Genomic DNA, 144,179 nt, shown 5'->3' on the forward strand with positions numbered 1-144,179 from the left:
ATCTCCACAAATATGGATGCTCTAATTAAGTACTCTTTGTCACACTTCAATGTTGTAACAACTCCCCATAAAGTCCCTTTTTACATGTGGATATGCTCTTTGGTGACAACTTAGAACCTTGGCCCCAAACCTCACCACATGCCAGTGTTTCTCTTCATCGTCTTGTCCTATTACCCATTCTATCCTTGTTGTACTAGTGTCCACTGTCACAATCACCGGTCCTCCACACTCATAGTTGACCTTCCTCAAAGTTGGCAAAGATAACAACAATTGCCTCAACTTTCTCATAGCTTTTAGATGTACATCATTCTATCGAAACCTTTGGTTTTTCCTTAGCAATTGATAAAGACGATCTATGACAAGTACATAATGTGGAATCCATATGAGATAGAAGACACATACGCTAAAAATCTTCTCACCTCCATGATATTTACGCATAATTATTTCATCCTCTGTATTGCATCCACTTTAGTTTGGACAAGGTCAGCGGCCATGAGGACTACAAAGATGTCGCACTGTCAATATTTCTTCAACCCCAAACACTGACTTTTTCCAGACAATGTAAGGTTCACTTCTTCTAGCCTTATTAAAATTTTGTCACAATTATTGATGTGGTGTACCACATATTTGCAGCACCCCCTTGAATCTAGAGCCTTGCCTTTTTTGGCTATGTCGCATCCTTTGATTGGCACATCGTTAAGAAAGGGCATTGTAATTTGTAAGTCACGAAGGGCTTTGTTCATACCATTCATCACGTGTGCAACCGAGTTGGTTTCTCCCTGTGGTGGTAAGGTGCTCATCCTTACCAAACCCAAGGGTGTTCTCATGGTAGTCAAGTCCCTGCTTTCCGTTGTCAGTTGAAACTGATCATACCCTGAGTACAAATCCCCCATAGATTATATTGCCTTACCTACAAATGTCTCTGAAAACTCATCTACAATTGGCTCTGTATCCATATTTTTGATTGTGACTTTGTTGACAGATTGCATGTCTTGAATGAAGCGTAGAGCTCCATTTGTCTTTGGTATTGTGAACCGTCTGCTTGAGTAGGGAGCACACGAAGGCTTCAAAATTCCCATCTTTATCTTTTCATTGAGTAAGTCTATGAGCTTTGACAAGAGTGCTTTTGGCACTGGAATTGGTCGTAGATTCCAAGGCACATGAGGTACAACAAATATTACCATTGGTTCGACTATAGAAGAATCCACACACCTTATCTCATGTAGTTCAAATGGAAAAGCTTTCCCATGCTTGGTGAGCATCTGCTCAAAGCATTTCCTTCAACATGTGTCAAGGAGTCATTGCTTCCAAATTTTAGCATCTTCAATGAATCTTGCTTAAAGTTATGCCCGATTCTTTTTGGATCTCAAAGACTAGGTTGCAAAGAAGCCTATGTTGGGTTACAGGCCAATGGTCCGTGGTTGGTTATGGTCAGGTGCCCGCCCTTTTGTATTCTTTTGTTCATAAAGTCAATAAGGAGAAGAGAGTTAAATACTCTCTAATGCTCCACCACATCTTGTATCTGCCTCATCCCCTTCCCCTTCTCTCCATCCCTCTAGTGCACTCCATATCCTCCATATCCATTTCCCACAAGTGGTATCAGAGCACACAGCACCTGAACCCGAGCCCCAGCTACCCCGCACGTGCAACAACCCCGAGAAAAAGGGATTGGTGAGCATGGTAACTGTGCATGGAATCGACAACAGAGTCGGGCAGCAAAAGATAAAATTAGGAGAGCTCAGCTCATGAGCAAAGCGAGGAAACACACAGTCGAAGGCATCTTTGAACATCGGGACAAGCAAGGGAAGCCGAAGCAAGGCATTGAGGGCAACCGCAGACATCAGAGCAACCGACAGAAGCTAAATCGGGCCAACAAAAAACGAGAGCAGAGGAAGAGTGAACGCGCGCCCGCGCGCGCACACACCCTCCATAGCCTGGAATTGAGCAATTCGGGCGGCAGCAGCTGCTGAATCAATCTCGTGCCCAACACGGCCCCCTTGGGCAGCGCTGGGAGCAAGTCGAGATGCTTGTAAGCATCAACCAAAAGTGCTTTTGAAAGCCCTTTGAGCCATGGCTGGCTGGAGTTCGTGAGCAGGTGAAAACGAGCCTCTTCGGGGGGGGGGAACCTTGCAGGAAGTCGAGCAAATAGAGCCGATAGTGCCCACACACACCCACACTCTGCAATTTTGACAGAGCTCGGACTTGCAGCAGTTTCAACAGAGGCCGAAAAAGATCATTTAAAAAAAAATTAACACTCAATTTGAGTGTGTGTGCAGGGGATTGCTCCCAGGAGACCATCCTAGCCCTCGACAAACCTCGCGATTGAGAGATAGAGAGAAAGAATAACAATGGGTAAGAGAGAGAGCAAGCGAGTGAGAGACAAAGAGAGCGAGTTGGTTTTTGGCGACACTCTTTACGGCCTTGAGATCGACAACTCGTTGCTCTGCATCGGACATTGGCGACTTGTCGCACCGCACTGGCACTGACATCGGCGAGAGCGGATCGACTAGCTCTCCGCTGGTCCTTGACATTGCAACGGTTTTGACACCAATTAGGCAATTTCTCGTTTTTTCGGCTTTCCTTGATGGTACGACACCTAAGTTTGGCTACCATCCTTGCAATTCGGCACCAATACCTCTTTTTACAGGCGGATTTCGACATCCGACCCAACGCCGGTTTTTGTGCTTGCGACGTGCACGGTGAGGTACCTCTACCATAGAGGAGTGACACCCGACACCGGCATCAAGTGCACCAGTCACAATCTATGATACATTTTTTGCTTTGACCACTCTCTTGGCGGCTATTCGACTAGTGCATTTTCGTCCGACGATGAAATCGACACATATCGACACCGACACACAGGTTACAGGGGGTTTTGAGTCCGTTTATACACAGTTTACAGGTTTAAGATACACACACATGTACAACGTTTTCATGCAATTTTGACAGTCATTTTGACAGCAATTTGTCTGCGGACAGATGCGCTGACAGATGTATGTTTGCTTTAGCACACCAGTGTGCTATTGAGATCTTTTAAGAGCAGATATTCCCGTAGAGATCACGTTTACTGCATGCAGTAATTCTTGGCGCATGTTTGAGCGCAGTCATTCATGTACATTGAGTTGTGGACACTACCTATTGTACTATGTGTGGAGCCATTTTTTTTTGGCTATTTTAACAGTTTTTTCGGCCGTTTCTGAGCTTCGAACCAGAAGAGCGCTTTCGGAGACTGTGGCTAGTCGTTTTGTGTCTACTTTAGCCTTTGGAGGGTTGATAGCGTGAGGTTTTTTTTGAGCTGGGGTACTCTTAAATGTTGAGATACCTTCAATGATACAGGTAGCTGGAGTTCCCTTCTTACGGTAACCTTGCCATAGGATATGTATCTGAATGGTTTCTTGTGCTTTTGACGTCGAGTTGGCGATCATACAATAGTGTGTTTTGAGGAGCTTATGTTCAACGGTTGTTTTGAGCAGTTTATGCGCTTACTTTTGGTCTGTCGGGTTTGAGAGCTAGCTCCCCGTACAGAGGAGACTCTACCAGATTTTTCCCGCGAGTCCATTTTATGCGTTCTTGGTACTTCTAGCTGTTCTTACATAGTGATTTTATTACTTTTGGTTGAGTTTTCACTCCTATTCTAGGGAAAATTGTGCCGAAGTTATTCTAGGTGGCTGTCATTTAAACGGTGGGAACGACTGCCAGACAGGGATGCCTAGGCTGGTAATCACCTGAATCAATTACTGGAGTAACTGACATAGGAAACAGTCAGCCAGAGAGCCAATAGAGAGCTATAAATAGAGCTCATTACTTAATTTGCAAGGATCGAAGATCGAACCCCTAATTCCTCGGAGCTGTACATGCCTTGTAATTCTCATTAAGCTAAAGGCTTACTTGTCTCATTGAATACACCTATATACAATTTTCTGATCTGAATAATACAACTCCAGTTCCAATTCTCAATTTCAGTGTCAATCTCTTTTCAGTTCCAGTCTTTCTTTCAATTACTGTCTAGTGTAATCTGAAGTCTTATGTCTGATTTGCACTAAGACTAACTACCAAGGTGGAATAACTGTCTAAAAGTGTCCAGATCATTCCAAATGCCGCCACAAAAAATTCTATGTCTAGAGCAATGGCAAAGCCAATAGAGTTGATAAGCTCCTGCAATCAATGTGAGAGTAAAACACTTCTAGTACAAGCATGTACCAATGTATACATAGGTTTCTATAAGCTTAAAAAATGGACATTTTTGGAGTTTTCAAATCCCACATTACTGCAAGTTTGCAATTGAATGTTCTGTTTTGGATGTATCTTTGCTATACAAAAAAAAGTAACAAGAGCATGCCTTTTTGAATGTCTTGAGAAATTTCCAATCCACATAATCCTACTTATGGATCAAGAGCCACAATTATTTTGTTTTGCATCAAAATATCTTCTACCCCATCTTCATGTGTCATTTAGAAGAAAAAGCAAACTTTCAACAATGGCATTAAAATGATGGCATTTCAAAGTCAATAAGATCTTCAATAGTATGCATTTAATGCTCTCCCTTTGAGAAACTCCATGAGCCATTCATTGTCACCACATACTGGACTTCAAAGTTAACCTTAAAAGCAGTGCCTCCTATGTGTGTTCAATGCAAATCCCATTGGTATTCTAAGCGTTTGAGCGAGGGTGCAATTGTGGCAATTACATTTGATCATTGTTGGGCAAAAAATGGGCGTAGGTTGAGAGAGTCTCTCACATGTTTCCTTGTACATAGTAGTTTAGCTAGTAGGATCCAATTATTGACGCATTTGCCTGTGAGTGGGAGGTTGTGGGGGTTAAAGGCAAAGTGCCTTTACTCGATGCCGGACGTCCAGTGCCTGACCTTCCACCTACCATAGCCCCTTATTAGTTCTACATATATACTAATAAGGAGCTCCTCACTTTGAGGGTTGTTCCACCCAAACACGGTGCATACTCTCCTTCTTCCATCTCTCGCATCACACCACACACACACACACACACACACATGTGCATCCACGCACACATACTTTTTCAATTTTTGCTTACATGGTGGAAGTAAAGAGCTCATATCTAATTTCTATTCTAGAGTCTTAGAATGATGAAACAACTACCCAAGCATGGAAATGCAATTAAGCTACCAAGACTTAACTAGAACACACTAGCAATGAGCAGGCCTGGTGATTTTATCACTTGTTCAACCTAACATAGGCTGCAAAATTTAATCGTACCTACCTTTTGAGTCGTGAGGAGCACACTCACAATGACACCAATCTTAGTCAATCTACATGCAGCCGCATTGGCTCTAGTGATAGGCGAGCCTGCATGTAAATCCCATAGACAACTCTGTATGGTCTGCATAGCTCCACAATGCATCATGCTAGTGTCAGTCATAGTACAATTGGCAATCCCTGCTGAAAATGTCCCACTACAACTACTAGGTTGGGCCTTGACACTAGTAGGTCGTACATGAGACACTCGAATGTTGATGAACTCTACACAAATCTAGCTATACTAGCCTCCCTAGGGCTATCTATATGCATTGCATCATCGTGACTACTCATCATGTAAGGATGTGTCATAGCCAATATTGGGATGTCTACATCCCTCTCATACATAGGAGGAACTATGCGTCCTAGCATCAACTCATCAACCTCTAACGTGAGCATATCAAATAACTCCATATTCGACATCTTTGTTTGGGTCTCTAGGCAGACCCGCTCTACCTCTGTCTGCACAAACTCTGACAACACATGTATCTCACTAGAGCATCGTCGCTTTATCTCTACAGAGTCTGTTGGCATGTCCTACAGAGCTACATGCTCCGTCTCATGAGTTTGGTGGAGCTCACTTATGAAGGAGACACATCTTGTCTCTTGCTCAATGCAGGCTAGCAGCAAAACCAAGACTATGTTGTCTCGTACCTTAGATAATACATAGGATATACCAAGCCACTCTGGGCTCTCCTGTCAATCACTACTGATCTGCAATGCATCTAGAAAGATTGCTCTCTCAACAGTATCTGACATCCACAATCTTCTAACTATGTCACTGAGATCAAACTCTATCTTAGCTGAGGAACATAGCGCACATGTCGTAGTATATATGATGCACCGCTGTTGGGCAATGACAAGCAAACATCTCATGAACCTGCAATGTCAAAATCCGAACCATTGACTTTACACAACCAAAGCTCCTACTAGAAAAAAAGCTAAGTCACTCACAATGTAATGTGACGTGGAAAATTGCATCCTCATCTGGCAACTAACGGGGAGAAGTGCCACTTCTTGAAGACATGTAAGCAGTAGGAACGCTAAAGGTGAATGCAAAATCACTGTCACTGGCATATGAAGCTACCGCTCTAGCATGTGTCAGAACCTCATCTACACCATGCATACATCTCCGATGCTGCCTCTACATCTGAAACAGCGGTGCCTAATGTACTTTGTCATTGATCATTGTCAAAGCGGTGGCTGAAGTAGAAAAAATGGTCGCTGAAATTGTTGAGGAGACTACATCAAAGCCGAGACGCTTCGAATGCATGCTAGATGAGATTCGATGTCGCTCTCTCTTGTCTATCTCCTGTTGTGTCAAGGTTGAGATGTTGGGAGAAAACTGCCACATCAAAACCGCTTTGAATGGGCGTGGGAGGGGAGCCAATGGTGAGGCTACATTGTAGGAGAGCCAAAAGTGCTCTCTCTCGCTTTCACTATGTTGCAGCCGAGAAAATCTGGTTGATGCCATCTCTCTCCATCGGACTAAAGTGAGCCAATATTGTAGCCGGCGATGGTTGAAGCCAAGAAGATAATCAAAAACCAAAGAGCCGATAGTCGATACCGTAGAGATAGTGCTTGTCGAAGTCAATCGAGCTGAGAGTTGATCCTCTCTCTCTCTCTCTCTCTCTCTCTCTCTCTCTCTCTCTCTCTCTCTCTCTCTCTCTCTCTCTCTCTCTCTCTATCACAAGACGGGGGATATTTCCAGGCGAGCAATTTTGGTGAGCGCTTTTTAGGAATCAGGTGAGCAGATTCCTAAAAAGATTCTCTCTTCCTTCTTGTCGACTCTTTCGTCTTTTTCATATCTATCTCTCTCTCTCTCTCTCTCTCTCTCTCTCACACACACACACACACACACACACACACACACATAGAAAGAGAGAGAGGTATTAGGGAGGTTGAGACATAGAGAGAGAGAGAGAGAGAGAGAGAGAGGTATTAGGGAGGTTGAGACATAGTCAAAGATATGGAAGCTAAACAAATTGTTTCAAAAACAATAGAGACAAGGGTACTTAAAACAAGAACACCCATTAATAATAAAAAGTTACATTTTATTGCACTTGCATTACATAGGCAAGAAGCGTTCATCTTCTGGAAGGCCCGGTTTTAGGAGTAGATGTGCTGCCTTCGAGTGGCAAATGAAGATTCACCATGTTCCCTAGCTGCCGCGTCATTTCCTCCCCATCCTCCTCTGTGATGAGCCCAATCTTCTTCCAGCAAGAGAAAGAAAATTGTTCCTTCTCGTTTAAGCTGAGTAAGCTCCGCATATTGAGTTCCTTGCAGCATTGATAGAGGGGATACAAAATATATTCAGGTTAAAAAAATACAAAATATATATATTTTTTTAAATATTTGTTTGTGACTGTGTGATCATTATATTTAATTATTTTAAATTTTTCTCAATGTTTATGTGTAAGGGAGATGTGTGAGTAATCAGGTGTGCTAAGGATAGGGGGGCAAGAAGTTGTAAGTCGAAGTCGAAGGGTTGGAGAGTCAGGTAACGGGGACGTTTAGGCGATAGTACACCCCGCCCCCCTCCCACGCCATTCGGGCGGTGAGAAAAGGGCGGGGGGGGGGGGGGGTGCACGTTACCGATAACGGGGGCGGAAGCGGGGTAAGGGGGGTCGGGGCGGGGCGGGGCGGGGTGGGGTTTGCGTGCATGGCCTACTTGGGGCGGAGGCGAGGGCAGGGGCGCTATCTAGGGGGCGGCAGGGGTGCAGGCGGGGCAGGGGGCGGAGGCGGGCGGGCCGGCGCATTGGCCATGGGCGTAAGGGGCACATTCGCAAGGGGGGGCAGAGGCAGGGGAGGGCAGGGCGTTGGCCATGGGCGCTTGGGATGGCCAGCGCGTTGGCCATGGGTCGTGGACGCGCATGGCCACGTAGGCTGCCATGTGTCCACATGGACTTGCCACGTGTATCGTCGTTAGTCGACGATACACGTGGCGGACCACGTGTACCTTCGTTAGCCAACAATACATGTGGTAGGCCATGTGGCCACGCGCACTGCCATGCAGGCAGCACGTAGGCCACCTAGCCTGCCACGTGTACTGTCGGTGGTCACCAGTACACGTGGCACGCCACGTGGAGCCTTATTAGGTGCCATGTGGCGTGCCACGTGTACTATCGCCCAACGGTAGTGGCAGGCCACGTGTACGGTCGGCCACCGAAGGTACACGTGGCAAGTCCACGTGGACACGTGGCGGCCTGCGTGGCCACGTGGACTGCAACGTGTGTGTTTCCACATACACACCACACGTTGCAAAAAAGCGTGTGTGTGTGTGACACACACACAAACGCACACACATGCGCCTACGCAAACGCGTGTGTGTGTACACACACACACACGATGTGTGCTAGCGTGTGTGTGTACACCACACACACGCGCCTGCGTGCAGCATGTGTGTGGACACACACACAAACACCAACGCATGCGTGTGTGTGCATGCCCATGGATATGCACACACACACACGCGTGCACGCACACACACACACATGCACATGCCAACACACACACACACACACACACACACACACACACCTTCACCCTCCTCTCTCACACACACACAAAGTCAAAATAATTAAATTAAAAAATTAAAATTAATAAATAAAAATGAAAGCTTTATAAAGAGCATTGACTTCCTCTTTTCACTTTCCTCATCTCTATTTTCTTCTATCGCACAGATCTCTCTCTCTCTCTCTCTCTCAAGTTTTCTTTTGCTCACTTATCTTTCTCAAACTCTTACCTACAATTTCTCATAAATCTAACCTATATCTATCTTCTTTAATTCTTTAGCGCAAGCATGAGAACAAGAAATCAATCCAAAAGTATTGGTGCCGTGGATGAGGTTGATGTTACTACGTCGCAAGAAGTACCTCCGTGATGCACACAGGATACCGAACAATCTCAAGCCTTGAGTTCTTTAGATCGCATTGTGTCCATCATAACAACTGGAGTGGATAGAATAACACAATCAAGCGCCGACCCAGTCATCGTGTGGAAACAGGTACCGCAATTGAAGATGTAAGGGATGAAGCGTTTGGAAATGTGGTCGACAAGCACATTTCATTACGCTGGGTGGATTCTCATAGAGCACCATACGATGGCAAACTTCCACGCTTGCCTCTATGTCTACTTCTTTCAAACCCCACCATCCGCACGCATGATGACCATGTGGCCGATTTGTAAACCTCCATTGCAAACAAAAGCTACCAATCAACCACGGCAAGATTTATTGTTAGTGAACGGATTCCTGGGGAGGATCACAAAAAATTTTCTCATCGTGGTCACGCTTCAAGGGATCTTGCAATGTCATATGATTTGGATGAGGAGCTTCGTCAAATCCTCGAGCTTAGTCACATGGTCGAGAGGTACTTTGTGGTTTGGAATGGTAATCACCGATTGGAGGCATGGATGCGGTGGATGAACGAGAATGACATCCCAATTGAGAAGGCACCAAAGGTGGAGTGCGTTCTAGTTGATTTTCAGCCCCATGAGACAGCGGAGTTTCTATTGGTTTTGGGAATGATCAATAGATAAGCCCAACTTTTTTTGTGTGAATGTAAATGCATCTTATTTTTTGACTATGTAAATTACAATCGAGTGTCAAAAAGGGCCACGAGGGTTTCAGTGCCTCACACAACTGCTCATGATATTTTCATGATGAGAAAGCTAGGGTTGATGGACCCTACTTCACTTTCGCAAAAATTCTCCGAAAGAGCATGTTTGGCAGCAGAAAGGGCTTTGAATTTTAGAGGTCCAAACAAGTCAAAGTGGCTAAAATTGCCAATGGCTGTCCTTGTGCAACTAATTTGGAAGGTATGCTTTAAACCAATGCTAAATGAGAATATGTTTTGATTGCGAAATCTTATTATGTGTATTTTGATTGAGTCCTTGGCAAATGATAGGAAGAGTTCGATCATATGTTTGGTAGTAAAATGGAAGGGCTGCCATCAAAAGAAGTTTTGACTCCAAGTTGGCACCTGACGCATACGAGGAAAGCATCAATCTAGCGCTATCTCAAACAGAGCATTATTTTACGTGCAAAGGGCTTGAGATAGCCACCATTGCAAATCCGGAGAATGGCAACGATTTTTTCCATAAATGTATATCATTTACAGGTTGGGACGAGAAGACCATGAAAATGACACCCTCGAGAGTGGCAGAAGGTTGCACGTGCACGCATTAGCCCGAAAGAGTAAGTAAATGTCATTTAAATCATTCGATATATTTCTCTTTTTATTATGTAGCAATGAAAAATAAGTCTTGCTTTTCCTTTGCTAGGAAGTGCCGCTTGCTTGATTTGCTCCAAGGCGGTGATGCATCCTTGAAGGAGAATGTCATAGGTTTGACAGAGAAGGCCTGGATCTAGTGGCTTCGATATCATGTGTATTGGTGGCAATTGGAAAGGTTAGATTTAGTGATTATGTGCACCAGCTAGCAATTTGTTGATAATCTAACTTGTGACTTATCATTTGCTGCAGGAGAGTGCTTGAGATGGCCGAGAAAATGGAGGCCGAGAATCATGATGTTGCTATCCAACACGAGAAGGCTGAAGGTAGGCATGGTTGCACACTTGCCCACATATTACTGACATATAGATGCAAACACTTTGAGAAGGCCTTCAGGAAGTGGAGTGCTCGAATCAAGTCCACACAGGATCCCGAAGAGAAACCCACTTTGCTTGCACGGCACGACGCTTGTTGTACAGGTTTGACATCTTTAATTGACAAATTAAGAATGTAGTAGGACACACTAATCTTGTTCTTGGTGGCTCAAAACATTGTGGTCTGTCTTGTAGATGGTGGAGAGATGCTCTTGTGTTTCCCATTCCCGAGCACCCCAGTGATGCATGGTGCATGTCGGAGAGAGAGGAGACGGGCTTATATCTTGATGATTGGATAGACGACTTGCGGCCAAAGGGAGCGTGGCTCAAGTGTCCTTGGTGGCTGGACTACCCAGACAAGGAGTACCCACCCGAAGAGGAAGAGCTATACATAGGTATCATTCTATATAGTTTTTACCTTTTCCATGCATCAATACAACATGGGCTCAATAATTGTTCTTTTTTAATGAATAGTGGAGCATACTACGTCACGGAAGAAAGCGGTTGTGATAAAGGATGCTCTATCTCCAAACACATCAAAGAAACCGGACAAGAAGAAACAGGCCTCAAAGAAAGACTCGCAAGCACAACCGGCTGACAAGCAACATGGGAAGAGAAAGAAGATGGCTGTAGTTTCCAGTGATAGTGAGAGCAAGCATGTGGTTGCGGAGTATTCTATAGAAGTCAGCGATAGTTCTCATAGCCTTGGTGCTATGAGCCACAGTGTACCGACACTATCCTTCACTCCAAGACCAGTGGAGGGCATCCAGGAGTCCCTTCCATGTTCACCATCACATGGTAGGGCTGTAGAGGACCTATCAGACATTGCCAAAGTTGTGGGAGATGACCATCAAGGTACGTGAAAATGGTTAATGTTGTGTTCTTCTCTTTAGCATTGCTTGAAAGATATATTTGATCTTATGTTGCTACATACAGATATGCATGTAGAGCCTCGCCACCTTGCAGTGCATGCTGTGCCAAGGAGTTGGCAAAAGCTATTCCAGATGTGTTGTACAATGACAGGTAAGCCACGCTAATTTACAATCATAGTTATGTGCACAATTTTAGTGCTTACAAAGATTGCATGCAGTTCTATGCAATCACTACGTAGATTCTTGGGCTCTCTATCAGGAACAGGACAGATGAACCCCAGCTTGAGACTGGGTGGCGTACGTTTGGTGTACATGGCCTTTCCCTTACACACTAGGCCACATGCAGCTAGCACGGGTGGGGTTCCTTTATAGAACCAATGGGATAGTGAGCTTGTGGATGCTGCATTCCTTTTGGCAACCGAGTTTCTTTTGGTTGATGGCATGGTTGTGGCGACATGTCGTGTAGAACATCTGTCCATTGTCACTTCAAAGGCAGAGGGAACTGGTTTCCAGTTGTTGAGGATATTGTACATACGGCTACCGGAGTCTAGTTGTACGACTGTTCATGACTATTTAGAGGGGGTATGTTTTTTTTCTTGTTTTGATAATGAATAGTAACTTCGATGTTTGCATTTCAAAATAATAATATTTTACTTCCATTCGTAGGTTGGTACTTTGTTGCTGGTCATTTTTCACCCCCTAGAACCGATGGGTGTCGGCTTCCGAGGTATGATCGAGCGGGTGGAGAGATTGCAGCAAATGTACGTGGCTTCTCTGCAGATGACGACATGTTGTGGGAGAATCTACCAGGTTCAGATTCCACAGAGTGGACGCTTGATTGTATGGGCCGGCCTTATCGTAGAGGTGTTGAGAGGAGTCCAGCGTCTGCCAGGTGGTAGAAACTTTTTGGAAGTTTTTCTGATTGTTCCTATAATATTATAGGTATAATAAATCTAAAGATTACTTTTTTTTTTTGTAGATGACTTCTAGGTACCTTCACAGACATGGGAGATGCTCTGTTTGATTGTTTTGCAGGAGTGGGGACATTGGCAGCACAATGTTTACTACTACGTAGGCATTGCATCAGTTGTGAGAAGGTTTGGGCAGTTTTCAGTGCTTGTCTGGAGCCGGCTCAACGCCTACCTTTCGATTTAGGCTCGACATTGATGTTTCATAGGAGTGTCAGAGCTCAAGTAGCTGAGCAACCGAAGTAGGTGTCAGAGCAACTTCATCCGCTCGAGCCACCTTTCCCGACACCACTCAGCAGTCAGGGCGGGGCAGTAGCAGCATCGTATCCCACTTTCACGGCCCCAGTTTTGGCATGGCGTGCACCTGGACCGTCTCTCAGTGCATTCATTGCCTCCACATCTGAGACCCCGCCCGGAGTTGATCCATTGTCTCTTTCACTACCTACAACCCCCCCCCCCCCCACATATAGTTTGTACCCTCTGCCATTTGGAGGAGTTCCCCCACCATTTGGTGCACTACCCCCATTGGCACGACCTTTGTTTCCTCCCAGAGCATATGGCCCCCCACCGCCCTTCTTTCATCCACGTCACCCATGATGTATCCCCCCCCATATGTAATGGAACACATAGATTTGGGGTTTGCTATATGAAATAGACCATAACTGTGTGTAAGGAACTTCGGTTTCTCTTATTAATAGTGTATTGAAAGAATCCATGTTGTTTTTTGTTTGAATGTAAGTTGGTCGTGAAACGACAATCAAATTTTAGTTGAAAAGAGAGAGAGAGAGAGAGAGAGAGAGAGAGAGAGAGAGAGAGAGAGATGGGTAGATTGTCCCTTTTTTGGGAAATCCGTTCGCCCAATTCTTAAAAAGCGCTCGCCAGAAATTGCTCGCCCAAAAATTGCACCCTCACAAGACCTCCGTGGGGAGGAATTTGGCAAGTAGAAGGACTCACTCACAAACATTTAAATCGTAAACTCTCTCTCTCTCTCTCTCTCTCTCTCTCTCTCTCTCTCTCTCTCTCTCTCTCAAGACCACTGTGGGGAGAAATTGGCAAGTAGAAGGACTCACTCACAAACATTTAAATCATAAACTCCCTCTCTGTCTCTCTCTCACACACACAAGACCGCCGTGGGGAGAAATTTGGCAAGTAGAAGGACTCACTCACAAACATTTAAATCGTAAACTCTCTCTCTCTCTCTCTCTCTCTCTCTCTCTCTCTCTCTCCTCGCCAAATCACTGATGCGAGTGCCGCGGCGATCGGAGGATGTTAGGCCAATCTCAGTCTCTCAGTCTCTTTCTCTCTCTAACCAAAAAAGGAACGAGAATGTGTGGAGTGTGTGTGTGTGTGTTTGTGTTTTACACACAGATCCTCTCCCTTCTTGCTTGTCAGCCAAGATTGTGTGTGTGTATAAGCACACCCTTACACACACCCAAACTTCTCTGCATGTATATATCTCCTTGAGGATGCCAAATCTTCTCGATCTCCATTGTGTGTGTGTGTGTGTGTGTGTGTGTAATTGGGCATCCGAGTTTTGCTAGTTTGCTTAGATGTTTGCAAAAATATGGTTGCTTCTTTTTCGTCTCTTCAAGCACCTGAGAACCATGTTTGTGAAGGCTGTATTTTGGGTAAGATGCAACATTCAAAGTTTTCAGAGGATGGTTTAGAAAGGGTTATATGCAAATTGCAACTTGTGCATAGTGATGTTTGTGAACCCATGCAAACTCTGTCCCTGGGCAATTACCTTTACTTTGTGATTTTCATGGATGATTACTCTAGACATGCATGGGTGTATTCGCTTAAAGCTAAGTCCAAAGTGTTTATGTGCTTCAAGCAATTTTGGGCTATGGCTAAAAATGTCTCTAATGTACTATGGGCACCCTCCATATAGATCGAGGGGGAGAGTATATGTTGTCTCATGAGTTTAATGCATTTTTGGCTAATTGTGAGATAAAACGCAAATGTATAATACACCTCAACAAAATGGTATTGCTAAAAGAAAAAACAGGTTGCTTACGAAAATGGCACAATTTATAGTCAAGAATCAAGCTTTGCTACATTCTTTTTGGATTGAATCCATCCTGTGTGCTACTTATGTACTTAACATGTGTCCTACAAAAGCTTTGCAACCTATGGCTCCTTATGAGGCATGGCATGATAGGAAGCCATCTATTGATCACATGCGTGTTTTTTATTGTTTAGCTTATGCTTTGGTGCCACAAACGTAGCACAAAAAAATGTATGATAAGGCTATTAAATGAATTTTTGTTGATTATAGTACTGAAAGAAAAGGTTACAGGTTGTACCATCTGCAAACAGAACATATCTTAGTTTCAGAAGATGTTGTGTTTGTGGAAGATTCTGTTCAGCCCTTGTTGTCATGTACTAGAGACAATAATGTAAGCTCACATAACACTTATGATAGTTTGTTACCTCTTTTCAGTGGTGGAAACTTGAATTTAAAATTCCAATGAGGCAAATGTACAGCCTATAGGGTTTCAAAAAATGCTATGGATCAACCGATTACTGATGCAGATATACATGGTGTACTTGATGTGGAAAGGGTTGAGAATGAGCAGGCTAGAGGTATGCCAAAATGGCTAGTACATACTTTGCGTGACAATTAATTGGATGCACTTTTGTCTATTCGTACTCGTTCAGGTTCTTGTCATGCATCTTATCCATCAGATTATTATGATTTCGTTGTTTCTAGCTTATGTGATGTAGATGAACCTCTATCTTTCAATGAAGCACAAAATTCAAAAAATTGGATGGCTGCCATGCAATCAAAATATGATGAAATTACAAAAAATGACACATGGACTTTGTGTGATTTGCCTCCTAACAAAAAGGCCATTAATACGAAGCGGTTTTACAAGTTGAAGCATAAGCTGGATGGTGAGATTGATCGCTATAAGGATCTACTTGTTGCAAAAGGGTATACACAATAGAAAGGCATAGATTATGAAGAGACTTTTGTTCCCACTCATTGTAAGACTACTGTGCATTTTTCTATGTGCATTGGCAGCTCATTTTGGATGGGATGTACATCAATAAGATATTGTTACCGCTTTCTTGAATGGTGATATATTTGAGGAAGTTTATGTAACAATGGTGCAATCCAAAGTGTGTCGACCATAGAAGATGGCACGGATAGGTATAGACAGGTTGGCAGGTGCATGGCAAAGTGCTGGAGCAGGTGCTAGAATGATGAGCAAGCAGGTAGCGGCGGATGTGTATGTCTAATGCGGGTTTTTCTACCATAGGGGCTCCAGAAGGAGCCTGATGGGGTGGCAGGTGAAGGAGGATCACAAGACTATTTTTGGGCTTAGAATCAACATTAGGAGAAATATGAACCTTGCATGGGCCTTGTAAGGAATCCTAATTTTTAGGGATTAAGGCTAATGTTGTGTGGGGTTTAGGGGGCAAGGGCATTGAAGAAGGTAGTTTTGAGTAGGCTTTTCTAGCCTTTTTTTTAGACAAATGTAGGATGTGGACCTAAAGGGTTACTTTCTCTCTCTAGTTTTTTTTTTAAGTGAAGGAAGCATAGGGGTGTGTCCACATCAGCAAAAACGTGGGTCACAAAGAGACAAAATTTGACTTTTTTTAAAAAAAATCATTTTTACTTGTTTCTAACTTAAAACTCCCTCCCAACATATATACATATCCAAAAATCATTTTTTGACCCATTTTTTAACCCACAAGCTTAGAAAGTCCATTTTTTCAAAACTCTTTTCCCCAAAAAAGTAATAAATATTTGTTCTCTCCTCCTCCTCTCTCCTCCCTCCTCCCTCCTCCCTCTCCTCTCCCTCCCTGCCCCTAACTTCCTCCTCCTCCCCAATCTCTCCCTCCCCCCCCTCCCTCCTTCTCTCCTCCCATCTTCCTCAACCTCTCTACCCTTCCCCCTCTATCTTTTCATCATTTGCTTCCTCACGCAACAGCTTCCATGGTGCTCATGGACATCACAAATGGTTAGCTTCCACCACCACGTACTCCACACACCAAAAGCATACATATTCGCTTACCCACGGCATTTGCACCGAAGACCACTAGTGAAGGTGATCAAAAGTCATCACAGGAACGTCACACCGCTTGTGAGACCGATGTTGACATTTGGGTGGATGGCCATTTGTACCCTTACGATCCTATAAGCCGCTTCCATCCACCATTTAATAGTCTTTCCACATTTCTTCAATTTCTTGGGAGGGGAGAAGCAGGTTTGTTAAGCTATTGCAAGCGGTTGTGTATGGGTGCACATGTGGATGCACGAATGTCAAGCTCTTCACCTCAAGACGACGGCATTATAAGAGAGTGTTGCCTCTTCGGAGAGGGTAGTTAAAACTCTTGAACAACAAATGCAAGAAAAGGAGTCCCACATCCAGAAGTACCAACACCATCACATACTTGAAAGAAACACCCCTTGGTGCAAGGGAACGCAAACGCACGTATTCATCCATTGAAACTCTTACACATTCGGGAGGAGCACGCAAATGACGAGTTACAGCCACAAGGTGATTTGATCTTTACTTGCATGATGCATTCTTACTTCACACTATTTTCTAACATTTATGTTTATTTGTTTCTAGAAACTTCATCCAGGAGGCATGTGGTGGAATAAGCCAAGATGATCGAGTCAACCTTCTCACTAGTTGTCTCAATACCCAGGACGTGATTTCTATCTTACAATCACCTGGAGGTAAGCACAGTAAGGATGCAGTCACCAAGGACCTTATGCGTAAATTAAGAAATGTGGTTAGTGATGATGACGTTCAACAAGCTTGTGATGAGGCTGGAATCAGCACCAAAGCCTATCAGGCTATTTTCCAACTCCTAAAGGATGCCCTCAAAGAACATTGCATTGTGGAAAACCTATTTCCCGTTCCTCACAAGGTCAAGCTCGCAAAGAAGGCCACAAACGAAGATGTGTTCTCCCGCATTGGGACATACCTACACATTGAGGACACAATGCCAACTTCCCTTTATGCTTCGTGCGCAACAAAGACAAGGGAAAAAGGTAAGAAACAATCCATAAGACCTTCGGAGAAGGGCTTTCCTTACACAATGTGGAACAATATTTTCGTGGATCTTAGAAGGTTTCAAGAAGCCATGCTTAGATTTTACGAGTTACCTGAAGAAGGTGACACACTTTACTTTTTTCTTTGGTATTATTCTTATTATAACTCTGAAGTTTAAGGTCTTAGCACTATTTATTTTGTAGTGCTTGGCACAAAAGTCGCTTTTGTGTTGAAACTCGATGAGTGTCAAATAGTGAAAGGCCGAAGGTTAGAGAGGCTAAGTGTCACTCTAATGAACGAGGCCCTTCTGCATACCAAGCGAAGGGATTCAATCGAGCCATCTCCCACCCCATCTTTTAGCGTGCAATCAGAGAAAGACATTTGGTGATTGGGTGCTATTGAGGTGCCCAAAGAGACCAATGGAGTACTTTCATGGATTTTTGAGAGAACTCCATGGATCAGAGAAGTAATACACTCCCAAATTGCAGGTCAGAAGTTGGAGATTGAGGGTTTTGGTAGTTATGATGTGGAGTGGCACTTAGGTGGGGATTTGAAGACCATAAAGTGTTTGCTTGGCTGCAAACAAGGGGCTTCTTCTCTCATGCCTTGTCCATTTTGCACTCGAGGGTACAAACCTAATGGAAACGAATCACATAAGAGCACTGCAAAGGCCGGTTCCATGCTTCCATGGCAAGGGCATGGAGAACAAGGGTTAGATTGTTGTGATGTCGAAGATGAAGGTAGAGAATGGGAAGCGTCTATTCTGAGATGTCCCATGCTCAATGCCCCAGACCGTGATCAAAAGGACCACGCTTGGAATCCAATCTTTCGATTTCCTCTATCGAATGTACATTTTTGTACATTACACGCATTCATGAGCATTTTTGATAGGCTATTGAAGCTCCACATTGACTATGCTTTCACAATGAAACCGTTGGAAAAGTCCCAGGAAGCGATCGAAAGAGTGGAGGTACTCTTGAATTCCATTGGCTGTCACGGTGGAAATGTGTCTATCGTTGCTGCAAAAAACACAAGGGAGGCCCATGAAATTGCTCAACAAGTGTCAATGAGTGGAGAAAAAGCTAGACACTTTTTGAAGAAAGTTTCCCAAGGAAATCCAAGTCGATATGATGCTCAAAACAGCTCCAACCAGCAGGCAGGTAACCTTTGGGAGCTTTGGAAGGAGTTATGCAAAGCTACTACCGACAATGATTCAAATGGCGATCTTGCAAACAAGCACAAGCAAGTTTGGGCACATTTTGATAAAATGGTCAAGCTTATGGGCCTTAACAACACAACAGAAGAACAACGCCAATCATTTCAAGAAGCCTTGGTGGATTTTACCAAGGTCTTCACCCTTTCTTGGGGTGAAAATAACATCACACATTACATGGTAAGTCATTTTACATGGTGTATTCATTATAAGGGATTGTTTTTATTTAATAATGTGGATCGTTTACTCATGTGAACAGCATATCTTGTTTGCGCATGGTGCATTTTTTATGCACAAGTATGGATCGCTTGAAATTTTTAGCACTCAAGGCATGGAGAAGTGCCATTATCGAGCAAGGGGAGTGTACTTCAAAAATACTCGACATGGTGGTGGAATGGTGCAATCCAATTATTTGGAGGAGATGTTCAATTGGTTTTTTCGCACAACATTTGCTCGTAAGCTCACAAGGGAGCGTGCGCGACAATCCAAGATTGCTATTGAAGTGCGGAAATGGAGTCGTCAAGAGTATAGCAACAAGTGGCAAATGTCGCAAGGTCCCACCAAGCACTGTGCTGCATGGCGGCGATGCAGAGTGCGACAAGGATCAAAGTGGATACTGCGCGAGTCACTAAACGTGAACACAAGGTCCAACTCTTAGCGACATGCTTATTTAAAAAATAATACTTTTTAAAAAATAATTAGTGTGAACAGGACCCTTTTTAAATGGGCCCTTATAAATATTGCATGCTCTCATAAACCACTCATTTCTTAAGAACAGGTGAGCTCTTACCAACGAAATGGCGCGCACCAAACAAACCGCGAAAGAGCATCCACCTGCCAACAAAAACACCCTCCAAGGATGTGAGAAGCTGTCATGGCTTAAAGGCACAAGAAAACGGCCACGAACGCCTGGCCGTTCCAGGAACTCATCTGATAGTGGGCATGGTGGTAGGGCACGAGAGTCATCGAGGACTGTTGAATCTCCACCTCCTCAAGATATAACACCTAGAAGGAGAATGAAGCAACGTGCCCAACGCTGGAGAGAAGAAGAGGGCCAGCAAACAACAGAGTCCGATAGGGAGCAGCCGTCGCGCCACCAATCACAAGCAGGACCATCCAAGACTCGGGTGGTCCATACAGACACTGAATCAGAGAGTGAGCCACCATGGCTGCGAGAAAAAATACCGCGCACACATCGGGTGGCCGTTGGGGGGAAGACATTGCCTGGAGGCCAGGGAGCTCTCCCCACACGACAAGATTGGCAGCCAAGGGAAGAGGAAGAATCAGAAGAGGCCGCAGAACCAGCCCCTAAGCATGTAAACAGGCGCAAGTCTAAGTTTTTCAAGAAGCCTAAACGCCGCCCGCCAACAAATGTGCAAGTGCCCGCCTATCCAAAACTGATGGATGGGCCATTTGCGCGCCCTTGTGGCCAGGATTTTTTTTTGCCCCTTGTAGGCTTATCTACCCCCTAGGATACCTACAAAGCACAAATTTAATAAAACCTATTGGTTTTGCATCATTATTTTACATGGATCCTTGTGGACACCCTTTTTTTGCCATTTCAAGCTTTGAATTCCCTATAGGATATAAAAATAAATAACAGATTGTGAAACCAAGTGTCTATGCAATAGTAATTTGGATTTTTCAAATGTCCAATGTAATTGGACTTTTTGGTGCAGGGGTGTACTAGGTATAGCTGCAGCAGGTGATAGTGTGCTGGAAACTTCATCTCATAATTGATTTCACCTTTTCTAGTGTCCTTGAGTGTGAACATATGCTGGAATTGCCATAAAAAGGGTGCATCTAAATGAGTGATGCAAAACCAATCCGTTGCAATCAATTTGTGCTTTGTAGGTATCCTAGGGGGTAGATTAGCCTAATAGGGGCAAAAAAAAGCCTGGCCACAAGGGCGCGCAAATGGACCATCCAAAACTAATGGATGGGCCATTTGCGCGCCCTTGTGGCCAGGCTTTTTATTTGCCCTTATAGGCTTATCTACCCCCAAGGGTACTTAAAAAGCACAAATTTACTGAAATTGACTGCAATTACATACAGAACTTGAAATTACAAAGTCACCAATCAAAAAAAAATTCATATCACCAATTGAAACAATTTTGAAGATTGACAAATCACATTCAAAAGAATTTGCAATATAGAGATACAATTTCAAATATTTTTTATTCCTTCCAAAACGGTGATTTTACATCATGTATCTGAGGAGCTCATAAATTTTTTAACCATTTCTCAGCGTCTATTTTGCGCGTAAGGCAACTCCCCAGTCAAGAGGGACTGCGCTATGGCCTTTGGGTCAGTTGAGCCAATGGAAGCATGTATCCCTATCTGGGCAAGCACTTTACCACGAAAGCCAGTGCCAAACGCTGTGCATACAAGGGATCTACGCACTAGGAACACTTGATGCGCAGTTTGAGCAATGGTGCTCAAACACAAAAACTTGCTCAAAGCTTTTAACGACCAAGTCATATAATGGGCTTGGGGAGTAAATTCATTACGGATAATGGCCACATCGCCAGGGGGGAGTTGTCCTAGGTAATGCTCAAGGGAAGCTTGAGGTCCAAAGTTCGTCCGCTTGCCACCCGTCCTTGCAGCAAAATCATCAACCTCCACAACATCCTGTCATAAACCGATGAAGGTTGAGAAAAAATACAATGAAGGATAAAATAGTAACATGAAAATTAGGATACAGTTTACCTCCTGCTCCTTGTCGTCCTCCTCCCTGTTGCCCTTTGCATCCAAGTCAATGCTCCCATGCACCATAGATACGAGCTTTGGATCATCAGATGGGAGGTTGCATAATGGCATAGGCATCCTAGCAGCCTCAACCTTGGCTTGCGTGGCTTGGAAATCTTCATCGGCCACGTGCAACTGCTCTGCTGCCAGGACCTCCGCACATACAACTGCAATAGTGTCAGCAACAGAGTCCCCATCTGGCAAGAGCTTCCTTTCTAGGGCATCTGGTGTATTGTCTAAGGGACATTTGCTGTTGTTGCATAGAACGCTCAAGCATTCATCCATGCGCAGGCCAAATGCTTTCTCCAAATCATGCAGGAACACAGACTCCTCCCCATCCACTAACACTGAGGAGAAGCGGCTTATTTCTACCTCTGGGATAGCCACATCCGTCAGTGGTAGTGGCACTGGAGTGTTACTAGGGCCAGCCGCAACTATGGATTTCTCAACCACTTCCTCAAGACCCCTAGGGTACTCGAGCCAGTCTGCTTTTCCTTCCGCTACAGGGTTCATGGGTATAACCTGCTGCTCCTTGGTGTCCTTGATAAAGGACCCAACTTGAAGGTGTGGTAAGTGGAGCTCCTCCAGATCAGGTTCCTCGCTCACCAAGAAGATAAATGTTGCAAGCCGAGAAAGGTACTCCACCCCCAACTTGCGCTTCTTGAGCGCTGACACCCCAGGGGCTTGCTCGTCCAAGTAATGGCCTGCATCGGTTGTAATTTCTTGGAATCGTTGCAACCGCTTGGAGAATGGGCGATCACCTTTGTGTATATAGCACAAAAGATCGCAAGGCACCCAGATCCCTGCATGTGGGGAGATAGATACAAAATATTTTATGATGTGCTCCTCCATGAACGCAAAAATCTCCTCAAATGCATCCATGTGAAGGGCAACTGTGGCGTCAAGGTCAGGGAGACGAGTAAAAAAGGTGTGGAGGTCCAACTTCCCTTTGTATTTGGTGTCCTCGAGGAAGAGGATGAAGCGTGACAAAGGGGTGGATGTGGGTGCAGATGCAGAGGCTGTGGCAGCATCCATGTCTAGCCTGGGGTGTAGATAGAGAGCGGAGGAGCTCAAGAGTTGTAAAAGTGAAAATAGTGAATGAGTTAGGTGGCCCCCCTTTTATAATGGACCCTTTTTTTAAGACATTAAAAAAAAGGCACTTTCACCAAAAAATGATTTCTCATCCCAATGCAAAAAATTATATTCAAAGGCATGATTTGCCGAAGTAAATCATGTTGATTACAGCGGGGATCAATATGAAAATTGCAGGAGTTACAAAGTTATAAGATCGATAGCATAGTTCCATCTATCCCCCAGTCCTCCTCGACCTTCAATTTGTCTTCCATTCTCTTCCCAATCTGCGGACATTCATTACAATAAGCATCCAATGATCGACAAACCATGATGTATTGAAAATGTGGTGGAAGGATTCTCACCTTGTGACCTTGTAAACGAAATTGTGCTTGTTGAAGGGCCTTAAAACCCATAATAACCAAATGTTCTTGAACATTACTGAGAGTCCAATGCTTGTTCACTTCGACTGCCTCCAAAGCATCGTTGGGCATCTTCACTGCAATGTCAAAGCTTGCAATAGCGCCCTCTACACTCTGTAAGGGAGTCCACACTCCAAGCTTGCACATCCAACGATCATAGTGAAATCGTATGTACAAGGAGGTGCGGGATTTCAAATAGCGCATTCCAATACCTGAAGCTCCAACCTTACAACGGTACCGGTCCCCGTTGTGCATACCCTCCACAAAACCCCAGTCCTCTTCTAAAAGCCTTCCTAATTCCTCGTAATGCGCATCTTTACATACAAGTATTGTGGTAGTCTCCACAAATCCAAACTCTTTAAAAATGTGCACAAAACAATGAATAGGCAAACACCAACTCAAGCCCACAGACCTAGAAGCTTTAGAGTATTTCAAAGAGTTTTGGACATCCATTATCATCTTTTGCTTGAAAGATGCTACCGACCACAAATCTGGGACCGGCCACTCCATACTTAATAAGGAAGTTACTTTGATGGGTTCAAGCGTTCCAAACGCTTGTGTAGAAGTAGGGATAATATAGGAGTGAGAATAGAAGAAAATCCTTCTTTGAACCAGTTTGGTTGGGCAAAGATGTGGGAACATTATTGCTCCAATATCCGCATGTATAACATTGAATGTGCCGGAGAGACTATGTAGTGGTTGCTCCTCCACCAACGTGGATGGAAATATGACTATAAATGCATGACAAATGTTAAGTATGAATCCATAATAACATTACACTGTGATTTCACACCTAGCTTTGTATTCTCAAAACATGTACTTACAATGTGTTGGAAATCGAGATGGTTGTTGCAAGTGCATGGTTGACATTGAGAAAACATGTTGCACAATGGCTACGGTCCCCCTTGTCTTTGCGGTTCTTGAAGCCAAGGAGCTTTCCTTTCCAATGAAGATCCAAGTTTGCACGATTCCGCACACGATGAGGGCCAATAGCAGATGGTTGCATGTATACCCAAGCACCTTTGGTGAACTCTTGTGGCACCCACTCATCATCTACACCTCTAGTGTTGTGGCATGCAACTGCTGTGACCTCATCCTTTGGCCGCCTTTGCGAAGTAGAGTTGGCCATGGTTGAGCAAAGAAAACTAGGAGGAGAAGAAGGACCTTGCTTGTTGCTACAATGTAGGTGGGATAAAGTGATATGAGAAGGTGGTTAACCCTTGTGGCAATGGGAGGAGAAGGTGGATAACCCTTGCTTGGTGTGGCAATGGAAGGTGGTAGGGGAGGAGAGAGGAGCTTCCTTGCTGTAGCAATGGAGATGGTGTAGAGAGAGAGAGAGAGAGTGTTGGAGTAGAGGATGAGTGTGATGGTTGCAACCAAGGAGGGGTTGGAAAAGGGGTTCTAGAGAGAGAAAATCACTTTTTGCCTAATAACTACTTTTGGGGGAGCTCTGGATAGCAAAAAAAGATTTTTCAAAATTTTTTAAAAAAATTTGAATTTTAGGGTTTTTGGATGCACGTTTTGACTTTTTGAGATCAAAAAATGCTTTTTTGACCATAAAATAGTTTTAGGGGGGTTTTCAAAAGATGAAATTTGAGTTTTGAAAATTTTGAAAATTTTCAAATTTTTGGGATTTTTTCAGAACCGGATCAAAAAGGAGGGAAGTTGGAGGTTCCATATGCCCCCCCCCCCCCCCCCCCCCCCCCCCCCCCCGCCCTCCCCCCAACCCCACCTTCTCACTAGGTAAGAGCCCATTTAAGAAGTGTAAGACTACTTTGTCCCCCTACATTTTTGAGGGCATAGAGTGTGTCCACCACCCTCTTCTCATTGGCTGGCCTCTAATTAACCTTAATCCCAAAGGGCCCCTAGAGGGTTCATATTTTTCCTAATGAAGAGCTGGAAGTGTTGAACAGGCTAGTCTAAACGGCTCATCAAACGGAGCCACAGTATGCAAGATATAGTACTTTGAAGCTAATGGTGTTTGCATATTCAAGACGGACAGGGCAGCTAATGCCAAATGATCAAAACTAGTTTGAAGTGAGAGATGTGTAGAGCTCATCATATGGAGCCTGTTGGTCTTTTCAGATCGACAATCGGAGTCTCAAAGCCAAGTTACGAGTGTTTAAAGTTTCATTGGGGGCTAGTTCTGTGCCAGATTGGTTGATTTGGTCGGTGTGCACGTGTGCAAGAGGATGGTACTTTCGTGAGAGAGAGAGACCTAATGCGCACACCTCCTACCCCAGCCCTGCTGCGCAAACCTCCTACCTAGTACCTTGCGTGAACTCCTTCTCCAGCTTACTCCCATGAATCATCTCGGCTTGCTCTTGTCCTGTGCATAGCAATTACTAGCAGCATCGGCATAGCTCAGTGACAGTCTTGCGAGCTGATTTCAACTCAGCCTAGCTCTATATGCATATGTGCCTTTGCGCAAGTCTTTGGGTTCCTTTTCAGTAAAGGTTATCAAGGTAGTGTTCGATTGTAGATGTCTACCTTTGTGGGTGATGTATAAAGTTATGGGGTTTTTGTACACACTTTAAAGTAGACAAAACAAAGCAGAGCTCTTTGTAGTGTACATTCCGATAGATTTTCTTCTTTAGCCGTGGTTTTTTTGTTGCATGTCAAAGTTACTGTGTGTGTTCAAGCATCGAAAAGCTATGGATAATTCTTTGGAGACTGCCTTTGAAATTAAAACTTGTTTGTACGAAGACTTCCCAAGGGCCTGAAAAGTTTGGAATGGTCAGTCACCTGCTCTCGAGGTGTGGATTCATGTGTAGGACCTTATCATACACCGAGCAAACTTTGCCGAGCGAATGGCAAAACAGAGAGAGAGAGAGAGAGAGAGAGAGAGAGAGAGAGAGAGAGAGAGAGAGAGAGAGAGAGAGAGAGAGTTATGTGCGGGATAGTCTCTTGAACTACCTCATGTTTCTGGTAAAGTAAAAAACTAGTAGATGTAGCTCACTCGGCAGTTCTTAAAATGCAAATTACAAGTCTAGATATGAATATTTAATAAGGGAAAAGGGTGTTCACAAAAAAACGACCAACATTTATTGACCCAAAAGAAACTCATGAAGAAGAGAGCCATAGACCTATTTTTATTATTGTTACTACCCCAATTAATGGCATTACACATAACAAGCTGGCTGATTTTGTAGCATCAAATATGTGATGAGAGTAGAAGCTCTATTTAATGAACAAATCCTAGCAAGAAAATAACATGTTTTGGTGTTCTATCTAGTGAGACAACATTTTGGTAGATTTATAAATGAGAATTGATGTAATGTGAAATGGCATTTCGACACCTTGCTTTTGGGGAAATATCCAGCGGTGGGCACAAAATAGGAGGGCTTGTGGAGGGAACTGTATGATTTTTGCAACAATAGCAACATTTATGCTTGTAATATTGATGAAATGATTGTTGGACGTCCTGGACCTGTCCCCAAGATGTGGGTTGTGGACGAAGGAATTTGTCTTTTGCCATGGGAGGTTGAGATGCTGTAAAGAAATGGATGTTGCAACACCTACAGGTAGCACTCTACAAGGCAAAGTGAAAAACAACCTAGTTCTTTTTGTGCTGAATTTAGAGATGGAAAACAAGTGAGATAGATAACAAAGCTATCCCACTGTGTAACGTCCCTCTACTCCATATCCACATCGCAACTTGGAAAGGAAACTACCATTTGCAGCAATAAGCTCATAAATAGAAAATTCCTTCCAAGACTTGTAATTTGCAAGAGATATAGATCGCAGTTTCTTTTAATAAACAAAGCCTAGAAATTGATAGCAAAGGACATTTTTTTTTGGCAAACTTGTTTCAAAAACTGTCATATAACGAGTAAGTGTCAATGAGCCACATGCATGCTTGAGTTTACTTTACCTATGTCATACCCCTATTCTAGTCTCTGATAGCTACCAAAATGGAGTTTTTTTTTGGCAAGCTTGTTTCAAAAACTCGCATATAATGAGTAAGTGTCCATGAGCCATGTGTCTGCTTGACTTTACCTACCCCATACCCCTATTCCAGTCTCTGAGATAGCTCTACCAAAATGGATTTCCTATTGCATGGGTCATCAACTCATGCTCATAGATAGTTAGTATGGTGCAAATGACTTACATGCCTTTGAAAGACAACTCTTGATTGCAAAAGAAATGGGAGCCAAATGTATGTCTTGTTGATGATGCAACATCCAAGATGAACACTATATCTACTAAATTTTCAAAATATGCACTTGTTCATCGTTTTTGGTTTTGTAAGTATACCTTATTCACCATTTGTGTTGTATGAAACAAGATGGTGTTCAATATTTCATTCATTTGTACTTATGAAATGTTCAACAAAGTTTGGTAAAAAAATATGGTGAGAAAGGTCCAACGTTGAAAAGTGAGAGCTCTAATGTTTAAACACCTTGGTGTAATCATGAATACACATGTTGCAAGTAGAGCTTTAGAGGCTATTATATTAAATAACATAAAATATAGCATTATAGATTTTTTGAGGGATTTTACAAATTAAGATGTAGAATATTTTTGCACGTATTGATTGAGAGAACTTTCTTATGTTATGGTGACTACGTGAAATAAATATCTTTGAGCTTGCAAAAATGTGGTTGCTTCCCCATGTTAGTCAAGGCACAAATGGTGCCCTGGAAATACATATGGGACCATAAAATTTATTGGTTGTTGCATTAGCTAATGACCTCTTGTTTACCTTACATTTGGTATGTAGATGAAGCAAAGGCCTGCTTTGTAGAAATAAATCCATACAAAGATTAATTGAACATTCAATTGAGAGCTTAGACTATTCTTGAGTGTGATGTGGGATTTTTTCTCAAGGTTTCAAGTGCTATGGAAAAGGTCACAAGTCAATCTTCTCATGCTCAAGTGCATTACCTTGTTTACAATGCATATTCAGATTAGGAATGTTGCAATTGCATGTGGATAATGAAGGATAGCATGTATAAGCACTAAGTCAAGGTTAATATGCTAGGAAGATTTTTATGTTAAATACAATTATAGACAAGTGCCTCAACTTGTATCATGATGGACATGATAAGTTTATTGCTTCTAATATTAACTCACCCATAATGGTCCATGTGTGGATAAGATAGATGCATCTCAACTTGGTGGCAAAGGAAAAACTGTGAAGAAGCTAAATGTGACCAAGTGCTATGCACATGCTCTTGACATGCTACACAATTTTGGGTTTACAATCACCTTTTGATGTCTTGTTGCAAAGATTATTGCTTCAATTGCAAGAGGTGCAAGCAACGGGATTCGATGGAGTGTTGCATCCCATCAAAGACTTTCAACCTATACATGATAGCTTTGGTAATTTTATACATCGAAAGATGCCATTCATTGAATTCCATGTGAGAAATAGGACTCTAACAGCAATAACTCGTCACACATTTATGCCATTTCCATGACCGTAGACCAGGAAGAAGCAGTCAATGCAATCTTTATTGGACTCCCATGGTTTGAAAGAAGGGGACATTGATTGTTAATGGTTGTAATGCCTCATTTCAAAGAAATTTTCTTGTTTTCATAGGTGCTCTTTTTTCGATTGGAATCTATTATTACCTAATTGCCAACTGCTTAAATGGATTTTGCATGTTTTTATGAGTGGGCCTTACAATGAGTAGCTCATTGTAATTGATCCACATGGCTTCTCTGTGTATGAGTTGTAAAGTATAGATGAGGAAAAGAAGGTAGTGTGTAGAAAGACTCTATGTGAAATGTGAAGAGTGTAAAGGTGGAAAATTGTGTGTTTATGCACGCATGCATGCATGCAAAATATAAAGTATATAAAGGTGAAAAAATAGACTTAGTCTGTGTTAAGGGTAAACTAGGCACCCTCAACAATAACTACCCTAACTTCTTTGCACAATAAAGACAGATTTTTCCTCCATTACGAAAAATGCACTTCCTATTAATTTTTTGATTCAGAATCACACACATAACAAACATTTTGAACATCAAGGAATTAGAAACTACAAATACCAATTCATTAACAACATTTTCTTTGAGAAAAAGCTCGCGTGTAGAGGAAACAATTATTAGAGCGCAAAATATGCAATACTATGCAAGAACTAACTACCATTCATCATCCCAAGAAGTTCTCCTCATAACACACCAAAATTACTTCTTCACACTTGATAAGAGATCTTTCCATATCATATTTTTCAAAGTTTAAATTATATCCAAAACGTACTAATAAAACCTTCGGTTTTACATTGACCAAGCCAAAGGATAATCTTTTCAAATAATCTTCTAGAGATGCCATTATACTCCCTTGATAGCATTCAAAGGCCTTCATCCTCCACCAACATTGGAAACTTTTCCTCATTTTTGAACTCAGTGTCTAGCAAAGTAGGTTGAACCTCAACAACAAGTTCATCCTGGATAGTCCTCTCAGTTTGTAAGCCCTTTTTTTCAATCATCTTGATTTGAAGAGCTCATTGTTAAAAGCTAAATAGAGTACAAAGTGAAGTTCTTGGAACTCAATTCAAGATTCATAAACTATTCCACATCAAACTACCAAACACTACCCATATTCCTCAGACAAGTCTCCTCTTGTGCATCTCCTTGCAATATCAAGCGAAATACAAGTGTACCTCTCTATAACAACATGCCAATATTCAGACATCATCATGTACAAACACATCCGCCAATAATCAACAATCACATTAAATCTTCTTGAGAGAAAAGTCAACTTCAAGAATAACTTCCTCTCAACCAATTTTGAACACCAAATTTTTTTATTTTTGACTTTTCCTAAAATCTAATTGTTGACTTTTCCTCCAAATCAAGAAATTTGCATAACTCTGTAAATTTACACAATCACCTCTATTAAAACCTCCCCTATAGAAAAAGTTCCTCTAGTAATTATTCAAATAACAAATGAACTCCTCTATATTGAAACCACACCGTTTTGATTATTCAACTCCATACAACTTCTTTTTGAGACAGAACTTTTTCCTCCCATCAGACTCTATAAATTGAGCAACAAAAACATTACAATTGTATCTCATCCATCTGACGTAAAAGGAGCTTCACCATCCTCTTTTCTTATCGATTGCAAAATTTGGTTCAACAAACAATACAAAACATAGCTCATGGATTCATTAAACTCATCTCAAACAAACCAGACTTTACTTTAAAGTGACATAGAAACAGCTCATTGTGAAAAAACATCTTTGCAACAAGAAAAAAGTACTTTGCAACATTTATAACCTCTTTAAATATTGATTAGATGCTTCAAAATCTACTATAGACTCATCAAGCCTTCTTCTCGACTTCTTGAAAATAGGAGAAAGTCCCCATCTGATTCTCTTTTGTAATAATCTCTTGATCTTTATTCTGCAAAATTTAATTATGAAATTGAAAAGCTTGAGTTAAAACCAACATTATCTCATCTTTCATTTTGAGAAATTCTCCAATTTTGCAAATTTGATAGCATTCTTGAAATCCAAAACTTCCTCCACACATCCTTTAAAATTCAAAATTGAACAATTTATGAGAACAAACGTAAAATAAGATCATCTAATTACTGTTGATTCAATCTTCAACTGAAGATCATACACTTTCATTCCTACAAGGATTTGTATCTTCCAAACTTTTGCCAATTGTTTCCTCAATGGTCATAACTACTTCTTGTTGAATATTGTCCATGTTTGTGAAGAACAATTACATGATTAGCTTCTGCCTTGAAGGTATTTGTTTCATGTAAATCACCATGCACATCATCCATATCATCAAGATGAAGTAACGATTTGATTAGTCTTGAAAATATGCTTCACATGCTCATTAACTTCATTGGAAACATAATCAACTCTATGGAATACAATGTATTTTAAGCCATTTTAAGCCTTCTTTGTCATTCATTTTCTCATTTTTCTAATTTTCTTCAGCTTGAGATTATCTAGACTTGTCTACTATCCCGAACTCATCAAATTTTCCTTGCTTTTTGGGTTTTCTTGATTTTACATATTTTCTTCAACTTTTTGCTAAATTTTGTATCCCATAAAAGTCTTGATGTTGGGGATTAAGGGCATTCAATGATGGCCTTTTGGCTCTCCTCCAAGAGAAGATTTCAATCATTCATGCAAAAGTCAAATGGTCAAATGTATGTTTTAACTCCCTTCTTTGTTAAAGACTTCTTTTAATAAGCCAATAAGATTTCTCTCCCTTTTAGGGTGCTCCTAGTGTGTGTACAAGGATTTAAGCTCACCTTCCATATTCCCAAGGTTACACCAATTGAGCTTGGGAAGCTTGTATTTGACGAAACATCGATAAAGTAAGCGTCGTCATGTTGCTCTCAAGCTATCTCAACCTACCCACATTATCCAAAGTAGTGGCCACTTCATACATGTACATTCCACTGGCTTTTTTGTTGTTCACTCATGTACTAGTCGTGCTTGGTATGCATTTGTGTAGTGTGAGTAGGCTAGACTTAAAACATTATAATCTAAAGTATTAAACAATACTTCAATTAATTCTTTCTAAGTGGACATATAGTGACATTGGGATTGAAATTTAACACGAGCAATGAGGAACATATTCAAGAGAGAGCATTAAGTTGAACCTCTTGGTTTGACCAAATGTATTCATACTTGATTACAGCTTGAGAAGCTACGAGCAAAAGAAAAGAAAAAGTTGAAACTTTTGACTATCAAAAATATTAAAAATGTGTCGTGCATGAACTACTTCAATGCATTAGGATCCATTATCCAAAGGCTTTTTGGATAATGGACCTGGAATTTTCAAGCTACATTCTCTACTCGGTTAACCTAGGATTTTTCTAATGCTGAAAGAGGAGAGCTCTTTGTGGACATATCTCCCCCTTATTCACATGCCAATGTCTAGGCCGTTCGTGGTGATTTCTGAACCTTTTGCCTTGTGCACTTCATCACAAGTTAACGAAAATAGCACCCCCAGTGATGCAACACGTCCACCATAAATATCGGGACGTGGTTCCGTATGACTTGCTCTAGTTAGTCTATTTTTACAAGCAATCTAGCATCATCACAAGAACATATTCAAGATTACACCACCTCATGTAGAGCACTAAATCGGAGTGAAACAAATATTGACAACAAAGCTTGGAGCGTCAAATCAGATACACATTTAGGCTTGTTCCCTTAGACTATGTGGTTGACTATGGGGCAGGGCATCGCTTCCATTTCTACTAGATTTCAAGAAGACATCAATGTCTAAGGATGTTGAGCATTGGGTGCTGTCCGAGGATGTACTGCATCGGTTGCTGAAGAGCATCGTCAATGTCCGCCTCTTACTATTTCTTTCCACCCACATGGCAAAGTTCGAGAACAGCATGCCCTTTTTACACGGGCTCAAAAAGAAACCTCCGCATCAACACTCCCTTTCTCTTGAAAGGCAGTGCTAACAAAGAAGATTAAACAATCATAAATGATACACCATGTATTCTGAAACAATAGCAAGTATTGATTTCTTGAACTCTACTAGGACACCATATCACAGCCCAAAAAAGCAGGCGTGTAAGCTTGAGCTCTTTGAAACAATGTAGAGCTCCAATCTCATTCAGACTCTGGTCATAACCTCTTTTTTCTTAGGGACACTACACACTCTTTACAACAAGACCTCTCTGTAACATATTTACAAAAGTATTACACTTTAGATTCTTTTTGTCTCTGCAATCGCCGTCAAAACACCGTAGGCCTCCGCGATGGCTGATAATTTTGATGGCAAGTGAGCAAAAGCACACATTGATCGAGTTCAGACTGCAGCTCCCAACAACTCTTCCATTTCATCAATTTCCTCCTCCTGAACTGGTTCTTTGGCAGTTTCTTGTGCCCCATCTTTGCTTATGAAAGCCAAAGCCTCTTCTTCACTAACATCACTGTAGAACACCAGCACCAACGAGTTTAACCACACACACGCACGCACACACTCTCCTAAAGCATGTAGAGTTTATGCCCCATGGTACATAGTACATGCACTCGTAGACAAACTGTTTTTCAACTACTTGCTTCTAAGATCCGAGTCTCCCAACGTACTAGTGACTAGTGTGGAATCAGAAGTTAATATTCCTCACTCTCATTGAAAAGTTAAAACCCGACTGGCTGGGTGAAGAGGAACACTTTTCCTAAAGTTTCTCCTTCTTTTGAGGGATTCCAATCAATTTTGATTGGTTAGAATCCCAAAATGCAAGCTCATACTCGCGAAATTGTTTGTATTTGTAGCTTTACTAGAATGTAGGAGCTTGTTTGCTAAATTGTACTAAAACCCTTCGGATCCCCCTGAGCAATATATAATGGTTTCATTTTAAATTCACTAATATTTTTCATACCATTCAGCACTCAGCGCTGAGGTAACAGTGTGTCCATAGCATCAATGCATCCTTGGAATGAGATCATGTATCACTAGCATCATGGCATGTTTTTAAACCGAATCATGAATGCATTCATAAATACATTGACATAAGAACTGTGTCTGCTCATATTTGGAGTGCCAAACCAGCCAAAGGCTCAGCTCTAAGGTTCAGAACTATAGGCTGAAAGTCCAAGTTTGATCCACTCTGCTGTGCAATGCCTTTACATAAAGGTTGGATTTGGCACATCATCAAGAGATGGTTACCAATGGCATACCTGTCTGGAGCCTCCTCTTTGCTGATTAAGGTCAATCGCTGATCTCGAACCAGATCCCAGAAGTCATCCAATCGCTTTCCGCGACATTTATTTGCAAGGTCACGAAGAAAATCGTTAAACTCCATAGGCTCCTGATTTTGTGAGCATGACAATGACCAGTCAGCACAACTCCACTCACAAATAGCAAAAATAAAACCAAATATCTTCTAATACACTAACCTCCTGTTCGACGCATCCTTTTCTCATAGCAGATAGACAAGCCATGGACTTCTCATAAGTGTTTCCTTTATATGCAGAGTCAAGAAAGTTGACTATGAGCTTTTTCATTTGCCGAATGGCTTTCGTCACCCACTCATCGCTGTCTCCGCGTGCTAGCATAGCTTGAAAATCCTGAACGGGCTGTATGCTTCCGACCTCAGATACCTTTCAAGCTGTCAAGCTGTCAAAAGATATTTGACTAACATCAGTCATCCCTGAATCTTCTTCGCCTCTTGCATCCTCCTCCACCTTCTCCTTCTCTCTCCAGAATTGACCAGACCTCTTACCCTTCTGCCAATGACAACAAGGTGAAAAGTCACAATGGCCTACATAAGAAAATGAGACCTTAATTAACAAAGAACTAGGAAAACGGCGGACCACATACACAAAAAATAATGCTTAGTTAATTCCAACAAGCATAAGAAATGTTAGAGAATTCAACATGGCCTGCCCAAAAATAAAAAATAGTATTGTTGTGAATGTGTGTGTGTGTGTGTGTGTGTGTGTGTGTGTGTGTGTGTGTGTGTGTGTGTGTGAGAGAGAGAGAGAGAGAGAGGGTCAACAAGAGGAGGGGTGTTATGTCCGACTTAGAGGAGAGGGTATCAGAGTCGGCTAGATTGTAGGAAGGACCATGTGCATACCTATGGGTTGGCCTAGATGGGATAACCGTAATTTTGTGTAATTTTCAATCGCTAATCGCTGAAATTACTGATTTTTCTTCTCATGAGCATGTGTGCAGGTCAAAATTGATGCTCTTTTTGCTGATTTTTGTCAAAAATCAGGGATTTGACATGTGCGACTGCTGATTTTTTACTGATTTTAAACAAAACTCAGAATTTTTTAGTTATTTTCGCTGATTTTCGACAAAAACTAGAGTATTAAAATGTTATTTGCTGAATTTTCAGAAAAATTCTGAGAAATTAGCTTGTACACAATTTGTGTGCTTCTTGCAGAGGTGAAGGGTGCAACAAATCTGCTAGAGAGAGAGAGAGAGAGAGAGAGAGAGAGAGAGAGAGAGAAGGGCCTCTCTGTGTTAGAGGGAGTACCTGTAAGGTGCAGCGGAATGAATATAGTATTTTCTCAAGATTAGTGATCTTTATTGCTCAAGGTTGCTCAAGGTTCCTTTTAGTTCTTAGGGAAAGAGAGAGCTTTCCGTCTTATGGAGAGTGCTATGATCACGAACAAAGTGAGTGGATATTGTGCGAGCAAGTGAATGAGACTGAGAGAAGGACAGAGAAGAGATACGACACCCGAGAGGTTGTAAAACCCTCCTCCAAAGGCCCCACTCTCATCGGCGAGAGTGGTCTACTTTGATTGCACAAAGGTGTACAATGCGAATGCAACGGACTGATGCAATGGGACTATGCCGATGACGACAACAGTGATGACGACGACGACTTGGTGGCTGAAATATGAGGTCTTCTAACTGCTGTTTTTCGTGGACTGTTTCGGGGCTGAAATGGACTGTCTTACTGCTGTCTTAAGGGCTGAAAATGAGGGCTTTGCCGGGGTTCCTGCTGAAGGTGAAAACGCTGATGTTACGCACCTGTCAGGCTGCGTTTTTATGGCTTTAAGCACCTACTGAAAACGCTGCAAAATGCTGATAATGTGAAATAGTTGGCTGGCGTTTTTGGCTGAAAACGATGAGGGAAAAACACTATGGCCAGCTGATGTTTGCAATCCCAAAACGCTGGCTTGAGGGGCTGCCTGAAGGGGGAACGAGCGCCAGAACAAGGAGGTTGTGGGCGATGGCTTTCTGTAGGGGAAAACGCCAAGGGAATGGAGACGGCGATTGTCACGTGACACATCCCAACCCTATGTGTCCGTGGACAAGCTACACTACAGCAAGGTTCAGTCAGTTTAGATTAGCAGTGATCTGGCACTTTTGTGAGTCTATTCGTAGACCGTGCATGCCCAGTCACTTAGCATACATGCATATCCTCCGGTTGCACACATCATGATCATCGGAATTCCCATCAGAATTCATTAGCATTAGTTAGGGGAATTTTCCAGTGCATTTAGCCTATTTTCCTATTTATTGGTTATTTTCACTTATTATTTTTTGTGACTTCCCAACAAAAGTAGGTAGGGCAATTTTGCTAAGTTAATATATAAGCAAACCAAAGTTCACACTTTCTCGCAGAAGAGGCAGCAGGAGCACCTTGCTCAACAGGCAACTTCTCAGCAAGACCAACCCCCGCGACTACTCAGGCGTTTTCTCCACAGAAGACCTAGCGTTTTTGCATCAGATCGTCGCCGGAAAGACCAACACATGCCTGGCGTTTTTGGAGATGCAAGATCAGCTAGCGTTTTTTGTCAACCTCAGTCTCTAGCGTTTTGGATTTTCAGCAATAGAAAACTTGCGGATTCAGCCCACGATAAGTAGCAGATTCAGCCCCGTAAAGATCATCAGGTTTTCAACAATTAGCAAATTAGCAGATTCCCCCCAAGTTGGTTGCAGATGCTCCCCCATTCTCAGCCATCAAAACGCAGCCAAAACAGTCATTTTCAGCCACCAAGAAGACCATGAAAATGAGCAGATAAAAGATCCCAGATTTCAGCCATCAAGTCGTCGTCGTCATCACCGTCGTTGTCATCGGCATAGTCCCATTGCATCAGTCCATTGCATTCGCATTGTACACCTTTGCGCAATCAAAGTAGACCACTCTCGTCGGCGAGAGTGGGGCCTTCGGAGGATGGTTTTACAACCTCTCGGGTGTCGTATCTCTTCTCTGTCCTTCTCTCAGTCTCATTCACTTGCACGCACAATATCCACTCACTTTGTTCGTGATCATAGCATTCTCCATAAGACGCAAAGCTCTCTCTTTCCCTAAGAACTAAAAGGAACCTTGAGCAATAAGGATCACTAATCTTGAGAAAATACAACATTCATTCCGCTGCACCTAACATTGGTATCAGAGCTTTGGAAGTGTTCTGTATTACTCAGGGGAAGAACCACAAGAACCAGAAGATTTATTTTTCTTGTTGCGATCGCACGAACCCAAGTTTACTTGGGCGTGGCGATTCCTAATCGTGTTTTGTTGAAGAGTGACAGGAATCCCAAGAAAGAAGGGCTTGTCCAGCCTCCCCTTGTGTCTCTTTTCACTCATTGAGAGCGGACCGTGCACTTAGCGGCCGGCCAATCGACGTGAGGTGGGAAAAAGCAACCTTGGTGTGAGCGCAAGGCCGCCAAGGGGTGCGCCCGCAGAAAAGGGTAGAACTCGGGTGAAGAGAAGATCCTTCTCCAACACGAGTTGCAAGCGAAAGAAAACCTCAAGAACCCAAGATTCTCACGAGTCAAGGACCTCAAGAACCTCAGGACCCCAAGTTCCTCGTGAACTTCAGAACCCAAGACCCGCAAGAACCCCAAGTTCCTCGTGAACTTAAGAACCCAAGACCCTCAAGAACCTCAAGAACCCAGGATTCTCACGAATCAAGGACCTCAAGAACCTCAAGACCCTCAAGAACCCAAGTTCCTCGTGAACTTAAGAACCAAAGACCACAAGAACCCACAACTTCAGAATGATCATCACTCGAAGCGGAATGGATACTTTGCTTGGAGGTGATGAGCATGAGAGAGGCTAAGAAGAATTTTCCCCACCATGAGGTTTTTGCGACCCTTCCCCATCTACGACAAAGATTGCACTAACTCCTATGGAGGAGTTGGACCAAGAAAGAGAAGCAGAAAGAAAAGCCTACAAAGAAGACATGGCAGCCATCAAGCATAAGTACCAAGAAAGAATGGCAGCCATAGCGTGAGAGAGCAAAGCAAGACAAGCAGAATTTGATCGCCAGAACAAAGCCCTCAAAGAAAAGAGCGACCACCACAACAAAGAGTTTTGGCGACTCTATTCTCAAGTTCAAGAACAGATGCAAGAGATTTGGGGAAAGGAGACTCTCTCAGTCTCTTCTTCTCCAAAGCATGACACACAGGATTTGCATGATTGTGTGAAGCATGATGATGATTTGATTGACAATGACTTGCATGATGTTTTGATTGACAATGATAAGCACAATGATTTGATTGACAAAGATAAGCATGATGATTTGAATGATATTGCTAAGCATAATGATTTGGATGACAATGACAAGCATGATGATTTGCATGATCAAGATGTGATTTCTCACAAGCATGATGAGTTGCACGAAGATGATGTGATTGTTCACAAGGATGATGTGTTAGTGGATGCTTTTTCTATCGAAGCTAACCTCGTTGTAGATTCGATCAATCACCAAGAATCGATCTTGGCTTTCGAGTCAAGGTCCACAGATCCCCCACAAGAAGATTCGATAGATCCTGAAGAAGCGATCTTGGCTCTCAAGCCTTGGTCCAAAGAACCCTCACAGGAAGTATTGTGTGTTCGCATGATTGATAAGCACGCATTGTTTAAGTGTTTCATTCGTGAAGGTTTCCTGTATTTTAGTCAGCATCGTTATGTGATCCCTTTTCCTAGGCATGACATATTGTATGTTGAGCACGTTTCTCTCATGGATGAGCACGAATGTATGCGGATTGTTCATGAAAAGCTGAAAAGTTTGTATGTAAGGAAGTTGCATTGCATGTCTCTTCCTTGGCATGACACAGTTTCAGAAAGATCACATGATAGTATGAGCACCAAGCATGGGCAATTCCATTGTGATTTGCCACAGTTGATTGATTTTGATCAAACAAAAAAGATTCGATCGCATTGTTTGCATGTGTTTGATGAACGGGTTCTCACTCCGTCTCTATGTTCATCTACATTGCATACACAGTCTTTAGAGAAGACACGATTTTTTTCCTTCACTTTACATGGAATGGGTATGGTCATGGTTTTGTGTTGGAGATGGTTTCAGGAATTTTCAGCCATGGAGATTCTCGAAGACGAAAGAAGCACGACTCTAGACGAAGTTGAAGCAAGAAAGGAGATTCAGAAGACTTTGTGTCGCTTTCGGCGCGGCCCAAAGAAGCAAGAGTTGCAGACCTTTATGAAGTTCAAGTACCACACGCCCACACATCGGAGTGGGCCGGCGAAGAGTCCCTTCCAGCCGGATGCTGTTGGCGATCTCCCTCGACGCCATACAGTTCGGTACCAGTACCTCACTTTGAAAAGGAGGGCATGTCACGTGACACATCCCAACCCTATGTGTCCGTGGACAAGCTACACTACAGCAGGGTTCAGTCAGTTTAGATTAGCAGTGATCTGACACTTTTGTGAGTCTATTCGTAGACCGTGCATGCCCAGTCACTTAGCATAGATGCATATCCTCTTGTTGCACACATCATGATCATCGGAATCTCCATCAGAATTCATTAGCATCAGTTAGGGGAATTTTCCAGCGCATTTAGCCTATTTTCCTATTTATTGGTTATTTTCACTTATTATTTTTAAGTGACTTCCCAACAAAAGTAGGTAGGGCAATTTTGCTAAGTTAATATATATAAGCAAACCAAAGTTCACACTTTCTGGCAGAAGAGGCAACAAGAGCACCTTGCTCAACAGGCAACTTCTCAGCAAGACCAACCCCCGCAACTACTCTGGCGTTTTCTCCACAGAAGACCTAGCGTTTTTGCATTAGATTGTCGCCGGAAAGACCAACACATACTTGGCGTTTTTCACATGCCCAGGTTTTTGGAGATGCAAGATCGGCTAGCGTTTTTGGTCAACCTCAGTCTCTAGCGTTTTGGATTTTCAGCAATAGAAAACTTGCGGATTCAGCCCACGATAAGTAGCAGATTCAGCCCACAAGAAGTAGCAGATTCAGCCCCGTAAAGATCATCGGGTTTTCAACAGTTAGCAAAGTAGCAGATTCCCCCCAAGTTGGTTGCAGATGCTCCCCCATTCTCAGCCATCAAAATGCAGCCAAAACAGTCATTTTCAGCCACCAAGAACATGAAAATCAACAGATAAAAGATCCCAGATTTCAGCCATCAAGTCGTCGTCGTCTCGGCATAGTCCCATTGCATTCGCATTGTACACCTTTGTGCAATCAAAGTAGACCACTCTGGCCGACGAGAGTGGGGCCTTCGGAGGAGGGTTTTACAACCTCTCGGGTGTCGTATCTCTTCTCTGTCCTTCTCTCAGTCTCATTCGCTTGCACGCACAATATCCACTCACTTTGTTCGTGATCATAGCACTCTCCATAAGACGGAAAGCTCTCTCTTTCCCTAAGAACTAAAAGGAACCTTGAGCAATAAGGATCACTAATCTTGAGAAAATACAACATTCATTCCGCTGCACCTAACACCGATGGTCTAATGCTGAGGGGGGGGGTAATGCTGAGAAGTTGCCTGTTGAGCGGGAAGCTCCTGCTGCCTCTTCTCCCAGAAAGTGATAACTTGGGTTTTCTTATATATTAACTTAGCAAAATTGCCCTACCTACTTTTGTTGGAAAGTCACTTAAAAATAATAAGTGAAAATAACTAAAAATAGAAAAATAGGCTAAAATGCACTGGAAAATTCCCCTGATTGAATCTGATGGATCCTGAAGGGAATACTGATGATCATGCTGTGTGCAACCGGAGGATATGCATCTATGCTAAGTGACTGGGCATGCACGGTCTACGAATAGACTCACAAAAGTGCCAGATCACTGCTAATCTAGACTTGACTGAACTGACTGAACCCTGTTGTGGTGTAGCTTGTCCACGGACACATAGGGTTGGGATGTGTCACGTGACATCCCCTCCTTTTCAAAGTGAGATACTGGTACCGAACTGTTTGGCGTCGAGGGAGATAGCCAACAGCATCCGGATTCCTGGAAGGGACTCTTCGCCGGCCCACTTTGATGTGTGGGTCGTGCGGTATTTGAACTTCATAGAGGTCTGCAATGCTTGCTTCTTTGGGCCGCGCTAAAAGCGACACAAAGTCTTCTGTGGCTCCTTGGATGCTTCAACTTTGTCTAGAGTCATGATTCCTTTGTCTTCAAGAATCTCCATAGCTGAAAATTCCTGAAACCATCTCCAACACAAAACCATGAACATACCCATTCCATGTAAAGTGAAGGAAAAAAATATTGTCTTTGCTAAAGACTGTGTATGCAATGTAGATGAACAAATAGACGGAGTGACAACCCGTTCATCAACCACATGCAAACAATGAGATCGAATCTTTTCTGTTTGATCAAAATCAATCAACTGTGGCAAATCATAATGGAAATGCCCATGCTTGGTGACCATACTATCATGTGCTCTTTCGGAAACTGTGTCATGCCAAGGAAGAGACATGGATTATGACTTCCTTACATACAAACTTTTCAACTTTTCATGAAACATCCGCATAGTGCTCATCCATGAGAGAAACGTGCTCAATATACAATATGTCATGCCTAGCAAAAGGGATCTTATAACGACGCTGACTAAAATACAGGAAATGATCACGAATGAAACACTTGAACAATGCGTGCGTATCAATCATGCAAATACATAATACTTCATGTGAGGGTTCTTTGGACCAAGGCTCGTCTAATGCTGAGGGGGGGTACTGCTGAGAAGTTGCCTGTTGAGCGGGAAGCTCTTGCTGCCTCTTCTGCCAGAAAGTGCTAACTTGGGTTTGCTTATATATTAACTTTGCAAAATTGCCCTACCTACTTTTGTTGGAAAGTCACTTAAAAATAATAAGTGAAAATAACCAAAAATAGGAAAATAGGCTAAATGCACTGGAAAATTCCCCTAACTGAATCTGATGGATCCTGAAGGGAATACTGATGATCATGCTGTGTGCAATCGGAGGATATGCATCTATGCTAAGTGACTGGGTATGCACGGTCTACGAATAGACTCACAAAAGTGCCAGATCACTGCTAATCTAGACTTGACTAAACTCTGTTGTGGTGTAGCTTGTCCACAGACACATAGGGTTGGGATGTGTCATGTGATAGTACCTGTAGAGTCCAGCGTGGACTGCATGTTGTGAGTCCGGAGAGGGAGCGTAGCAGCCTAGAGTCTAACGTGGCTTGTCTACTTAAAGTTTTTATTTCGCTCCCCTTTGCTCAGAAGTTGTGCGCAATAATTTTCTCTCTAGATGCTGCCTGCGACACTCTCTCTCTCTACGCGTCGATAAATACCGAAAGGGGCACCAACCTTTGGGGCCAACAGGCTCCACTAGGTAAGCGCCTTACTACGCAAATAGAGAGGAACCGTCCGAATTCTTAGTTCAATTAGGTGAGCTAACTTTAGCGTCAAATTCAAGAAGAATTTCGCAAAAATCGATCCTTTGAAAGTCTATGCTAAGTTACAGAGTCTGTCAATGAAAACTCTGTCCGTTGACAAGTATACCACGGCTTTCAAGGAAACACTCACCTTTTGTAAGGTGGCTTCTACACATGCCGTGCATATGTATTTGTTGGGTTTGCATGAAGATTACTATTGGGCCTTGATTAAGGATAAAGCCCTGATTGATGTCGAGGATATTGTGGCAAAGGCCAAAACGTTCCATTTGATAAATGGAGCGAATTATGAGAAGAAAAGAAGTTTTGATCACCAATCTACCGAGGGCACTTCGAGGAAGCGGCCCCAATTCTAGCAAAGGGCCAAATTGTTGTTGAGACCTTCTCTCGACACTGCCTCTCGTGGTGCTCAACATAAGAAGAAAGCCAAGAATGCTATCATTGTTGATGCAATGAAAAAGGGAGCTTGCTTTGGTTGTGGCCAAACGGGCCACCAAATTAAAGACTACCCCAAGAAGAAGACAAAAAAATGGCAAGGATGCCCTTCGGTTCAAATTCACGAGATCTCACGTAACTCTGGTTTTATTCAAGTTGAAACCCATCACACTTAGCGCATAGTTCATGCGTTAATTTTACATTTAGCACCAAAGTGTTTGATACGCACGATCTTCTCCGTTTTCCCGAAAAGATCAATGGTCACGACTAGACTGTATGTAACAGACTTGGACACCCCAAGTCGAGATTCTACCGCGACACTACAAGAATATACTTCAAAATAGTTCACAGTTACAATTGATTCGACACTGGCCTGGCGGAGTTCCGTGCCTAGAGATATTGGCCCCAAAGACTGGCGCCCCTTTCGGTATTTCTTTTTGTATTAATCTGCAACTCAAAGTATAAGCGAGTGGGAGGCTCTCACTCTCAGACTCTACGTCCAAATGCTCTAAGAAGTGGGAGGCCTGCCAACTTATTTAAAGGTTTATAAGGGATGCCAAAAGCAAAGCCCCAAAAGCTGAAAATCAAAAGCCTGGCCAAATAAAGCAAAAGCTCTCCGTCTCTCACAAGCTCTCTCTCCTTCTTTTAATAGATAAAGCAAAGCTTTTAGCACTCTCTCTCTCTCTCTCTCTCTCTCTCTCTCTCTCTCTCTCTCTCTCTCTCTCTCTCTCTCTCTCTCTCTCTCTCTCTCTCTCTCTCTCTCTCTCTCTCTCTCTCTCTCTCTCTCTCTCTCTCTCTCTCTCTCTCTCTCTCGTAGAAAAGCAGACCATGCAAACTGCCCAAAAGCAATGCCGTGAATCACGAACGTCGGTACAGCCTGCCACGTGTCAACATTTCCGCATTTCGCGCCGGATTCTACGGGTCTGTCCGTACGGCAGTGCCACGTCAGCAATTTCAGCAAGCCAGCTGGGAGTCCTTGGAAGAGGGTGTGTGTGTACTGGACAGCCACGTCACTGAGTTGTGACATACCTCCCTCTTGAAAGCATTGTAATCGCCCTCGATTACACCTGCAAAACACACAGAAGCCATAAATTGTCTTAGCAGACACTGATTGTTAGTACCGACGTACTAGGAACACACATCTAGTACATGTACCAATCAACAGTCACATCACACGACATCACAGGACATCACATGACAAATCACATTCAACATTCATTCGGATCTCAAACCATGATTTATCGGCAATGCAATTAGCAATCGCATCTAGATCCATTCAAGACCTCATAGATGCCCGATTGACTAATCCCTATTGCAACCATGTCTATCGAGATCATTCAAACCAAAATGCTGGAGTCATTTCGTCTGTCAATTCCTGCACTTAAACAAGTCAAGAACAAATCAGTTTCATATTTTCCGGAATTCCATTTCATAAAGTCATACAGCAGAATATTGTCAGCTCTCAGTATCCCTGAAGCTCAAAGAGACATCAGCGACTCTAGTATTCAAAAATCGAGGCATCTGTTGACAAAGGAGCGGAGTAACTCCCCTCTTGTGCAAACCCACTGCACCAAATATCCAGCCAAGCTGAATGCGAGGTTCCATTTGGAGTAGACTATGTTAAACCAAAAGCTTCAAGGTAAAGTTTCACAATCTGAGGAGTATCTGCTAGGTCCTCCTCCTCCATCCACTTCGCATCCAATGCAGGGTAGTTCTTGAATTTAACCAAGAACCGCCTTCTCACTTTACCCTTATTCTTTCTGTCCTTATGTGCCAATATCTATTCAGGAACAAGGATCTCCTCGTTTTCTTCCACTTTGGGTTGCTCATCTACTCCCCATCTTCAGGCACATCACCTTAAAAAGATGTGTCGGGCAATTTCAATCGGAAGGAGACATCATTGATCTTTTCGGAGATCTGGAAAGGTCCGTAGTATCTCATACTAAGCTTTGGAAAAAGCCTCTCCTTTCCCTTTTTCTTTCTAAGGCGTGGCTTCTCAAAACGTAAGAGCACCCCATCATTCTCCTTCAATTTCAAAACGCGACAATGGCAATTGCTTCCCTTTTTTGTCTTTCCTGAGATTTTTGCAAAGCCTCGTGGACCTTGGCAAAAGCCGTGTCCAAGTCGTGCGTGTACTAATCGGCTTCAAAAATCTTTTCTTTCGTGCTTAGGAAGGGTGGAACCTTCGCAGCACCTTCAATAATCTCAAATGGCGCCTTCCCCGTCGAAGAGTGTATCGTGTTGTAGGCAAATTCCACCAAAGGTAAGTACTTTTTCCATTGAGTCTTTTGATTCGAGATGTAACACTTCAATAAATCTAAAAACACTGAATTAGCAATCTCAGATTGCCCGTCAGTCTGCGGGTGAAAAGATGACGAGAACTGCAACCGCGTGCCAATCATAGTTACAAGGAACGGGAACGGGGGGGGGGGGGGGGGGGGGGGGGCGAAACGGGAACGGGGCCGGAACGGTCCACCTAAAGTAAGGCTTGAATTACCTCCATTCAGCTCAGTCCCAGATAAACTCCTAAACAACCCCAAATCTGCCCCCTAACCTGCCCTCAAACCGCACCAAATATGTTTTCCGAACAGCTCCAAGTATGCCCACTTTTTCCCCCCCAAATGCCTAATTTTGCCCGTTCCGTCCCACGTTTCGCCGTTCCGCCACATGTTCCGCCTCGTTCCCTCCATTCCGGAACACCATTCCGGTTACACCCTGCTCCGGAACGGTGTTCCGTTCCCATCTCCGTTTCGGGAACGGGACTCGTCCGGAATGCCGTTTCGGAACGTTTGGGCCGTGTTCCCCCGTTCCCTATCACACTGGTGCCAATGTCCTCTCAAACTGCCTTCCAAAACAAACTCGTGAATCTGAGGTCCCTATCGGAGACAATCGTCTCAGGCCTGCCATATAATCTGAAGATCTGGGCCACAAACAGTCTCGCTAAATGATCCAGCTTGACTGTTTTCTTCACTGGAATGAAACGAGTCTGCTTGCTAAAGCTGTCAATAAGAGTCCAGATGCCATCGTGACCACTCTGTGGTCTCGGAGATCAAAAATGAAATCCATTGCAATACTTTCCCAGGGGCGGGTAGGTATGGGCAAAGGCTATAACAATCCCGGTGGGTATGGGCAAAGGCTATAACAATCCCTGTGCTTTATGCCTGTCAAACTTGACCTTCTGGCATACCAAGCAACTGCGCACAAACTCGTCCACATTCTTTTTGAGTCTCGACCAAAAGAAGTCTCTCTACCCCATTCAAGGTGGTAGCAATGCCGCTGTGACCCGTAAAACGTGGACAGTGGCATTCGGTCACAACCTTTTCGCTTAACGGTGTTAGCGTGCAAACGACAAGGAAAACAAGCGCCTCTATAGCTCTGCACGAGTCACACCGTTGGAAAGAAACCCTGTATGACGGTAGAAAACACCAAAGTCGAACACCTGTGAAGATGGGCGAGAAACAGCTCTAACTCAAACCATGACTAAAATTTTAGAAAACCGAGACCATGAAGACGAAGCTTGTGTCGTGAGAATCTCCGTAGAGCATCCATATGCTTGATTCTGATACCGACGAGAAAGTTACAAGCTTTTGAAGATGGAAGGTCTCTCAAAAGCTCCAAAAAACAAGTCTTTGTAAGCAAAAAAGGATGTGCAGAAAAATACAGCTACTAAAGGGGGATTTTTTTGGTTCTTATCCCAAGGGATTTTCTCTCCCTTCTTAGCCGACTTCATTTCCCTCTTTAGGCACCTTTCTATTGGTCCATTTTGAGCCTTTTTTGGGTAAAAAATGGGCTATCGGCCACTTTTTGACCAAGGCAAGTGGGGGGGGGGGGGGGGGGGGACACTGTCCAGGGACCAAAAAATGGGCCAGGCGCCTGTCCAGGCAATGGGAACACAGATTGAGCGTCCCCTCCTCTCCCCAAAGCCCACGAGCCCTCTCAAGCAAGGCCAAGAAGCTCCATTAACTCCTTTGATACACCATTAGGGGTACACACTCCCCCCCTTATACCCTCCAATTTTCACATGCTCCCCCCCATGTGGGGTTATTCCATTGCCACATGGCATGCTCTCCCCAACTTCCCCATGTCCAAACCTGAAATTTTTGTTTTGCCCCCAAACTGAGCCATTTTCTCGCAGGCGTAGCGGGTGACCCCGACCACCAAATATAGTGCGGTAAAGCACGGCTTGGAACTTATTACCCCGGCTAACTCCAGAAATTTCTAAGCATGCCATTACTAAAAAAAACCATCAAGTCGGCCCACTTGCCGTCTTCTCACGTGCATCCGCCGCCACTTTTTAAGTGAAAAACTATCCACTTCGAATGCATGTAACTCATGATGTCGAAGTCCGATTTGCAAGCTATCAAGCATGGCTAGGAATGCTCATTAAAAACTATTTTTTGCAAGCTCGACCAACCCAAAACTCAACCAACAGCTTGACCAAAACCAAGCCTTTGTACAGGGTTTTTACACGGACACTTTCAAAACTGGAAGCACTATGTACATATATATACATGAGGGTGGTCAGCAAGTTTTTTTGGCATCATTTATGGCTTTTGTACTCATCCAAAAAATGCCTGACATAACTTGTCAACCCCCCTTAGCCTGCTTGATCATTCATGACAAGCAGAGGTCCCCAGGGTGAACAATTGATGCAGCTCATCCCCAGAAACCTCATCCACCTTATGTGGCGCATTCACACTCTTTGTTTCCATTGATAGCATCTCATCTGTCGCAATAGTCATCAGTCGTGCTAAATACTTCTTAAGTCTATAACCATTAACACGGTAGCTATGTAGTGTACCATCTAAATCAGCCAACTGATATGTCCCATTATCAAACTTGTTTACAACAATAAAAGGACCCTCCCACTTGATCTGAAACTTCTTTTGGAAAGTGTGGTCCAATTTACTATTGTATCGCAAAACAAGATCTCTTTTCTCAATTTCCTTATCTTTCATGCATTGATTAGCTCTTTTCTGGGCCTTTTTACATATTTCTTGATAGTAATCCAAGGCCAGAAGCCTGTCTAGCTGCAGACATTGTAAATCCAATAACCTTTGTTGCCAAGCATCTTGTTGCTCTTCATCTTGCAATGACAAAAACTTGAGTGCAGGGATTTGCACTTCAATAGGCATCAAGGCTTCTTTGCCATAAACCAAGTGATATGGTGAGAATCCCGTGCTAGTTTTTATTGCCGTTCTATATGCCCATAACGCACAAGGCAACTCTGAGTCCCAAGTTTTGGCATGTGTTAAAGTCATTTTTGTCAGAATCTTCACCAATTCTCCATTAAACCTCTCATTAAGTCCATTGCACTGCGGATAATAAGGGGTGCTGTATTTATGCTCTATGCCAAGCTTTTTGCATAAGAAATCGAACATTTCACCTCTAAACCCTGGCCCTCTGTCAGAGGGTAACTCCAATGGCACCCCGAACTTGCAGCATATGTGCTCGTACACGAATTTTCCCATCTCCTTGCTGGTAATTTATTTGACAGCCTTGGCCTCTGCCCAACGTGATAAATAATCCACCGCTGTTAAAATATACACATTCCTCTTACTTGTAGTGGATAATGGCCCAATAGCATCGAGGCCCCATTTTTCAAACACCTCATTAGCCAGGATTGTCTTCCGCAGCTCGGATTTAAGAACCCTTTTTCCCGTCTTTTGACAAGCCAAGCAAGATTTACACCAGTGATTGACATCCCGTTGAATACTAGGCCAAACATAGCCTTCTTGCAAGATCTTGTGAAGCATAATCTTCATAGCAAAATGACCTCCGCAAGACCCTTCATGGTTTTCTTCTAAAATTTTGTAAATCTCCTCCTTCCAAGGCACATGACGCAACACCAGATCACTTCCTTTCATGTAAAGCATATCACCAATCATTTTGTACTTCCTTGCTCTTCTCATAAAAGCATACTTTTTAGATGAAGGAAAATCTTCAGGCAAGAGACCGGTCAATAAGAAATCTACCTCTTTTGACAACACCTCTCTTCCATGATACGAAGGGGCATCCGCTGTTAACACAAACACACAAGTAATCATTGCTTGCACGGCCTCATGTGCTTCTTCATTTTGAGTCCTTTCAACATGCTGCAAGCTCCATGCCTCAAACTTTTTGAGTAGCGATTTCACTTTGAAGCATAGATTCTTTAGTCTAGGATTCTTATTCTTCCATATTCCAAACACCTGCTTTACCACTAACAACGCATCACCTTTGATTTGCAAACGTTTGATTCCCAATTGTAGACAAATGTGTAACCCGCCTTCAAGAGCCATATACTCCGCTTCATTATTACTCTTTGCATTGAGTTTTAACCCTTGCTTCCTCACAAGATTTCCCTGCGCATCATAAATCACAAATAACAACGCCACCAGAAGCAGAATCATGACTTCTTCGATAAGAGCCATCAAAATGTAGCAGTGAAGCATTTGATATAGCAAGAGTTTCTACTTTTTTCCTTTGGACCACCTCCTCTTTAACCAAAACAGGAGTCTCTTTATAAGTGAGTAAGTCTGCCAAAGTAGCCCGAGTACTCTCTTCCACTAGAAAAGTGAATTGGAACTCTTGCAGCTCAATAATCCATTTCATCACTGCCTTTGATATATTTGAGTTATTGAACAATTGAGAAAGCAATGAAAAACTGGTGAGAAAGGTGAACGGTTTCTGCAACAAATAATGTCTAAACCATCTACACGCATAGACCTTGCTAATCATCACCAATTCAACCTCTAAGTACTCTCTTTCATGAGGAGTTTTCACCCTGCTAGCGTAATAAACAGGCTTCATATACTGAGACTCTATCCCTCTTTGCAACAACATAGCCCCAATAGCATCTTCTCCAACTGACGGGTTAACTTAAAACTCCTCCTCCCAATCAGGGGTCTGCATAACAGGTAAGGTGCTCAACACTTCTTTAACTTTGTCAAAAACATCCTCACAGTCACATGTCCACTCCAAAGGATCATTTTTTACCACTTGCTACAAAGGATACAACAGCTGTGATGCCAAAGGTATGAAACGAGACAGATATTTGACCTTCTGAATGAAAGTAGCCAATTGTCTTGTATCCTTTGGGAATGACAGCAATAGCAAAGCTTCTACTTTCCCTGGATCTGCTTCAATTTCATTTTCAGAGATCATATGCCCAAGAATCTTCACCCTTGGCTGTGCCAAATGACATTTTTTAGGGTTTAATTGACCCCCGCATTCATCATACCTTGCAAAAGTCATCTCAAGCTTTTGAACATGCTCCTTGCGTGAGCTGTACACACAAAAATCATCTATGAACCCTTTGACAAACTTCCCAAGGAATGGGGTAAGAACCCAATCTACCTTTCTCTCAAAAACCCCAGGCCTATTTGTCAACCCAAAGGGAAGGCAAAGAAAGTAAAAACAACCCCATGGAGTGATAAAAGTAGTCTTCTTCTGATCTTCAGGACCAAGGATAAGCTCCATCACAGACGCTATATCTTTTAAAACTAGCCACTGTATCCAAGAGTTGATCAATGAAAGGCAACGGGTAAGGATCCTTTTTGGTCACTGCATTTAACAGCTTATAATCAACACAAACTCTCCAACGCCCATCCTTCTTGGGAGTGACCACTACAGGGCTGACCCACTCAACATTATCTACTGGAACAATAAACCCTGCATTCAAAAGCTTATCCACTTCATAGCAGCTAAGGTACGGGACGGTACGTTTTATACGGGGCGTTTAATACGCGTACTAGACGTATTTTTCAAGGATCAAAATAAAATACGTCGGTTTTTTTCAAATATATAATTTTTACGAGTATTATATTATATGGGTCCACACAAAGGTATATAATTTATTGAAGTCCAATGTTGCACATAATTAAATGGAAAATTGACATGTATAGACCCTAAACACATTGCTCAGTCAATGAGAATTTCAATTCTTTACAGTGTACACAAATGCCCACGTTTTTTACCAAAGCAACGTACTGAATGTTTTAAAACGTCCCGTTCTGTACTCTATTTTAAAAACGTGTTTTTTAGCTGCTATGATCCACTTCTTCTTTTAAAGCATTCATTTGCTCCTTACCCATTCTTCTTAGTTTCTGTCTCACTGGCTTTGCTCCTATCAACTCAATCTTCACTGGGTCCCCAACAAAACCCCTTATTTCTTGATATGATGTAATGAAAAGATTCAAAAACTTGTCCAACATCTTCACGTATTCTGCCCTTTCTTTTTGTGACAAATCTGTACTTAGCATATTTTGAACAAGTCCTTTCTTCACTGATAGCTCCTGCTTGGGCTGCATTAACTCTTCAAATTGCTCCAATCAACTTGACACATTTATATCCTCTGAAATCTGCAGCACTTCACCGTCTTCTTTCTCCTCTTCATTTAGTAACAAAAAGGACACTTCACCCTCGTCACTGGAACTTGAAGTAGCACTACTATCTGAATCCTCTGAACTTCCCTCACTAGTGATTTCAAATTCATCATCTTCAGACACCTCTTCTAATGCCAAAGGCTGTTTGGTAATCATATCAAACATCCTCTTCTATCCCTTTTTGCTATACACAGCGATTGTGCCCTTGCCCCAATCTTGTACAGCACCAACAGCTCTTAACCAAAGTCGTCCCAATATGAGAGGAAAAGCTCCTAAACCTGCCGGCATAACGTGAAAGTTCACCATAACTTTCACATTAAAAACATCAATCTCCAAACCTTTGACTAGTCCCAAACACTTAACTTTGGCATGATTTGCTAGTCGAATCCTGAACCCAGAGCTTCCAGACATGATCAAGCCAAGTCTCTCGACACATGACTGTGTGATCACAACTTGCGCACCTCCATCAATGTAGGCCTCTCCCATGCACACACCTTTGTGCCAAGCGGTCACCACAGGACAGATGTCGGGTAACTCCTCCAGAGACAACACTCTGATATGACCACGCTTCGGCTCTTTTTCAATAGGATTCACTAACAACTTCCGCTGCCTCTTAAATTTGGGTACCATGTTCATCAACTGTCCAAAAGTACAATTTACTTTCCTCCCAATCAGATCCTCCTTGAGACTATAAGCTGTCTGACCTTCTCCCAATGGAAAATCTGCTACTTCAAACTTCCTACGAGGTCTCCTTTTCTTCTTGGTCTTTGCATCTTCACCCTCTTTCTCCTTCCCTTTCTTCTTGCTAGGGCCAGCACCATTTGGTGCCCTTTTCCGCTTCCCCAATGGCATCATATCTGCCTCTTTATTCTCAACTTGCACAATACCCACGTGACCACCTGATGTTGAAGCTTGATTCTCTTGTTCAGCACCACGATCCTCTCGTATATCCAAGGCATAATCATTAGACCTGTCACAAACCTGCTGGGGAAGTGGGTACATATCACCTCCCATCCTCTTTGGCTTTGTACAATGAGTGTTGATATGTCCCAATTCACCACAATTATAACAAGTAGGGATAAACCTTCTTGCTGGCTGAGGAGCACCTTGTCCACAACCCGCATTGGCATTAGGTTGAGCTTCATATGGCTGGGCCACCCCTCTACCACCGCCACGACCACGACCACCACCAAGGACATTGAGTCGTAACTCCTGCATCATGGTCATCATGTCCTGCATATTACGCTGCAATTGCTTAGTGTCTACAGCCCTTCGCATAGGTTGAACTCAAGCCTCCACCTGGATCTCCTCATTTTGGCCACCATTAACCTATCCATGGACCACTCTCCCATACTCGTTAAGTCTTTGAGCTTTCCATTCTTTCCCCCTGGCAATTACAACTGCTTCTTCAAAAGTGGTAGGCCGCTTCAACTCAACTTTAAACTTCAAACTCTCCTTCAAGGTTGCCACAAAACGGTCCTTTTTTAACATGGTGGGAGGGGTTTCATTTCCCAATGCTCAAGCCCATTTATCCCAAAGGCGGGTAAAATGCATGACAAAATCATCCACACTCTGATTAGCCCTCTGAGTGTAGCCCAAAATCTCATGCCAAACTTCATCAGGTGCTTCGACATTCCTGTATTGTGCCAAAAATGCCAGCTTCACATGATTATAGTCCAACACAATCCCTGGCGTTTGTGCATATGCCGCCTCTCCATAATTTTGTAGCCAAGCTTTTGCTTCATCCTGTAAATTGTATTGCAGCAGCCGTAACAGTATAGCCGGATCCTGTATGCCTCGAAGCAAGCAAGTAACTTGAAATTTCTCAATAAAAGAGTGCGCATTTTCACTAGGCAATCCATGAAACTTAGGAAACTCGTCTGCCATGTTTGATTGCCACACAAACACTTACATGTGACGTCGAAACTGTAAGGGATGTCGATGGATCGCTCCAGTACCTAATCCACCTCACACTGGGTAACCCGGCCCCCAGTGCTCGGCTTCACAAAACCTCACGACCCTCACAAAGGCTGCAATCCAAATTAAACGACCGCTTCACTTACTATCCACAATAAGCACATACATAGGCGGTTGTCCATTAGGACCCACATCCCCTTTATATTCTCTGCCTGCATAATAGACAACTTTTGCGAAAATTGGAGCACATGAGGATTTCTCCTCAGTGGGGGCACCAAAACGATGTTAGCGTGCAAACGACAAGGAAAACAAGCGCCTCTATAGCTCTGCACGAGTCACACCGTTGGAAAGAAACCCTGTATGACGGTAGAAAACACCAAAGTCGAACACCTGTGAAGATGGGCGAGAAAAAGCTCTAACTCAAACCATGACTAAAATTTTAGAAAACCGAGACCATGAAGACGAAGCTTGTGTCGTGAGAATCTCCGTAGAGCATCCATATAATTGATTCTGATAACCGACGAGAAAGTTACAAGCTTTTGAAGATGGAAGGTCTCTCAAAAGCTCCAAACAACAAGTCTCTGTAAGCAAAAAAGGATGTGCAGAAAAATACAGCTACTAAAGGGGGATTTTTTTGGTTCTTATCCCAAGGGATTTTCTCTCCCTTCTTAGCCGACTTTATTTCCCTCTTTGGCACCTTTTTATTGGTCCATTTTGAGCCTTTTTTGGGTAAAAAATGGACTGTCGGCCACTTTTTGACCAAGGCAAGTGGGGGGGGGGGGGGGGGGGGGGGGGGGGGGGGGGGGGACAGTGTCCGGGGACCAAAAAATGGGCCAGGCGCCTGTCTAGGCAGTGGGAACACAGATTGGGCATCCCCTCCTCTCCCCAAAGCCCACGAGCCCTCTCAAGCAAGGCCAAGAAGCTCCATTAACTCCTTTGATACACCATTAGGGGTACCCACTCCCCCCCTTATACCCTCCAATTTTCACATGCTCCTCCCCATGTGGGGTTATTCCATTGCCACATGGCATGCTCTCCCCAACTTTCCCATGTCCAAACCTGAAATTTTTGTTTTGTCCCCAAACTGAGCCATTTTCTCGCAGGCGTAGCGGGTGACCCCGACCACCAAATATAGTGCGGTAAAGCACGGCTTGGAACTTATTACCCCGGCTAACTCCAAAAATTTCTAAGCATGCCATTACTAAAAAAAACCATCAAGTCGACCCACTTGCCGTCTTCCCACGTGCATCCGCCGCCACTTTTAAGTGAAAAACTATCCACTTCGAATGCATGTAACTCATGATGTCGAAGTCCGATTTGCAAGCTATCAAGCACGGCTAGGAATGCTCATTAAAAACTATTTTTTGAAAGCTCGACCGACCCAAAACTCAACCAACAGCTTGACCAAAACCAAGCCTTTGTACAGGGTTTTTTACACGGACACTTTCAAAGCTGGAAGCACTATGTACATATATATACATGAGGGTGGTCAGCAAGTTTTTTTGGCATCATTTATGGCTTTTGTACTCATCCAAAAAATGCCTGACAACGGCTGTGTAACGCACAACATGGGTTTCCTCATCAAGTAGCCATCCCGAATGGAATATCCCGCTATTGTCTCCCCATCTAGTATCCATGTGAAAATGTCTGCAAAATCTGTATATGTGGCAAACTAATCGACCATATCCTCGAAGCTCCTATGATGTATCACGGGAATAGCCAAAACCAACGGCTTCTGAGACAAAGCATCTGCCACCGAATTCTTCTATCCCTGCACATGGACAATCTGAAAGTGAAACTGTGACAAGATGTTCACCCACCGCATCTGCTTTTCCGATAGCTGCTTCTGTGACAAGAAGAAGCGTAAACTCTGATGGTCTGTGAAGACAGTAAAATCCGCTCCAAGAAGGTAATGCCGCCATTGAGTAAGAGCATGGATAACAGCCAAAAGCTCTCTCTCATAAATCTGTGTTGTCAATTCAGGCCTTGAGAACAATCGGCTCTCGTAGGCAATGACATGGCCTTCTTGCATTAAGACCGCACCCAGACTACGACCACAAGCATCACAATATACTTCAAATGACCAGAACTGGTCCTGTAGTCAATTTCTCTTTCAATGTCTGAAAGGCAGTCACCTCTGTGGGTCCCCACGAGAAAGGGACTCCTTTCTGTGTCAAGATATGCAAAGGGAAAGCAACCTCTGCAAACTTCCTAATGAACCGCCTGTAGTACGAACACAAGCCCAAGAAGCTTCGAACTTCATGGACATTCTTCAAATCAGGCCAATCATGGATAGTCTCTACCTTGGCAGGGTCCATTTGCACTCCTGCTGCCGAGACAATGTGTCCCAAAAAGTGTATCTCTGGTAAGAAAAAATCACTTTTCTTCGCATTAATCACCGACTTGTGATCTCGTAATGCCTGAAAGACCTGAAGCAAATGTTCTCTATGCTCTGCCTCATCCATGGAGAAAACTATGATGTCGTCAAAGAAAGTGCCAACAAATAGTCTATACTCTCAAAAAACCCTGTCCATCATCCGTTTAAATGTCGCAGGAGCATTGGTTAAGCCAAAGGGCATCACCAAAAACTCAAATAATCCAAAAGTCGTTACCAAAAAGCTGTCTTGTAGACGTCTCCCGGCGCGATTCGGATCTGACGATATCCACTTTTCAAGTCGATCTGCTAAAGCACGAGGATCCCTGAAGTCGGTCAAGTATATCATCGATTCTAGGAATCGGAAATCTATTCTTGATGGTGATTTTGTTGAGAGCCCTATAATCTATGCACATTCTCCAAAATTCGTCTTTCTTCAAAACCAACAATACTGGAGAGCAGTACGGTGAAGTACGAGGCTGGACAAGACCCTTTTCTGAGAGGTCTTTCACTTGGTTCATAATTTCTTCATTCTGGGCTCGATTCACACAGTAAGGTGGCCGGTTTGGTGGTCTGCTTCCAGGTATCAGATCAATGGTATAATCTTCAGGGCAAGCGGGTGGTAACTCACCTGGCAGGCCCTCTGAGAAGCAATCGGCATGAGCATGGAGAAAATCTTAGCGTTCTTTATCAAGTTCAGACATATTTGTCCTATCCTCATCATTCAACCCTTTCAAAAAGATTGAGTAAAGAAACACACTGGATTTCATTAACTTTGAAATGGCCGAAGCCAATACAATAGGAACAGACTCGCCCTTGTTTTACATCGAGTACAATGGTTCTGCCCTTCTCTGTGGTCAAAGTCACTTTCCACGCTCGATAGTCGACCACGGTATTGTTCTTGTGGTACCAGGGAATTTCCAAGAGGACATCACAACCTTCCAAAGGCATTATGTAGAAGTCCTCATGCCCTAAATACCCCTGACAATGCAACCGAAGTTTGCCAATGACAGGTATAATGGCTACGTCCGTGCCGGGTGCCGCTAGAACTGCCTTTGCTAGTGGTCCCATCCGATCGGGTGTGATCTCGAGCTGCGCCGCCAATTCCGATGAAATGAAGTTGGCCTTGGCTCCTCCATCAAAGAAGATCAAGGCTTCTTGGTCTTTCACTTTGCCCCTAGCTCGTCAAAGTTATGTACTCTCGTCCATCGTGCTGGGGTCAATACCCACGCAATCTGGAACAAGTCTTGTTTTCATCTTGCTTTTTTCGTCCACGTTCCTTAGCTGCTCTCGAACTCTCAGGCCTTTCATCGTCCTTGTCGTTCTGTTCTTTCGGTGCCTTTTTAGGGCACTTTGCAGAGATATGTAAGAGGCAGCCCTCCGAATCGTGGAGTGCTCTAAGTAACGCCCTCGAGAGAAAGCTATGTTAAACTGTTGTATAAAGGGCAAAGCCTTCGAAGCACCTCTATAACCAGAAAATGTGTCAAATTTTATTGAATGTCCACCTTCCTTAAACTCTTGGACTTTCTTGCTTTTATCTTCCCGAAAGTCATACTGCTTGCCTTTATAAAAATTCTTCTTCTTTGTGTAAAAGCTACTGTCATCAAAGTCCGAACTATCTGAAGACGAGTCCTCGGTAGAACTGTCAACCACGGGGCGAGATTTAGGCTTCTTTGCCTTTTTCTTGCCCTTTCCGAAGCTTTGCTTTTTGCTTCGCTTTTTGCCTTTCTCGTGTTCTTCGCTCGTGTTAGAGGAGCTAGAAGAACTCTCAGAAGAGAAGAAGAAGAAGAAGAACTGGGTACTCCTTCAAATCGAAACACGCTACTTCTGCTTTCTTGCCAATTCCAATGTAGACTAACGACCCAAATAACCCGGGAAGTCAGCGCCTTTCTTCTGCTTTTTGTCGTGCTTTTTAGCTTTGTTCTGCGCGTCAAAAAGCTGAGCAATTCGTGCATCAACCATTATTTCTGCAGAGGCCTGATGCCGGTATGCATCATCTCTGTACACACTTCCTGGACAGCCGTCTCTGCCCAACCCCCTGAGCCATGCCCACAGACATGTGATTTTTTCACCGCTAAGATGGTGAAGAAGGCCATTGATAGGATTAGGACTGGGAGCATATCATCAGGATGGCTTAGTGGCTGAGCATTTTATACATGCTAGGGATCTGCTCGTAGAGCTTCTAGCAGTGATGCTCAACCATGCCATGTATGAGGGCCTGCCTGATACTTGGAGTTTATCTACTACTGTACCTATCTTCAAGTCAAGAGACCCTATGGAGCTTGGGAATTATCGCACTAAAATGATTGGACACACATTGGCACGGTTGTACACATCCATTCTTGAGCAGTAGCAGCTGAGTAGATGGGCATAGGGGGAGTGTATACACGCAGCTGGATAGGCAGGGTTCATGAGAGGTTTTTCTACTCTTGACCACATTCTGACACTCAGAGCCATTATTTAGAAGAGCAAATCACATGGGAGATGGATCTATTGTAACTTTGTGGACTTCTGCAAAGCATTTGACACGGCGCCCAGAGCTAGATTGATGCAAAGACTACAGGAGATTGGAGTACCCACAGAGCTGATTTGGGGGATCATGGCATTATACAGGTCAGTAGTGGGGCATATACGCACTCCAGAGGGGCTATCTACATTAGTTCACTCCACTATCAGGGTGAAACAGGGCTGCCCGCTCTCTCCTACTCTATTTGGTATGTATGTGGATGAGGTTTTTGACTATATTGAGGAGAGATGTTGATAAGAGGTGCAAAGCTGGCAGGGACATGGATTCCACTATTGTTACATGTTGATAATATTGTGTTGATCTCCGACTCTTCGGAGGGGATGCAGCATCACTTGGATGCTTTGCATAGGTTTACCCACGACAGTGGTTTGTCTGACAACCTTGGTAAAACCAAGGTTATGGTGTTTAACACCACCCCATAGTGGATTAGGAGATCAGCACCCACATTCACATACGGCCATGAGACAGTGGAGTATACAGATGATTACACCTACATTGGGGTGGTCTTTAGTGGACCAGCATTTTCATTGAGGATAGCAGCAGAGACTAGACTGACTAGAGCCTATGCAGCATTGGGTGGATTGGAGAGGATGTGTTCACAGATTCACTTTCAGGAGCCTCGGATGAAGCTCTGTCTTTTTGACACTATGGTGGCTTCTGCATTGCCCTATGGAGTTCAAATATGGGGGCCTTCATTGGACCATCATGGGAAGTCGATCGCACTGATGGATGGGGAGACTTGGAGAAGCCTCTGGTCTCTATGATCTCGCGGCTTATTAGAGCCAAGGCTTCAATACCACATGACATTATTCAAGCACAGCTAGTTGCCCCCCCACTAGTGGTTGAGGTGCTCACCAAATCAATCTACTTTATACACCGACCTCTCGACAATTAGCTATGTAGAGAGATACATCATGTTGGTATGGGGAGATGACGTCATGGTTTCGGGTACATGGGTTTGGCATGGACACATTGCCCCCTTCTAGTACTCATTGGATGCACCCTCTCTAACTCTTACACAATCCGAGATCACCAGGCTCATCTGCCAGGACCTATCTCAGCTAGATACCAGGACTTGGATACAGGCGGCACAGGAGGTAGGCACGAAGATGGCTTTCTCTAGAGGGAATCTTCTCCAGCTTATTGAGGATGGTTTTGTGACGAGGCCCAGATATATGGACACCCACATATGTCATGGGATTCGATGTGTTGTTGGCCAGATACGCACATCTTCACACCAACTTCGGGTCAAGACTGGTACACACAACAAAGTACCAGCAAAGGCCAAGACATGTCCCCTATGTCACATGGAGCCTGAGACAGAGTTGCACTACACATGCCGCTACCCAGTTTACTATGAGATACGAGGCCGCTTTCATTGCGTGTTCAGAGAGAGCTTTGGACCACTCTCTAGAGTCATGGGTATGAGGACCACAGATGTCTGGGACTGTTTTTGCTCGAGCTACACAGACACAAAGAGAGCATGATGAGAGAGAGGCTAGCCAGTCTTAAAGACGGATCACAGACTTCTTAAGAGCAGACACTGGGCAGCCAAAGGAGCAGAGCTCACATTCTCCTCAAACCAGAGGCACGTTGAGCGATCGAGCGATCCAACCAGGGAGATCCAAACACCCACGAGTGCGAAGGACTACAAAGCATTGACGGAGGGTGCATCAGAGGATTCGGATCACTTTGGCCCGACATGCGCGACGCCCGATCAGACTACTACCATGGAGGAGATTGATGAGATCTGCCAACGATCGATCATGGATCTCCTATGATTAGCTCTATTGAGGATAGTACACCCTGCTCATCTTGTACCAACCTTTGCATCAGCCTTTGTATGGGCTCTCACATTGTGTTGTATTAGCCCTCATTCACTACTTTCACCTCCCTACTCATATCCTACACAGTTCCAGCTAGCTGCTTAGTTCACGTTTAGCAGTTTAGGATTCTACAGTACCCCTTTTTTCAGTACCTTTTTTATTTTGGTACTCAAACATTGTATCAGATTCACCGCGTTGTAACTTTTTGGTCTTATAGGTCATTTTGGCCTGCTCCGAGCTCACCAGTACTTGCAAGGGATTAGCAATTAGCTAATCCAGTACCTGCACAAGAAGCTCTTGCCTCAGCATACGCGCATGAACCCACACAACTGTACAAATAGATGGAAAGCCCTTGGGCTAGGCATTACGATTCTATATTCAAATGGGCAGAGAGGTGCGCGAGAGTGGAATCATCACGCTACATAACAAGGAGAAGGCAAGCTTTCCATTAAAGTTGTGATCACATGCACCCACTACTCACACACACTTGTGTTCACTTATGAAGTCAAATCAGCCTCCTCTCTCAATTTGGGCGCCCTCTCTTCATGCAAACTTGAAAAATCACCTAGAGCTGCATGTGTACACTTTGTTTCGTTTCCTAGTACCCACCGACTTATAAAGCGTAGCGAGGGGCCCAAATGACTTTGAATTGAGCCTAGACACCCTTTTACTGCTCGGATTTCAGTGCCAATTGGCCCGACCATTCCGTGGCGACCTGCCCTTCCCGACTGTGGGTGAAACTCTTGGTCGTCGACCATTTCACATTGGCCACACAATGTCCGGCCATTTGTGACTTTGAAAAGAGGGTCCCAAAAATTAAACAAAAATCAAGGGAAAGAAACCAACAACTACGGTTAGTGGAGGGTCCCAAAAATTAAACAAAAATCAAGGGAAAGAAACCAACAACTAAGGTTAGTGGTTGTGCCACAAGACAGGCACTCAAAAAAGAACAGACTGAACAGACTTTTAGCACTTCAAATAACAACTGAACGGAAAGAGATAGACGCCACGAGGAGTGACGAAGGTCCACCCCAGAGAGCATTGGTCCAAACCTTGGCGCCCCTTTCGGTATTTCTTTATATTCCTTGAACTCAGTACAATGCCAATACTCCACCCTCTGCACCTTCATACTGAAGCATGCTAGAGAATGAGCCCTTGGTTCGTATTTGAAGGCCCTTGGCCATAAAAACCGGTTACATAAAAATCTTTCAAACTCAAAAGCAACTGGCCCAAAAGCAAGTGCTCAAAAAGTTGCCAGCGCAAAAGCAAGAATCCGTACAGCTCTGCCACATCAACAGCTAGCGTTTTACGCTGGAAATCTGTACAATCTGCCACGTTAGCAGCCAAAGTAAATTCCAAAAATCCGTACAATCTGTCACGTCAGCGAGCCAGCACAAAATGCAGAATTCTGAACAGGATGCCACGTGATCAGCTTCTACGTTTTTTTGTTGGACGCTTTACTTTAGGCCCCATCGGACGGGAACCTTAAGTTGGTTGAATCTTCTTCTACTGCTTCTATTGCTTCTCCTAGGGTTTAGCCCCATTGGCCAGGATCTACAAGTCGGCTCTGTTCTTCAATGGCTTGACACATCAGCAATTTGTGACATACCCCCTTCTTGAAAGAAAGTAATCATCTGCGATTACAGCATACTTGCAAAACAACTCGAGTTAGCTCAAAAATTTATGAGGGTCATTCCGAGGGACAATCTGAGGGAACGACTAGTTTTCTCATTCCAAATCGGAGCTCTTGATTTCCTGGGTTGTTGGCTTCCCAGAAGAATCTCATCCAATAAGGAGTCTCATTCCAAATCGGAACTCTTGATATCCTGGGTCGTTGACTTCCCAGAAGTATCTCATTCAAAAAGGAATATTCAGTGGTTGGCATATCACAATGCAACACAAATGCTCACATATGCATGTTACAAGACACAGAAACATAAAGCCGCCAATGAAGTTATGAACACTCCTCCCGTATAACCTAACAAGGTCCGGGCCAGGAGATATTCAACGACTCCCTCATCACTCCTCCCGCATAACCTAAAAAGGTCCAAGCCAAGATATATAGAGGCCTTTTACAACCAAACGCCCCCCAGACCGCGGCCTGCAACGTTTGGAGGTGCTGAGAGTAACCACTGCTCAGACTTCTTAATACTCCTACCGCATAACCATCCAGGTCAGGGCTGGGAGTAACAACAATATTTTTTTCAAGCATTCAATACTTTCCCCGCAAATAACCACAAGGGTCCGGACCATGAGTATGTGCAAGCATTCTCAAACACCATTTCTCACTACGCCACCCGAAAGTAAATCACCAAGCATTAAAACCGGTATTCAAACTAGAGTCAAACAGTTCAAATCGGCACCAAGACACGTTCAAAACGGATACCATCCATTTCAAACAAATTCCAAACAGGATCACCAAACAAGTTCTCAAACAAAATTCAAACTTAAAAAGCAATCTCGACATCCGCCGAGCTCGAAAAGTCGACTGACTTTCCATCCTGAAACCTGCACCAAAAATTAGGGTTAGATTCCTTCCATAAGGTCGTAGCCAACCACAGCATGGTCCATCAGCTCTTAGATAGACAGTGTTCCTTTGGCAACGATGGTAGTCCCAAGACATAGCAATCACACTGGACCTCCAAGGTTATCAACAAGAGACTCCTGCTTAGAGACATCTAAAGACTGCAAGTTGTAATCTGCTAGGGTTTCCGTAGCAAGCATTTCAGGATACCCCACTCTGCCAGAAGTTGCAATCCGAAGGAAGATGTTTGAAAGCATGTAGCTTCGGGCAAAAATTTATATACCTAGATGAATCCAGGATAAGCCCAGATTTGCCCTTAGGAAAGTGCAAGGTATAGACCCATGGTAGTCACCCACAAGACAATATAACCATCAGCTCCATCATGCATAATATTGACTAAATACCACGACATCCCCACTAACATCGTCAGTGCCCAATAGTGGGTGTAGAACTAGGTACTAACATATGCTCCCAAACACAACACACACCACATGCACACACACATGAGCATACATCAACACAAAGTTCAACGTACTGAGTTTCTGTCATGACTCCGAAGATCAAGGGCAGACTCAGCCATAATGAAGCCTAGCACTAAAAGAAACGTTAAATCGAAAAAATTAGCACAAAAATGAGGTAGTTGATAGGGCATACGCACCACAAAAGATAGAAAGAATTAGCACAATATCAACTGGTCGTAACTCGGACGAAAACTTCACAATGTGAAGTCTGCATGTCCGCTATACGACTAAAAAATATACCTAGATGAATCCAGGATAAGCCCAGATTCGCCCTTAGGAAAGTGCAAGGTATAGACCCATGGTAGTCACCCACAAGACAATATAACCATCAGCTCCATCATGCATAATATTGACTAAATACCACGACATCCCCACTAACATCGTCAGTGCCCAATAGTGGGTGTAGAACTAGGTACTTGAAAGCTTGCCATGTCCTTGGAGTGTACGGCTTGATAGCTATAAACATCTACCACTGTATGGCATTGCCTCTAAGAAAAACAGCGGCTTGAAAAAAAATCCTAGATCCTTCTCTTGCGAGTGATCTTTATGGCTTATACCCGAAAGACATGAGCGATAAAGACGAGAGCGCGCCCAATGCGCGATGAAGGGTGGGAGTGGCTAATAAGTCTGGGGTCGCGACACGAAGATTCTTCAAATTCAATTCCAATAGACTTTGGAAGAGCCAGTTTGCTTTGTTTGCTCTTTGATGGGACGAGTATGCTTTCAGGAAAGCACACGCCTGAAGCTCTGATACCATTGTCACGACTCACAAGACAGGCACCACGTGCCTACAGAAAAGAATAGACTTTTAGCACTTCAAATAACAACTAAACGGAAAGAGATAGACAACACGGGGAGTGCCGAAGTTCCACCCCAGAGAGCATTGGCCCCAAACCTTGGCGCCCCTTTCGGTATGTCCTTATATTACTTGAACTCGGTACAATGCCAATACTCCACCCTCTGCATAAAGCATGCCAGAGAATGAGCCCTTGGCTCATATTTAAAGGCCCTTGGCCATAAAAAGCAGTTACATGAAAATCTTTCAAACTCAAAAGCAACTGGCCCAAAAGCAAATGCTCAAAAAGCTGCTAGCGCAAAAGCAGAAATCTGTACAGCTCTGCCACGTCAGCAGCCAGTGTAAAACGCGGAAATCCATACAATCTGCCACGTCGGCACCAGCGTAAAATCCAGAAATCCATACAACATCAGCAAGCCAACGCAGAATGCGGAATTCCGTACAGGAAGCCACGTAATCAGCTTCTACGTTTTTTTGTTTGACACTTTACTTTAAGTCCCATCGGACGGGAACCTTAAGTTGGTTGGATCTTCTTATGCTGCTTCTGTTGCTTCTCTTAGGGTTTAGGCCCCTCGCACGGGATCTACAAGTTGGCTCCGTTCTTCAGTGGCTTGACACGTCAGCAATTTGTGACAAGTTGCCACAGCCTCGTGACATTATGTTCTGCTGTCATGAGTTTTTTGGAGCGAGGGATTGCGCATATGTACATACCCATGCATGGTGCATCGAATAAAGGATTGCCCATTTTCCATAGCCAGGTGGTTACGTGGGGCCCACATGTGTACAGCTAGGACAACATGTACATAGTGCATCGATTTTCACTATTATCAGTACCATTGTGTTTTTTCTATTAATAATGAGGATTTGGTAGCGCGTAAAACTTCTCGAGGAAGCTATCCACGGGCCGACGACATGAGGTAAGCAGGTGCGTCAGATGGCATCTAGTGGCGTCAGGAGGTCGAATGGGGTCAATACTTGCACGCGGAGAAGTACGGGCACAACGTGGATGTTTTCTTGTGATAATTATGCAGAAAGGTCATCATGAGGGCCATCTTTTGGGTCCACTTCACGTGGTGGCGGGATGCATTATTGAAAAAAGTTGAGTGCCAGGTGTGCAGATGGATGCAGCAGGGTGACAACTATATACTGCGAGGTCAGTTTTTGGCATGTTCGGGGTCCGTTTGAGGTCAACTAAAAGGCCAAGGGTGCCCAACTAAAAAAGCTAAGTGTGGGAACTGAAAAAATAGAGAGAAGACCAGAAAATGGAGAGAAGAGGAGGAGCAGCCGCAACTGTGTTTTTGCTCATTTTGGAGCCTGTTTTGGCCGTAAACTGCTCATCCGAGGTCGGATTTGAGCACTTTGACATTGTAGACTGGGGTTTTGGGCCGTTCCGGACGCGATGGCGCTGTCCATTTTGCCAAATTCCTCACTGTTTTTCTGTTGTTTTGGTTGTGTAAGTTTCTCCTATGAGCGAATCTTCTGCTCCAGTTTGTGATTGTATCTGGTATATTTTACCCATATTGTGTGAGCTATTTGCCCCATTGGTGTTGGCCCAAGCTCAATTGTGTCTTAACATCAGAAATTCTCCTCTTTTGAGCTGAGTTTTTTGGGTGTGTGTGTGCGTGTGTCTCTCTGTGTGGAGTGGGTAAGTGGATAGTCTCTCTCCTCTCGCTCCATCGGTGTGTTCCCTGTCTCGGCCAGGTGGGTTGTGTAAGCCGAGTGGTGCCCCATAGTGTGTGTGTGTATCATCCCAAGAGTGTGTGTCGGGTCATTATAGAGGCGTTGTGTGGTTTCATCCCACTCACACCGCTTAGAGGAGAAGCGATCTAGTCTATGACACCGTCAATATGGGCGTCCAGTGTCCCGGTGGACGTAGTGTGAACAGGCCAGTGTAGCCGGTCACTTCTATAAAAGGAGGCCAAGACCTCATTTGTAACTATCGACCTCCAGTGGCAGAGTGCCAATGGTCAGCTTGTGAGGCTAGGAGTCCACGAGGTCACCTCGAGGAGGTGAGGCCGGGTGGTACGTGACGCTCAGTCCTACAGGTGCACGCCTACGTTCTCGGACACTGGCCCAAGCACGGGGGAGCTACCAGATGGTGGCTATGGTCGGGCAGTTCATCCGACGCATGTCCATAGGCAGTCCGTGTAGCCAGGAGATCCTCTCCGCATGTTCGTTGAGGGGGGCGGGGGGGGGGGGGGGGGGGGGGGGGGGTTGTTCAAGAAATGAGTGCAAAAGCAAAGACAATTGTCTTGGTTTTTTCAATCTCAAGATTTAGCATTAACAAACAAGATTATTTGAAGCTGTCCACCTGCAACCATCATTGCCTTATCCCCAATGCTAAAAAAACCAACCAAACACTAAGGCCTTTGCCACTGGCAGGCCAAAAAAGGAAGAAATAAATTTTCCCGTCATTAACTTTCTATGTGGCAGTAACTGACAAGCTTTGTCCAACAGTCCACAATTGTTCCCAAGAGTTCCATGCTTTACTAAGGCGTTATGTAGAGCAAAAAGAGCTATGACACCTTTATATTGGAAAAGAATGTTGCTCAGGTATAACAACATACACACCTCTTCGTTGACTTTCAGTGTAAACTGGTTATTGAACCTTTTGATAACAGATTCAATCTCAGAAACTAGCTCCTGGTCAGGCTCAACCACAGGCTGGAGTGCATCATCAAGAGAAGGTACTTCTGCATTAGGGTCCATATGCTTTTGGTGTAAAAATTGGTACCATCTCTGAACAGGCAGTCGAAAACTAAGCTTAGAGAGCAAAGTTTCAACCAAGCAACAATCCCTATAACTCATATATAGACAAGTTAAAGGCTACACACTCAAAACCTGCAAGACTGGATTTAAAGTTCTTTCGGGTAAAAGCAACTCCTCTTGTTTCTGTGGAGCAAGATCAAACAGCTTGACAAGTCTGTCTGCTGCTTCTTATTGCGAAGCTGAAGGTTGCATATTTGAAGGCAAATTGTCGAACGACATGAATGGGAACTCCCGAGCATCTTCCATGAATGGGAGAACGTTGAAATAAAAGCAATCTGTCTGTAACCAGTAAATTCAACAACCAAACGTAGAGAAACCTGAAAGCCTCTTCCAAAAATTTACTTACAAAATTTTCCTCGGTTGATGTATGTGGAGTTAAAACACCTATGACAACACCTGCTTGACCCTGCCTCCATACGCACCTTGCAATGGCCACTTTATTCAACTCTTTCATGGCCCTTGCCAATGCAGACATGGCTACAATCGACTTCATGTTTCCTGGCTCTGGAACAAAAATATTGCTTTCCTTCATGTAATAATGCCTGAAATGCATCAAGATGGTAATGCAAGAAGAGACTAACAGCAATCTTCCGTAACTTAGGTGAAAAAGAGCCAGGTTTCCACATGTTCCACGTCAAACAATAAAGTATGAGATGAATGGATGGGGAAAATACCCTGTGCAGGAAAACATTTTCTTCTGGAAATGTTATAAAAAATCAAGCTGGCCTAGATATATGGTAGACATTGATAATTGTCAATTGAGCATCAAGAGTTGTAATCTTGGTGTTTGGCACGTTGCCATGTGACATGCATAAATATTAGAGCATAGCTTGTAAGAAGTTGAAGGTCTCCATGGATATGTAATCTTACTAATAATTCCATTATGCACAAACTAAGAATCGATATCTGTTACAAAATAGCTAAATAGTTACTAACATTCAGTTGGCTAGTGTCACGTGCACATCTAACCCTATGTGCATGTGGACAAGGTGTAACTCCTACTGCTAGGGTTTAAGTCAGCCTAGAAAGTGTTCCGGTACCCTTGTGAGCCTGTATGCAAGACGTGCATGTCCAGGCACTTAAGAGTAGTTGCATACCCTTTGATTGCACAAGCCATTAGTACCCTAGCATAAGCATTTAGCAGCCAAGCATAAGCATTCACTACATATGAACCACCTTTTACCGCGCATGAACCACCTCTTATAATGCACTTAAATAATAAGTGGCTTGGGCATCTAAAAAGAAATCGTGAGCTGATTTAAGAGGCTGCTCGACCTAGTATAACATGTCTATATATGCAATTCTTGGGGCGCTAGAGGATAGCAAAGAAGGCAGAAAAGGGACCAGTACCCGCAACACAAAGTAGCACTTCCAACGTTTTCCCATCAGCCCCTTGGCGTTTTCAGCTACCAGCCCCAGCGTTTCCACCATCAGCAGCCCAGCGTTTGTCATCAGCATTCAGTGTTTCCAGAGCATCAGTAACAGCGATTTCAGCATCCTTGATTAGCTACATAGTACATCGATGCAAGCTCTGGTGTAGTATAAGTCACAGGTTCTTCCATTGGTGGTGGATGTGAATTATACCAATCTCCTTCTGCCATTACTGTAGCTGGACTAGGCTCAGCATAGGGTGTAACAAGCACTAGTGCTTGTTCATCTATGACTCCCTTTGAATGCATGTACTTTACAGGCACTTCATTATGTCCAGGATATGGAGGTTAGTGACCCAACACATGTTGAGGTCTTTCCATACCCATAAGTGGTCTTTGAGTTGGGTCCATATTATGTTGATATCTGTACATGGGTTGTCCTTGTGGCCTCATAGGCACGTATTGAACATTCACATTTGTTAGTGGGTCGCTGCGACGGACATCTGCAGCATAGCTTTTTGGTACTAACATAATGTCAATAGTCAAGGAAGTGACTCGGATGGGGCACGGAGACTCTTTGAGATCGTCAATCTCAAGAAGTGAACCTTAACAAACTAACACAACAACTCTACAAGCAAACCAACACTCAATGATCACGGAAATCTACCTACAACAACTCTACAATCAAACCAACACTCAATGATCACGGAAATCTACCTATGTCCTTTCTCACAGCTCTAGGTCATCACGCCATTTCGGCACTCGAACGGACTCGAAATGCAACAAAACTTTAGGAGGAAGTCTAAGATACCTAGGGGCACTATCCTACCATTCCGCCCATAGCCTCATCAGCTTTTCCAGATCTCAGTCAGTACCATAGCGTTTCCATATTTCAGCCCTTTAGGCTTTAGTGTCACAAAGTGATGATGTGGCATGTCCGGCCAAACAAACCCCGATGAAACTGACAAATTTAACTGTCATAAGTTGTTCCAACTTATGGGGTCTTGTCCACGATGGGGCTCAAGGGACACAAGAACATTAAAATAAAGCAATCGCATGGACCTACTGACGTGGCAGCGCTGTACGGACAGCTCTGCGATTTGCGCTGGCTGTTGCCGTGGAATCTGTACGGATTTCCGCGATTTGAGCCTGCAGCTTTTGGCGCTAGAAAATTGAGACCAGATACTTTTGAACTTGAAGCTTTTCATGTAACTGCTTTTGGATGGCCAAGAGCCTTTATAAGGATTGCTAGGGCCCAGATTCGCTTGGGAGCATTGATCAGAGAGAGGACCCACGGACATTGTACTTTGCCAAGAATTAGTATAAAAAGAAATATCGAAAGGGGCGCCAGACTTTGGGGCCAATATCTCTAGGCACGGAACTACGTCGGGCCGTGTCACCTCTCTCAGTTGTGATTAAGTTTATTAAGTGGTTTTCAGTTCCTCCCGCGTGTGTCCTATCAAATTCTTGACTTGGGGGGTCCAAGTCTGTTACAGTGGTATCAAAGCTCAATCGATTTTCCTGCTACGGAGAATGAATTCCGCAAGGAGCAAACTAATACACCTGACAACTTAGGTTCGGGTGAAAATACGGAAGACTCGAATGGACGATGACCACCTTCTATCGACTCGAAAGGGGAGTACGGACCACCTCCGCCCACGAGGTATGAACGAATGGAGATGTAGCGTCAACAGCAGGTTGATGCTTGTGCTCGACAAATGCTCCAATATTCAAAAGATCCTTGGTATGCAAAATTTTGACCAAGCACCTGATCGACGAAATGCATTCTCGATGGCGTACAGGCCATCAATTCACCTCTAAAGCCATCTTTGAAGAAAACACCTATAACGCGGGTGTATTCAGAGGATGAATTTGACGAAGCAATAGAAAGGCGCGTCAGCCGACTCTGGAAGACCAAGAAGCAGCCAAGGAGATAGAGTCGAGCAAAAGACTATCTTGGCTACTTGGGTCGGAAGTGTACTTTTGCAAATGCACGATAGACAAAGAAGCGTGTACGCTTGGAGGGTGTTTCCAATTCATTCTCATCCTCTTCTAATAGTTCCAACAAGCTCCTCTGACTCCAGTGACGAGGACTAAAAGAGCAAGAAACGAAGAAAGACTCGAAGACAGCAAGAACAAGAAGAAGGCTAAGAAGAGCAGATCCCACCAAAGATCTCGCAAATAATCAAACAATTGGAGGACTCATCCTCTTCTGAGAGTTCAAACTCCGAGGAGCAGACATTTGTTCCAAGAGGAAGAATTTCTATCGAGCCAACTAATATGACTTTCTCAAGGATAAGGGCAAGAAGACCAAAGATTTCAAGGATACCCATAAGGCCCTCGCTTTCATCCACAATTCGACATAGCTTACTCTGGTGGACGCTATTCATAGCACTCCAAGGTCAAGAGGGAAAAATCTTATTTGAAGGGAAACACACAAATATGGTGGTCCACCCTACTGTTGCGAAAGAAATCACAAACGCAGTGGCGAACGTGAAGTGTTCGCCGCTTATAATCATCGGATGACCAAGGAAGATACTTTAGACATTTACAACAGAGATTTTGGGATACTTTTCTACACTCCTTTCTTTCACGATCAAGCGATTTTGTTGTGGTCTACCTAAAGAGAGATGGGATTATTGTTTATTACAAAAGTCCAAGTCCATACAACAATTGATGGGACATGCTAAGCAAGGGTTTGCAATGCATGCAGGTACTCTTACGTATCCCACTGATCAACTCTTGACAACAAGGACCGGACAAAAATCGAACAATGGTAACAGAAGAAGAGCAAAACTTCAGAAAAAGCAAGACTCACGCCCTCGGTTGACAGTGGAAGAGCGAGTTGAGTATCTCAAAGAGGGAATGTTTCGGATGTAGAGAACACGGGCATGTGTCGGGACGATGTTAACACAAGGCACCCAGAGGTAAATTGGCTTTATCTGACAGGAAAATAATTCTAAATGAATTATTGAATTTATAAGTGAGAAGGGTTTTCTCGCTTGGAACACCAAGAAAAATAATTCTAAATGAATTATTGGACTTATAAGGTTTTATTGAGTTTTTGGGCAGATTCAGACTATTTTAAAATACGCCGGCCGCCCACTTAATAAGTGGGCAGCCATCTAATAAATAAGGCAACAGATCAGCCAACGTTCTCTCTCTCTTTTTCATGCAAAACAACGCGGAAGAAAAAAAAAAAAAGGTCGCGATCTCTACGCGAGCAGCCTGCTCAGCTATTCGTGCTCGTGGCCAGGAGCTATAAAAGCATCACATGCCCTAACTCAGAGGAAGAGATCAATAAGGAGGAGATGCTGCTGCAAATTTCAGCCGCGAAGAAGACGTTTTCCGGTGATGCCCATGGCTGCCCCAAGTGTACCCGATGTCGCCAGGACCTAGTGCACGAGTTCCCTCGCGAAGAAGTGCCTACGGAGCGTGTTTCCATCGCGACAAGCTGCTGTTTTTCTCTGTTTTCAGCCCATAAACGTCGTAGACGGGGCTGATTTACGAGAAGGAACCCGAGAACACACCTCTTTTGTGTGTAGGATTGGAAGAGAGGATTTTCTATGTAGAGATCTCTTCCGGGGAATTGCTTTTCGAGACCGAGTTGCGTTTCGAGCGTCGAGACTTTGAAGGTAACGATTTTCATGTTATGATCTCTAAGTATTTGTTTGCAGGTGTACTTCCTCTTAGTGAGGGAGTAGGAGCAGAGGAAGGCATGAGCCTCTGCAGGAAAAAAGCGCTCTGAGGAACTAGAGATCTCATTGGGAGTAGTACCTCCTGTTAGTTCAAGCAATTTTGAATGACTCCTATTCTAGTGTCATTGATAGAACTCAGTATGAGGTATTTTGCCGTCCGTTCCAGTCTTTGTTGACTAGATCGGTCAGTCAGTTGCTTGATGCCAATACTGAGAGCCAATCCTTGGACGAGATTATTGAAAGTGTGAAGCTCCGGATAAGTAAGGCTCAAGAATCTACTCATGGCGGGCTAATAAGAATCATTAGGATGTTACTATCAAGGAAGGGGATTGGGTATATCTTAGGATCATGAAACACCGTCTTAAGTAAGTAGAAAAGAAGTGTCCAAAGTTGTCTTTTCGAATGTATGGTCCATTTTTAGTCATTAAAAAAATAAATGATGTGTCTATTAAATTTCGGTTACCTAACTCATGGTCAATGCGCAACATTTTCCATGTTTCCTAGTTAAAGAGATCCCCTGAAGGACAATTCTGAAGAGGACGAACCCGAGATCATAGACAAAGCCGAAGTCATGGAGTCGGAGCAGATTTTGATGCATCGTTTTTGCCATAGCTCAAATAAACAAGCACGGCAGTACTTTTGAAGTTTAAGGATCGAGGAACCCACGAGGCAGTGTGGGTGTTGCTAAATTGGCTTTATCTGACAGAAAAATAATTCTAAATGAATTATTGGATTTATAAGTGAGAGGGTTTTCTCGCTTGAAACACAAAGGAAAAATAATTCTAATTGAATTATTGGAATTTTAAGTGAGAGGGTTTTTCTCACTAGAGGCATCCGAGTACAGAGTATTTCTAGTGCGTCATTCAAAGTAATGGCGAAAGCACTGTGAACGGGAATATCTGTAAGGCCACCAGGAACAGGTACTTCTGATGCGTCACATCGGATAGGTAACAAGGAGCATCGGAAAGAAGTATCCGACCATCCGGGAACGGACATCTCTAATACGTCATAGGATGGGTGACAGAGCATCGCGAAGGAGATTGTACCGTAAGTTTGGTTGGAAAAGACTAGGTGATGGGTATTCCTGATGCATCACAAGGTGGGTGACGGGTGTATCCGAAAGGGAATATCCATAGTCAGGAGGAAATTCCGAACTGTGTAAGAATTGTGCACAAGGTAAAGCAAGCACTTGAATGAAGATTGGTTCAGAGGAAACTTTGAGGAAAAACGGAGAAAGCGGGTTGCTTTTTGAGAAAGCAGATGCTTTTCCGCGAGGAAGTCTATGTCTCCATTGCAATTGTGCATGTGATTGCATCTAGGGACGCCTGGGAAGTGCTGTGAAAGCATTGTTCTTAACTTATAGGTTTTATTGAGTTTTTGGGTAGATTCAGACTATTTTTAAAATACGTCGGCCGCCCACCCAATAAGAAGGCAGCCATCTGATAAATAAGGCAACAGATCAACCAACATTCTCTCTCTCTCTCTCTCTCTCTCTCTCTCTCTCTCTCTCTCTCTCTAGCAGAACAGCGCCAAAAAAAAAAACGGCCGCGATCTCTACGCTGGCAGCCAGTGCTCTTCTATCTTTGCCGTGGCCAGGGAGCTATAAAAGCATCACACCCTTTCCCAAAAAAAAAGACCAGTTTTTGCAAGGAGAAGATGCTGCTGCAGATTTCAGCCGCAAAGAAGACATTTCCGATGATGCCCATGGCTGCCCCATGTGTACCAGATGTCGCGAAGACCCAGTGCACGAGTTCCCTCGCGAAGAAGTGCCTACGGAGCATGTCTCCATCGCGACAAGCTGCTGTTTTTCTCTGTTTGCAGCCCATAAACGCCGTAGACGGGGCTGATTTACGAGAAGGAACCTGAGAACACACCTCTTTTGCGTGTAGGATTGGAAGAGAGGATTTTCTTTGTAGAGATCTCTTCCAAGGAATTGCTTTTCGAGAACCGAGTTGCGTTTCAAGCGTTGAGACTTCAAAGGTAACGATTTTCATGTTATGATCTCTAAGTATTTGTTTGCAGGTGTACTTCCTCTTAGTGAGGGAGTAGGAGCTGAGGAAGCCATGAGCCTCTGCAGGAGCAAAGCACTCTGAGGAACTAGAGCCAGATCGGCCCAAGGGTTTCGTACCCGAGTTGGGAAGTAGATCCACGGATCCGAGAGAGGAACACTCTCGAGATGTGAACCGAAGTTGAGATTCCCAAGGAAAGGACTTCACGTCCAAGGAACCAGAGTTTTTCTGCAGGAAGAGGACTCTGGGAGAAGAGTTGGAAAAAGGTTGCAGGGATGCCATGCCCCGAGTCTGGAAGGTGAGATCCAAAGGCGAGAACCTTGGTTCTCGAAGATTTGGAATAACGAACGGAAGTTCCTTGGAATAGGGTTTTGCCCTAGGAATAGGAAGCCGAGGCTTCCAAGAATCATCAAGTCTTATTCTAGAACAAACATGGTAATACGTTTGGTTCAAGTGCTTGTATAGACTTCTCCTCAGTAATAAAGATACTATTACGGGGGGAAACCAGCCCATCTTCTAGTCCCAGTACTGTGTCGATCTTCTCACTCTCTAACTCTCTCTCTCTATCTATTTCTCTCTAAATCCTCTGGCTTCAGTATTAAGTGATAAATTCTATTTATCCGAGTATATTCTATATTGCTATGCGCTTCCGTTTGTGACAGTGGGTCGACAAAGATTTCTTCACAGATTACCTTGAGTTGTTGGCAGACTACAAGGAAGCCATGCAACTCGGTACTATACTACTAGTATCTCACCTTGAAAGGGGGGGGATGTAACACGCACATCTAACCCTATGCGCATGTGGACAAGCTATAACTCCTACTTCTAGGGTTTAGGTCAACCTAGGAAGTATTCTAGCACCCTTGTGAGCCTGTACGCAGGACGTGCATGTCCAGGCACTTAATGTAGTTGCATACCCTCTGATTGCACGAGCCATTAGTACCCTAAAATAAGCATTTAGCAACCAAGCATAAGCATTCACCCCATACGAACCACCTTTTACCGCGCGTGAACCACCTCTTATGATGCACTTAATAATAAGTGACTTGGCCATTTTAGAAGAAATCGTGGGCTGATTTAAGAGGCTGCTCGACCCAGCATTACATGTCTATATATGCAATCCTTTGGGCGCTAGAGAAAAGCAAAAGAAGACAGAAAAGGGTCCAGTACCCGCAACACAAAGTAGCACTTCCAGCGTTTTCCCATCAGCCCAGTGTTTTGTCAGCAGCAAATCAGCCCATCGCCATCAGCATTTCAGTGTTTCCAGAGCATCAGTGACAGCAATTTCAGCATTCAGCCCATAGCCTCATCAACGTTCTCAGATCTCAGCCAGTACCATAAAGTTTCCATATTTCAGCCCTTTGGCCTCGAAGTACCCAGCAAATACCCCAAGCATCATAAAGCATCTCAGCATCTTGAACCACTATACCAGATTTGTGCAATCTAAAGCAAATACCTTTCTAGCAATAGAGAGGGGGGCCCTTGGAGGGGGGTTTGGGACCCCATTTGGTGTCGCTCTTCTCTCTCTCTCTCTCTCTCTCTCTCTCTCTCTCTCTCTCTCAGTTTTCATTCTATATGTTTTGGTCTTTGCACAACTCTCATGAAGTAAAGGGGGGCTCTCTCTCCCCTTCAGTAAAAGGAACCTTGAGTATGCATTGAGCACTCATCCTGAGCAGTCACCATCATTCACCTCCGCTGCACATTACAGCTAGACTTGCCAGTTGCCGAATGGCTTTGGCATGAACACAAGACATTGTATCGGGGTCCAGATTGCAAAGGATTGGCATATCATACTTGAGAGCTCCAACATGGAGGGGCTATTGCGACGTATGTAAAGAAGACACCTCAAGTCGCAATGTACTTTCAAGCTGATAAGAGTGGTTTCAATCAAGGCCCCACTTTGGTGGTCTCTCAAGGTGGTTTCAGTTTGCATGAATTACCCCCTTATCCCCCCCCCCCCCCCCCCCCCCCCCCCCCCCCCCCTTTTTCCCTTTTTTGAGTACCAGATCAATTGTGGCTCCATATTTTAAAGGCACCACACAGCTTTGTCTGGCTGCAGCCCCGAGCATCGAGGGCTGTCAACCAAAACTCTCTGATTCCTGGACTCTCCTCTGGGACGACCACCATCCACAGCGGATTATACTCCTTTAGCTCAGCCCGCACAGAGGGACAGCAATTTGCAGCCAGTTGGTTCACAATGCAAATCTCCAACTAGCTTAGGGGGTGGCTGCCTGATAATGTCTCAGCACCACCACCTTTGGGACTAACCGGTTCCCACAAGCACAATAGGTGTGGCTCCAGATTCTATGCATCATGCTTCCTCTACTGGACATGATGGAGCAACACTTTCCTTCACAATTTTCTGAGCAGGCTTGCACTCAAGTGGATAAAAGGTGGCAGCTGATCAGCTGCTTTACTAGCAAGCTCGGTCCTTTGTACCTTTGACTGGCTGCCACCTGTTTGGCCCCACCCCCCAAAACACAAAACAAAAAAAAACGGAACCCAAGCACACATTCTATGATGTAGCCTTCTTAAGGTTTATTATTTTTCAGAGCCCATGTGTTCTGAGCTCTACAACAGCAATGTTTGCAGCTCTTTTGGATGTGTATTAGCCAATAGAAGATCTTTATTTTGGAAAAAAACCAACTCTCTCAATGAGAAATTAGCAGAGCAAAACTATGTCAAATGATCACCTTAATGTGCTCCAATTTAGAATACTCAACAATTACCTTGAAATGTTTGTGGCATCTGTAAAACCTATGAGCTTGATCCCCTTTTCTGTTTTCAGCTTGAGAGCGTCCTCTACCTCGTTAGATATTGGAACAAGTTGCAGCCCATAACGATAGGCCTTTGTACGTTGATCAGGTGGAACAACCTTATCTGGGACCTCCGTGCTCTTGTACTCTATGTCCATCTTCACTTCATTTGATACACGAGGAGCACCTCGTGGTGCCTTGTCTGAGTATTTCTTTAAGGTCGGCAGTCGTTCTTCTGCAACTTTCTTGTAGACCCAAACCTGACTTGACACATAATCAGTGATATTGCACCATGCATCTGATTCTACACTTTACTGCAAGACAACCCCTCCTGTCTCCCCCCATCAACCCCAAAAGAAATGAAAGAGAACAGCAAAAAATGAGTAAAGAGAACCAAAATCTCTCTCATGCACACAGAGACCAAAATGGAAGCCATATGGCTCTTGGCTCGTGCATATGTGAGCACATTTGCAAAACAGGAAGGAGTGAGTTATGCTTTCTTCATGTGTAACAGCAGTTATGTGCGTCTCTACTATATCGTCGAGTGTAGTACCTCCATCCACCCATGAGGCCTTAAGTGCTGTGATATCAAATACGTGCGTGCTTGCGTGTGTGTGTGTGTGTGTGTGTGTGTGTGTGTGTGTGTGTGTGTGTGTGTGTGTGTGTGTGTGCGCGCGCGTGTGCGCGCGCGCGCGAATGCTGTCCAAAGCGCTTTGGGGGCCTTAATATCTTGGCGTTGAGTAGACATGCTCTTGTTCGCAAAGCATCGCTTTTGCCCACACTTGTCGAGCAGACAGCCATGGACAGTGATGGTTGCTTCCTTATGTGAGCATGTGGTTACCTCCTCATTTGGACACTGGCATTTATCTTTTTGGGAGTTTGTGTTTGGGAAATTGGATTCCTAGTAGCCCTTTCATCTCTGCTTGAGGAAAAAGGTCACCGTACATTTGTCATGGGCTGGTCACACAGCGCCGGAAGGTAATTCTTTGAGGATGGAGAGTATTTACTGGAGCAGGGCATTCCTGGTAAATTTGGTGGATAGTTTCCCACGACAGGCTTGCTTTCTTTCGCGTCATGGGCCGTGTACAATTACTGATGTCGTGGATTCAAAAGGGAATGTGCTTTGTTTTTATGAGATGCACGCAATTTTGGCTTAGGCATGCATTATCGACCTCTCTGGAGACAGTTGCACCTCGTGTTGGCTGACTCTCTCCCCATTCCACCTCTAGCTGATGGATGCCGTCTCATGGATTGGCGACTGCAGCATTTAAAATTCACTATTATTTTTGCTCGCCAGGTTTACAATATTTTGTTGCCTGATCCCTAGCTTGCAGACCACTGCTATGCCCTATGGTCATTGCAACGTTCCACTAGGTGGTGGCAAAAAGCCCTTACTGCCATTTGGAAGAGCCACTTGCTTGGCGTTGCTTGATGGGTGTGCTTGCACACGTCGCATCAGCTCCTTGCATTGTGTTCATTGCTCCACTTCTGAAGAATCTATTAAACACTTGCTTTGGGATTGTCGCAATACTAGAGCCTTTATTGCTCAGGTTTCTATATTCATCCATCTCCGTTTTCCTTCAGCAGCGTTTCAGGAAAAATTCTGGCTTTTTGGATTTATGTCACCGGCAGTAAAGCCTTTTGCTGCTTTCTTCACATGGGTCAGATATTGGACCTACTGGAGTATTTGGTACCAACGCAATACCCGCATGTTTGACCGCATTGATATGGACCCTTTCCCCTACTTCAAGATGCCGCTTCGGCAATCTTGCGCTTACATGTCGGGGCTTGATTGCCCCAAGTAAAGAAGTAGGACTGTCCACAAAAAAAAGCTGGACTTGAGGATGCTTTACGAATCGTTTCAAAAGAGCTTCATTCTCTACACGTGCTTTAGACTTGTAAGGCCCATGCTTGGTCCTCAAGACCACTGCATCAACCTTCATGCTGTGCGCAGATAATTGCTTAGCAAGCTTATCTACCTGCTCGTCTTTAGTTTCATCCTCTGCTGAGTCCTTTACAAAAGACTCCCCATCTGTGACAAGAAAAATATGCTTGTTTCCTTTCTTTCCAGGTCCAGCTTTCTTTATCACCATATCCATGCCTACAACAATGGCATCTAGATCTGGCATTATTGTTAAAGATGAAAAAACAATTTAGAAAACATATAAATAGCTTTCCGCTTTTAACTTTATAATCTCCAGGTTCAGAACCCTTGGCTAAATCTTCCAAGATCTTTAAGATATCATCATCCACCACCTGTATGTGCCTCAACACCGACACGTGTTCATAACCTCCAAGCTCCTCATGAAGCTCATTCGCAGGCTCTGCAAACACAAAAGTCATGTCACACGCGCGTGGCGCGTGCATGCACGCGAAAAAGCAAAATCAAGTACAGAGGTAGCCGTCCATACCGCTTACACCAAAAATCACCAGCCCAACTTCATCAAATTTATTGAAGATTAGCTGTTCATTCAACATAGAAGACACACCTTTAGAAATTAGATCAGCATTACAATTTAAACACCAATGTGTAATTATGACACATCTTTACATGAATATGTGGAGGAGACCAGTGTGTATGCCCCCACGCACACATGTTGTGCGTGCACACATTCTATGATTCCAAAATGTAAAAACACCCAAATCTCACAATGTGATTGGCAAGGAAATGAGAGGGAGGTGGAATCCTAAAAGGGATTGGGAAACAGGTTAAGTGTGGAAGAATGTTAAAGTGTTGATGTCTAACAAACTTATGTTATCACAGCATGTAAAGCCACTGTTGTAAGAATCCGAAAAAGCCGAGATGGCGCGACAAGAGTCGCAAAATGGGGTGGATGGGTGTTGCTAATATGCCTGTGCCGATACGGCCTATTAATTAAGGATATGAAGGAAGATCTAATGATAATGCAATATCGACAGTAATTCATTATGGGCCATAAGGTTTTATATAAAACAAGAAGGCAACACATTGAGCAACTTCACATTGAGGTTAGTAGTCATTTCGCACAGTTATTCAAACAAGGTGAAGGTTCATATTGGCATTCTAAAAGAACAAAATGAAAGGAAAGTCAAGTCAAGTCATCTAAGGCTGTGAATGAAAAGATCCATCAATTGACAAACTAATTTAAAAAATTCAACTATTCACATGAAAACGTAGGCCCAATTAGTAATGGAGATAATAAAACTTCAAACGTCCACCCAACTCCGTTCTCCTCTAAGGCTTCTTTTACAAAGCCAAAAAAGAATTTATAATTGGCAATTGAAAGGTAGAGTTGTCAAGGCTTAAATTTCATTGGGGTCAACCCCAATGCCTTTAGCAGACACCACATGACCAAGTAGAGTAATTGTCAAGCCTTGGATTTCGCCAGGGACAACTTATTTGAAGAAGTGTCATATTGCTGAGAGTCAAGTTTGCTTGGTCATGTGGTGTCTGCTAGGGGCATTGAGGAAGCCCATGGACTACAACCTACACAAACCATCATTAACTTTTCCAAATGAAGTGCATGCAAGAGTCAGGAACGGAAGTGTCTTTAGAATCATTTGAGGAGTAGAGGGCTTTCACTCCCAAGAGACTCGAAGACACATCTCATCAGTATTTGCCACATATGAACTAAGAAAGGAGCTCCATTCCTGCTTACCTTTCTTTGAACCAACGTTGATGCCGCTCTTGCAACGTGCTTGAGGAAAGGGTGCATTGATGGGCTCACATCAAGCAGAATGACTGCAGTTTCCTGAACAAATATAGGTGCATTGTATTAATCACTCCTCCCTATGTATGATATTAGCTGGTCTCGTGCCCCTCTCTCTCTCTCTCTCTCTCTCTCAAGCAACCACACACACACACACACACACACACGTACCCTGTTTCGAGCCATGATCGTCTGCTACGTTAGTTTGCGCCGTGAGCTCTTTCTATTTTGAATATCGGACACTATTTTTAATTTTTGGAAAAATTACCAAAATACCTCTCAAATTTCAAAAATTCCCAAAATACGCTTGTATCTATTTTGGTTGGATTGTTAAAGATTTTCTCATTTTTATCCTTTTCTATTATTGAGATCCATTTTTGAGTTACAAATTACCTTGCAAAAAAAAGATAATTATGTCTAAAAAGGTAATTCCTAGCTGGTTGCTACGAGTTCTCTACGTTGTTCCCAGCACGTGGTGCATCAATTAGGTGGCCGTGGTGATGCCTACGCCGGGCTCTTGCCCGATGGTACGCGGCCCCTCCCGACCATGTAACATGGCTAATATTTGGAAGGGATAAGCACCTCCCTTGTGGGCCCTCTGGTATGTCCAAAAAAAAAAAGGTAATTATGTCTAAAAATAATGAAGCAATTCATCTCCAAAGTCTACATAAGCAACTCAAATTCTAGTTTTAGCATCTTGTATTGATAGACAATCAATCTTCTTATGAAAAGCTACAAAAAAATTATCTTTGGAGAAATTTAATCTCACAACCAAGGGTATTTTGGGAATTTTGGAAAATTTGAAGGGCATTTTAGGTTTATGACAAAAATTGGAGGTATTTCAGGAATTTTTGAAATTCAAGGGGTATTTTGGGAATTTTCACAAAGTAGAGGATTATTCTGGTAATTTTTCCTTAATTTTTTGAAACATAGCTTTTTGTGAGGTGCTTGGTTGTGCAAGGCCTTACCTTTTTCTCCAAAATTGGTATAAAACGTGCGCTTATTTCATTGGATGGGCACTAATTTTGCAAGGGAGGTAATCTCTTTTTCATGATCAATTCACACCACAATTTTAAAGGGAATCCATGGTTGAAAATCGGTGTCACATGTTGGCGAAAATCACAACCGTTGATCTTGAATGTGAACTTGATGTAACCTCGGAAGAACTCGTTGTGAACTCCGCAAGCTATGTGCACTACATTATAGTGGCATGAATAGGACATAAACTTGTTGTAAACTCGGCGTGAATTAGGATCGCCTCATACCAAACTCCACAATATAATGCTACAATTTTCCTCGCATAACAAAATGTGTACATAAGTGTGGGGGGTAAGACATTCGCGATCATGATGGAGACGTAATGTGGTCAAACCCCACCTAACCCATATATTTTTTCCCAAATGGGTTGAACGGTCTACGATCAACAACGATCTGGGACCATGGTGTTGGGGTGGTAAAGCCCAATGTGTCGCGCCTAAGTGTTGAGCGGATGGACACTAACCCGGAACTAACAATGACCCTTCATTTTACATAAACAATAAGGACTCATAACCCTAAACACTATTGTGTTTGGAGTCCACAACCTAGATCTCATCTTCTTCTCTCTTCTCCATTGTTGCACACACATACACACACACGCTCTTGCTCGCGCACTTCACTGGTGTCACAGCTTGAGGATTGGAGAGCACCATTGGAGCTTGGCAAGGAAGCAAGCAAGGAAACAGAAAACACAGCAAAAACTTCAACACGTTTTTGCAGGTCTATTTTTGTCTATCAAAAGGTGTCCGTTCATGCCGATACTCACAATTTCAAACCGATTTTTTGTGCTCTTCAACTTTGCAGAAGAAAGTTTTCTTGAAACCCTCATCAATTTTGAGTTACGCTGCTCAAACTCCTTGCAAGTCCGGTAGGATCGGCTACAGATTTTGCATATCAGATTTCTCTTGGTTAGAATCAGCATTTCACGTTGATTCTTAAGATTCTTGATCATTTTCGCGTCATCTACAACTTTGAAGGAAAATTTTTGCAAATTTTGCACAGTTTGGGAGTTATCTACTTCAGGTAGCAGGGTGGTCTACTTTTGTGGGTTCTTCTGCATATAGGTTTTTATGATTGTAGACTCTTTCTACAATCTTTGTCATATATGCCATATTGGATGTAAGATCTTGAGGGTTTGTGAAATTAGACAAACCACCACAGCGGTTACAGATAAGGGTTTCTATGGTGATGTAAGATCTTATGCAATTTATGTATTGATGGAAATATGCAAAGCCTATTGTTGAGGGTCGTGGTAAGGTTTTATTGAGTTGGGCGATTCTCAAATGTGGAGATTCTTTTGGTGATACAGGTTTTGGAGCGTGCCCCCAACATCCCCAGAGTTTCGGCGTCGACATAGGATGCATGTTGATGCGGTTAGTGTAATATTGATGTGCATCTGTTGACCCGCCATTGTTGGCATTGTTGTCATCTTTATGCATATGTGCTTGACAGTGTTTAGTTGGTCAGAGATACTCTTCTAGAGTTGGAGACAAGACACTAACGTTTTTTGAGATTCTATCTTGCCAGCTTAGCCACTTTGATCAGCGTTTCAGTCATTGTACACATTTGTTTTCCGGTTCAAAAGTCAGTTTTGCAAGGGAGACTCTACCAAAAAAATTTGGTTTTCTATCATCTTGTTTCATTTAGCAGATCTATCACTTTTGTTCCTTGTTAAGTGATGGCTTTATTATCGGAGAACTCTTTGTTCAACATTGAGAAGTTAGATGGCACTAACTTCCCATTTTGGAACGAACAAATTTACAATATTTTAATACAGAAAAAGCACATCCGATCGATAAAGATGAAGGGGATAAAGCATGATGATATGAATGATTACGATTGGCAAGAGTTGGATGAGCTTTCTAGGTCCACCATCATGCTGACTTTGTCAAAGAATGTGTACTTCAATGTAAACATGGAAAATACTAGCTATGAGTGGTCTCTGAGTTGTGGAAAAAGTTATGTGACCTGTATGAGAAGCAAAGTGCAACGTCACATATTCATTGGCTGAAAAAGTTGGTTGATTTGAAGATGGATGAGGGCACACCCATGTGCAACCATCTCAATGATTTCACCACAATTTTCAATCAGCTTTTTGTGCAAGGAGTCAATTTTGACGATTCCATCAAAGTAGTGTTTTTGTTAGTTACATTGCCAAAAATCACATAGCCATAAGAAGCTTAGCATCTTTTGATGGTTTAACATGTGCTAATGTTGAGGGCAGTTTGCTTACTGAAGAGATTAGCAAGAAGAATATTGATGCTTCCCCTGGTAGTAGCAATGCTCTCGTTCTTCGTGGTCGATCGCTGGAAAAGGGCAAGCAGAATCAGAGAGGAAAATCTCGTAGCAAATCACGTGGCGGAAAAGAAATTGAGCACTATGATTGTCACAAAAAGGGCCAAATGAAGAAAGACTGTCGAAAGTGGAAATAGGAGAAAGGTAAAGAAGGCAAGACTAAAGAAAGCAATGTGAAGATTGAAGAGATTAACATTGTACTTGTTGAAGTTTTTGATGGAGATATTTATCTCACATCCGCCATGGATTCAACGTTTTTTGTTGCCACTGATGACTATGCTTTATAGGATTGGGTTTTTAACTCAGGTGCATCTTTTCATATGACTCGTCACAGGGAGTGGTTCGGTAATATGATGCAGCCCGTAAAGGTGGTGTTGGTATTGGCAATGATTTTAATTGCGACGTAGTTGGTGTCGATAATGTGCAACTGAAATTTCAAACTGGTTCTTCATTCGTGCTCAAGAATGTGAGACGTGTACCAAAGCTTACCAAAATCTTGATTAGTATAGGACAATTGGCTGATGCACGATATTATTGCACATTGGATAATAGTTCGTGAAAGATCACCAAAGGTTCTTTAGTGGTAGCACGCGGTTCAAAGTCTAGAACTTTGTATATGCTACATGTATCCAATGTTAAAAACCAGGTAATTTGTGTAACCGAGCACCCAACTGTTTCTTTGTGGCATCGCCAGTTAGGACATATGTCTCAAAAGGGAATGAAAATCTTGTCACATTTTGGTTATGTTCTTGGCTTCAATTTTTTAGACATTTTATTTCGTGAGCATGAGAGGATGAACCATACCATACAAGAGAAGTTATGTCGCATGTTGTCTAATGTAGAGTTGCCTAATGGATTTTTGATAGAAGCATTATCAACAGTTGTCCATCTTATTAATAGATCTCTCAACAAGGCTTAAAATGAGAAGGTACATGAAGAGCTTTGGTCTGGAAAACCGCCTTCTTATAAGCATCTTACAGTCTTTGGCTATGAAGCATATTGCCATGTTTCAAAGGAGTTCAAAAGCAAGTAGCTCTTAAGTCAAAGAAATGCATATTTCTTGGCTATGGCAATCCTGGCAAGATGGGATTTTGATTATGGGATCCTGAAGCTAAAAAGATTGTTCGCAACAATGACATATACTTCATTGAAGAGAAGATGCATAAGAAGCATGTGCATACAGTGGGCATTAGAAGAGTTATCTTCCAAGAAGATGGAGTAGTTCACAATAGGGTTAAAGTGTCTCATGTTAGACAACAAGGCCGTAATCCTCCTGTAGGACAAGTTGTTGATGAGGGACAACAGGCTAGAAGGTCTACGAGAGGTTCAAAGTTTTATTGTCGAATTAATGAGGTAACCAAGATTAATGCCAGGTCCTTATGATGCACAATAAGTTGTTGCGGCAAAATGCTTGGAGATAATATTTAGTAGGGGGTTCGCAAAGGTTCTAAGCAATATTAATGCCAAGTCTTTATGATGCACAATAAATTGTTGCAGCAAAATGCTTGGAGATAATATTTAGTAGGGGGTTCACAACGGTTCTAAGCAATGTTCCAAAAAATTGTGTAAATATAGCTAACAATATAGCTTCACTTGCAAACTTTCCATTTAAGGATTGGGTTAAAAGGATGTTTCTATGTTTCAAATAAATATTTTTTCCGAATACTGCTTCTAAGATCTGGTATTCAAACGAAACGAACCAAATAATCTCAGCTAGATTAGCTTGCCTTAAAGAAAAACCATAAAATTGTAATCTAAGAGATTCATAACACAATCACATAATTAGAAACTTAAAGACAGAGAAAAAGAGAGACGACACAGTATTGAGGGCTAGAATGGCTAGCCCGACCATAGGAATTTTTATATTAGAGATGCTTACGATGAACCTAAATACAATTGTGATACATCAATTTGCCCATAAAGTGTCCTTTTCATCGTGCAAACATAACGGTCTTCTCTAATCAGAAACATAGATTCATAATGTCCTCTCTTTGAAGAAGCTTCATTTTCTTCCTTCTCGATGTCTTTTCTTATAGAGTTCCATGCATGGTTCATGCATGGAACATAACCTCTCCATCGTCTTCTCTAAGACCGGTGAGCAAAGATGCTATTGTAATAACTAGTAGGCATTATTAAAATATGAAAGTGATACCATAGATGTATAGAGCTCAAAAAGAGCCACAACAAAGCATAGTAGCTATGGAAATCTTTGTGGGGGAGGGGAGGGAGAGAGAGAGAGAGAGAGAGAGAGAGAGAGGAGTGAGCCTTTTGAGAGGGAGAAGACTTGCTCTACAAGTTGCAATTACAGTAATTCACGTTTCTCACCTGCTTTTGCTCCTCTATTCTAATAGTAAGTTGTAGATCTTGTCGTTTTTGGTCCTGATAGAGAGTTTTTTAGAGATCGACTCTCTATCGTGAGATATTTTGAAAATGCTATCATTAGGTTTCCTTTTGATAGTTCGGCCACTTTTGGACCTTTCCTTTAGTTCTTTCCCCATTAATTTCCTTTCATGGAGTATCCATCACTCCTCCTCAAGAGGTGTGTATGCATGGATAATTTTGGGTCCTCAATATATGTTCAAGCTAGCCCAATTACCCCTTCAGCTAGCATTCTCACACACTTTTGGAGGTTCAAGGCCCGTTTTGAATTCATTTTGGTCGTGTAAAAGCATACTTTATTTCATAGGAAATTCCATTGGCACTTCTAAAGGTTGTGTCATCCTTTGGCACCCTAAGGTTATGAAATGCACCTTATACTAATTTCATTGGTTGCTTTACCCTTTTGGCACCCTTAGGTCCTGAGACACAACCATCTTTGTAATTTTGTTCCTTCGACTCTTTTCATTTTCTCTCTTTAGAATGGCCAATTCTCAAAGAGACAAAATGATTTAAGTAAACCAAAATTAAATTTGATGACATTACCCCGCCCTTGAAATCTTAGTCATCCTCAACTATGCACATATACAAAAGAAAGAAAAGTCCATTGGCATTTAACTTAGCGCATTGACACCATTCCGCAATAGATAACTAGTCTACTCGATGCTTGGAAGGCAATAGATAACCAGTCTACACAATAGATAACGAGTCTACTCGATGCTTGGAAGGCAAAGCTATCGCGTAAGCATGTTTAATTATTGTAGTTAGCACACCATTCTACAAGTAGATAGCAAGTCTACTTAGTACTTGGGAGACATAGCTACCCCAAGTGTGTGTCCTTTTGTATGCATATACTTTGAAACATTTAAAACATAAATGAAGAGCTTTTGAAAAAACAAGGCAAACAAGAGAAAACCTGATTACTTTCCAAGCAGTTCATTATAAGCATTAACTAAGTACATATAATCATTCTACTCACTCCGTGTAAAAGAAATTAATTTCTTTGCCAATTCCAAGTGTATAAACCTTAAGTATAAACTACACACCTTTGGGACAATGGAAAAAAAAGTAAAAGTCGACCAACATTAACTGAATGTGCAAAGATGAAGGCACAAACTTAGTTGTCAGATAAAACTTGTTAAGAATGTATTTACACAAAAGGAGAGGCAATTGAATGCAAATATAGAGGCAATTGGAAGTGGAAATATGAAGGAATTGAATGATTACAATAAGCTCTCCTTCTCATGATCATAATCAGCATAATTGTCAAAGAGCTTATTTGTTTCTACAACTCAGTGACATGCACATCAACAATGTTAATCTGCACATCTTGCAACATGTCTTTTATGCTCTATGTGCAATGGAGAACACAACTCCACAAAGTATCAATGTCATTTGTAGTGCCATGAAGTTTCCACCAAATCTGCAATAGTACATCTTCTAGCCATTGCAATGTAGCATCAATCATTCTCCTATTGACTCTCATCGTTTCTAGTTCCCCCATCTGTATACAAGTCTTTGTTGTTTCCATCTTGCATGTCTACATGAATTAATGGAATATACAATGTAACAAATATAGAAAAATATGAGAACATATCAATTATTGAAGAAAGGACATAGAGAAAGCCAATTGTAGTGAACATGCCTAACATGCAATGATGTCAGCTTTAATTCTATTAAGCAATGATATGTAATTACTTCCAATGACTCTATCAAGATTGTTGTCACTATTGGATATTGTCACTATCTTCTTCTCAATCGTGTTGTCCCCTACTTTCTGCAGTTCATTCAAAGCAATATTAACATCAATACTTACGACAATAAAGTAAATGTGGAAAATATTTTTTTTACCTTTCATTATTTTGCACATGTTCATGAATCAATCAAGATGGGGATGACTAGCACCCTAGAGCACAAAAACTTTGAGTATATCATTATAAGTGGTTGTGCTTGGAAATGCAATGCATTTTTAGAGCATCAATATTTTTTTGTTCCATCCCAAGTCCTTGGTATGGCGTGATTCAAGAAAACCAAGGACAATACCATCGGTATTAATCATGTGGTGCAGGGTTCCAAGAAATCCATGCCCAATAGGGTGATGCAAGCTATATTTCCAATACATAAGTGCTCTCTCAAATACATTTTATGTGTCAAGCATACTATGTTCTTTAGGACAGCTACACATGCAACGTATAAAGCTCAATTGCTTTATTGATGTCATCAAGAGATATATTATAACCAACGTTTTAAAATGTCTTTGTCAATGTCTTTCGAGCATTCCTAAATCATTCCCTAGTATGTATGCATATTTCTCTGCTTTAGTGCCTTGCAAAGAATAGTAGCGCCTACAGGAAATTCTCTATCCCATCCCAGGTACGACTTATCTTTTTGTTAATTGATATGGTAGATGTTGACGTGATTCTCATAACCATTTGGAAGTGCAAGTGGGACACTCTTCCTCCATGCTCAATGAAACACATTTCGACAATAGTCTCTTTCTCCTCAAAGTCTTTCAGAACGAGGAGGAAGCCAACGTCTACATCCACACCATCAATGGAGATGGTAATACTTAACTAGAATAGCCTCTTGAGACAACTATTTTCAGCCTGCAAAATCTCCTCCTCACTCTTCCTAGGCCTACCCCTATGGCTCTAGGGACTGGATGCATCATCTCACCGTCGATAGAACGTGCAGCTTTCTTCATCCTGTCATGGCCCTACGGTTTTACACCGTCATGTATAGAGGACACTTGAACGACCTCGAACTATGTTAAATTTTAGATAATATTCACATATAACTTCTTCAACTAGACTCTCAAATATGCACCACAATTTCAAATAGTCAAAGGAAATCTACTTTGCCAAATAAGTTAAAACTACCTAAAAATGACTTGAAACGCATAACTTCACAACTATAGGAGCTATAGCTACAAGTTACTACTACGTGATACGATTTTTTTTTAAAAAAAATCTCTTGTAAAGTTTTCAATAAAACGCAAACTCGTGAGGGATCCACTCTTTGTAGAAAAGCACATGCCACTTGCGAGAGGAGAGCCTTAGAAAACCCCTTATTTACAAATAGTCCAAGGTAATTCTTCTTGCGCTTATAAGATCTTTAGTGAAATAAATTAGTATACCTCTTTCTTATGTATCAAGTTTTGTATGGTTTTTTGGAAACACACTATGGCCAAATTTGTTGTGTAGTAGAACTCTCTTTTGTTTTTTAAAGCATTAGTATGTGTCAATATAACCTCATGGGATTCCCCTTATTCCTAAGCCTCAAATAAGTGTAACACCAAAAGAGAGAACAAAAATGAAGTACACATTAAGTAATGCTTGATGGCAATATGTGAGTATAGACAAACTTGATGCAATTTATATGAAAAGGGTTTAGGTTTTGTAATATCCAAAACTGACTTTCAAGCCATATCAGATCAAAATTACAAACGTTGTGCTAGCAATAGCCTTTGATGTATTTATCAAACTCTCTATCTATATATGCCAATGTTGATGTATGCTATTGAGAGACTTGACAGAGAAAAGTTATGTTTTGCTTCTTTCAATACATCTCTGTCTCTTCTTCTTCCCCTTTTTCACTCTCTATCCCAGCCCCCCTACTTATAAATCTAGAAGGGAAATTATTGGGGCTCTACCCTTACTCCACTTATGTATCTTTTTTTAAAATCCCTCTCCTTTGCACTTGCGTGGTATAATAAGTTTTCTATGGTCCATCCCTGGAGCATAAACTCTTCCAAGTTTCTTATGCCTTAACTAAAGGAAGAAGATCACATACAACTTCTTCGATGCCCTAACTAAAGCAAGAATCACATACTTTGATTTTCTTTCTATTCATTGCTTGCTGCTCACTATAAGCATCAAAATCTAACAATCAATTCCCTTGCATTCCTAGTTGCTGCAATGTTTCTCCTCCCCTAGTGCTCCACACTTTGGTTGCATGCTACCTTCATATTGTTCGTACTTGCGACTACTGCCTTCACATTATTGTTGCCTGGAAATGCCGCTTTGCATTAAGAAAGCCTCACTGGCATGCAACTCACCATTGCCTTCATGTTGTTGCTACCTTCATTGTGGTGCTTCACATTAAGAGGGCCTCCCTGGCATGCAACTCACCCCTCGTATGCACCTCAACACTCCTTTCCCCTAGTGTGCCTGCTAGTAATGCTTCACATTAAGGAGACCTGCTTTGCATGCAACTCACCCACCACACAGATGGACACTTTCAACTTCTATGTCTACCAATGCTAGTTCGTGTAAAGAAACACTGATTTACTCACCACATGGATATAGCTACCTCAAAGCATTTTCATCGTGTTCAGCTGCACGAGGAGAATCTTGCTTGATTCTCCTCTTCCTTTCAAAAAACAAAAATTGTATCATCTACTTCATTCAACTCAAATTATCTTTAAATAACATAGATATATTCTTAATGGCTTTTGCATGTTCCAAAAACATGTAGCTTATATTGAGTTTAGCATGACCATTCCCATTACATCTGCATCTCCAATTTAGGCATTACAGAGTATTCTCTCCCTCTAGCTTAAAAAGAAAAAATCATGTTTTAAGCCTCAAACTTTATTCTAACTTCCTTGAAACATTGTAGGATGTTAGTAGATGAATTTCAATAATTAAATTTTTAATGGGCTCTTACCAAAATACAAATTTGGGGACACTACCCTTCACTTATATCATACTCATCATCGACTATGAGTCATCTCAAGGAAAATGGGGACATGATGCTCATGAATTCTCATTTGAGCAACAACACCATTCCATGGTAGGTGGCTAGTCTACTTGGTGCTTGAGAGACAAAGTCCGTCGCCATCATGTTTCCACACATTTAGCCCACATAGCTTTCCCTAGTGGATGGCTAGTGTAGACAATGCTTGAGGGACATAGTCCACTGCAAGCATGTCTTCTTGCATGCAAATAATTTTTTTAAAATAGAGCTTTAATGAATACATAAGAGAAATGAAAATAAAGTGTTTCTTCTTTTAAACCATTTTTACATCAATGTTTTGTTTGGTGTCCAACTCATATGAATACTTCAATTTATTTACATTGGTCATTGAATCATCTAGCTGCAATTCATTCCTTAGAAAAAGTCGGCATTTTCCCCCCTTTTGAACCAATGTAAATACGTACATTGTTTCTTACCTTTGAGTGGCAGTTTATACATCCACTTGAAGAACCTTGGTAGTTGGAAATGTTCTCAAGTGTCTTCTTAAGAAGAGGTCATAAGCTTACTTGAAAGGCACAACTTTTAGCCAACTAGGTGGCAACTTGAGCCTATAAGCCAATCATTTAACCTTTTTATAAATTAAGAAACTTTCTTTGTGGCCATTTGGGTAACTTTGCATGAGGTTGGTGATGTATGCATTTCTCACCCTTGCAGTCCTTGCTTGTGTTTAATTTCTTACAAGCCTTAATGGGTGTGGCATAACAACCATTTTCTGAATGCATTGTATAAGAACTTTGATGCCCTAATCAAAGAATTTTTCCTTGGTATCATGTAGTATGGTGTGCTTTTATCTTTAGAATAGTATCTAGAAGATCACAAAAATACTCTCTTGTATCAAAGTTTTTCCACTTTGTGACACTTCAAATATTGAGAAACATATTCAAGAATATGTCTTATTCTCAAGGATTGTAAGTTAAAACATTGTCAGCATAACAATAGATGTAGTTTAAATATCACAATGTCCTTTAGCAAAAAAGACATGGGCTTTAAGCACAATCTTCTCTCTCATCATTCAGGTGATAGAAAAGATTATCATTAGATTGTAAAAACATTGTCATCATAACATCAGATGTAGTTTTAATACCACAATGTTCTTTAGCAAAAAAGACATTGTCTTTAAGCACAATCTCCTCTCTCATCATTCATGCGACACAAGACCTTGCGTGCCAATTATAGTAGTCGCATTTGCAATATCTACCATGTTAGGGAGCCATTGACATATGATGTTGAAATAATTTGAATCCTTGTGTAGTATGAAAAAGCATAATTTACATATCTTTTCTTGCAAAATGTTAACAACATGAAATGAAGTACATAATAAACAAATGAGTATACTTTATTTGGTGGAAGCATATATCTCCCCAATATTCCTATAGAGCATGGTTTTGTGCGAGAAGCTCAACACAGAGACTCTGTATAAACATCTCATTTCGACAAGTTCTATGAGTTTTGATCAATTTTTTGAGGGCTATAACTTTGCAGATGAATGTTTTCCCAGTTCCTCGCTGATTGTGTTGTAAATTGTTTAGATTGTCTGCAGGTCGTGGACACGCAACAAGATATTTTGTGCAGTCAGATATCTTTCATTTAGAAGTGGCTTTTCATGCTCATTTTCACAGTTCGGATCAACTTTTTGTGCTCTTCAACTTTGCAAAAGGAAGTTTTTGCAAATTTTAAGCAGATTTGAGAGATATTTGCATCAAAATGCGAGGTGGTCTACCTTTGTAGGTTCACTGAGTTCTCAGCATTGGAATGCAAGATCCACATGGACCTTGAGAATCTGTGAGAGAGAGAGAGAGAGAGAGAGAGAGAGAGAGAGAGAGGGTTTTTGACTAAACCTACGACACTCGGTGGTAATTTTCTACTTAGCGAGAGCGGAAAGAGCTATTTGGCTCTCCTCTGGCATAGCTTTGCCATTGAAGTTTATCCTTCTACATTGATTTCTTCTTCGACGATACACATCAACACATAGCGGTCCGGATGGACCATTTAAGAGTGATTTTCTATCGATAGGGCGGCTCAGCTCTTGGACAAACCACCTTATCAGATTGTATTTTTTGGGCATAGAGCTTGAAGGGATTGTTTACTACAAACAATTACAGGTGGTGTTTTATAGACTTATGTGTTTGATTTATGATCGATGCCTTGAGGTAGTGTGTGTTTTATTAAAGTATTTCTTACAGGTTATCCTTGCGTATAGACTAGTGCTCATATATAATTGTGTGGATCATTTGAGAGAGGTTTATGCACAAGATTTGTGCATGTTTTTGTCATTTATGACCTATGCAGATACACGAAATTATAACTCATAGGTTGCAAATTCACAATTGTATAGGTTGTAGATTGGTGGAGTTGTCCGAAGAGCTACTCATGCAGGAGGGAGCTCCATTGCCATGCCTTTGCCGTATGTATGTCCTATGTGAATTTGTGCATAAGACAATTTGTCTCGGACATGTTTATGTGCTTTGGTTTCACCTAGCAGATTGTCTTGCTTCTGTTTGTGAGTTTCAAAGAGCCACATGGTCAAATTTGTCCAGGTGTATGATAGCTTGTGGATGAGAGACCGAGTCTCCATTTATGTGCATATCTGGATCGGCTTCGTTGTTTCATTTGCATTTTTGTGTTGCCGATTTTATGGCCGAGTTTTTTTGAGATTTTGCTCAAATTATAGAAAAAAATATATTGGACTTTTGCTAGGTTTTTTCCATAGTTCTACGTATTCACAATTTACTCTATGATGCTATAGGAATCAATTTCACTCCCACTTTGATAGTGATTGAATTTGACTCTCACTTTGATGGGTTTTGTTAGTTTTGGACATAGATAAATGGCTTTGTATCCACACTCACATGAATGAGATTTGTGTAATTTTGTATGCTCGTAGTGGATACAGGTTATAGGTAGTCACATGTTACAAGTTCTATAGGCTTACACATATTGGATTTTGCAATTGTTGAATTTCACTAAACACTTTTGTGTGACACATAGTTAGCATTGTGTTTGCTATTTACTTATGTATGTGATCATGTGTTTTATGCTCAATTGAGATCTGTTAATCCCAATCTTGAGTCTTTGCTCCTCATTGTGCTTGCGTTATCACTCGATGCTTGATTACATGTGATTTTTTTCTTGGCTTAATTTTGACATGATCATGCTAGAGGCTGATATGGTGATGTCAAGACATATGACGAGTAGTTTTGATGATGCAGAGGATGCACGTAACATCGAGGTGTCTACCACAAATATATTGGTAGAGGTCTCACTGGGCGTTGATATATATACTAGGGATTGGTCGACATATATCATGCAATTTTCATCGGTCTTCCATAGTCTCATGTACGAGCTTCTAGTGTTGAGACTCAAAATAGCAGCTATGATGGAAGCATTTGCAGTTGGCTTGTCAGTCAAGCAATGATTGACACTACCATGATGCATCGTGGAGCTATGCAGGTCATTACAAGATACTTGTAGGATATGCATGTACATTCTAGAGAATTGTATATTCTACTAGGTCCTATAGTGGATCCACTTATTGGTACACGCGCCTTTGAGTGGGAGGTTGTTGGGGTAAAGGCGATGTGCCCTACCCTGGACCGGACACATCTGCAATTGCTCACTTACTTTCCCCTTATTCATAAAAAGAATAAGGAGCCCTTTTAGTATTTTTCTTGAAAGGTTAGCTCCACCCATACACACTCTCCATCTTATCCTTCCTCTCTCTTGCACACACGCATCCGCACACGTGCTCTTTCAGTGTCCTTCCTCTCTCTTTCACACACGCATCTGCACATGTGCGGGCTACGATTAGCCTTTTATGCAGCAGTGATTTGCCTTTTCCCCCCTCTTCTGCTCCTCTATTCGAAAATTGTTCTCCACAAGATCTGGACCTTTCCTTCATACCTTTACTCGCTACTTTCCGCTTGAGAAGCATCCACCCCTCCTCCTTAAGAGGTGTGTGCGCGTGGATAATTAGGGGTCCTCAAACTATGTTCAAGCTAGCCTACATCTCCCTTCAGCTGGCATTCTTGCACACTTTTGGAGGCATTCATGACCTGCCCTTAATTCATTTGGTCCTGTAAAGGCACATTCAATTTTTGACAAAATTCCATGGGCACTTCTAAAGGCTGCATCATCCTTTGGCACCCTAAGATTCTGAGATGCACCTTATACTATTTGCATTGGTTGCTTCACCCTTTTGGCACCCTTAGCTCCTGAGATGCACCTTACATCAATCTTCATAATCTTGGTCCTTCCACTCTTTTTATCTTCTCTCTTTAGAATGACCAATTATCAAAGAGAGAGAATCATTAAAGTAAACAAAATCAAATTTGGTGACACTCTTTCTCTCTCTTTGACTTCTCTTTCTTATCTCTCATCGAGTTCTACTCTCTCCCTTCAATTTTTGACTCTCCCGCTTTCTATGCATATTCTCTCTCATGCCTAAAATAATAAATAAATGTGAATAAATGAATATATATCAATTCTATATGTGTACACACACACACACACACACACACACACACTCACACACTTTCCTTTGGAGTAATTGACCTTGGGTTCAAAACTCGTCAAATAGATATTCAATTTTTCTTCATCAACCCAAGATGGACAAAACTTTAATTTTCAAGACTTGGTTGCATCTATTGACTGGCAACTTCATCCCGCCATCTCTCTTGGTGGGGGGACTAGCAACAAAATGTTTTTTTTTTCTTCCCAATTATTGAGTTTGTGGTAAGTGGCTATTTGAATTCAAAGCAAATAAACAAGTAGCGCGCGCGCGCACACACACACACACACACATGTGTGTGTGTGCATGTATATATATGTATATGTATGTATGTATGTAAGGGTATATACATGAATATTCCCTACATTTGGCTCAAGTCCATTCTTTTCTCACATTTGGAGAAAGAATTACTGATCCCCCCTCTTTTGATTAGGTAGCACAACCACGACCTAAGGGACATGAAGGAGAGCAGATGAAAGGAGGAAGAAAGGAGCTCATTTATAAGCCATAAACCAAAATAAAAGATTTTGTACTAATTCCATGGTTACAGAGTTCAACCACTTTAACTTGCACGTCTTCTTGGCCATTAAACCTTATGCATAGTTTAAGGGTTTGGTTCTATGTCATGACTGCTTGATTATCCAACACTTCTCCTAGAAAAGGCCATGCCTTCTATGCACTTCGGGCATGTTGAGAGCTCCCAAGCTTGGACAAAATACACCTCCACCACTCACCCCACTTACTCTTTTCATTAATGATCATTACGCTACCTTTGTACACCATTCTCATCCCTCTTGCCCTTATTAAGCCTACCATAATTTCAAGTTTACACAAAAAAATCTCTCTCCTCCATCCCACACCTCTCTCATCTCCATTGAGCATACCTTCATTACAAGATAAAGAGTATTATATCCCTCTCAAAATTAGTGCTTTCTATGTAATTCCTCATCATCATTACGCCACTAGAATCTTTGCTTCCCTTGCGGTCAAGTAGAGGCTTAGCCCTTCAAACACTGTTCTCTCCCACCTAGAAACTTAAAAATGGCATGAGGAAGAGGCCGTGGGCAAGCCCAAAGATGGCGTGGATGACTTGCAGAGCGGCCGTGGAGCCCAAGGTTGAGGAGATGATCAAGGAAAAAATTCCTCCCTCAAACGTCCTAGCAATGATGGGTTCGACCCTTGCCCCTTAGCGGCTTACCAAATGGCTTCTCATAGTAATGTAACACCTATGTAGACCACCAAAAGGGAAAATTGGAATGTTGAATTCATGTCACTTGACCACACTTTTCACTCGCCTATTATCTGGCGTTGGTTTCTTTTGCTTGGCAGCTGGCATGATGATCGTGTTGGCATAGTGGGCTCTCAAATCAAATGCAATGGATGATAAATGCTTTACTTACTTCAAGTTACTGTTGACAATGATTGTTAATATGGTTTTATAGTTAAAATTTTGTAATAACCCAACAACATTGGGGGCAACCTTTTCAGCATGGACCAGATTATGTAGGTGCTCTCACTGAAGTAGGATTAATCAATTAATGCAAGGTAGATCCCTTGTATATGCGGACTCGATTGTGTTCCCTCATGTTTAGAATAGGCTGGAGGATAGACAACCTCTCCAATGTGTGGGGACATATTGCCAAATGGGAATCCTACCCTACCTCATGCTATGGGGTATGCCGAGGTATCTCACAATATAGATAGAAGAAGAATATATACGAGAAGGATCTTCATATTCAAAAGCATGCTAAATAGCCATGCAAAGAGCTATGGTGGTTAGAGACAACAAACTGTAACCCCAATACCATTTGAGTCTTGTTTTTCTTTAATTTCCTTTCTGATTTAGGAGAGTTTCTACATACATAGAAGCACTCACCATGCATAGTACAAGTTGACATATTCTATGGAGATGAAGGTCACAAACTACACATAGAGCACACATACACCCTCTAGAAGCTTCTACAACAAGAGAATGAGGCCTCATGAAGGAAAGACATGGACTTCTTGTTTCTTAGCCCACATTTTTAGTGAAATAAATCTTAGGGTTCACATTGGATGTCTATGCAAATTGAAATGACTCAATTTGAAGAAAAAACCAACATTTTACAACCAAAAAAGATTTTTGGAGTGAAAGTAGCCCAATTTGCAAATTTGATGTTGTGTGACATAATTTTACGTCTCTCTTTCTATCATAGATCTTGAAGCATTTGATTGACAGTTTTCAAGTTGTCATGGTTACAATTTCTCCCTTTCAACACATTGTCCCATTGGAAATAAGTTTTGGATAAATTTGATTTAACATATAAATTCTAAAAAAGCATAAAATTACAATTTTATGCAAAATCAACATGATTTTCCCACTTTTTAATCTCAAGATCATTTTTTAAAGGCTTTTTGGTAAAAACACATCAATGTGACTTACTTATAAAAACATATGGTGCTATTTAGCGGCACAGTGATATTTTATCATTAAAAAGCACAAGAAGCTTAAATAGTAGGTAGAAAAGTAACAATTTTCATGCCTTCATGTTTTGTTATGATCAAATGTCAGTCTATTTTGAGATAGTTCTAGATATTTCTGGTTTCTAGTAGATACTCTTGTTCAAACGCTTTTTACAAAAAAAAACCTTAAAAGTAAACCAAAAAGTGGAAAAAGAAAACTGATTTCATTTAAGATTATGATTTTATGATTTTTTTTGACATTTTATGTTCTCCTTGGATTTTATCCAAAACTTCCTATGGTAGAGACTCAAAACGTGCCGAAAGGAAAAAAATGTAAGTTAGACACCGTGAAAACTTTAGATCGTGTGATTAAAAAATCATGACGTGAAAATTTTAATTAATCAATCATGGAAACATAATACTATGTCCCACAACACCAAATTCTGCATCCTAGACTAGTCTCACTCAAAAACTTTGTTTGGTTGTAAGATGTTGGTTTTTTTAATCCAAATTGATTGCATGGATGGCCAATGTGAAGCCTAGGGCTGATTTTATTACAAATATGGATTGAGAAACAAGGGATATAGGATTTTTCTTTATGAGTCCTCATCTTGTTGTTTGCAGAGGCTTGCAGAGTGTAAGTGTATGCTCTATGAGTAGTTTGTGACCTTCTCCATCATCTCCCTTTATCTCCATATCCTTTCTCAACCTCTACTATTGCATGGTGCGTGCTCCTATGAACATAGAAAATCTCTTTCAAATCAGCTCAAGGTATCAGCGGAAAGGAATAACATACGCAAACATAAACGTATTGTAGTTTTTCATCTCTACAACCTAACTCTTTGCATGACTATCTATTATGCTCTTAGAGATGAAGATCTTTCTTGGATATACTCTGCTTCCATCTTTATGTACAACTATACTCTTATTATTGTCGTTTATGCTCATAAAGGATAATAGAGAGCTCCTATGGCAAGCAAATTTTTAGGTTCTAGCATATGTAATTGGTATGTGTGTTTATGTTCATTCTTTTGATGTGATTTCATGCTTCAACTTTGATTAAATATAGGTACCAAATTAGTTGAGTTAAGGCTCTATTCATTGCTTAAATCATGTACAAACCTAGAGTTTTTACTTATATAGAGCAGCCCATCTATGTTATCTATCTACAAGGGACGTGTACAATTTTGTCTAGTTTAATTTGTCCTCACATTAGTTTTGTGATTCTACATCGATTTTGACACTTCAAAAGTTGTGCAGCTGGGTTTATTTTTGGCAAATTTGAGAAGGGACTATATTGATTACTATTTTTGAGGTTTTTCAAATGCGATGGTAAGGGCAACAGACTCCAACATGCTATTAATCATCGAAATTGTATGTTGTACTATAAAAGGTGGGACACCCTTCATGTCATGATATGTCTAATAAAATAAGTCTTTAGAAACCCCTGAACTTCATGGCTAGCCAGACATGCCCTCCCCCTTTGGTCCTACACTTGTCCTGACATTACTCCCCCTTTGAAGGAGAGTTTTCATCCTCAAAAATATTAATACAACAGCTCTTCTTAAGAACATTAATAAAATCCTAATCTAAACGTGCATCAAGTGAACTGATTCACTTAATAATCATAAAATCAGGTACTCGTATTTGGAACTATTTGCTTGTAGCAAAAATTGCATCGAATGATTAAAATCAAATGTCCTCTTGAGGGACTATTCCTTTGGCCAAGAAGTAACTAGATCTCAGACTAATCATAGATCCCGCCTTGATAAAGATGCTCTAACTAGATCTCAGACTAATCATAGATCCCACCTTGATAAAGATGCTCTAACTGAGCAAAAGTTTTGCCTCTACAACACATAACAAACGGTTGATGGCTTGTGTTTAAGTCCATGGGTACATTTACTCTCCACATGCGGAGTAAATCCCAAACTGGTGTTGTTCTTTGTAAAACGAAGAATAGCCTTTTATGAAGTATCTATGCTTCTTAATGGAATCTTCAAAACTTCTTAACTCCACAATTTGATGGATGTTGCAATGTGCCCAATCATGGCTACACAAGAACTGCACCTAGATCCCTCTGCTTACAATTACATCCCCTAAAAGTTGCACATTGATTCTAATTTGAGTACCAAACATGATCTTAGATACAATCGAGGCTAAATTCAGACTACACAATCATGGTATCTTGATATAATGAAAATGGATCTTGGTTTTTACATCTCCCAAGGCATTACACTCATACTACATCACTCAATCATTTTGTAGAGAAACTGATAAAAAGTGGCAATATAACTGCTAATGAGAAAAATTCAAAACTAGAAGTACGTGTTGTACTTTCTCATAGCCGTACATATATCAAAATATTTTGAAAGAGGAATATTGATGTAAAAGAAATTGAACTAGAAGGCCATCTACAACACACACTTAGTGTAAAATAATGATCATGTATTTGTCTCGAGAGATACATACGATAAAAGAATATCTAGCAAAATATTACAAATAAATGCCATCTATTGTAAAGTTTTGTTAACCTTAATTGGCTCCTAGCCCAACCCACGGCGCTTAGCCCTTAGGACCCATGTCCTAACATTGTTCTTAACCTTTATTGGTTCTTAGCTATTGGCTCTTGGCCTTGTTCTTAAAAGTGTCTTCTCAAGAGGACGTATGTTTTCCAAATGATACCTGTATGAGTCTATCATTCGTCCTGAGTAACTATGACTGGCAAGATAAAGGACGCATGAATTGGTTCATAACCATGCATAATAATAAGAAAAATACATATTTTGTTGCATGTAAGAAGATCTCCATATCCAAAGCATAAAATGCCTATAAGACAAAATAAACACATGTTAGAATTAAGCATGTAAAATGCACGTTTGAGAACATGCCATGCATGTACCATTTGTGCACCCTTATGCACCAATTTACACCAAAGGTCTTGAAGGTGTCATGTTAACACACCTTTACACCTATTCCCCTTGTACATGCCTTCCATGTCTTCATTAGACTTGACCTTACCGATCTAAGATTATGTAAGCTATCCCCTTTTTCTTGAATTCCCAAATTTTGAGCTCTATCCCAAATTTTACCTTAAATTCTTGAAGTTGGAGCCTTATGTTTGTAACTTATCCTCAAGCACATATGCTTATAACATATCTCAAGCTTTTAAAGTGACCCTTTTGGTCTTAATATCTCTTTGTGGATATCTATGTACTTGTTATGGGATAGGCCTTGAAGCCTGTAAGCATTGTGCACAAATAGCGCTTGCTATTTGTCTTATAAATATGCACACCTACACCCTAATATACACTTGAAGAAAACATCTGCCAAGGTTACTAGAGGTTTCTTAAACAAGAGTAAACATAACTTGTATGCAATTCAACTAACCAACAAGTTATGGCACAAGCTCGTAATGTCATAGATACAAGTAGATTTCTTTGGCAAAAGCTTGCATGCAAACTAATACCTTAGAGATCCAAGGATTTGAGTAGATGCACTCAATATCCACTCCATATTTTGAGAAAGAAGTATATCGATAAAGAGATGACCAACTCAATATTCCCTGGGATAGCTTCGACCCTTGGCCCCCTCTTCAAAAGCTATTAAGAGAAAAGTTTTCCTTGACTTTGACAAGAAAAGATAATCGGCCATAGATTTAAAGTCCATGCTCACTCTTTGAAAGAGGTGCCACGTCTGAGGTTAAGACATAAGTACTCTTTGAGTAGTCATTTCATAAAAAAAATTAACTCGAACAATCTTTTTGTATCTTCGTGTAAAGTAAAGTCATATATAATTGAGTAATAAGAACCAAGAAATCATGAAATCTTCAAACCTTATCACCATTCCTCTATTGATGTGGACTTTTGAGAACCGGGGTTTGATAGTCTACTAAAATTTAATTCCACTTACGGAGTCATCCATCCACCTTATTCTACGTCATAGCCTCTATTGCCTTGATCCAAGGTGTTACCGTATACATGTGGTAGTGATGTGTGTGAACACACTTACGACCGGCGGGGCATTTTTTCCTTCACTAGGAGGTTCCCCCCCCCCCGGTGCATTGTATATACGCCCATCACTCTAGGGCTATCTATCTTTTCCATTGCTAACTAAGTAATATACTCTCTGTTGTGTGCATTGAGCTTCCTTTGTCTTCTCCAAGCTGTGTGTGTTTTTCTGCAACCTTAATTCCAACAATTGGTATCAGAGCAGGTTGCGTCCTCCCAGGCTTAGTCGCCAACAGCTCCAGCACACACTTGCTCACTTTCTTCGATTTCTGTGAGCTTTGGCGAGTGTTAGTAGGTCAAAAAATACTTTGGGATTTCTGATTAGAGCTCATTTTGGCCTCCATTTCCACTACAGGCAATAGGACCGCGCAGGCAATTTCCTCATTTTGTGCAAAATTTTTGTTAGTGTCGTTTTCTGCATAACAAGCCCCTTATAGTCTTCTATGGTTTGTGCTATATAGCACATGTTTTTCTCGCTTCATTTCTCCTCTTTTCGAGTAGTTTCACATCAAGTGCAACAATTGCCATGGCTGAAAACAACACATATGTGTTCAAGATGTTTGCTGTTGAGGATAGATTGGATGGGGACAATTACCCTATGTGGGCTTATAAATGTTGTAGGTTTTAGGTGGCAGAATTGCTGCTGCTAGAGCTGTTTTGCCTGCAACTGAGCAAGCTCGTTGGGATGTAAAAGATGCGCAGGCTTATGCATTGATTACATTGTCTGTGAAGTGCACTATTACTCCTCACATTTGTTCAACGAAATCTGCAAAACAGGCTTGGGATATTTTGGTTGGTCTTTATGCAAGTCACAATGAGGCAAAATTTGCATTGTTGCGTAAAGAGTTGGAGTCAAAGATTATGCATGAGGAAGATGATATGGACACCTTCCTTGCTGGTGTCAAGGATATCAATGAGCAACTTATTTCTACACGGGAAGTCATTTTTGAGTGACAGTTCCCTTGTGTAGACTGTTCTTGATGCTTTGCCAGATTCTTACCAGACTCTTGCCTAGTACTTGGAGACTTATGACCCTAGGAAATCCAGAAGTTGTCAAGCTTGATGCATTATGCACTTGTTGTTGCAAGAGTCACTTTCTAGAAAACACAGGTCTAGACAGCATGCAATTGAACACACCTTTATTGCTCGTCAAAGAAAAGGTGGTAATAGCAATGTAGCCACTTCTCATGGTTCTTCTATGAGTGGTAAATCACATTTTCCTAATGCTTCTGTTGATAGAAATTTGTCTGGGAATTTTGGTGAAAAGGGCAAAAAGAAGATGCGTTTCCATTATTGTAAAGCTAATGATCACTTGATCAAGTAGTGTCCTAAGTTAAAGGCCAAAGAGGCTTAGAAGAAAGAGGCTAGTTCCACTAAAAATGTTGGTTCCACTACAAATGCAGCTATTGTAGAGTCTTTTGTGAAACTTAGATTGTGATGCTGATGTAGATGCAGAGTGGGCCTTTAGTGCAAAGTGTACTTATGATCCTGTTGTCCATGATGCATGCATGTCAGTTGTTGCAGATTCACATGTGTGATATTTTGACAGTGGTACTACAAAGCACATTACCTCACATCGTGATTTTATTTACCTCTCTTGAGTCTGTCCCTCATGGGAATTCAGTCACTTGTGCCAACAATGCCTCTTATCCGATTCTGGGAGTTGGGAAGATTGTGCTTACTACTGCAAATGGCAGTTCTTTCACACTTGGATGCATTATATGTACCTGGGATCAAGAAGAATCTTTTGCTTGTATCTGCACTTGCTACACTTGTTCTTATAATCAAATTTGTGGATGACAGATGTACATTACATGATCTCAATTTTGGTGATAAAATTGCTGCATCTAACATTTTATGTCGTGGGCTGTATAAGCTCACTTTGTACGACAAGTGTGGGCAAAATTTTGCACTGCAGTTGTGAATTCTAAGGCTATTTCACATACAAAACTTTGGCATGCACATTTTGGGCATTTGAATGTTGCCAATTTGCTACATTTGCAAAAATCTAATATGATTGCTTCTTTTCCTCATCTTGAATCACCTCTCAAATATGTTTGTGAAGGCTGTATTTTGGGTAAGATGCAGTGTTCAAAGTTTCCAAAGGATGGTTTAGTTAGGGTCACATGCAGGTTGCAACTTGTGCATAGTGATGTTTGTGGGTCCATGCAAACTCCGTCCTTGGGCAATTACCTTTACTTTGTGACTTTCATTGATGATTACGCCAGGCATGCATGGGTGTATCCGCTTAAGGCGAAGTCCAAAGTGTTTTTGTGCTTCAAGCATTTTTTGGCTATGGTTGAAAATGTCTCGAAATGTACTATGGGCACCCTCTGTTCCGATTGAGGGGGAGAGTACATGTCTCATGAAGGTAATGCATTTTTGGCTAGTCGTGGGATAAAACACCAATGTATAGTTCCGTATACACCTCAACAAAATGGTGTTTCTGAGAGGAAAAATAGGTCTCTTACAAAAATGCCAAGATGTATGGTCAAAAGTCAAGCTTTACCACATTCGTTTTGGCTTGAGGCTATTATGTGTGCCACTTATGTACTTAGCATGTGTCGTACAAAAGCTTTATAGTTTATGACTCCATATGAAGTATGGCATGATAGGAAGCCTTCTATTGAGCACATGAGTGTTTTTTGGTTGTTTGGCATATACTTTGGTGCCACAAATGCAACGCATAAAATTGGATGATAAGGTTGTCAATTTTATTTTTGTTGGTTATAGTGCTGAAAGCAAAGGTTATAGGTAGTATCATCCGCAAACAAAGCATATCTTGGTTTCACAGGATGTTGTGTTTGTGGAAGATTTGTTCAGCCCTTGTTGTCATGTACTAGAAAGACAATAATGTAAGCTCACAAGACATTTATGACACTTTGTTGCCTCTTTTTAGTGGTGGAAGTTCGAATGTAAATTCCACTGAGGCAAATGTACAACCTATGGGGGTTTCTAAAAGTGTTACGGATTAGTCTATTATTGAAGCAGATATACATGATGTACTTGATGAGGAAAGGACTGAGAATGAGAAGGCTAAAGGTATGCCTAAATGGTTGGTGCATACTTTGCGTGACAGTAAATTGGATGCACCTTTTTCTAGTCGTACTCGTTTAGGTTCTCGCCATGTATCTTATGCATCAAATTGTTATGCTTTGGCTGTGTCTAGTTTATGTGATGTTGAGGAACCTCTGTCTTTTGATGAATCATAGAAGTTAGAGAAGTGGATGGATGTTGCATCATTACTTGGGCATACAGTTTAAGCAGTATGATGGTGGTATTGCCTTGTGTCAGACAAGTTACATAGAGAAATACTATGTAAGTTTGAACTTGAGGATTGCAAACCTATTGCCACTCCCATGGAAACATGTTTGAAATCGAGCCTTCATGCTGCTGGTGATCTTGCCGATGTCACTCTTTACCAAATTGCTGTTGGCTGCCTTATTTATGTGTGCAACACAAGGCCGGATATTCAGCTTGCAGTCTCACACGTCAATGGATTATGCATAGCCAAGGGTCTAAGCATTGGCATGTTGTCAAGAGGATTTTTTGCTACTGGAGTGGCACTTTACATCTTGGCTTGTTTTATCCCAAGGGGGGATCATTACCGCCAAATTTACATGCTTTTTTGGACTCCGATTGGACTGGTTATTTTGAGATGAGAGTGTCCACAAGTGGTTTTTGTTTCATGCTCGACAATTCATGCATATCATGGTTGAGCAAGAAGCAACCTACTGTGGCCACTTCTAGTTGTGAGGCTGAGTACATGACAATCTTCACAGGTATGGTTGAGTGTGTAAGGCTCAGACTCCTTATGGCTGATTTGGGTGTTGGACAGGACACTGTCAACACTATCTACAATGACACTCAAAGCGTATTGGCAGTTGCGAGGAACCCAATTTTCATGCTCGCATAAAGCACATTGAGGTGCATTACCACTATGTTAGGGAGAGACTCTTAGTAGGAGAGATCAGCTTGGCTTATGTGCCAACACAAGACAACCTTGCAGATCTCTTCACAAAGGCATTGTCTCGTGAGAAGTTCTAAGCATTCCACAAAGCTTTGGGCTTACTACCCTTTGTGGGCTGATCATGTCCTCGGGGCATGGCACTTCCCTATACTCTATGTACCAACTCTCATTCACCGCATCTCTCCCAGGGGAGATTTGTTACCATACATGTGATAGTGATGTGTGTGAACACACTTAGGACCGTCGGGGCATTGTTTCCCTCACTAGGAGATTTTCCCCCCCGTGCATTGTATATATGCCCATCACTCCAGGGCTATCTATCTTTTCCATTGCACACTAAGTAATATACTCTCTGTTGTGTGCCTTAGATTCCTTCGTCTTCTCCAAGCTGTGTGTGTTTTCCTACAACCCTAATTCCAACATAAGGTTTTAATTGTGTGAGTCTTCCCCTAACAAAGGCCGTTGGTCACAACATGCTCAAAAATCTCATCATGTGGGAAGTTGAATTCTTTTTGCCTATGGGAATGGCCCCTTGAGGGGTTTGGCCCCCTTGGCCACTTAAACAACCCCTGAAGGGCGTCCAAACATAGAAAGGAAGCTTGAGAGAGAGAGAGAGAGAGAGAGAGAGAGAGAGAGAGAGAGAGAGAGAGAGAGAGAGAGAGAGAGAGAGAGAGAGAGAGAGAGAGAAGCACTTGTTACTTGCACAAGAAGATTTAGAAATTTTATCATGTAGGAAAACGGAGTCTTTTTCAGTGTTTTTCATACAGTGCATAACATCATGAGCTTCCGCTCGAGAGGCACCGCATACCTAGCTAGGTATACGGTGCCTTCCTCACAGAAGCTCATGGTGTTGAGGTAAGTCACAATGTGGGAAAAATAGTGAGAATTTGTCCAAAACTTCTTGTGTTGATGAGCCCAAGGCACTTTTTACGATTTTTGAACGCAGAAGCCACCATGTGGTTTTAGATTAGATTATTGAAAAAAAAATCATTGCTACGATGAAAAGATCTAAAAAAAACTACGCCGTCAAAAGCTACCAACTACCAAGTGAATAAAATTAAAAAAGCATTCTGCATTGCTCTCAGCAACAATTCAATCTTCTCCACAAGGAATTCGTAGGTTTGTCTCTCGCCATTGTTTGAGAGAGAGAGAGAGAGAGAGAGAGAGAGAGAGAGAGAGAGAGAGAGAGAGAGAGAGAGAGAGAGAGAGAGAGAGAGAGAGAGAGAGAGAGAGAGAGAGAGAGAGAGAGAGAGAGAGAAGGCTATGAAGCTAGTAGCATCTTTTGACGCTCCTCCTTTCAACCAAAGCCATCATCGCAGCACGTTACAATTTTCGTACACACATACTCACAGGAGTAATTGCTACAGGAGGCTGCGACTTCTTTCTAGCTAGTACTACAGGAAGATGACAAGCATTGCTGGACGCGGGTCTACAGATTCCCTTTCTCTTTCCATGCTTTTCTTTTGTGCTCCAGAATAGCTCGCATTTACCCTATGCTTAAGCAACTTATTAGGAGGTTAATAGTAGCAGCAAGCCGAACATAACCGAAAAGGAGTACCAGAGACCTTTCAAACCCTGGTTATTTTTGTGAATCATCAAGCTGGAGAGTACTTCGGATGCTTGCCAACGTGATGAGCACTCTCAAATCAGATATTTTGTGCGATCAACCCATGGTAGAGGTATGTTCTACTAGTGCTACTGAAGCAAAAGATATCATATTTCAACGATGATCAGTTGGCCTGATCTATGGTCGGATCACCAAAACTCATTGCCTTTGCTGGCCCGTTCAACACATTCTTTTGTTGATGCTATCAGGCTGTTTGTGATGCAGAGAGGTGAAAAATGGAAAGACTAAATGTCAAAGTAGACAAGGGCAGAAAAGCTTAGAAGGCTCGATCACACCGAAGCTTATGATGGATGTTCCTGAAGTAATTAAGCCAGTGGTTTTAGTGCTAGCTGCTTGCACTTTTAGCAGAGAGTGTGAGGGGATTGGAGTGGTAGACAACTCAATGTAGAGGGAAAGGCATTGGGGAATATTGCCATGAGTGCAAGTCATGGTCCGTTGGCTTCAGTCGTAATCCTCGTCTAACTCTTTTGATAGCTTATCTGGAAATTTGATACAAGCATTTCGAAAGGATTTGCAAACAAACAGAAACAGCTCTTGTGACCAATTCAACACAGAATATGGTGTATGCGAGAGTTGGTTAATGTGTAGCTCCAAGGAGATGCAGCAATATTGCAGCATAAGTTGTCAATCATGCAAGTGTCTACGCTGCCGACCAGGATCAAAAGAATAGTAAAAAAATAGAAGCGAAAACTAATTCTTTTTTCCACACAAAGAGATTTGATGCTGGAGAAGCCAAAGAACATGGAGTGCAGAGTAATAGCATTTCTAGAGATAGTCGTATCAATATTTCAGCACCTATTAGCCACTGACAACAGTTCACTTCTTGCCATTCAACAACCGGGTGGGATAGCAGAAACTTTACAGACAATATGGCCAATATTGCTGCCTATAAAGAGCTTCTCTTGCTAAACCGTATGCATGCAACAGCCAATGCGGGCGTAGTTGAGATTAGCAACAACAGTGTACTGTAGCATTGCTCTTCGGTAGTTGCATACAAGGCAAGGAATGCTGGTGGTGTGGATTTGAACGCACAACAATTACTACTTCGGAGCTACCTTCTTGCCAATAACCACGGTTCGGTGGCGGATCCTATGAGCAAAGGTCCATGCATGCAACATCTATCGGATCAAGTTCACATGGTTGTAGATGGAAGACATCACTTTGGTATTGTAGCCAACACAAACCTCATTTTTCCTTGGAGGAAAGCTACTGATCTAGGGCAGGTAGTGAACATCTATTCACATCTTCTCAAAGGTCTTTTGTGTAGCAGGCGGTAGAGGTAGAAACTCCATACAGCAGGCCATAGTATGCCAAACAAGCCGAGTGCCAACGACTTAATATCCATAGCGTAGGGCATATTGTTGTTAATATATTGTCTAAGTGTGGAACCAAATATGTGCGCACGATTTTGAAAAAAGGTCCAATTTGAAGCATCTTTTCAGATGCTTTCTTTTCTCTGGGTTTTTTCTCAATTGCGGCGGCCCAGAGCCAGCATGAATCTCTCTCTCTCTCTCTCTCTCTCTCTCTCTCTCTCTCTCTCTCTCTCTCTCTCTCTCTCTCTCTCTCTCTCTCTCTCTCTCTCTCTTTGAGACGCATGAGGTGAGTGGCAGACAAGGGGCAAAGGCTGAGGGCTGTGGCGCGAGGGGGTAGAATTTGTTTATATATTTTATTGTATGGGTTGAATCCGTTTGCAGCATTGTGTGGCTGCTCCAGTGGTTAGGGGAAATTTGGAGAGGTAAGCGCGGTTCAATTGTTGTGAGTTCGAGCCTGCTCCTTTTTGGGCAGAGAGAGAGAGAGAGAGAGAGAGAGAGAGAGAGAGAGAGAGAGAGAGAGAGAGAGAGAGAGAGAGAGAGAGAGAGAGAGAGAGAGGAGTCCTTAGAGGTATGGATGGAATATGGAAGAATCTACAAACGAATGATTAATATAACAAAGCTACCAGTATGTACTAAAAGCCAAGAAGGTTTGTCTACTGTTGAATGCATTTTGTAACCTCAAGATTAAAAAATTATATTATTTAGTTATACACTCAATATATCATATATGTTGGGTACCAAGCGCCCTCTTTTGCAAATACATTCCTCATGATGCTGAATCTTATCTCAGTTTTCTTGTAGAGATAAGTCAACTTTCTTTGCATCTCTTACTAGCTTAGCGTATAAGGCCGTGGTCACACAAGAGTTGTCGGTACCCGTAGCACTGACAACTAGAGGTTGCAGGGCAGCGACTCGTCCGTGACCCGATAGAATTTGATGACACCTAAGCGCAAGCATAAAGCTGCATGTTGTTGCATGCGCTACGTGGCGACCGCGCTATGGAGTCTGCACTCTAGCATTTCTGAGGCAAAGCTGGAGTAGCTCTGCTTGGTCGCGCATTAAAATCATTCCCGTTCATGTTTTTTAACTATGCCAAAATCGGCATAGTTGTCCATGGCATACATAGTTGTACTAAGCAGACCTAGTTACTTGCGTGTGACAAAAAAATGAGGCTTAGTAAATGAGTGCAAATAACTCGAAACTAAGCGGACACTCAATGCAAAAAACAAATCCATTGCTCTTAAAAGTGAGATTATTGTCAAGCGTTTGGATTATTGATGAGTGGATTGAATATGGTGCCTTTCGCTATAGGGACGCCAACCTCAAGATACCCATTGTCATGTGCAGTTAGGAAGCACGATACATAACGCGAGTTAGTCAGCAAGGAGACATAATTGATGACCTAAGGAGCTTACACCAGAGAGAGAGAGAGAGAGAGAGAGAGAGAGAGAGAGAGAGAGAGAGAGAGAGAGAGAGAGAGAGAGAGAGAGAGAGAGAGAGAGAGAGAGAGAGAGAGACCCGGGGGATTCACTATGTAGTTCCGTATGGTATCACGTGAGTGTAAGGAAGAGGGGTTTTAAATAGGGGGGCCATAAGCGTATACAGTAGAGGTACCCCCCTCTTATTTCTTGGTTTCTACCGTAGGTAGAGAGGAGGGGGGGGGGGGGGGGGGTAATGGAAGGGGAGCAAGAAATCCGCAAAACTTTATCAAGAACCTCTCAAAAGTATAATAGCAGGAGAAGTGTAGAACACAAAAGGACGAGCGTTTCAGCTCCACCTAGCCTCTCTAGGTTTTAAGAGAAACCTTTGACATAGTTTGGACATTGTGGACAAAGCGCAAAAAGGGAAATGGACATTAGAGAAGGTCCCATGTGGGTGCTCTCAATAAAAGATAGTGCATAAAAAACCTAATGCCAAAGAAGCAGGCAACCTACATATAACTAGAGGATGCATAAGCAGATTTTGCCATGCACAATCTATAGAGCTTCTACATCTCTCCCCCACATTCAAACACGTACAAAAAGCTTCTGCAACGACTTTGAGGGACCGAACAACATTTGAGGGAACAATGATGGAGGCACTTTGAAAAGCTCTGAACTGTCAAAAGATGTGGTTGCGAGAGCACACATGTACAATATGCATATGGTTATAAGCTACTGCTCTATTTTCATCAACAAGCGCATGTCCGATGCATGCTACTCACTTGGATTAAAAACCCCATCTCAACCCAATAATTCAATGTCGAGTCGTAGCTCAAGAGAGGGGAGTTTGTGGCATCCTCCAGTTATTTTATATGCATTTGTTCATAGGCATATTTTATAAGGCTAGGTTGTGGGGGTAGGCGATCCAACTCTCTGCTTGGGGTTTGCTCGATCACCTTCATTGTGTAAAAAGTTGTGCACTTAGATGTCGCTTGTGGCTTGCTTGGGCAATCACCCGACTATTGAAGGTGCAAACTATTCCTCACGTTACTAAAAGCGCTCTTCAGTGGTTGACCACATTAAAAGAGCCCAACATTGGGCTTGCCAAAAACATTTTTAGTAAACTGAAGAAAATAAGAGCACACTCAAAATTCTTCTAGTCTTTCGGCCAATTTTTGAAGTATTTTTTTATAATTACACTAAAACTTGTTAAATTTTTTAGGTTCTCTACAAAGCAAGGCCAAAGTCTAGCCGACATTTTGCAATTAAAGCTAGCACAAATACACTTAACCCCAATTTTTACAAACCTTGGAGCCCCAACATAACCTTCACGTAACCAATAACTTCTGTTAGATAGCAAAACAGTGAAACAAGTGCGACCTAGGTCTTAATGGACCTTCTAAAGAGAATACTAAAACTATTCAAGGAGGGATTATGGGAAATTGAAATGGAAGGTGAGGCAGCACAGATTGTGGGCAACATTGAAGAAAAGAATGGATGGTTGAAGAGACGATCGACCTGATGCTCGGAAAAAGTGTGCCTCAACTTAACCTTGAGCCGATTGAAGAATTAAAATAGTCGATTGGAAGGGAGGAGAAGAAGGAGAAAATGGCTTGGAAATTTGAGAAAATAGAGTAGAATTCCAAAAAAATATTGATGATTAAAATTCCTCTTTGAATCTACCCTAAACTTTAAAGGGAATTTTGTATATTTGTGAAATTGATTTTTCTTTAACACTGCCGACACCTGTGTGTGTGTGTGGGGCAGTGACTAGCCTAGCAACAGCAGCAGCATGCCCTTGCTTCAAACGTACCTTACCTGAATTGCCACTTTGGAAGTTGGAAGCGCTTGGAAATTAGCACTGGGCATTAATGGTGTCAGGGAAAAATGACTCCAAGTTTCCTTTTCTAAGCTCTATATTCTCAATCCCTCGGATTCCCTCCACTATCCCAGTGCCCACTCGCCACCTTCAAGCTTCCATCTCCTGTGGTGCGCATGCCCAAGTAGTGCACACACACACACACAAACTCTCTTTGGAATGCACGTGTACTTTGTGCCATTACCGCTGCCACTGTTTGCACCTGTTCCTTTGCCCCTCCCCAATACTGCAACATCATCTAAGCAGATATCGGGCAAATTTTGGGGACCTCTTGGCGCTGCTGTTTACCAAATCCATCATCCCTTGTAGGTATTACTGGCAGCTTCAGAGTATTTTGGTAAGTTTACTGGCTGAAGCAACAATGGAGAGAGAGAGAGAGAGAGAGAGAGAGAGAGAGAGAGAGAGAGAGAGAGAGAGAGAGAGAGAGAGAGAGAGAGAGAGAGAGAGAGAGAGAGAGAGGGGTTAAACATATGTATGCAAGTGCTTGAGTGCAGCCTTCCCCAGCTCGTCCCTCAAAAACGGAGCTTCAATCATGGAACATGAGCTCAAATCTTCATGTTTGACATTGGTGACCATGAAGCCGGATACAGATTTGCTAGAAAGCTTTGCCTCAAAAGACGGTCGCCTATTGCATCCTTTGAAGACAGCTCAAAGCTTTTCTTACGATCACCACCCCTTGCTGAGCATATAATCATAGAAGTGCAGCCTGTAGTCCAAGACATGTCGACATCCGGGGAGAAATCTTTCGCTGCATATTCACCGAAAACAGCCCAAGGGTTTCTTTGCTATGCACCTGTTGCATGGCATAGTAGGAAATCTTCATTGCGCATTCATCGAAAAGAGCCCCTTTCTTGCTATCATACCCTGCCACATGTGGCTTGCGATCAAAGCAGTCCAAGAGACCTTGTGCTTTTAGAAGTACATCACGTTTTGCATACATGTCTACTCACTTCAAAGCTCAGCATTTTTTCTCAAGAGCCCCTAATGTCATAGTGCATCACATTTCCCTTTCTGTGTCTTGCATAGAAAACAAAGACCCTTCCCTTTCTCTGTAGCACTTGGCTCCCCTTTTTGAAGAAACAATGACCCTCCCCGTTCCGGCTTCTCACCATAGGCATAGCTACAAGGGCCTGGAATGCGACTCCCTCCTGATGCACCCGCCCCGAATGCAAACTGGTTGCTCTCTTTCTCACGGCACTTTGCATGCTCCCATCCTGCTTGCTTCTTCTCGCTCTAATTTCAATGCATGCCTTTGCTTCTATTTGCTGCGCTTATCTCAGCAGGTGCTGGAGAAAGCTCGCTGATTAGTGCTGCTGAGACAGGGCTCGCTGGCATTTGCTGCGCTTATCTCACTGAGACAAGTACCCGGCTAGAAAAAATCACAAAATGTTGGCATTAGTTTGAAATAAAAAAGGGAAGCAGCACTTCTATTTCCACATGGCCCCTCATCTGCACTTTTCCTAACGCGGACTCTGTTGATCTCTCTCTCTCTCTCTCTCTCTCTCTCTCTCTCTCTCTCTCTCTCTCTCTCTCTCTCTCTCTATGCAAGGCAGAGGCGGGACGAGGGTGTGGAGACAAATTACTGATGTTGGTGTGCTTTGAGTTGAAGCTACAAGGAGAGATTAACCCCACTGCTCAGGGAGGAGAGGAGCATTGAGAAAGAATGTGCAAGTGGCAGAGCTTTTGGTTTGAGGGGGGGCGCTCGCACTGGAATTTGCAAAGGAAAGTAGGGGAGGGGAATAATCACGGAATCTCAATATTGAATGGGTTTTTATTTTTGTAGAGTCAGTAGTAGTAGTAGTAGTAGTATGTGCTACAAATTTCAACAAAGAAAAATTAAAACGAATCTTCGATGATGCTCACGAGGAAGCGTTAGCAGAAAAAGCAGCATACGTTGCTTCGCCATGCATGCACATGGCAACAAGGCTTGTCAACAATCCATCAATGAGTGTTGGCGCAGATTTTTCCAGGCTCATGACATAGAGAGAGAGAGAGAGAGAGAGAGAGAGAGAGAGAGAGAGAGAGAGAGAGAGAGAGAGAGAGAGAGAGAGAGAGAGAGAGAGAGAGAGAGAGAGGGAAGGGGAGAGAGAGAGAGAGAGAGGGGGGTTGGTTTTCTCTTTATAGAACTGTAAAGGGCACTTCTACAGACGGCGTAGGCGTTTGTTTGCATGGCTTACTCCAACATGGAAGTGTCATCGTGATTCCATGAGGTAGATGGTTCAATTCTTCAATTTCCATTTTGTGAGAGTAAGAGAAAGGGGGATTTGTTGAGAGTAAGAGAAAGGTGGAGCCAGTATACGAGAAAGATCATAGCCAGTATGTTGAACACATTTTGAAACAGGGTCATGAAGGCGAATCCTGGAAGATGCGAGTGAAAGCAGAATGGGCGTCGAGGATGTGATAGCTGAGAAGTGCAGAGGCATGGGCAGGTGGCAAGTGCGAGGCTAGGAGCGGAGCCGAATTTAGAGACGCGACGATGAGTTGGAAGTACAGTTTCTTGAATTTGCCAAGAGGAAATTTTAAACCAAGCCTTTAGAGGGCCTTCACTCAGGGACTCCCAATCGAGCTGAGACACATTTTTCTTGACCATTGGCGAGCCATGACTTTGCACGCCACGTATAAGCAGTGCTCAAGAAAACATTTTTTCAAAAGCTTGGTAAACCTACACATGAAAAATAGTGTAGGCAAATTGATTAAATTTGAGGGTTTTTATACTAAATTACAGTACATCTCTAAATCGTGTAGATTTTCACCTTCAAATTTTAAATTTGAGGTTAATCTCAAAAATTGTAGGGGGATTACACTAAACAATACTTAGACCCCAGTTTTTGAATGCATGTGTTATTGAGTAACCCTAAAGCACAAAAGCTGATTCACATGTCTACAGGCATAGGATGTCACTCAGCATAGACTTAACTGTTAGGGTCCCAACCTAGTGTTATTACAATGTCAATCTTATGGATATATATATGTCATATGGAGTGCTAAACTAATTGGTTTGTCATTTGCATTCACACTTGTAGGAAATATGTTCCCACACTCTTATGAGATTTTTGTATGTATGCATGTGTAGGTAATGGCAGGGGAGACAGTAGTCGACCATCTAATTGAAAATGTAGGCCTTAATATGGAGGGAATGATGGCGTGGCCTATAAAAATGTGTTTCTTATTTGGAAGGGAGAGACCGCCAACCCGTGTATTGCTTATCTTTGTTGATGACAATGAGTGGTGGAAGGAGAATATGAGATTGTTGTTCTTGAAGTTTAGCTTGCATTTAATTGACTACTATAAAGTTACATATTTTGATAGAGCTAACACATCTTCGACAATTGTCCTTGAAAGGCTAGAAGTCATAAAAAGCATCATTCCTTGTAATAAACTATGGATTGTTTAAAAATTTGTATCGTCAATCTATTATTCTAGAATGTCTTTTGATTGCAATGATTACTCATTTTTGGCTCGTCAATAATAGTGTTAATACCACCACATTCAAACTCTACTCTGTGTGTGTGTGTGTGTGTGTGTGTGTGTGTGTGTGTGTGTGTGAGAGAGAGAGAGAGAGAGAGAGAGAGAGAGAGAGAGAGAGAGAGAGAGATGGTTAAGTATTTCTCTTTAGTGTTGTTTTGCCACTTCCTTACATTTTTTCTTGTGTGGTTGTCATCTTTTATTAGAGCGGGTTTACAACATGGCAAGCAAGGAGGTTGTAGTTATGTTGCACAATGTAGAAGGAGAAAATTTAGTTTTGGGATTTGTCCTTTTGAAAGAGGGTGGAACATACAAAGACTTAAGGCACAAGATTCAAGATGGGGGAGTTACCATTGATGAGTTTCATTTCTTAGGTGGTTCTAGAATGCTTCCGATATCAACAAAGCAAGAGGAGATGTGGTTGGTCAATGACAATGAAGCCACAATCGAGTATGTAATTGAAAGTGTGATGCCCTCAAAGCGTCCACAACTAGATTCAAGTGATGCCAGCAACGAAGTGACCACAATGAGTACCTTGGGATTAGAGAAGGAGGTTGAAATTCCTAATGTTACTGTGTGTAGTTATGACTTGGAGATATCTAGGCAAGCCACAAAGGTCCTTTTGAAGAGCTCAAATGCTACTTCATCTGAAGTGAGAAAGTGGAAGAGAGATATCCAAAATGCTAGAGAGAGGTTGCAATAAAAGATCGACATGACAGGTTTGAGCTGATGTCAATAGACAAGGAAGGGAAGCCCTTGTTTCAAATTTGGTGTGCAGAGTGTGAGAGTTCCTATGGACAAGGGGGCCCAGATACTATATACAACTTTTTGAACTCCCACATCAACACAGCAAGACATATGCGAGCTATGGGATTGTCTGATAAGAAAAGGCAAGCTAGCAAAATCTCAGAGGAAGAGATGATTGCTTGTAACAAGGACAAGGTGCAACAAGCAATGTTAGAGGTTCAATCTTTTGGGGTTGAAAAAAATGTAGTGTTCAATTTGGTCCCTGAAACTATTGGTGACTACAAGACTTTGTCTAAAGCCTTCACAGCATGCAACATAGATGGAAAATGGCTTCCTTTGTTTCCGAAGACAGGGTCTCACTAAAATTGCATGCTTGAGCACGTGAAGTCAAAGAACCATGTTCAAGCAGGTTATCCCAATGTGCAAGCGGTGCCTAAGAAGATTGGTCGTCCAAGAAAGAATAATGTACTAGATGAGAAGCAAAAAAATCTTATTGGATTTTTCAAACCAATCTAGGTAGCTAGTTAAGCATTTTTAATGCCAATATGCAATTGTTACTACATCTCTAACATGAGAAAATATGTGCATGCAGATTCGGATAGAGGCATGCACTCCCTCAACCATGGATAACCAAGGTAGCACCATATTTTAATAAATCAATAAGTTAGTATTTCACATCATATTTTATTTGTTTTGTGGCTCTTTTGCACAGAAAACACTATATTACTGTCTCTTTGTTGGGGATTTTGGCAAAAATCATATACAATAAGGGGCAAAAAAGTTGATTTATACCCATTCTTGGATGATAGCAAAGGGGGCACTAATTGGTATTGTGAACCGTCCATGAAAGCATCATTGTTGATTGGTACAACAATGATAGAAATTCTTGGTACGTTTCGTCACAAGAAGTGCAAAAGAGTGAATGTCCTTGGTGTGCCATATGACACTCTTCAATGTAGTGAGTGTGCTTAAATTCCTAAAGAACGAGATTTTCTCATGCGAGTTTATCGACAGTCTCAAGCGAGGCGCTAGAGACACAAGGGGAGGTCGAAGGTTGGATTACTTTAGTAACTCAGAGATACTAAACATTGCTCGAACCAAGAGTTTCTTTGTTCACAAACTAAAGAAAGACATCTGGTTTACACGGACAAAGGTTGCAGCTTTAAGCGTTAGGGTAAGAAGCCTCCAAGAGAGCGTGTTGAAGCTTTGGGTCGTGGAGATGTCAAAAAGTTTTGCACTGACATCATTAATGCACATGATCTCGGCTTGTTTGAGGGAAAAAAGGCATTATGGAGGTTCCTTATGGATGTCTCTCAGAACATTGGTAGAGATCCCCAAGGAAAGTGGTACTCGAAGTCAACAAAGGATTTGTTTGAAGCTATAAAAATATGGGGTGGAACAAGATTGCACAATTTTCTCTCATTGAATCTAGGTGGTCCACACATGTCCACCACAATGAGATCCACAAGAAAGGCCATCTGGTATAGGACAGGTCTGAGAGAGAATGTGTTTGAGCATGTGGCAAAAGTATATAGGAATCACATGATAAGAAACAATCTCTCCTTGGGATCTGTGCCTGTCATTGTTGCTGAAGATGAAACTGTCATCAAAAGAATTGTTAGATGGATAGCAAAAAATGATGAGCTTGTTGGATTTTGTGGGAAAAAACAGGGACACATATGCACACCAAATTTTCTTGTGCGAGTTGGGGAGGGGGAGAATGGATGCAACAAAATAGTTGATTCTTTCCAAGAGAATGAGATTTCACATTATGCTAGAGTTTTGATTGCAAATCCTCTCATTGATTGTCTACCAAAGGTTGTTCTTTTAGTTCAGCTCACCTGCAATAGGTTTGACTCCTTTTTCATAAGAGAACAATGGGATGGAGTATTATCATATTGAAATGTATATTTGAAGAATGTAGTTGGCCCTTTAATTGGTCATGCCTCCGATGGGGATGCTCGACGGAGGAAGATCATGATTGAGGACTACACTTCCCTTGCAAGTAAGAGGTTCTCAATCCCTTGGAAAGGTTGGCCATTAACAACTAACATGGATGTTGATGGTAACATCTTGGATCTGCATGACTCTGAATTTATTCACAATGGAAAGAAGTTAATTAATCCATTGGACAATGCATCCAAAAGACTTGTTCTTGGTAGGGATCTTGCTACCTTGAACCATGTGGCTTTTGTTTACCAACGTTTCAAGGTTGATGAGCACATATTGCAAGAAGGAGACGTTGAGAGAAAGGATCGACAAAATTGGAGGTCCGCACAAAGACTTGCAGGAAGAAAAGTGCAAGCATGTTTGAAAGCTATGAGGGATGAAGGAGGTATCCATCAAGAAAGAACTTTGGCAACAGAGATGTATCTTTCAATAGTGGCAACATATATTGATATATTCTTATCTACAACTCTCACTTTGTATGAGAGAGTCAAAGCCGCTGGAAAAGTTTCATTCTTTCTCAGGTATGCAAGACAATCATATTGCACTAAATGGTATGAAACACACTTGTTACATTCTAAGTGAACTATGTAAATCTTCTTCCAATGTAATCTTTAATGTCTCTATGTATGTCTCCAGGATCTGGCGGACATGTATCATGAACCACGATGCATATAGTCTAAAACAAAACTTCATGAGCAGAGAGACATTTTTGGATATCCAATTATCATGTCACTTTGTGGTTCTCTTGGTTAAAGTATTCAGAGAGAAGCATCCTAAGCTAAAAGTTCCATTCTCTTCAACTGGTTCTTATGCTTGTGAGAATTTCTTTAGCAAAGTTGGTGGCATGGTCAGGAATGAAAGATGTTATGATGGATATGACTTATTAAGTAGTGCAGGAGCACTAAATAGAATTTCCGAGATGAAATCAAGAGAGACACTTTTTTTTCCAGCTGCCCACTCCAAACAAGAAAGCATATGGTCTAGTATGAACCATGCACATGGTGTTGCCATGGCTGATCTTGGAGATTTTACCTCTGCGGCTATAGATGAGCATATAGTACATGCTTTAAAAGAGGGTTTACAAGAAGTGAAGGTTATTTGTGTCTTGTTAGGCATGCAAGATGAATCTTGGTTGCATGAAGGGTGGGAAGAAAGAGATCTTTCATATCTATTCGATACAGGTGTCCTACTTGAACTCTTAGAAGCAGATAACGTAGATGATATTTCTCTCGAGGTCCCTGAGGAAAGATTTGAAATGAGTGTATGTGTCGAAGATGAAGTTTGTGTGGCTGAGTCTGAATTGCGTCATGTTATGGACTCTATAATCAATGAAGAGGAAAACATTGCAAGTGATATATCTCCTTTTGTGGAAATTGATGGAAAGAAAATCTGCAAGAGTACTCTTGTCAGTCAGTTGAATGGAAACCCTACATTGTCCAAGGATAGACTTACCAAGGTGAAAAGTGGGATTTGCTTCTCAATTGATATGAAACAAAAGTTTCAGACAGGCCTTGTAGTAGGATCAGACTGTGCTGTTTTGTTTGAAAGCACCTCTTCAAAGGAGAATTCTAAGTGTCGAAGGAAAGGAAACTTGCGAGTACGAGTCATGGTGTGACAAAAGGTACCTGGTACTTGGGCAGGATTATGGCAATGAGAAGAAAGATGGGCTATGCTATGAAAGAGGTAAGAGGTCCAATTGATCTTCTTGATCGTCCTCCTAATGTGGAGATACATTTAGCATGGTATCAAAAAGCAAAGGGAACAAGGAGCTACACTTATGACCTTATCGACAATCAATGTGTCCCCTTGGAATCAGTGATTTCCATTGCTAATTTATCATATGATTTGGAGACAAGGAAATATCAACTTGATGCTGATGATTGTAAGATCTTCAATGACTACGTGAAAGGTATCATGTTCTACATCAGTAATTTAGTCTAACATGTAATTAAATGTATACTGATAAACATAAAAGAAACCAATGATCTAAAAGACTTTTACTTCAATTTTTTACAAAAAAAAAAACTAGAAAGAAGCTTAGTTTGAATAGATGCTTTCTTGCAGGTTAAAAAGCTTTGGAGGGCTTTGAAGATCTACGACACTTTTCTCAAGATTTGGTGATGCTTTTATTGGAGACCATGCCATTATTGTAATCGATATCTAGAGAATTTATCCATATGGAGGTTTTAGTTTTATTTCCATTTTTGAAGCCTTACAACCCTTGTAGCAATCCTCCTCAATAGGAGACATACTTATGATGAGATTTTGAAACTAGTGGCAATGTACAAATGAAACTCTAGATTTTTTTTAACAGATGACAATATCTACAATTCGTATATATATTATAGAGGGGGTTAAGTTGAATATACAAACACCGTAGAAAGGGGGGTATATAACCACTTTAGCATTTATAGATAGGGGTTGGGACTATTGTTATAGGGTCCGTAGATAGGGGGTTTTTCCTATATGGTTGCACGCAGGTGACGTCCCCCCATAACTGTAAGTGAATCCCCCGGGGAGAGAGAGAGAGAAGGTAATACTGATCAAAGGAAATAAGACATAAAGTTACATGTGCGTGCTTTGTGTATGCCAGGGAGGACATATATATTCACAATACTGCATGTTCCAATTGCACAAGTGCGACTCCAGCACGACAACACTGCAAGGTTCATTTTTTGCATCCAACTCCCCATGTGCATGCGTTTGCTTGGTGCAATACATAAATGCTACGGGGCAGGGCACGACTTCCGTTTCTTATAATTTTTTGGAGATACCACAATGCCAGCTCTCCACCATACTATTGTATGGCACCTATGTATGACGTGCACTATATACTTTGCACTTTCAGTGCGTGACGTTTCATTGCAAGACGATATGTTTAACTATTCACATTGCTTTTTTGTAGCTTGACTCAAATATCGGCTTGTAGATTGGACAATTGAAAAGAAGCAGTACAACATTGTAGGTCAGTAAAGCATCTCATTGATTGTTCAGTTTATTCATGCTTTATCTATTTACTTGTTTTAAAATTTTCCACATTACTTCCTTTGCTTCAGTTTATTTAGATCTCGTTTTCAGAACTATACACTCGATGTCAATCAACATCTATACATCTTAGTTACACACACAACTCTTTGCATATGGTTGCTAACCAATGCATGTGATGTATTATAGTAGTGAATGCATGTGATGTATCACAGTAGTGAATTCGCCTTGTGCATCTTTACTTTAGCTCTAAATAATTGATACCATACTAGGTGTCTAAATATTGATGCCATACTAGGTGTCTAAATATTTGATACCATACTAGGTGTCTAAATATTGATGCCATACTATATATGTCCTTGTTTCTCCCGTACTAGGTGTTAGTATGACGTTCTCAAGACCTAGAAGATTACAGTCCAAGCGCCAATAATTAGCTAGGGAGCAAACTGTAGCCAACTTGAAACTAGCTTACCATCCTCATGCTAGGTTATGGTTTGAAATTACTGCATTGTATAAAGATTGGAGCATGCAATGTGACATCTTTGTTGACAATCTAGAAATTATGTGTCCCTCCTACGTAATGCTGCTAAGTCTTGTTGTCGCTGCTCCAATGGCAAAGCACCCAACAATAATATAGAAGCGAGGGCAGCAAGAGTGTTTATTTCATTTGTTTGTTGACCTCGTTTATCGCTATATATGTGAGGTATGCCGCTGCATCTACATTCCATTACCAGTTCAAGATACCAAGTACAAATCAAGAGTATCTTCTCTCTATTCATGAGACAAATGAGCGATATTTGGACATAAAAGAGGCAGATATTATAATTATAGACGAGCTATCCATGTTAACCCAAAACGACGTTTGACCTTATCGTAAGACAAAATATAATGTAACGTGTAGTACATTGGTAGATCCCTTCAACAACAAGTGTATTCTGTTGCTCAGTGATCTTGCCCAACTACCCCCAGTTTGTAGTCACGCAGAAGAGCTTTGTAACGCATGCCATATCACAAGCTCGGTCCACTTGCTACACACAACTTTCTACAAGATGTCATGCTTTGTAAGACATGCGACGGACTTGAACTGCTTTAGTTCTTGACCATTATTTGTGAAATAAAACCAGCCGTAGATGAGATCAATTGTACCTTGGGTGCATGTATTATAAATGAAGGACATGTCCACGACTACATCAACAACTCTACTACGATAATTTATACTCACAGACCAGACGTCCAACACTATAACAACCTTGCCTTGATTAAGTTGTACAATCAAACTGACATTACAAAAGTTGAAATGAAGGCAAATGTGGGTAACGTAAATGTCCTTGAGTAGTGGCTCCTAGACCTTAAGTTCAACAAGTTGGATTCGATCGCAATTGGTGTGCGCTGCATGATCACTAAGAACATTGATTTGACAACCGGTGCGGCAAACTGTGCAACATGCATTTTTGATGCCATAACACAAAACACAGAAGGTGAAGTTACGTGTATCAATATCCTCATTCATTGCACCGGGAATAACTACAAAACACAAACAACTACAAAAGAAGAAAGGCAAAAGACACTCAACATCCGCCTTCAAAAATGTGAGCCAACGTCCTGTGCTACCAACCATTTGATGAAAAAATTTGAAATACTTTTTGTTTGCAAGAATTTATATGTAGCACGTATACTAGAAAAAGCATTCATCAATAGACATAGCAGTACAACTTTGCTTGGATATAATCTCAACTATAACCATCCCTATAATCTCTAATGATTGATGCACTTAACTTTGTCTCCTCCTATAAACACTTTTTTAAATGTATATCCCTTTCATGAAGTGCTGTCCTTGCCAAATTATTCATGCTCTTATTCTTTTTAGTGCTAGATGCTAAATGTCAATTTGTATATGTCCTGTTATATTCTATAGATGTTGTATAGAAAGGCCCACCAAGCAAGACTAGTTGCGCGCTTTGTGATGCTCTGATTGAGCTACTAAAGAAGTGCAACCTCTTCGCAAGCCATGGGCTATGCTTTTCAGAGCCATGCCTGCCTTTGCTCACGCATGCAAGGCCCGTTTCTCGTGCAGTTCATAGCCTACCGAAGCTCTCCATGAAAGCTTGGAGAGAGAGAGAGAGAGAGAGAGAGAGAGAGAGAGAGAGAGAGAGAGAGAGAGAGAGAGAGACTAGAGTACATGCACATGGAAGAAAGTGTTTCCACAACCCTCCCCTCCAGGAATTGTAACTTCTCAAAAGGCAAGGAACTCAAGCATGCTCTTCTGCACCCAACCATCTCTTCTTATAGGCACCCATCTTTAGGAACCCTTGAACCTCATGCCTAGTTGGTCGTGCCTCTCTCTCTTTCTCTCTCTCTCACCCCGGTCCTACTCGTCTTGACAGAGATATTATTTGATTCCGTTGAAACCTTGTGGGATGTTAATACTTACTATATTGAGCAAATTTATTGATTCCAAATTTGATTTTCTCATAGATAACCATAAGCGTGTGTTTGATGCTTCTTCACTTCTTTGATCCCATGTAGGAGTCACATGTCATATGTTTGTAGCAAAATTCGATTTTGAGCATGCTGAATTTGATTAGTTTGCATTGAAAATTATGGTAATACTTATATGTTTATACTATTTTTCTTTGCTTTGCTAGTTAAGTATTACTAGACAACATGCTTGTGAATGCAAAACATTATATAAAGATCTGATTTTTGTTGTTATAACTTGTTTGATGGAGTATAAAAGTTTACTAGTTTGGTATCAAGAACACTCGTTATGTTTACGGTTGTTTTAGCTGGATTTTCTTTCATTAGTTCAGTTCATACTCTTATGTTCTAGAAGGCATTGAATTAGTGAGTATGGTTATGTTGGGAGTAGGTATGTGGTTACGATTGAGGATTATGGTATTAGCATAACATTTTGAAGAGATGCTAATGATTTATCAAGTTAGTAATTGTAAGTTTTGGATGAAAAAGTGAAAAAGGCACATATTACATCCCTTGTAAATTTTGAAACTAAGAAAATAGAGAAAATACAAGTATATTGAGCTTCCACTATTACATTTTCATTGGTTCTAGTTCTTATGTAGCTCCCGATATAGTCTTTCAATTTATGCTACATATACCACTAAGCTGATGAAGACATGCTATTGATTGGTTTGCAATGGTTGATATGGTTTGTTTGTTCAAAAGTTAAGCTATCACGTGGTTTCGAGTGCTTGATATGATTGTTTGGTAAACAAGACGTTTTGGAGGATAAGAAATTGATTAGTTTGGATTATATGTTATGGTTATTATGTTACAAGTGTAAATACGGAGCCTTGGATAGGTTTGGATAGCTGGTTATGTTGTAAGTTCTCATGTCTTTAATAGGAAAACAAATATGAACAATCTCTTAGAGTGGCCTACATATACCTCACATATACACAAGCGCCTCCATATACATGGGATGATGCTTAGTTAATTCCCCTCTTACAAGAAAAGAAGGAAAAAATGTTGTCATCATTAGCTTTCCATGTAGCACTGATCGGACAAGCATTCTCCGTGGACAAATAAAAAACTACCTTTAGAGAGCATGAAACAACTAGTTACTCCTTGTTGACTATTGTTCAAACCTGTTACCTTTACAAAATATGCATGTCAAGCGAGCATGCTTGCTTATTCAAGTTATAGTATACACCATAAGACACATCTACTATGAATATCTATCTTCATCCTTTTCTTTAAAAAATGCTAAATTGAGCTTGGATTGCATTGAGCACAAAACATTCCCTGGCATATCCTTTGCACAGGGTTTTCCACAAACAAAAAGCATTAAAGAGGTCTCACCACCCCGACTACTCCTTGTGTAGCTTTTAATTCTTATTCTTTCTACTAAGGAGTTGCAACCAACATGTTTCCAGAACTAACTTTGTATCGAGAGGCTCACACTTCTTTTGAAAGAGTAATGCATTTCTAAACTACCAAACTGCTCTCAATACTGTAGCTTTTACCATACATATTTCAATCAAGAGATCCTCATTGTTAATGCGTCTAGAGCCCATAGCAAGGTCACGTCTAAAGAAGGGAGTTTCCAAATGTGTATACACCCACTTACATATTGTGCTCGTGAAGACTCTGAATTCTAGACATCCCCACAATAGGTGCTAGAGGGTTTCATTCTGGTGCTTGCATCTGACATAGGTGCCTTCACCTTCATACCAACTGGAGAAAAGGCAATATCTATTTGCACCCTTGGACTGCATGGTTTGAAAAGTGGAATGAATTTGTAAAGCATGAAATCAAGAACCAATCATGGGCTGAAAGAATAATTATTATTTCAACATGAAACAACTTGTGGTTTGCAATGATCATGCTTTGAATGCTGATATCCTCTAAGCAACTAGCATCACCCTAGAAATGGATTAAGGAAATCTTAATTAGAGGACAAATACTGACACAACATGCAAGCGGCCAATGTCACAAATGAACACGATTTTAGCAAAACTCGTGCTCGCGTGCGCACACAAAAAAAAGTGCTTGGTTTTGTATTACTTTGAAATTTGCCATGGCATCCATATGAGGTTGGTATGGGTGCTTGTTTCTTCCAAAGCCACTTTATTTCATATTTTATATATCTCGAGACCAATGTCAATACTTGCCTCTGTGTATTTCCTTCCTCACAATCATTGTCATACTTGCAAAAATATAAGCCTCTATGTATATCTCCTTCCTCACAATCTTGCAATGTAACTAACTTCCTCTTACCCTGGGAAGCCTGTTTGCTTCCAAACAGCATCTCTCACTTTACTAGCATCCCTGCCCTTCAGCGTCCGGCCTGCCCCCTCGAAGACAGAAAAGGCTGATAGCTGGCCCCTTGCATTTTGCTTTGCCAAAAACTCATGTGGTGGCAACTCCTCGTCTTCAGCTACATCTCTCTTTCTAGTCTCCGTTATGCCATGGAGATTGGACAAGAAAGGAACTTCAACAGGGGCCGACTGTGGCACACCGCCAGCAAAAAAGCTTACGTTGACAAAATCCATGCCGCAGTTACATGGCCTGGTATCGCACATAACTTTTGAAATCGAACAATCTTGAGATGGTGATAAACATCCAGTAGCATTCCTTCCATAGTCAGTACTCATGTTCGCTACCTGGTAATAAGAATTACAATTAGGGTAAGACACAACTCCTTCACTGTAAGTTGACAATTCACTGCCCCAAACATCCTCTTCCATCAAATCATTCATGTCATTCTCCATCTGCATTGAGTGTTTGAAATCAAAGGTCCTGGAAAAACCCAAAGGCTTCTCAAAGGGAGTGGGTTTGCCATTATGAATAGTCATGCTTCCTCTTGTTGTATGAGAATTGGCTGCCCAGTCCCTGCTTCCTACACCAAAGCTAACAATCTCACTCATTTTCCTCTTTACGAAGAGAATTTTCAAGCCGCCAGAAATCACAGGTTCAAGAAGATCGGTGACAACGCTCTTACCAACTCCCACTCAGTTACTGTTATCTGTGGAATCCATTGTTGGCATGCTAGCAAAAACAGCTAATAGAGCGCAAAATCCAATATCGCAATGAGAGTGCTAGTAATGCAAAAATGACAGCAATCTGTCAAGGTGGAATGCAATTAAGAATATGATGGAATGGCAACTACTTTGAAAAGTGCAAAATCATGGCAGAGAAACTGGTTATGATATCAAGATTTGCAAAATGCAAAGAGATTAAAGCTAGCAGATTGAGCCAAACGAAGTGAAGCAATAGGAACTGCAGAAGAGACGAAGCAAGCAGATTCAAAGTACCAGCAAAGGAGGTGCCTTCGGTGAAGGACCAGACTTAACTCCTTCAGGATGAAGGCAAGCAAGTGAAGGCGCCAGTGAGTGAGTCAGTGTGTGTGTGTGTGTGTGTGTGTGTGTGTGTGTGTGTGTGTGTGTGAAGAAACAGGAGATAGAAGAGTGACGCAAGCACTAGACTACATGCCAAAGGTAAGGCGACTCAACTTGCGCCAGCAAACTCACCGAAATGAGCCTCATTCAGAAGCGCCAAGACTTGCGCTTCTTGCAAGAGAAACGTGCAGACAAGACGTACGCGACCATTCAAAGGTCTTCATCTCTGCGTGAGAAGAGATATGCGCCAAAAGCAGCGCAGAAGCTGCAGGGACGGAGCTCCGTGCGTATTTCCTTTATCGCAAACAAGGGAAAAGGCGAGCCTTACCGAACCCTCTCGTGGTCAGAGAGTGGGTAACAAGCGAAGCGACCGATTAGAGCGCCATGGCTGCTGCAGCGAAGCTTCTGTCTGTTCCCTGAAGTCTTCCATGAATGTACTGCGTGCTTTGAAATAGCTTTCATCTCCACTCTTCCTGCCAGTTGTGACGGCCCAGATTAGCCGGCTTCCACGGACGGCCCGGATCTCCAGTGCGGGGATCCAGTTTCCATCGATATAGGGTTAGGCATTAAATACCCATTCCATAGGATCCACGCGAAGACGGGAAAATCATTTTCTTCATTTTTCCAATTTGAAACTTTGAGCTATTTTTTGCAATTTTCTCAAAATTTTCCTCTTGCTCTAAACCGGCACTTTTGAATGTTAAAGCGGCACGATTGTAAGTTGAGACACACTTTTCCCGAACACAGGGTCCACGATGGGAAACTCACGTGCGATTCGAGTGTGCAATGCAATTGTCCAAGTGGCAAAGGCCTCTTGCCATCTGGGTTTACAAAATTGGTTAACCTAGGCAGAAAACAGGCATGTAGGACATCTAATGTGGCCATGTGAACAATTGCCTATGTGGCATGCTTGTGTGGCATGGCAGTGCCACGTAGGTCCAAGATATAGAGGATGACAGGATAGTGAGCCCTTTGATCAAGAAGTGTGCGTGATAGGACAATCCCGTGATGCAACAGTGGGGAAGGAGGAGGCCTTTGCTCAAGGACTTGTGAGGTTTTGTGTGAGCTCAGGTTTTGTGCATTGTGTTGCATTTTGTGCTCTTGGAATTGCACTATTGTGACCATGATGGGTGGGAGGAGGGGTGCTACTCCATCCCTCCTCCTAAGAAGCCTGCTCCCCTAGGGCATCAACCCCCACAAACCACAAGCTAAGGGGGAGGTAGGGCATCACCTTCTTTCCCTTTTGGCCTTCATTTTATCGCTAACAATGCATCTTTTTTTGTGTGTAGGTGGTGGATGGGGTAGCGGAAGATGCGTACATGCACGATGGAGGGTGAGGCAAAGATGCTGCATGCACAGAGAGAGGCGAAGCCCCACAACCTTGGGCAAAGCATGGCAGAGTGCAAGCCGCAATGTACATCGCTAGTCGTGAGCTCTCCGGCAAGGACAAAGCGACACCACGACAGCCTGCACTAGCATGGTTGCAAAGGTGTACATGCTTGAGTTTAGGGTTATGGACAAGAAAGAGGATGTTTAACCTTTTCTTTTAGATTACAAGTGGCTAGAAAGGTGATGAGGGATAGCCTCCCCATGGCCAAGAAATGGAGGTCATGAAGACAGAAACAAAGGCCCCATCCGCCTCGAACACTCGGTGGAAAGAAGGATGGGCCCCAACTTGATGGGACGGGAGAGCTCCCTATGTGCTTGTGCGTTAGGGTTTTAGCTATGCATTTGTAGGTTTACTTCTCTACTTGGATTTAAGTCTGATTTTATGTCAAGTTTTTGTCTATAGTTGCATGAGGGTGTCAAAGTCCCAGCTAAGGAGATAAGTGTGACGGTAGATGTGTGCGGGTCAGCCTCACAAACATTAACCTAGCTTGAGGTGATGTTAATGATGAGGAGAAAGAAGAAGAAGAAAGCGGAGAATGGGACTGTAAAGATGCGTGCCATACTAGCCGGGCGTCGCCCATAACTAATGTTATCTTATTCTTTGCATAATACAAAAAGAATAAGGAGTTGTGGATGATTATCCACTCAGAGCGCCACCCACACTGTTGCACTCTTGCTTGTGCACTCGCACTCATGCACTCTCCCGCTCGATCGCGGAGAGCATGGCAATGTCGAGAGCTTTGAGAAGGTAGCTTGCTCGCTCTCGATGATGGAGAGATCAAGAAAGCTTGGAAGCTTCGTGAGAATGCAATGGGAGCTTGTGAGCTCAATTGAGAGTGATGTATGCCCTTGTGGAAGCTCACAAAGGAGTCCGGAAGATAGTGTGTAAGTGAAGGTGCTGCCCTAAAAAAATTGTGTGCGTAGTAGCACTGTTTTCAAATTCATTTTTCTGCTTGTAGAATACAGATCTAAATATTCTGCCGACTAGCCCTCCGTTTCGACGTGGTCTACAAGTTTGCAGAAGAAACTTTTTGCAAATTCCTCATCGTTTTGCTGATATTCAACTCAGACGGACTGTATACAAAAATTTCAGGTTTTTTGTTTTCGCATAGTGTGCAAGTTTGATGCACTTTTGAAAGCACGAAAGGTGCTCGAAGTTGGGTGCATAAATTCTGAGTTGAAGATGCAATTTCAGCTTGTGCAGAGCTTGTGGTTTGAGGGTTTTTGGTAGATTTGGGCAACGAAGTACGGAGGCGTTTACACACCATCGAAGCTGTCTCTTGAGAGATACCGTTTTTGAAGCACATGTGGAGCTTCTTTCACAAGTTTTCACAAGATACTTTGACAGTGATTTTGTGCTTGGATTCATGGTCTTTGCAGATGGATTTGCATATCCTTATGGCACATGGTTGATGCCCACTATACATGCATTTTGGCGAGCACTTTTGAGTGCGGGTGAGCTCTCTTGAGAGCATTGTTTTCGCATTGATCAGGTTTTCAGATTGCAACTCTTTTGGTGCTTGTTTATGAGCGATCACTCCATGGATGTATGCTAAGTGCGAATTGCCATTGTATGTGTGATTGTGGAGCCATGTTGACATTTCTACTCATTGGCATTGGGTAGTGTTATGGTTTATGGTTTAGAGTCCTCTTTCAAAGACTATAGTGGTCGAGGTCTACTCCCACTTTGCCATACTTTTTGTTGACAAATTTTTGTCAGTTTGTTGTGGTCGAGAGCTTCTCCCACTTTGGCATCTTGCATGTGGTTTTATGATTGAGATTTGCATTGACATTTTTCTCTAGTTATAGAGGAGACTCTGTCGATTTTTCACCAGGTTTTATGTGTTTTGTGACAGGTGTTAGAGAGCTATTTTAGCCAAGTTTTGGCTTGTGCCTATGCGGATGGTCATTTCGCTTATGCTCTCATTGCGTATGGTCACTATTTATGCGTGATTGGTCCTTGGTTTTGGCAAAGGGTTATGCGCTTTATGGGATGTTTGCCATAGTTTTGGTGGAAGATGTTTGATCAACTGGTTTTCTTTTACATTGTGTTGAGTGGTTATGCTCTTATGGACAATGCATTTACACATTGTGTGGGTTGATCTATAGACTCGTTTTGCGCTCAGTTATGGTATCTTGCAGTGACATTTTGTCATTGGATACATAGGTTGGTGCATCATGCAGATCTCAAAGGCGCATACATGTGGTTTGCTGGCATTGTGGCAGACCAAGGCACATGAAGAGAGGTTGTTTCAGGTGTTGGAGACAACGAAGGATTCCATTTGTTGTTGATGAGAGTACAAGTGTGGGAGACACTCCTACCTCCACAGGTTCACCTAAACATAGATGGACTTTGTTTCACAATTGGCAGTAATGCTTTACGCCATGTTACTCCTCGCAGGGAGTGATCTAGTACGTTTTTTGCTCTGAGACTGGATGGTGGAAATTGTGTGGGTGATTTTCATTTGCGTTTCACCAGTGGGAGTATACCTATGCTCCATGTAGTTCAATATGTGCATGATTCTCGTAGGAGTTTGATCTCCATCTCGCAGTTTAGAGACATGGGTGTCATGTTCAACTACCTGATGAGTATAACTTGACGATGAGAGGTTCTCTTGTGAAGTGCAAGGCCATCGTGGTGCTCGTTTGACTCTTCTCTACGTTCTTGGTGGCATAAAGGCCATAGTCTCTGTGAGTCTGTTGCCATGTAGACGTTCGCAATCTAGGCAAGTACGCTTTGCTGATGAGCAACGTGACACTTCCCTCGTTGTGCTTGCAGTGTCTAAGGACAAACATATAGAGTAGGACAACTTTTTGAGTGCATGACTTGAGCAATCACCGATGGTGGTGATAGATTTTGAGGCTTTGCCAGCCAGGGAGTAGAGCAGTGAGTCACATACGCGAGATAGTGCAATCTCAGTGACTTTGTAGACATGTACTTTCGTGGATGAGCTCTAGAGTGATGTGCATGACACGTCTGTATATGCAAAGTTAGAGTGGCCATGTTCTAGCAAGGCACATTGGATTGATCCTCTTAGGATAGAGATGCCTCCTACCATGGAGATGAGAGATATGGAGTTCTTTGATATGCTCATGCTAGAAGCTAACTTGGTGATGCCAGGACATGTGGATATAGTTCCTATTGGACGATGAGGGAGTGACGACTACCGTGGAGTCAGGATTGACATATCCATATGCGAGTAGATTCTGGTGGTGATGCAATGAGGGTTGAGATACCGACTGTGGATAGACTGGCAGAGGTCACTGCACATGTTGTTGATGCAATTGGCATGGATATACTAGTAGAGATTATGCATTTGTCATTAGCCTTCGGGACTCTCATGTACGATGTCTTAGTGTCGAGATCCAACGTAGCAGCTGTAGTGGGAGCGTTTGTAGTTGGGCTTGTCAGTCGTGTGATGACTAACACTAGCATGATGCATCATGGAGCGGTGCATGTCATTACAAGATACTTGCAGGGTATGCATGTTGATTCTAATAGGGATATATGCTTATGCACACCACTAGAGCCTACATAGTGGCATGCATTGGCTTTGAGAGAGCCAGTGGGCGTAGGCGTTGATGCGATTGGCATGGATATACTGTTAGAGATTATGCGTTTGTCGTTAAACTTTGGGACTCTCATGTACGATCTCTTAGTGTCGAGACCCAACGTAGCAGTTGTAGTGGGAGCGATTGCAGTTGGGGTTGTCAGTCGTGCGATGGCTGACACTAGCATGATGCATCATGGAGCGGTGCATGTCATTACAAGATACTTGCAGGGTATGCATGTTGATTCTAGTAGGGATATATGCTTTCGCACACCTCTAGAGCCTACACAGTGGCATGCATTGGCTTTGAGAGAGCCAGTGGACATAGGTTGAGACGAATTTCCTCCCTTACCTATTGTACATACTGCTAGGTCCTATAGTAGTACTGCTTATCGTCACATTCATCCTTAAGTGAAAGATTGTTGGGGTAAAGGCGGTGTGCCTCTTATCTCGGTCAACGGGCACGCCAGAGACGTCCAACCGCCCATTACTTGTACACACCTTATTCTTTACTAGTTAGAAGAATAAGCGGCTCTCTCACACACACAGTGTTGAGCTACTCCACCCACATCCTATGTTTACTCTCTCACATACATAGTGTTGAGCTACTCCACCCACATCCTATGCTTACTCTCTCTCTCCTTCTCACTCAAGATTTTTTCTCCAATAGTCAAGATGACTACACTATGTCTTGTGCTTGGTTTAGTAGCCATTGAGGACATGGAATTGGTCCAAATGGATGTGAAGACGAAGTTTCTTCATGGGGATCTTGAAGAACATGTCTACATGAAACAACTAGAAGGATTTGAGATCAAGCCTGAGAAGCCAACAAGGGTAGAACTGGTGTGTAGACTCAAGAAATATTTGTATGGACTAAAGAAAAGTTCAAGTCAATGGTACATCAAGTTTGATAAGTACATTCAATCCCAAGGTTATGTATGGAGCCAAGAGGATCATTGCTTATACACAAGGAGGTTGAACGATGGTTTGTTCATCATTCTGATCTTGTATGTAGATCATATGCTTATAGCCTGGAAGTCCAAAGATGAGATTGCACCTTTCAAGGATGCATTAAGCAAGGAGGTTTCCATGAAAGATTTGGGTGATGCACATCATTTTCTTGGTATGCATATCAAGAGAGATTGTAAGTGTGGAATACTTGAACTATCACATGAAGAGTGTAACATTTAATGGCCTAAAAACTTGTGTGTAGCGGAAATTAGCATGAACATAGTGGGCATTTCATTAGAATAGATTCCTAATGAGAATTACAAGAGTGCTTGGGTGGAGAGAGCAACAAAAAGCATAACACCTAGTTAGATAGCATCAAAAATACTTTCAAAAGAGAGAGAAATTAAGCTATTGACAACAGTTGAGGACCGGATTTGCATGGAGCCGGTCCCCCCTCCAAAAGGCTTTGTATTATGGTTTCTCCCATCAAGAGAGACATTGTACAATACAATTCTTTGTGTTCCTTCAAGACTAGCTAGTGCAATGAAGATGAAAGCTTCATGCACTAAGCCAAAACACTTAGTAAACACAACTTTAATTATCCTCGTTCTCAGACCCAAGACCTCACACACCTTCGAAGATGGTGAGAGCTAGCAGGGTATGAGAGTAGATTGAGAGGAAGAAGGAGTATCTTACGAGAAAGATGTACATCTTCTCACATAATCACTCATATTAGCATAGCTTTAGCTTAGTAATTAGCTTGATAGAGGAGATGAGCATGCATTGAAGCTTGGCTCTTGGTTGGATTTGCATCCACAAGCCAAGAGTGTGTCGATGTAGGCTTCTATCTCACAAGCTTGGAGTAGGTGATGAGCTCTCCATTAAAGCTTGGGAAGAGATAGTCTTCTCTTTCTTCAAACATGAGATTGTGTGAGTGTGTGTGTGATAATGCCTTGCAAAAATCAGCCCCCTCTCTCTCTTGGGCGAGCCCTCTTGCTATTTGCTCTTGCAGGCTCCCCATTGGACCTCCCCAAGTCAAGCCAATGGCTGTTAAGCAGCATAAGTGATAGCCTTCTGACATGTGTCCCCCTTTCCCCTTTTGTGAGAGCTTAATCAATTAATATTAATTGATTTAAATGAATTAAATCCCCATTGGACCTTTCCCCATTCTGACCAATAGGAATTAAGTAGCCCATTGGGCTGCTCAATTCCTATTGGACACATTCACGGGCCGTCCAATAATCATCCAGGAGACTTAATTTTCATTGGTTCTTTTTATTAAGTGTTTTAAAATTAATTAGGCTAAATTTACTCTACCCTAATTCTCATTGGTCCACTTCAAGGGTCGTCCAATAGGAATTGGGTACACCTTGTGGGCATCTGGCCTAGGGAGCTGACATGTGTCCCTCGTTCCCTTTGTGTAAAGGGAGCTTGTGTGTGTGTGTGGCCTTCTCTCTCATCCCCTACTTGCTAGGCTCAACCCCTCCTATGTAGGGATATTCAAAGACTTTTTTTGGTCACACACAAAGCATCCAATTCCCTTAAGGTTGACCTTTGGACACAACCTTTGAATTTTGGAACCTTAGCATTTTGGAAGTCTTAATAGGCTGAACCTTAGGGTCTTTTTAGCCCATTGTTGCACATGGTTCTTCTGCAGATGGCCCCCCCCTTTTGGATCCCTATTTTCCCTCCTTTGGATCCCTACAGTGGCCGATCTGCTAGCTTAACCAATATTCTAGCTTTTTTCTCCCCTGGCACTTCCCCACATTAAATGATCAATTTAATATGAGAAAATAATTTAGGAGAATTAGATATTGATTATTATGACAAAGAGTATATTCACAAGGTCTTGCAACATTTTAATATGCAGGAGGGGAAATCATTTACCCCAATCATTTACCCCAATGGCTACATATATAAAACTTAGCAAGAATCGGATGTTGAAAAGGCAGAGATGGAAAAGGTGCCATATTCTTTGGCATTTGGAAATCTCATGTTTGCCATGGTTAGCACGCGACCAGATATTTCATTTGTAGTGGTGGGAGTGTTCTGCAGGTATATGGCAAATCTGGGTAGAAAGCATTGGGAAGCAATGAAGTATATCTTAGATACATCAAGGGTTCATCCAGCAAGATCTTACGCTTTGGGAACAGTGATGCATCCATAGTTGGATACACTGATTCTGATCATGTGGATTGTGTGGACACTAGAGATCCACATTTGGCTTTATTTTCTTATCTGCTGCAGCGACAGTCTCTTGAAGATCATGTCTCCAATATTGCAGTTTGTCTTTCACCACTGGGGCTGAGTATGTTGCAGTGTCTAGTGCTAGCAAAGAAGTTGTATGGTTATCTCGTCTAGTGGGAGACCTTGGTATAGAACAAACTCCAGTGCTACAGTGCGATTGCGTTAGCAAAGAACCTCGTGTTTCATTCCATGGATGACAACCCTGCAAATGCTCTTATGAAGAGCTTAGCCACAGAGAGGTTCACACATTACATTGAGATGATGGATGTAGGGTGAAGCCTTGTGATGCTTCATGTTTGTACATATTTGTACTAACATAGGCCACGTGGGCCACTATGGACTTCAAGTGGGAGATTGTAAGGGTGCAGGCCATAATGGCCGGGTGTCGTCCATTACTAACGTTATCTTATTCTTGCATAATACAAAAAGAATTAGGAGTTATGGATGATTATCCACTCAAAGCTCCACCCACACTATTGCACTCCTACTTCTGCACTCGCACTCACTCACACTCCCACTCCCCTCATAGGGATTTGCTTAAAGAGGACCCGACACCAAGGGGGAGAAGAAGGTTAAGCTGCCTGTTGTAGTTGTAAAGAAGAAAGAGAAGGATAAGGATGTCACATAGGAGGTTTGATGTCCAGGCCCTTGCGGGCCACCCAATGTTTTCATGCCTTGATCTCCTTTTCCCCCAAATTTTTCATGCCTTGATTTCCTTCTTTTTCTTTCTTGTTGCAAGCTAAATAGTCTGCCACACTTGAGGAGAAGAAGGATAGGCTATGAAACATCAAAGAGTAGGTTTGTTGCCTGGATTTTGGTGTAGATATAGCCGGGGTCTATATGCCTGGGTTTACATGGCTTGCCACATTTGACATGTGGTTGTTGTGAGAAAAAGGGCTAAGCCGGCTACTTTGGTTGAGGAGATGGAAGGGGTGATCAAGGATAGCAACAAGGTGTGTTGCCTAAGGTTTGCATGCTTGGAATGTCATTACCTGGTGTGATTTTCTTCAACCATGGACTTTGGTTTTTTTGGATAAGAAGGTCAAAGCGCTTGTTGTTGTTGCTGGCGAGAAGAAGGCTAAAATCCCAGGGGATTCACCATGGAAAACTTATCGCACCACGTAAGTGCAGGGGAGGGGGTTTGTTTAACAACTTACGTAAGCGTATAAGTTAGGGGCATGCCTCCAATAATCTATCTCCCAAGCAAAAAAATAGAGGAGGGGGGTATCATATTTATGGGGGGGGGGGGGGGGGGACCTGACCTGGGCTGATTACTTGTAACGATTTGTCATCGATGTGTACTAGAACTCGGATGAATTTAGGGAAAGTTTTTTGTCAGGTCACACATCAAATTTTGCATCAAGCCGGTCATAGATAAGAGATGATTTGGAGAAGGTCAATGGTTGATTTACACAAGCTTTGGATGGGTCAGAATAGGAGAGTAGCTAGAGTGTAGGCTGATTGGGCACGTAGTTTGCAAGTCAAACTTAGACACATTGAGGGTACATCTAATTATCAATAGAAGTGGTCCCTTAGTACATTGCCAGACACTATGCTACACACTCTTTGACTAGTTTTACTCCATTAGATCATGTGAGACCTAGATTTTATATGTAAGATAGGGGTATGGTAGTTTTCTTCATCGATTGTCGTATAAGCGTAGAAAGGGGGGTCATATTACCTAATATGAGTTGTATATAGGGGTTTTTATCAAAGTTGTCCACTCGCACGTGGCATCCCATTTTGTATATAGAGTGAATCCCCCAAGGCTAAAAGGTAAAAAGAAGCCCAAAAAGTATGTTGCATATGAGGAGAAGAAAGATAGGACAAGGGTTTGTTGTAACTTTGGGTTACTTTGGGAGAACGAAGACTTTTTTCCCATTTTGAGGTATTACTAGTGGGGAAATCTTATCATTTTTTATCATCTTGATCAAAATTTGATCATAATATTGGGCCATTTATTACCTTAGGCTAAACTTTGGGCTTTTGGCACAAAATAATGGGTGCCCAACCTTAAAAATGGGGGCAATATTAAAGAAGGTAGTGTGAACAACAAAGAACGAAGCCACGGGAGATTTTTGAAGTTGTGCTGGCTTCTACAGTGGTCGGATAATGATGCCAATGAAACAAAAAAGCATCATGATACTTGAGCGAAGCTTTTTGGCAACCAACGGTGGACTTGGTGCAGGTTTGAAACTAACCCGCCATGTCATCAAGGTGCTTTCCCATGCAGAACTCTTGAAAGCAGAAGCCAACTTATGATTTTAGGTGGCACCCATGTTAGCATTAGGTAGACAAGGAGCTATTAAAGGAGGTCTTTCAAGCATCTTGTTAAAAACGGAGAGTAGGGAATCCAAGAGGAGGGATTCACAAAAAATACGAGCAAGCAGGAAAACTCACAATGTAATATTTTTGGGCAATGAAGTGTGTTTTTGAGCCTCAGAGTAATTACTTTGTATTGTTTTTGTTGTCTTTTCGTGAAAGTTGTGTAGCCAAAGGCCTAACACCCTTCCGTTAGTGAACCCTATCAAAATCTTTTTGGTGAACCCAAAGTGAAAGCTGGAACATAGACTGGTAGGAGATGACTAATCAATAGGATCATGGTATGCAATAGGGGATAGATGACAATAGGTGAGTCAACAGCCGTCCAATTTGGAAGAGAGGATTTAAAAAGCAAGGCTGATAAGTTGGACTGTTTTGAAGGGAAGGATATTTCAAAATTCTACAAAGTCTATGAGCAGGCTATGGAGGATAATGAGATTCAAGAACAAGATCCGATTGATAACTTTTCGTAAATCTCTATATCTCAACTCCGAACTCGGATTGCAAACATCCGTACCTGACATGGAGGGTCATAGAAGGATTTAAAGAAGGCATTGATAGAGGAATTTTTTTTGAGGATCAAATTGAGTTACCAAACAAGTTGTCTTAAATGGATCCATCAATGTAACAAAACAAGGGAATGACAACTCCAAAATTATTACGAGAATTTGAAAAGCAGTTCTTTGCAAGAGTAATTATGCTAATCATGTTTTAATTGATTATGCATGATTTATCTTAATTAGATAATTAAGAATGATAATTATAGTCTCGTTATACGAAATGCATCATTAGTTGCCGAGTTTAATTTTTATGGGCTATACAAATAGGTGAGCGGGTATTTTCGAGCAATGAAATAATCGAGCAAGTCCCTTCAGACAAGCTAGATTAAAGAAGTTTATAAATTATATGATTTCTTCAGCTTGAAGACCAAAGTAATTTGGCCAAATTCACAACACGTGGCGACAGTGCATATCTTCAAGACAATCTATCCTGATGGCTCGAATTCACACACTCCTAACATATGATGAATGTCAGAGTCCCACAACAACTCCGGCAATCATATGAGTTGCTACAGAAGTGCAGCCGTGAAAATTAAAAAACTTACACGTCTTCTCGTATAATTCAAGACTACACATGCTTGATGCATGGGGCCACGACCCCTTGGCTTTAAGCGCTCGCTTTTAGTTTGATGCTTTTAGTTTTTCATTGAAATCATTGGACTCTTCTGATGTGATGGGTCTACATAAAAAAAAACACACATTTATTGAGCTAACAACATAGCAATTGTAATCCGCAAAGAAACAAAAGTCAAGTGAACTAACACCTTTGAGGAATCAAATGCAATTGGCAAGTTCAAGAGATATTGCCGAGATGTTGCTATTTCCACCTCCTCTTCACTTAGAAGTTTATAGTTACTTTTTTTCCATAATCTGAGAACAAATCTAAGTCTGTGTGTGTGTGTGTGGAGATGATCATTGATATGGAATATTCCAAAACCAGTACAACAGAGCGTGATTGTCACAAACACAAAATTACAACTCCAAAATTCCTTAAACTATCTCATCCTTAATGTTGTCATCATTAGGACCGACAACACCTACTCATCGACTGACTACGAAGCCTGGTAGAACCATTGGTAATTGCAAAGTTGATTTCTGCTTCAAAGTGGAAACATTGTGAGCAATCGCAACATAAAACTTCTTGCTGTGCATCATAAGAAGGTCCAGTTCAACAAAATTCTGCACCAAAAACTTCGTGAAACCATTGGGTAGCACATGCCTTATCTTCTTGTTTGAGCCATACCCAATGTTAGGCATCAAAATGCACCCTTTGAATTTCCTCTTGACAAGTGAATCAATACCCTTTGGTCTGTGCTAGATTGGCTTGACACAGATCTTGCAATCACTCATGTCAGCAGCCTCACCATGCAACCCCCTGTGCTACTTCAACTTTGGTCAACGAACTTCCTCATGGTTCTTTTGGCAGCCCTCAAGCTAGCCTGCCATGCCCTCAACGGAGCCTTACCCCGTCTCCTATGCAGATCCACTCTACATGCTCTGTAGACATTGAAGGTTCTGACACCTCTTGCCTATGATGCTAGCAGTGCCAACACAATCAATGAGGTGCTTTGAGCCACCCTCCCTGCGTCGGTGGTAAAACCCGCTCAATCACAACATGTTCTAGGCGTGCCAACCATGGCAAGTCCCTGCCTGCTCCTGGCTATCCCATGCCACATGCCAAAACTCTAGAGGGGACCCTCGACATTTCTGCAGCCAACCTAGTCGAATTGATTGTAGTCGAAGCTGACACCACCATCATGGAAGCAATTATTGCTCCACTAGAAGCCCATTGCTCAGCAGTCGACCATGGTGCAACTACCGTTGCAGACGACTATGTTGTCTTCCCTTTGAACTTCTTCACACGCTTCTTCACAATCCTGGGCTTGACAAGGGGGGTCACCATGGCTGCTGCTCTCGCCTCCCACCTCTCACACATACGCCCTAGTCTGCTGCTCCCTAGTCTCCTACTCCCACCTCTCACATATACGCCATGGTCTGTAGCGCTCCCCGGTCTGCTGCTGCAACCATTTCGCTTCAGCGTGGACTGGTTGCAGTAGCAAACCAGTGTGGGTAGGGTCGTTTACAAAAAGGGAAATTTACCAAAATGCCCCTCTAAGTTGCCCTCAAATTCAAAAGTTCCTAAAGTAGCCCCCATATTTTGTCTAAATTCCCATTTAATGCCCTGTAGATTTTCCAAAATTCCCAAAATACGCCTGGTTTTGAGATTACTTTTCTTCAAAGATGAAAAAGTTTGTAGCTTTCATAAGAACACTGATTGTCTATCAATACAAGATTCTAAAACTAGAATTTGAGTTGGTTATGTAAGATGTTGCTTCATTAATTTTTGAACATAATTGTCCTTTGTTGGGGGTCCCATCGTTGCATAGCTCCAATGACCAACAAAATTATCAATCCGTAGGGATGAGCTACCCGGCTAGTGCATGGAAACACTCACACGGTTAGTGAGCTACTGGTGGAAACACAAATGGTTAACTCTATGAGGTGAGATTCTCGACCTATGGAGGAGCTAAGCCACAATGAAGGGCAATCTCCACATCCACTTCCTTCACCTCTAATCAACCTACTCACACACACTACGATTACAAGACACACACAACACTAATCCTATCATGCAACACACTAATAGCAAGCACACACACATAGATCTATCAAGCACCACACTCCAATCAAACCTACATGCACAGACAAGCAAAAGAGGGCAATCACACATTAGAGAGGAATTAACCACTAATTAGTTAAGATCTAGTTAATCTAAGCATCATAGGCAATCATAAGAAGCATGAGAGAGGCAAGTGAAAGAGAATGAATCATTGATTAGTGTTAATCAAGTCTCATGAGCAAGGAGAAGCTCAAGGACTCCATAGCTACACATCTCAAGAGCTCTCACCAAAGAGTGCTCTCAAGAAAATGAGCTTGAGAACCCTAATTTCATTTACACACTGCCTTATATACCTAGGGTAAAAATATGCAATGCCCGGGCGCCCAAGGCCTTTAGGGCTCCACCACTTATTGAATCTGCTACCTAGGCACACTAACAGACCTGTTCTTTACAGCTTGGAACTCCCATTGAGCCCGTAACACATTAAAATATTACAATGGCTTGAAATAAATCGAGAATTTACAATACATGACCATTTTGGGAAAATGTGTAACTCCAATCTTTACTGCTTCTTCACTTTGACCTTCGATGTACATCCGTACGTTTTTGGTCTTTATCAACTTCTGTTAACTGACGTTGACTCAGTTAACATTCCCTCCCTTCTGATTTTAGTGCCCGTCCTCGGGCACTGTTGAAAAGTGTCTGTGGAGGCTGTGGAAGGTTTTTATTGATTGTTGTTGGGATGCTTGTCTTCATTTGTCATTAAATTTGTTGATGAGGTTCAATTTGTTGCAGCATCTTCATTGGTCCAAATATGTCGGTTGTGAGAGATGATGTTGCATTTGTCCGTTGTAATAGCATAATGATGAGGCTGATGTTTATTTATGAAAAGTATGTACAAGGGAATTTTAACGATGAGGTTCTAATTAGGGTCTAATACCTGGATGACCAAAGGGAAAAAACCCAGTGGAAAAAAAGTACCTTTGTGATACGCGCATTATTTGGGTACTTATTAGCATGGGAAATATTAATAAAGTACTCAAGGGATTATTTGCTGATAGATATGGAATTAAAAGGGCAGCAAATATGAGAGGGTAGCATGATGGAACATTGGTTTGCCTATTGTAGTCCACTCAAGGTGCATAGGTGGAAGCAAAAAAGAGTGTCTAATGCATATGTCCAATGATGGGACATCCTATTTATGCATACACAGAAATGCATGGAAAACAATATGATATGCAAGAAGGATCTTGAGGGGTTCTTTAGAAAGATGTGTATGTTGCTATAAAAGCATATGACATGGCTTTGCAAGTTGGCACCCCTTTAAGAATGGTTTTCATTGATGAGGATATGTGCTCTCATCGTATTGTGCATTGTGCGTGAGTGTTGGACTCTACGACACCACTAATTGTAAGTTAATAGACTTCAACTCTTATGCTCATCTCATCCAGCATGAACATCATGACTTTAGATATGCTCAACTCTTCCAGCTTGAGCATAAGCCTAATAACTACGACTCTTAGCACAGAGTTTAATATGGCTTGAAGCTTTGGGACTAATGCTTTGCTCATTTTATGGCTTAACAGCCAGACTCTGACTATGCCAAAGATTGTTTTTTTGCACCCTAGCGACTTGACTTTTTACATTCTTGTGCTTGCTACAAACATTTCTTCAGGTAAAAGTAAGCTTGAATACTCAAAAAGAGAATTAGTGAAGGACCAAGTTATCATTGAAGGTTTCTTTTACCATACTTGTTTTATCATCTTTGAATCTGCATTCTTGTAGGTTGGGTGGTCCTTCTTTGACTGTGAAGACTCCATTATTTGTTTGATTTTCCAATTCGACCTGTTGATAGGAGTCTTTGATGTTGCTGGAGACCTTTGTTCACTGTCAACGTCTGGCTTTTGACTAGGAGCATTGGAAGACTTAGGAATCCAAATTTGTTGAGGACCTTTGTAACTCCTTTGTTGACTTTGCTCTGCTCTAGGTCTTGTTGAGTTCTTGAGATATTCATGCAGGTCTAGTGTAGTTGCAGTTGGCTTGTGGTTGACCGGTAGCCAAATCTTTGTATAACCTGTGTAGAATCCTTGTCTAAGAGGAAGATTCTTTGAGATCTGTCCTTGTTCTGTATCCTCTTGTGAGCTGTGGTAGACTTTAGCATCTTTCAATGCTGTTTTGTTGTATACCTGCTTCTTAGGTATCTTAGGATATTGTTGAGGTTGATACCTAATGGGCCTTCTTTCTTGGGAGGGTCTTGATGTTACTTCATATGCTCTAACCTGCAGTTTTGGCACCCATATCTGTCTGTTACCTCCATAGTACTCCTGTTCCTTTAAGCTCCATTGTGATGCTATCCATCCCATGTGTTTGTCTTTCTTTGTTGATTTCCTATCCTTAATCCAAATTGGATCTTTGAATTTGACTAAACTGCTTGGAACAAACACTTGCTTGACTTTCCTTTGCTTTCTTGAGTACTTTGGCTGATATACCTTTGATTTGTTGGGTGGCTCCTTAGAGGTTTTAGTTGGGTCAGCAATTGACTTGAAATTTTGAAAGCGTGACTTGCTTGAAGAGGCTAATCCATGAGGGTTCTTTGATGTAGAGGCATATATTGTCACACCTTCTTTGCTAATCGGTGGAAGTTCCACTTTAGCTTTACCTTTGTCTGCACGATTTGTCTTTGATTCTTGTGACTCCTGCAACTCTGAATCTAGCATTAAAGGTACCTGTAAATGTTGTTGGCTACCTCTTGGGAAAGAGAGTATTAACATTGTATCTTCTTTGTAGGCCTTGTGTTGGTCTAACCACTGATGTCCAATGATGACATCTGCAAGCATTTCCTTTGAAGGCTTCACCTGAAACTTTACCTGCTCTTCATGATTTTGGATGCTAAGGGTAGCAACCCTCTTTTTGACTTGTAGCCTTACCCATGATTTCTCTATTATCTAGCTTGCCCTGAGTAATTTCTAGAATGCTTTGGATGTTATCTGCAATCATATTGCAATTTGCTTCTTTATCTAGTAGAGAATTGCATCTGACACTTGCTCCTTTTGTACTGCTAAGAACTATAGCTATTCTTGTTGTTGGTTCTATTGAAGATTTCTGTCCTGCTTTTGCCATGGTCTCATCTTGATCTAGCTGTGTCTTTATGGAAGGTGACTTGAGACTTTGTGTTCCAATGTGACTTTCTTCAGCTGATTTAGCTGGCAATGAGTGATTGATCTTTGGACTTCCTATTTTCTCCCGATTTTTTGCAACCTCGTTCTTCTTAGCTTCTGGCTTTGGTGGCATTCTCTGCTCAATAGCTTCCGCGGTTGCTCTTTGCTCTGTTTGATCTGCACTTGATATTGCTTGATTTGCTTTAAGATCTTCTGAATTTCTCCTCGATGGAGATGAATCATCTTCAATAAGATTTGCTTTGATATAAGTCTCCATTTTAACTGTGCTTGAGGACTTTGTGCTGTCGTCCGGGGGTGACTAGTCTTGATCTTCATTCTTTGTTGTCTGTGATGACTGCATCCTGTTTGCATTTTGTATCTCTAACATCTTCTGGGCCATTGGCATTCCCAATATGATGTCGTCTGGCATATATTTTGTTGTGATCACATGAAATTGAGCTATGGTGATCTGTGAACTTACTTCAACAATGGTGGAGATGATTCCCCAGCATTCTGCTCGTTTGTTTCTTGATATGCTCACAAACTCAAGAGCATCTTCCAACTGTGGTTGGCCACATCTTTTCCAAGTGCAAAAAGACATGAGGTTCTTATTTAATTGAAAATCAAGCTTTACTTCACTTGACAACTTTTCTTCATTTTCACCAACAATGTTGCACTTGATCGTCTTAGGATTCGTGTCTAAATTGAATCCTTTTGCTATGACAACATCCTTTGGTTGAGCTTTATTTGCATTTTCTTTGCTTTGACCACCTGCTTCCTTTGATGTCAACTCCATTGGCTTTAATATTGCACTTTTTGTTTGCAATTGTTGAGCATTGACTACATGCATCTGAGTAACATTTGATCGTAATAGATCCACTGTACTTTCTGGAAAAATCTGTCTCTTCGGAGGAGATTTTGGTGGTGACCATTTTATATCCTTTTGGACTT

General features: G+C 42.1%; 2 protein-coding genes and 1 pseudogene across 3 annotated transcripts; 1 reads left to right on the forward strand and 2 right to left on the reverse strand.

Moving 5' to 3' along the window:
• Nucleotides 1-10,442: 10,442 nt before the first annotated feature.
• LOC147424828 (uncharacterized) lies at nt 10,443-13,172 on the forward strand. Its single transcript, XM_086500547.1, has 7 exons — nt 10,443-10,679; nt 10,754-10,980; nt 11,071-11,270; nt 11,350-11,730; nt 11,812-12,329; nt 12,414-12,639; nt 12,727-13,172. Exons 3-5 carry the CDS (start codon nt 11,129-11,131, stop codon nt 11,910-11,912), a joined length of 624 nt encoding a protein of 207 aa, XP_086356673.1. The 5' UTR covers nt 10,443-10,679; nt 10,754-10,980; nt 11,071-11,128; the 3' UTR covers nt 11,913-12,329; nt 12,414-12,639; nt 12,727-13,172.
• A 19,097-nt stretch (nt 13,173-32,269) lies between these two features.
• LOC147424829 (ATP-dependent DNA helicase 2 subunit KU80-like) lies at nt 32,270-80,018 on the reverse strand (annotated as a pseudogene). The gene is made up of 12 exons (XR_015186389.1): nt 79,961-80,018; nt 79,739-79,831; nt 78,512-78,563; nt 78,281-78,424; nt 77,822-78,222; nt 76,074-76,360; nt 66,614-66,809; nt 66,340-66,546; nt 66,070-66,237; nt 34,026-34,355; nt 33,807-33,937; nt 32,270-33,058 (listed from the first exon to the last, which is right to left on the reverse strand). The product of XR_015186389.1 is annotated as an ATP-dependent DNA helicase 2 subunit KU80-like (transcript).
• Nucleotides 80,019-124,895: 44,877 nt separating this feature from the next.
• On the reverse strand, nt 124,896-126,738 carry LOC147424830 (uncharacterized). Its single transcript, XM_086500349.1, has one exon. It carries the CDS (start codon nt 125,957-125,959, stop codon nt 125,306-125,308), a length of 654 nt encoding a protein of 217 aa, XP_086356475.1. The 5' UTR covers nt 125,960-126,738; the 3' UTR covers nt 124,896-125,305.
• Nucleotides 126,739-144,179: the final 17,441 nt, after the last annotated feature.

The sequence above is a fragment of the Adiantum capillus-veneris genome, chromosome 25 (genome assembly GCF_014529385.1).
Source record: "Adiantum capillus-veneris isolate H3 chromosome 25, ASM1452938v2, whole genome shotgun sequence".
NCBI lineage: Eukaryota > Viridiplantae > Streptophyta > Polypodiopsida > Polypodiales > Pteridaceae > Adiantum > Adiantum capillus-veneris.

Excerpts from the sequence above, each read along its gene's own strand:
- LOC147424828 (XM_086500547.1), top strand. The coding sequence starts at position 11,129 with ATGTCGGAGAGAGAGGAGACGGGCTTATATCTTGATGATTGGATAGAC. Across the intron at positions 11,271-11,349 it reads AGAGGAAGAGCTATACATAG|TGGAGCATACTACGTCACGG; the intron begins GTATCATTCTAT and ends TTTAATGAATAG. Across the intron at positions 11,731-11,811 it reads TGTGGGAGATGACCATCAAG|ATATGCATGTAGAGCCTCGC; the intron begins GTACGTGAAAAT and ends TGCTACATACAG.
- LOC147424830 (XM_086500349.1), bottom strand. The coding sequence starts at position 125,959 with ATGAGTGAGATTGTTAGCTTTGGTGTAGGAAGCAGGGACTGGGCAGCC.